General features: G+C 60.0%; 1 protein-coding gene across 16 annotated transcripts; it reads right to left on the bottom strand.

Moving 5' to 3' along the window:
- Nucleotides 1-36246: 36246 nt before the first annotated feature.
- Nucleotides 36247-132401, bottom strand: ADGRB1 (adhesion G protein-coupled receptor B1). 16 transcript variants are annotated; one of them, XM_077944143.1, is made up of 33 exons: nt 130959-131225; nt 117355-118357; nt 106949-107110; nt 105585-105695; nt 105013-105177; nt 104678-104842; nt 103894-104058; nt 102397-102561; nt 102080-102181; nt 100512-100618; nt 100161-100355; nt 99144-99212; nt 98440-98548; nt 94485-94628; nt 93885-93960; nt 93599-93701; nt 92260-92303; nt 71405-71546; nt 63555-63658; nt 60622-60724; nt 59439-59589; nt 58839-58908; nt 57243-57309; nt 54904-54989; nt 52889-52987; nt 48285-48456; nt 44657-44752; nt 42273-42312; nt 41442-41576; nt 39035-39741; nt 37786-37821; nt 37517-37624; nt 36247-37034 (listed from the first exon to the last, which is right to left on the bottom strand). In XM_077944143.1, exons 2-33 carry the CDS (start codon nt 118136-118138, stop codon nt 36837-36839), a joined length of 4980 nt encoding a protein of 1659 aa, XP_077800269.1. In that variant the 5' UTR covers nt 118139-118357; nt 130959-131225; the 3' UTR covers nt 36247-36836. The 16 variants fall into 16 exon arrangements, with proteins under 16 accessions (XP_077800269.1, XP_077800276.1, XP_077800272.1 ...); XM_077944150.1 differs by lacking the exons at nt 41442-41576; nt 52889-52987; nt 130959-131225 and adding an exon at nt 131966-132401; XM_077944146.1 differs by lacking the exons at nt 41442-41576; nt 52889-52987; nt 130959-131225 and adding an exon at nt 132326-132401 and having other exon boundaries at nt 36247-37037.
- Between the last annotated feature and the right edge of the window lie 8465 nt (nt 132402-140866).

The following is a 140866-nucleotide window of genomic DNA, read 5'->3' as shown; positions in this document are numbered from 1 at the left end:
AGTCCCACAGACTGGGTGGCTTAGAAACAACAGACATGTATTTCTCACAGGAGGCTGAAAGTCTGAGGTCAGGGAACCAGCGTGATCAGGTTTTGGTGAGGATCCTTCTCAGGCTGCAGGTTGCCAACTTCTTTTTTTTTTTTTTTTTTTTTGAGACGGAGTCTCGCTCTGTCGCCCAGGCTGGAGTGCAGTGGCCGGATCTCAGCTCACTGCAAGCTCCGCCTCCCGGGTTTACGCCATTCTCCTGCCTCAGCCTCCCGAGTAGCTGGGACTACAGGCGCCCGCCACCTCGCCCGGCTAGTTTTTTTTTTTTGTATTTTTTAGTAGAGATGGGGTTTCACCGTGTTAGCCAGGATGGTCTCGATCTCCTGACCTCGTGATCCGCCCGTCTCGGCCTCCCAAAGTGCTGGGATTACAGGCTTGAGCCACCGCGCCCGGCCGCCAACTTCTTGTAGCCCCCAAGGAAGGAAAAGGGCCATAGAGCTCTTTGGGGCCCCTTTCATTAGGGCACTAACCCCACCAATGAGGGCTCCACCCTCATGGCCTCACCGCCTCCCAGACCCCGTTTCCTGATGGCCTCACCGCCTCCCAGACCCCGCTTCCTGATGGTTTCACCGCCTCCCAGACCCCGCTTCCTGATGGTCTCACCGCCTCCCAGACCCCGCTTCCTGATGGTCTCACCACCTCCCAGACCTCGCTTCCTGATGCCATCACACTGCAGGTAAGACTTCAGCATGGGAGCTTGGGGGTGGAGAGAAATAGTCAGTCTATGACAAGCCCATGGTCTATTCTGAATTCATTTTATATGGTGTATTATATGGAGTACTACATACAGATACTCAGTTGTTCCAGAACCACTTGATGGAAAGGTCATCCTTTCTAGGCTCAACTACCTCTGTGCTTTTGTCAAAATTCAACTGGGCATGTATCCATGGTTCTATTTCGAATCTCTTCATTATTTCCCACTGGTCTACTTGTCTATCTTTATGCCAATATCACACTGTCTTGAGGACCATAGTGTCTCAGTCCATTTTCTGTTGCTATAACAAAATACCCGAGACTGGGTAACTGATAAAGAAAAAGGGTCTATGTAGCTCATGGCTCTGGAGGCTGGAAGTCCAAGATGGGACAGCCTCATCTGGCAGAGGCCTTGCACGTATCATAACATGGCTGAGGACATCCCACAGTGGGAACGGGTGTGAGCCTGGTAAACGGCTGTGTGAAAAGCAGACAAAACACAAGGGGCTACCTTGCTCTATAGTAGCCTGCTCTACTAGTAGCTAATCCAGCCCAGTGAGAGTGAGAAGTCACACCTTCCTGGGAGATGGCATGAATCCCTTCATGAAGGTGGGTCCCTCATAACCCAAATGCCTCTTACAGGTCCTACTACCTCTCAACACTGTGACACTGGGGACTAAGCATCAACATGAGTTTTGGTGGGGACAAGCCAGCTGCGCAGGCCTGTGGTACGGTTTGGATCTGTGTCTCCACCCAAATCTCATGTTGAAATGTAATCCGCATTGCTGGAGGTAGATCTCTGTCCCCACCCAAATCTCATGTTGAAATGTAACCTGCATTGCTGGAAGTGGATCTGTGTCCCCACCCAAATCTCCCATTGAAATGTAATCCACACTGCTGGAGGTGCGGTCTGGTGGGAGGTGATTGGATCATGGGGGCAGCTTCTAATGGCTTAGCACCACCCCCCTAGTGCTGTTCTAGTGAGTGAGTTCTCACGAGATCTGGTTGTGTAGCACCTCCCCCACCTCTTCCTCCTGCTGTGGACCTGTAAGATGTGCCTGGTCCCCCTTTGCCTTCTGCCATGATTGTAAGTTTCCTGAGGCTTCCCCAGAAGCAGAAGCTGCCATGCTTCCTGTACAGCCTGCAGAGTCATGAGCCAATCAACTCCCTTATCTTAATAAATTTCCAGTCTCAGATATTTCTTTAAAGCAATGTGAGAACTGACTAACACAGCCTCTGCTCAATGGGAGGGCAAGAGAGGAGAGGGCAGGGTCTGAGTGCCTGGGTGGAGCCCTGGGTCACCCTTGGATCTGGGGAAAGTGACTCTCCACCATCTCTTTGATGACTCTCCTTTCCCATGTCACTTGAATACATGGCCAACGCACAGTCTCAAACTTGTTTAGATGCTTCCTTTTGTTCTCGGGTGTTCATTACTTGTTTTTGCCTCTCCAACTGGACTAGAATATTCTTATGATAAGGACCCAGGTCTGGTTCCTACCACACACCAACCTTGCAGGTGGGGAGTACAGTATGTGCTAGGAAATATCCATCCAGGGAGAGAGTGATTCGTGGCTAGTGGACTGTCACTGACAGAGGCCATTGTCCTCCTCGCTCTGGCGTGTCAACAGCATGTGCTCTCTCCACTGAACTTCAGGATGTTTGGTCTTAGGTGGCCAAGGGCATAGACTGTGGTGCTGTGACACACGGGAGCAGCTGTGGTTCATTCCTTTGGTCAGAGTTTGAGGGGATGCCGTGGTGTTTCCTATATTTTGCAAGGATTTTCGCAGCACCAAATGACATTAACTCCCTGTTTATTCATCCCACAATCTCCAAGCACCCCCCACTGCTGAGCAACACACTGGATTCTCACCCACCAGGCTGGCAAGCCCTGGGCACAAGCCTGAGGGGTCTGCGGGGGCTTTGGACCCATTGACTTCTGAATATCTGAGGACATCAGCCAAAAACTGTTCCCAGGGAGAATAAAGAGGGTGAAAAGGAAAGAGCACAGGCCACCCCAAGAGCAGCGTCAAAGGGACAGCAGAGGACAAAGGGCAGCCCCAGAGGTGGGGGGGCGGGAAGTGGGATGAAAGTGAGGGGCGCCGTCTGAGAGCCGAGGGCAGGGCAGTGCACCCCACTGTGCTCCCCTGGGCTGGCTTCAGCTCATTGCTCGGTGGCCCCCACAGGTCCCCCGTGGTGTGCAGGCAGCTCTCACCACCCCCAGCGATTATCACCTGCAGAGAGCAGCTGCTGCGGGCACTGTCTGTCCTCACACACTAGAGCTGGCCCATGGTAGACAAGGTGACCGGCCCGAGGCCTTGCAGTGAGGAGTGGTCTGGCCCTCCTCCCAGTTTTGCAGGTGCCTTGTGAGGGATGGATGAGCACATCTTTCTGCGAGGGCAGTGGAGCTGGCAGGCTGACCCTCGACTGTGCAACACGCTGTGGCCATCTTCCTCTGTTAGGTGCTGTACGAGAAGGCCACGTGCACCCTGGACCTGCTGCTTCAGAGCTTCGTCTCTGAGAGAAAGAGCATGGACGAGGTTTCCTTCCTCCTGCAGGTAAGGGGCAGGGAGGGGAGGTGGAGGCCAGGTGCATACATACGTACGCACATACATACATACACACACACACGTACGTACATACATACATACATACACACGTACATACGTACATACATACATACACACATACATACGTACATACATACACACATACATACATACATACATACACACGCACGTACGTACATACATACACACGCACGTACGTACGTACATACATACGTACACACGTACACACGTACATACATACGTACACACATACACACACGTACATACATACGTACATACATACACACGTACATACATACGTACATACATACATACACACATACATACGTACACACATACATACGTACGTACATACACACATACGTACGTACATACATACGTACATACGTACATACATACATACATAACGGTGTGGTGGTGCACGCCTATAGTCCCAGGTGTTTGGAAGGCTGAGGTAGAAGGATGTCTTGAGCCCAGGAGGTCGAGGCTGCACTGAGCTGTGATTGCACCACTGCACCCCACCCTGGGGAGAGTGAGACCCTGTGTGAAAAACTTTTTTACAAAGGCACCCTAACTTCTGCCTTCCACGTGCAACACTTGATGGCTGTCTCGAGGGCCTCCCGTGTCTCGCCCTCTGTCTCCCGTGGCGTACACACTGATCGCCCTCTGTCTCCCGTGGCGTACACGCTGATCGCCCTCTGTCTCCCGTGGCGTACACGCTGATCGCCCTCTGTCTCCCGTGGCGTACACGCTGATCGCCCTCTGTCTCCCGTGGCGTACACGCTGATCGCCCTCTGTCTCCCGTGGCGTACACGCTGATCGCCCTCTGTCTCCCGTGGCGTACACGCTGATCGCCCTCTGTCTCCCGTGGCGTACACGCTGATCGCCCTCTGTCTCCCGTGGCGTACACGCTGACTCTCCCTGGCTGCCGTCATTGACTAGTGAGCTAACTGTGCTGACTCCCCTCAGTTTCTCAGCGGCCCGGAGGTCTCCCAGTGTGCACCTCGGAGAACTGTGACAACTTCCTGAGTGTGGGCCTCAATCATCCCAGCCAGCTGGTGCAGGTCAGGAGCCTGAGGGGCCTCAGCAGTGCCTCAGTGCACCCTAAGAAGGTGAGAGGAGACGGGGTGCTCCAGGAGGACACGCACTTCTATCCTAGGAAGCGGGGAGGAGGTGGCGCCGGGAACAGTCTCCACTGCAGGCATCGCATTGGAAGAAATGGGTGGGGAAGCAACCCCTACAGCACCGCACAGGGCTGGGGAGCCCAGAATCTCTGAGCTGAGGGGAGCCCTAAGGTCAGTGCCTCTGGCCTCCTTTGTGGGTGGGAAGGAACCCCCTGTCAGCAGCCTCGTGCTGGGGCTGGGGCTCAGCTGTGGCTGAGGTTCCCAGGCTTTTCTTCCCTCTGCTAAGCGGTGTGAAAGGAGGCACGGAGTGGCCGGCAGCCAATCTCTGCCGGGGGCTCAATCGTCCGCCCTCTGCCCACTCAGCCACCTCTGAGGCAGTGCACTGTGGGCTGGGCTTGGGGCAAAGCAGATACAGTCCCCGCTCAGGAAGCTCACAGCCCGCTGGGAATCAGAAGAGCCCTGTGGCCAGCAGGCAGGGAGCCGCCCCGCTAGGGGAAGCCTGGGGAGGGTTCCTGCATAGAGCAGCTGAGCAGGGGTCCCACGTGCAGGGCCGGGTCTCCCATAGGTGGTCCTGCTCCGGGCCCAGCTGATGGGGCTGCCAGACAGCTTCCTAAAGCCTGAGTCCGAGGACCTCACAGGCCTGACGGAGATCCTGGGTGACATTCTGCACCATCTGGGCACCCAGGGCTTTGGCGCTGCCAGTGTCACGATGGCCCAGCACCTGCTGCCCTTGTTCAAGGACGTGAGCAGGCCTGTCCTGGGCAGGGGTGGTGGGTGGGCCCCAGGGGACCTCAGGCCCTTTGACCCCTGGCTGTCCCGGCTGAGGGGGACCCCCTGCCAGCAGGGTGCTTATATGGCCTCACCCAAGCCCACCCCTGGAAGAAGCCAGAGCTGCCCACGGGCTGGTGGAGCTGCTGGGCAGGGACCTTGGGAAGGAAGGGGGTTTCTGCCGCCAGCGGAGCTAATGCACTCCCACTCTAGAGGAACGCTGGGGGCCAAGGGGTGGGTCCTCCAGCTGGGAGGACGAGTGGGCTGGGGTTTAGAAAGACCTTTGGGTCGACCAGGTGAGAATAGATGGGGGCTTTGAATCACTTAGGGGAGGTATGGAGTGAAGGGCAGAGGGCTGAGCCAGGGTCGGGCAGCCGCATAAGGGGGTCGTGAGCCCACAGCTGCCAGGGACTGACCAGACCCTAGGGAGGTGGAGATCTGGGAGCGGCCCCAGGTGGGGTTTAAGAGCCAGGAGGGGCCCTAGGTGGGATCTGAGAGCCGGGAGTGGCCCCAGGTGGGGTCTGAGAGTGGGGAGTGGCCCCAGGTGGGGTCTGAGAGCCGGGAGTGGCCCCAGGTGGGGTCTGAGAGCGGGGAGTGGCCTCAGGTGGGGTCCGCAGGTGGGAGATGGTTGCTGCCTTCCAGAGCTGGATCCCACGTGGGGAAGTCAAGCTGCTGCCTTTTGCAGAGTTGTCTGGGGGTGTCGGATACAGAGTGACGAGGATATAATGAAATGGGAAACTGAGGGATGCAGCCATACGTTCAGAAGGAAGAGATGGCTGAGGTCACCAGGGTACCCTGCTGGGGGAGGCTGACCCCTATCCAGACCTCAGTTAAAAAGTTGCGCGGAGGCCGATGTCCACTGCATTCTCTGAGCAGATGGGCAAAGGCAGGACGGCGAGGCTGAGGCCTGGCAGGGAGCAGAAAATCCCCCTTGCTCTGTTGATATCCATGGATTTGTCAAGCACCTGCTGTGAGTGGGGCCTCCTCGTGGGTGTGGAGAGGAGGCAGCCCCTCCCCATGAGGAGCACAGTGCTATGGGGACAGATGTGTGAGCCCCAGAGCACCAGGCAGGGGCCCTGGCAGAGTGGACTCGGGAGGAGGCTGAGGGTTTTGGAGAATGAAAACCCGATGGGCCAAGTCCTCCCAGCTCAGCAAGGGGCGGGGAAGCCAGGCCTGGGATGGGGACTGCGAGGATGGCCAGGGCCACCTGTGGGCGGGCGGAGGGGGACAAAGCAGCAGGCATGTATTGTCTCTGAGTTCGGAAGCTCGGCGATAAGGCATCGAAGGGCTGGCTCCTCCTGGGGTCTCTCTCCCTGGCTTGCGGACGGGTGCCCTCTCCCCGTGACCTCACGAGGCTGTCCCTCTGTGTGCCTGTATCCTACTCTCCTCCTCTCAGAAGGACACCAGGAATCCTGGATTGTGGCCCACTTTAATGACCTCATTTTACCTTAGTCACCTCCTTTTGTTTTGTTTGTTTGTTTGTTTTTGTTTTCGAGAAAGGGTCTCGCTCTGTCACCCAGGCTGGAGTGCAGTGACGCAATCTCAGCTCACTGCAACCTCCGCCTCCTGGGTTCAAGTGATTCTCCTGCCTCAGTCTCCCGAGTAGCTGGGACTATTTGCACATGCCACCACCCCCGGCTAATTTTTTTGTGTTTTTAGTAGAGACGGATTTTCACCGTGTTGGCCAGGCTGGTCTCAAACTCCTGACCTTGAGTGATCCGCCCACCTCAGCCTCCCAGAGTGCTGGGATTGCAGGCGTGAGTCACTGCACCTGGCCCCTAATCACCTCTTTAAAGATCCTGTCCCCAGTCACAGTCGCCCCTGATAGCTCAGTACCAGGGTTCAGAGACTCAGCACATGGATCTGGTGGCCACAGCTCAGCCTACAGCAGGGGCTTTTCTAAGGGAGGCCTGAGCCTGGGCCAGCAGCTGTGGTGCTGGTGGCCTCTGGCCCTCCCTTGCACCCTTGTCCCTCATCCCTCTGGCCCTCGAGAGAGGCCCTCAGGTCCAGAAGGAGGCCTGGGCAGCCAGGGTGACCACTGGCCTCCCTGGGAGCTCGGTGTGAATTACCTCAGGAAACCCATGGGACTGGGGTGGACACAGTGCTGCGGGGCCTCCCTTCCTCTGGCAGGCCAGCCCCTCCAGGGCACTGGCAGACTGTGCAGCCGGGGACAGCAGGGCTGTGGAGGCCCCTGGGCTCTTCGAGGGAGGGGCATGGTGATGGGGAGGGGAGCCCGGACCTCCTGGTCCTATCTTTCTGCTGTGCACCCACAGAAGACCAAGCTCACCTTCCTACGCTGCGCCATCTCGCTGAAGCGGAAGTTCCGGAAGGAGCTGTTTAGCATGTTGGCGTGGGGCCACAGGCTGGGCGCTGAGAACCACATTTTTATCTTCGTGGTAAGATGTGGGCGCCCTCTCGGAGGAGGACCAGCAGGGCCGGGGAGGAGGGGAGGGCTGTGTGCGGGAGCCCAGCACCCTGAGGGGTGTCTATGTGAGGATGGAGCAGCTGCTGGAGGGTCCAGGCGGCAGTGGACACGGTGAGGGGAGCCTTGCGGGCCTCAAGTCCCAGGGCTGACCTGAGGAGGGCCCTCAGCTCACAGAAGCCCACCCCACAGACCCTGCTGAGCCCAGTTCTCTGGCCAGGAGCACGTCCTCGCAAGAGGCAGATGAAGGGGGAAGGGGCGAGTGAGAAACACCACTTCTCTATTTTCCAGCTGCCAATTTCATCTCTGACTGCAGTCTCTCATTCTGTCCTACAAGTGGGGAAGCCAGGGTGGCAGCGCCAGGCTCTTTAGCAGGGCCAAGGTCACTGGTGGGCCCAGCAGGCCTGATCTCCACCTGCACTGATCTCGGCCCACACGGGGTCCCTTTGTTTGGGTACTGGGTGCCGTGCCCAGCGCTGGCTGCGGGCCCTGCCTCACTCCAGCTGCTGGGAGAATTCCTCTGCCTGAAAGCCCCACCAGGCTCCCAAAGGGCTGGGGAGGAGCCCGAAAGCTGGAAGGTTTGCTGTTGTCTGCATTCTTGACCCTGTCACCTCCTTCCTGCAAGGGGATGAAGGGAAGAGCCACTACCAGTGTGAATGCAGAGGGAGGGGAAATCCCAGGGGGAAGCTCCTGGGGCTGCCGCAGCCGCAGTGGCAGAGGTGAGCGGTTAGAGGTCAAAGAAGGCCGTGTTTCTGTGGACAGGAGCAATCAGGGAGAGCTTCCTGGAGGAAGCAGAGGCTGGCGCTGGATGTGGGGAAAGGAACAAACATTTCCTGAGAGGGTGGGGATGTAATTCTCAAAGGCAGGGGAGGGCGGGAATCTGATGGAGCAAAGATTCCCAGGAAGAGATACATTTAGCTTCTGCCGGGAACCCTGAAAGCTGGCGAGCCAGAGCTGGCCGGGCCAGGCTCCTCTGCTGCGAGCTGCCTGTGCAGATCTTCTCCGCGTCCTATGTGAGGTTGTCTGTTTCACTCGGAAAAGTGTGGGAATTCTTTCTATGCTGTGCCTGCATCCTTGGCCAACTATTGGCGTTGCAAATATTTTTGCACAGTTAGTGACCTGTCCTTTGACCTTGCTTATGGTGTTACTGGTTGGACAGAAGTTTTTGGTTTTAATGGAGCCAAGTGTATTCCTTTTCTGTGCTTCGTGCTTTGGGGTCTTTTTTATTCTTTTTGAGACAGGGTCTGTCTCTCTGCCCAGGCTGGAGTGCAGTAGCTATCCACAGGCACAATCCTAGCTCACTGCACCCTCAAACTCCTGGGCTCAAGCAATCCTCTCACCTCAGCCTCCTGAGTAGCTGGGACCCCAGGGGCCCGCCACCACACCCAGATGATTTTCGTACTTTTTGTGGAGACAGGGTTTTGCGATGTTGGCCAGGCTGGTCTTGAACTCCTGAGCTCAAGTGACCCTCCTGCCTTGGCCTCGCAAAGTGCTGGGATTAGAGATGTGAGCCACCGTGCCTGGCCGGGATCTTTTTGAGAACTTCCTCCTTGCTCTGTGGAATTGTGCTGGTACTGGGAGGGGTCCAGGAGATGGATCAGCAGTGACAGGCTCAGGGCTGGGAGGGGCTATGCCTTAGGATGTGAGTGTGGGTGGCGCCAAGCTCCCTGCCGTGGGAACGGGATGCTGGCTGCCCACTGTGTGCCGTGGTGCCGTCTGTCCTCAGGCTGTCACCCCTGGTGGATAACAGTGACAGTGGAAACATTGACCTTGGGAGCCCAAGGTCTGCTGCCCTTAACCGCTAGAGCATAATTGGGACGTGAGTATTCTGTATCGCTTGGAGCCCGTTCCTGAGATGGGCACCACACAGCAGTGTGAGCAGGCAAGTGCGGTGTGAAGAATGACTCAGTGCCACGGGGAATGAGAGTTCGAAGGGGCTGGCTGGTAAGAAGTAAAGAGTGCTCTGAAGAATGCAGCAGCGGCAGGAATGACGCGTCTGTCGGACATTAGCGTGTGTCCTGTCACAGAAGGCGGAAGAGCCCCTCCCTGGGCTGAGGCAAGTGCCCAAAGCAGACCTCCTCTCCTGGGCGACCGGCTTCTGTAGCAGAGATGCCAGCGGGTGCAGAGACTGCTGTACACGAGCCCTCTGAGGTGCAGGAGAAGTCGCTCACAGGGAGGCGTCGCGTGGGTGATACTCCCTTGCCAAACTGCCCCAGGGGGTTCGGGCACAGCTGCCCCTTCCCGTGGCTGGCCCCATGCTCTGCAGGAGCTGAGTGCTGGGGCAGTGGTCACAGTGCAGGAGCCTGGCCCTGGAGATCCTGCAGCCCACAGAGCAGAGGGGCTGCCTCCTGGGGTGCCTCTCACTGCTGTCTTCTGACCACACCCCAGGACCCACCAGCAGAGGAAGGTATTCAGGGGCTCACATCCATTTGCACACACCAGGCAAAACGGGTGAATTTGAAAAGGCAAAAGAACCAGAAAAACAGAAACCACGTGAGGGGCACAAAGATCTCACACGTTTGCTGTGAGTGACCTTCTCAGCCTGTTCCAGTCCGTGTGTCTTAAGCCCGGTTTCACATTTTCTATCTCTTTTATCTCTCGATGGTGCATTTTGGGTTATTTTCCCCCGGGTTTATCTCCCAGTTCATTTTTTCTCTATCCCTGATTCACTCTTAAAACATCCGCCAACTTCATCACATCAACAGTGATGGTCTTCACTTTGTCTCCTGCGCTGTGTTCCAGGTGCACCTGTTCTTTCTCTGTAGTGTCTTGCCTTTTTCTTAGGAGTTCCTGTTTCCCACAAATGTAATCATTTAAACAACACCTTGTCATCTCTTCTGCATGGCTCGCTTCTGGGACATTCTCAGGGTCTGGCCTTGCCGTTGCCTGTGCTTTCTCTCTCTTGCTCATGATGGCTTCTCCCCTGCTCACGTTGCTTCTGTGTATCCTGAGCTTCTCCGTGAAGCCCTGGCATTGGGCTCAAGGCTATGCGGCAAGGGTCTTTGTGTTTGCTGCTGATATGGGATGAGTTTCTGCATTAACTCCCCAGCTCTGGGGTCCCCACTGAAAGCCGGCAGTGGAAACTGAAACCCTAAATCTTCCTGTGGGGCTTGACCATGGTTATCAACCCTGAAGAAAACATCCTTTTCCACAGGCCGAGACAGACACAAACCTTCTTTGGTTCTCTCTGCCCTCAGAGTCTTTCCGGTCCAGTTCTTAAGGTGCCTGTTTTAGACGGGGCTCCCTCTTCCTCCCGACTCCTGGGCCTCCAGGCTGGTCCTTCCCCGGGGTACCTGGGTGGTGGCCTTGACGCCTGGCCTCAGCCTGGGAGATTGCCTGGTGCCTGGGGCAGCTGGAGCTCAGTGCGCACCTGGGGCCCTGGCTCTGTCTCTCTGTCCAGCTCCGCCTTTTTATTTTAGCTGCTTCAGTTGAAGATTTTATGAGAAATTTGTTGTTAACAGATTCTTTCATTTTGGAGGTATTTTTGTGCGTGGAGAGGTATATGCACTACCATTTGTATTTTATTTAAACCCAGTTTATAGGCTGGGCACGGTGGCTCATGCCTGTAATCCCAGTGCTTTAGGAGGCCGAGGTGGGCAGATCACCTGAAGTCAGGAGTTCGAGACCAGCCTGACCAATATGGTGAAACCCCGTCTCTATTAGGAGGTCAGGAGATTGAGACCATTCTGGCTAACACGGTGAAACCCCATCTCTACCAAAAAAGATACAAAAAATCAGCTGGACGTGGTGGCGGGTACCTGTAGTCCCAGCTACTCGGGAGGCTGAGGCAGGAGAATGGCATGAACCTGGGAGGCGGAGCTTGCAGTGAGCCAAGATAGCGCCACTGCACTCCAGCCTGGGCGAGGAGCGAGACTCCGTCTCAAAAAATAAAATAAAATAAGATAAACCCAGTTTATTAATCTTATTAATTTATGAAATAGTCCACCTTCTAAAGCATTGAACAGTCAGCACTGCTAGCATTACAATTACCCTTACTAAGACAATTGATCCATGAAAACTCACAGAATTAACAAACTTCTCAACATTTACATATTGCTTACAAACTTATTGACACAACTCTAAAAGCTTAACTACAGTCCTAGGTTTAAACATCACATCCTCCCGCGTTTCAGGCACTGCGGACGAGGAGCCGCACGGCGGCGTTGGGACTGTGCGGGTCATTGGGGTGTGCGCCCTCCTTGCCGGATATTTGCGTCCTCCTTCCTTATTATTGTTCTTTCTTCCCTGCACAGGCCTTCCTGGGTTTTCAGGGACTTACCCATTTTCACACCTCCCTAGAATTTCCATAGCTTTAAAGATCAGACCCAACAGAAACCAGCCGCCCCCCTGGGCCATCGCGGGTGTTGGGAGCTGGTTGTGCACCAGTGCCCCTGGGTGAGCGTGCCACTAGGTGTCCCTGGCTGCAGGGACCTGACCACCTGACCATTCACCTGCCCCATCACATCAATTCTACTTCTCAAAAGTCAACGTCTTTCCTTGACATCTCACCTTGTTTAAGTTTCGGCCGGCCGGCATCCCTTTCCGGATGGAATTCCGTTCCTTTCATGGTGGTCAGGTGGCCCCTGACCCGCAGGTGTTACTGACAGCAGGTTATGTGTTCATGACCAGTATTTTAAAATAGGCGGTTCATCGCTGTCTAACGCCAGGCTGCTGTCTCATGCTGCACATGGGGGCCCTGCAGGCTGCTTGGGAACATGGGCTGAACCTTGGCCGTGGCCGACCACTCCCTCGAGTCCGCACAGCACCCCGAGGCCCCCGCCCTAGCCCCCAGCCCCGGAGGCAGGGCGGTTTATTCTCAGCCCCGCCTTTATTCTTTCTTGACTCCACCGATGGGAGCAAGTTGATGTCATACCACGAGTAGAAGAAACACAAGACATGCATTTAAACTCTTCCGTTAGTACCCAATAGGTAGTTTTACAATTAAACAAACACAAACAAAAGAACAAAAAATGCTTCCCTCCTTTTGAACACCAGTAGAAATTAATGTGTGTAGTGTGTAGTCTCCCTTCTCTGTGGTCTTCTCCTTCCTGTTTACTTCCCGTGAACCCCGCTCTTTGGAGTGATCTCGAGGTCAGGGCCTGCATGTGCTGGGCAGACCTCTGTCACCCAGAACCACATGCCTGGTGGCTCACATCGCGAAGACGCACCCTCTCACGGTTCTGGAGGCCAGGAGTCCAGACGAAGGCACCAGCAGAACCCTGTCCTCGGGTGGCGCTGGGGTGGCATCTGCCCGCCTCTCTCCTTGCTTTCGTAGGTCCTTGGCCTGGGGCGGCGCCGCTCCCATCTCCGCCTGGCGTCCTCCCTCCGCGTGTCTGTGTCCCAAGCTCCTCCTCTTGTAAGCACACAAGTCCTGCTGGACCAGGGCCCACCCTGGCAACCGCACGTCACCTTGATCACCTCTTCAAGACCCTACCCCAAATACAGTCACATCTGAGGTACTGGGGTCAAGGCTTCCACATTTGAGTTTGCGGGGACACAGCTTAGCTCATGAAGACTCAGCTCAGTCCCAGGAAGCGCCACGCCCATGGTGACCATCCCGGAGTGAATGTGCAGGGGCCACAGCCTGGCCAGCAGCCCCTTTAACCCACCCCTTCTTGCTGTGAGCGTTGCTCCCGGACCCCAGTTTGTGCTTTTGCCCCTGGGCGTTTTTTAAAGCCTCCTTCCTTCTGGTAACATTAGAAGGTTCAAATCCTTCCTAATTTTTTTCTACTCCGAGACACGGGATCAGCGCTTGCAGGGCCCCTGGAGCCTTTGAGTGGGAGGTGTCAAGACAGGCCAGAGTCTGGGCCCCCAAGAATGTGTGAGGTCCGGTGGGGGCCAGCGCTGCCGTCCAGCCCCTAGAGCGGCCCAGAGCAGGGTTGTGGGTCTCTCTAAGGTCATGGGTTCCTGACCGAGTTTCCAGCGTGTGGGCTTGCTGGCGACTGGGATGCTCTTCTGCATGGACAGCAAATTGGATCTCGTGTGTCCGGAGTGTGGAGACCCCAGGGCACCTTGTGGCTGAAGCTGCAAGTCCAGGCTGCGTCTGGGGCTGTCCCCTGTGGAAGGAGAGTGGGAAGTAAGCAGGCTTGGGTGGGAAGGGCCACAGACCACAGGCAGCTCTGAGCTGGCCTAGCAGCAAGAAGCAGGCAGGTGGGTCCCAGGTTGGGCAGGAATGGCCTGGTGTCAGTGTCCCCACTCTGGGAACAGCCCAGGAGCCCATGCCTGGGCATGGCAGTGGTAGTAGCCCAGGGGCCTGTCTGAACTACAGGGGATGTGGTGGCCTGGGGGGTAAGGGCCAAAGTGAGGCGGGATTCCTGGTGTGCACGTGGCAGGAAAGCCAGTGCAAATAGGCTCAGACAACAAGACAAGCTCGTTTCTAAAACCCAAAAGCCTCAGAGGATGCCGGTCACTGAAGAGTTTGTTCTAGCAGGTCCCATGAAGCTCTCAGCACCCCTGCACGCCCACTGCCCCCTCCTTCAAGTTGGCTTTGTCCTCGGGGTTCCACGGTGCCCCCTGTCCTGGACGTGCTCTCCTCTATTGGAAACCTGGGGCCCAGCACACCCCAGGAGGGCGAGAAGCCAGTGAGCCACACCTGCTGTGGGGGCCAGTGTCCTAGGCCCCCCATGGGCTCTGACGGGGCTGCAGACCCAGCGTGGGGACAAGCGTGACCGCCGTGGGGTGCCATGGGCACAAGGCATGGGTGGAGGGTGGAGGCGACTCTCAGAAAGGATGACTGGGCCCAGCTCCCTTGACCCGGACTCCCACCCGGGGTGGGGCTGAGTCTTGAAGCTGGTCCTGCAGAGCTCAGCTCTTCCTGCCTCTGACCCCACAGCCTGCCGGAGCCCAGGTGCCAGCTCTGGCTCCTCATGTCCAGGCCATGATCAGTGAGAGGTAGGGGCTGCGGGGGCTGCCAGGGGAGCCTAGGCAGAGCCAAGTCCCAGAAGTCAGGGAGCCCAGTAGGCCCCCAGCCTGGCCACAGGCCATCTGTTCTCTCCTCCCCAGGTAGAGAGCAACTTCAACAACTACCACCAGTTTCTCATATAGGCCTTACTTTACCTGGAGAGCCCCCACAGGAACCTGAAGCTGGTAGCCGTGAAGTTCATTGGTAGGCGCCGGGCCGATGGCCACGTTCATGTCCCCCGGGGCCTGCTCTTGGCATAAATGGCTCTAGGCCCAGCAGGGTGAACAAGGTTGACCCTCGAGTCAAGCACTGCTTTCCTGACCCCTTGAGCCAGCCCAGCTCCCCCAGTGGGCAAGGGGCTTCCCCACCAGCCTCGGGGGAACAGGGCCCTGGCCCACCGCTGCTCCCCACAGTTATCCAGGGGGAATTCTGCAGGGCTACTTTTCCAACCTCTGCTTCTACCTGAACAAGGCGACGTGAGAGTCCTTAGGAGACTTAAGCCGGGAACTCCACCCTGGCCCGTGGGCTGTGTGGCCGAGGGGGGCTCCGCTGGCCAGCCTGTCCTGAGAACGGGACATTGTCCCCTCCTTCACACTGGAGGACGGGACAGGGCTGTGCTCCCCATCAGACGTGGCTCCCGGCACAGGGCAGTGACCCCTCCCCACCCCTCTCAATGGGACGCCCGGGACAGGAGGGCCCCAGCTGGTTCTCAGCTCCAGGGCAGGTGCCCACCCCTCCCAGGCTGGGGCTGGGCAGGCTGTGGTCGTGCAGTCAGCCCCGAGGTCTCTACTGCAGACTCAGAGGCCCTCAGGCAGGACGAGAACGCCATGTGCCGCGAGTTCTCCCTGACCTTCTTGGAAGACGTCATGGGATGTCCCAGTATGTAGCCTGAGCCCTGGGCTTGTTGCGGTTGTCAGCGGCTGGTCGTTGTGTTGATTTCTATCTTTATTAAATGCTGACAGAGTTCGCCACGGCCCCTCCTCGGTGTATCCAGGGCCCGGCTGGGCTCTCCCCTCCAGATTCACACAGCTGTGGGGGTTGGAAGGGCCCTGGCAACCCAGGGCTTCAGAAGCTGCTGGGATGGCTCTTTTGGCCAGTGTGAGCTGAGGACTTACCTGCTGACACTGGGCCATAAACAAAAGGATCCCAGGACCTCAGGGGCCATTCTCACAGCCCCTTCCCCACTCCTCCCTCCCCAGCAGGGCCGTGACCCTTCCTCCTGCATCCACAATCATCCCTCCCACATGCCTGCCCTGCTCCAGGCTCCCCCTGTGTCCCCTCCACCCCGCATTCTTCTCCAAGTGATCTCAGGTCCCTCCCACCCTTGGGGGCCTGTTTAAGCCTGGAGTGGCCCTGGGCCCTGTATCTGTGCCTGGCCTATATCTCCGCTCCAGCCATTGAGGGTACCCCTCACACTTGCCACATCCAGGCCTACAGAGACCCCCTCCCCGGCCACCCCGCCTCGCCTCCAAAGGGCTGCATCTGCTCTGCTGTCTGAGCTCCTGGTGCAGACGTCACTGCGCCCTCTGCAATGCCTTCCGTCCCTCCCCACGCCTTGCCCAGGGGGCTTTCAGCTGTGCCCATGGCCCTGCTGTCTGTGGTGGCTTTGGGGCCATCTCCGCGGAGGGCATCCAAGGCTCCTCCTAGAGTCTTTGGCCCATGGTCACCACTCAGGGAATGTACATCGCATGCCGAGTGCAGGCGTTGCTGGGAATGCGGTGCTCGTCCTCGGGGCGCTCTGGGGAGAACAGCAGATGCGTCCTAGGCCGCAGGCCAGGGCATGGGGAAAGTCACCCGGAGACCTCCACCTCCCAGCCACTGCCCCGGGAAGGGAGCTTCCTGGAGAAGTGGTGCTTGAGCTCAGCCCTGGAGGACATCAAGACTGAGATGGAGGTGGGAGAGGGAGGGCACCACACCCAGAGGCCATCTGGGCTGGAGGAGCTGCCCAGGCAAAGGCAAGAGGCTGGGGCATGGGAGGAAAGTCAGCTGAGGGGCCACCGGGGGCCCGGGCCTGAGCCTGCCCGGGCTGTGGAGCCAGTGGGCATGCCGGGCAGGAAAGCAAGAGGGAAGTGCCGTTTGTCCTGGGCCTTTCCCAGCAGGCTGAGGGCAGAGGCCTGAGGCCCGAGCTCTCCCCTGACAGCGCCCGCCTCTCAGTGCTCACCCGCGCCCCCCGTCCCAGCTAAGCACTATATGATGGGAGGACAAGCGGCCAGGAGGAGGACAGGTCCGGGGACCAGGTGCATCTGGCCCAGTCAGAGAGGCCAAGGACAGCAGGTGTGGGCCTGGGCACAGGGTCGGCTGAGCCGTGGTGATGGGTGTGCAGCGTCAGCAGACAGAAGACGAGGAAGCCATGGTGTGGAGGAGGCTGCTGGGGGATGAGGGGGCCAAGGACTGCACCTTGAGGAATTCCAGCGTTTCATAGTTACTTGGAGGAGAATGTCCCAGCAAGGGACACTTAGAAGCAGCAGCTGCCGAGAAGGGGGGCACTGGGGTGGTGTAGACTCACAGGAGCCAAGAGGGTTCAGCTGTGAGAAGGAAGGGGCGGCAGACTAGGTGGGGTGCTCCCCAGAGGCCCTGATGAGGAAGGTGGGAAGGGACCCACATCTGTCCTCAGAGTACTGTGGGAGTGGGCGGGTGGACAGGGGCCGGGACGGAGGCAGCACTGTGGGAGTGGGCAGGTGGACAGAAGCTGGGACAGAGGTTTCCAACCTCTGCAGTGTGCAGGCTAGGTGCTCCAATGATCCCCCCACCAAAATACAACTAGGTCTTACATAAATGACAAGAAATGCAGCTTTTAATGTATCCCCAGCTCTCAGAAAAAGCAAGGGAAATCTCTAAAGGCTTAAAAATGAAAGACAAATGGAAGAGCCCAAAACAACTGACACTAGAATAGCGAGTGAAAAACAATGAAAAACTCGGGGTCACTGTTGGGAGCAGGAGCTGAAACTGGGGCTGGGTTGGAAGACAGGTCTTGGTTTCCTAAGAGGAGGGACGGTGAAAGCTGAACCCCAAGGCTGCAACAGGCCAGGACTCTGGAAGGGGCCTGCAGGGCAGTAGCACCCACTGATTCCAAGCAGAAGCAAGTACCAAGTGGCTCTGGAGGGGGCGCTCCCACCCAGGCCCTCTACAGCAGACAGGCTGGGTTAAACCACAAGTGAGCTCCCAGAAAAAGCTGGCAGACGTGAGCAAAGGAGCCCCCCAACTGAGAGTCAGCAAAGAAGTCACAATCACTTTCAGGGGCGGTGGCATGCATGGAGCTGTCCCCTCCTAGGGCAGCAATAGCGTTCCAGGAACTTCAGCTACTGTCATTCACAAATACAGCACACAAAATAGCCATGTATGAGCTCTTCAAAGAAGCAAAAGACAGACCCAAACAATGAGCAAGATAAGGAAATATCGGAAGTGACCAAGCAGATGTGAAAAAGCATCAAACAGGACTTCTAGATAGGAAAAATGCAAGTGGTAAATTTTAATGGCTAAATAAGATGGCATATTAGACACAGCTGAAGAGAGAATTAATTAGCTGAAGGCTAGATATGAAATTACCAGGAATTCTCCAAAATTGATAAAACACAGAAATTCAAGCACAACCTGTATCTAACAAGATAAACAGATTCCACATGCAGACATATTGTGTAGAACGCAAAAGAAAAATCTTAAAAATAGGCAAGAGGAAGAGAATCCCCCCACCCCACACCCCCACCCAGGGATGACAAACCAGCAGTAGAATCAAGAATAGCAACCATGGAAGCCAGAAGAGGGTGGAACGAGATTTCGCAACTGTGTCTGATCCTGTCTCCTGGGTCAAAAGCCTGGGAGGTGGGCAGACTGCTAGAGGTGGCAATGAGAGGGCAGCTTGAGGCCAGCTTCTTAAGTTCCATTCATGCTGCCACCACTGCTGCCACACACATCTTCCCTTGGGGGTAGTCAGTGTCTGCCCCTTCACTGAAGAACTTGGGGGCAGCAGCCCAGGTCCTAGTGCAGGGGTCTTTGGATGACACTGAGGACTAATGCAAGATGTTAATAATAGAGGAGACTCTGGGGGTAGGGCGAAGGTGTGTGTATGAAACATGATAAAAATAGAATTTAAAAAATGAAAAGTAAAAATGTAAAAAGGACCACATGGAAATTTTAGAACTGGAAAGTACAATAACTGAAATAAGAAAAATTCACTGGTTGGTCTCAATAGCATACTATGGAGATAAGAGGAGAAGAGTGAACTTGAAAATCAATAGAAATTATCAGGTCTAAACAACAGAGAGAAAAGTGATGGACCAAAAATGAATGGAACCTTAGGACCCACAACACTAGCATTCATATTAAGAGGAGACAGTGAATGGTTTGGGAAAATTCAATAAATAGGAGCTCAAATTGCTTGAATCTTAGCAAAGACAGAAACTTACAGATTCAGATATGAATACAAAACAGGATAAACGAAGAGAAATCCATGCCAAGAAACATCCTAATCAAGCTGCTGAAAGACAAAAACATCTTGCGGCCAGCCACAAAACAATGCCGTAGACATATGAAAGAGCAAGGATTTGAAAGACAACGGATTTCTCACCAGAAACCATGGAAGTCAGGGAGCAATGGAGCAAAATTTTTTAAATGCCAAAGAAAAAGGAATGGTCAATATGAATTATCTATCTAGTGAAAACATTCTTTGGGAATTTAGCTGGAATAAAGGCATCCTCTGATGAAGGAGGACTTGGATGTAATTCTTACACCTTATATAAAAGCTAGCTCAGATGGGATGTAAACATAAGATGCAAACCTATCACACTTTTAGAATCAGAGAAGAGTCCTTGTGACCTGGCAAAGAGGTCTTACATATGACACCAAAAGCTCAATCAATGGGAAGACAACTTTGTTCTGCAAAAGACATTCTTGAAAGAATTAGAAGAACAGCTATGACAATAGCCAGCAAGGAATTCTTGAACCATTGTTGGTGAGAATGCAAAATAGAACAGCTGCTCTGGAAAATCGTTTGTCATTTTCTTACAAAGTTAGAGATACACTCACCATATGCCCTAGCAGTTCCACTCCTAGGCATTTGCCCTAGAGACATGGAGATATTTCTACACAAACTCAAGCATGAATGCTTATGTCAGCTTTTTTCATAGTTGTCAAAAACTGGATATAACTCAAATGTCCTTCTATGGGTGAATAGATAAACTATAGTGTGCCCATACAATGGAATTCTACTCAAGATTAAGAAAGAAATAGGCTGACCATGGTGGCTCACGCCTGGAATCCCAGCTCTTTGGGAGGCCAAGGCAGGAGGACCGCTTGAGCCCAGGGGTTTGTGACCAGCCTAGGCAACATAGCAAGACCCCATGTCAAAACAAAACAGGCCAGGCACAGCGGCTCATCCCTATGATCCCAGCACTTCAGGAGGCTGAGGTGGGAGGATTGCTTGGGCCCAGGAGTTTGAGATCAGCCTGGGCAATAGAATGAGAGCTTGTCTCTACAAAAACCTTAAAAAAATTAGTTGGGCAGGGTGGTGTGTGTCTATAGTCCCAGATACTAGGGAGGCTGAAGTGGGAGGATCACTTGAGCCTGGGAAATAGAGGCTGTAGTGATCTGTGACTGTGCCACTGCACTCCAGCCTGGGCAACAGAGTGAGACCCTGTCTCAAAAAAAGGAAGGATTGGTGCACAGCACCGGGATGGATCTGAGCAGTGTGAATGCTGAGGGGAGGAGGTCATCCCAAGGGGCTGCAACCCTGCGTGATTCCATGGATATGGCACTCTGGAAACGGGAAAAGTGCAGTGCGGTGATCTGCTGCATCCTCTCCTGTTAGCCAGTGATGGACCATGTGCTGCCTCCCCTCCTGTTAGCCAGTGATGGACCATGTGCTGCCTCCCCTCCTGTTAGCCAGTGATGGACCATGTGCTGCATCCCCTCCTGTTAGTGATGTGTCATGTGCTGTAACCCCTCCTGTTAGTGATGGACCATGTGCTGCCTCCCCTCCTGTTAGTGATGGATCATGTGCTGCATCCCCTCCTGTTAGTGATGGACCATGTGCTGCCTCCCCGCCTGTTAGCCAGTGATGCACCATGTGCTGCATCCCTGCCTGTTAGTGACGGACCATGTGCTGCATCCCCTCCTGTTAGCCAGTGATGGACCACGTGCTGCATCCCCTCCTGTTAGTGGTGGACCATGTGCTGCATCCCCTTCTGTTAGCCAGTGATGGACCATGTGCTGCATCCCCACCTGTTAGTGATGGACCATGTGCTGCATCCCCTCCTGTTAGCCAGTGATGGACCATGTGCTGCATCCCCTCCTGTTAGCCAGTGATGGACCGTGTGCTGCATCCCCTCCTGTTAGCCAGTGATGTATCATGTGCTGCATCCTCGCCTGTTAGTGATGGATCATGTGCTGCCTCCCTGCCTGTTAGTAATGGACCACGTCCTGCATCCCCGTCTGTTAGCCAGTGATGGACCATGTGCTGCATCCCCTCCTGTTAGCCAGTGGTGGACCATGTCCTGCATCCCCGTCTGTTAGCCAATGATGGACCATGTCCTGCATCCCCCCCTGTTAGCCAGTGATGGACCATGTCCTGCATCCCCTCCTGTTAGCCAGTGATGGACCATGTGCTGCATCCCCTCCTGTTAGCCAGTGATGGACCATGTGCTGCATCCCCTCCTGTTAGCCAGTGATGGACCATGTCCTGCATCCCCTCCTGTTAGCCAGTGATGGACCATGTCCTGCATCCCCTCCTGTTAGCCAGTGATGGACCATGTGCTGCATCCCTGCCTGTTAGTGATGGACCATGTGCTGCATCCCCTCCTGTTAGCCAGTGATGGACCATGTACTACCTCCCCTCCTGTTAGTGATGGACCATGTGCTGCATCCCCTCCTGTTAGCCAGTGACGTACCATGTGCTGCATCCCTGCCTGTTAGTGATGGACCATGTGCTGCGTCCCCGCCTGTTAGCCAGTGATGGACCCCATGTACAACGGTGATCTCATAAGATTGTAACAGAGTTGAAAGTGTCTGTCACCTAGTGACATGCTAGTGGCCATTTCTCCCACGTGTGGTGATGCTAGTGTAAGCAACCCTACTGTGCTGCCAGTCTATAAAAGTCAAGTTCATACAGTTATGTACATTACATAATACTTAGTAATAAATGAGTCTGTTACTGGCTTATGTGTACAATACTTTTGTTATTTTAGAGTGTACTCCTTCTACGTATATAGAAAAAGGTGAACTGCAAAACAGCCCCAGGCAGGGCCTTCAGGAGGGGTCCGGAAGACGGTATTGCTGTCCTGGGAGGGGACAGCTCCATGCATGCCACCGCCCCAAGGACCTTCTAATGGGACAAGACTTGAAGGCAGAAGACAGTGAGGCGGGTGATCCTGACCCTGTGCAGGCCTAGGCTACTGTGTGTGTGTATGTTAGTTTTTAAGAAGAAAGTTTAAAAAGTAAAAATAAAAATAAAAATAAATTTTAAAATAGAATAAAGCTTATAGGATAAGAATACAATAAAGGAAAATATTTGTACATGTTTGTGTTTTAAGGTAAATGTTATCACAAGAGAGTCAGAAAGTTATAAAAATTAAAAAGTTTATAAAGTAAAAACGTTACAGTAGGATATCGAGGAATGAAAATATTTTTAAACAAACTTGGTGAAGCCTACATGTACAGTGTTTACAAAGTCTCCACTAGTGCACAGGGACATCCGAGGGCATCCCATTCACTCGCCACTCAGACACTGGCTCACCCAGAGTAACTGCCCGTCCTGCCAGCTCCACGCATGCCAAGTGCCCTATGCAGATGGGCCATTTCTAATCTTTTATTTATTCTAAAAATACTGTATTTTTACTGTACCTTTTCTATGTTTAACTATACAAATTCTGTGCGGTTTTTTTTTTTTTTTTTTTTGAGATTGGGTCTTACTATGTTGCCCAAGGTGGTCTTGAACTCCTAAGCTCCAGTGATCCTCCCAAGTAGCTGAGACTATAGGTGCAGCCACTGCACCCAGTTTGGATACACAGTTTCCTACCATTGTGTTATAGTTGCCCACAGTATTCAGTACAGTCACAGGCTGAGCAGATTTGTAGCCTAGGGGCAACAGGCTGTACCATACAGGCTCAGTGCATCAGCTCGGCCAGCTAGACCTGTGTGAGTAGACTCTGTGATGTTCATGCAAGGAAGAACTCATGTAAGAACACATTTCTCAGAATGCATCCTTGTCGTGAAGTGACACACGATTGTACAGGGACGAAGCATACAGCAGTAGCTGCCCCAGGGGGAGGATGGGGAAAGGATTTCACTAGAAAGGGACCTGCTGAGGGGATGTTGGGGGCTTGTGGCACTGTCCCACTCATGGTGACAGTTGCATGGGTCTGCCAGAGCTGTGCACCGTCTGATGGTGGCAGTGGCTGAGTGTATACATATGGCCAAACCCATCCAACACTTAAAATGGACGAATCTTGGTATATTTAAGTTGTACCTCCAAGTTAAACCAAAAATGCAAAATTCAAGTACGCACACCAATATTAGTTGCCATACACAGAGAATGTCATTACATACGGCTTCGTCTCATCTGTGGTATACGTTTGGCTGTATTTTATATTAAAATAAAACACATCAAGAAAAAAATGAAAAAGAACAGATGAGATGCACACATAGCAACCCAGATGGATCTTTTTTTAAAAAAAAGTGCTTATGGAAAAAAGTAAAAAACAGATTGAGATCTATAACGATATAGTTTAAATAAATAGACACTTTGATAATTGTGCCATGGTTATATAAGATGTTAATGATGGGGGAAGCTTGTAGGGGGTAGAGCAATGCTTTCTATAAAATCTTTGCAACTTTCTGTTGCCTGAAATTATTATCAAATAAAAAGAACACTTGCAAAAAAAAAAAAAGACACGTTAACTAAATTAGAGTAGCTGCTTATCAGTTGGGGGGCAGATTATGGAGATTCAAGAGAATAAGTAAGCAAGAACGGGGCTTCCCATGGGCCAGCATGATGCCAGGCCATGAGTGGGATTAACTCGGCCTTCTCCATGTGGACGACAGAGTTACAGTCAACAGGTGTCTGCCAGCAGGACTTGGAAAGCCTGTACTTTGCGAAGAAGGACAGCATGAAGGAATGGTGATGAAGGAATGGCTAAACGCATAAGTACATATAACCAGGGCTGTCTACTGACAAGGATAATCCTGTCTCACGCATAGGGTTGTACATATACAGCTCAAATCACAGAAGCCCAAGGATAATGAGTAAAGTCTTCCGAGGTCCTTGTACTGTTTGAAAGGGAGTTCATAGATTGACTCATTTTAGACCCGGTTAAATAATGTGTAAAATTTCAAAGGTAAGCTGAAAAGGAATAGAAAGAATCTGTAAGATTTCCATGTGAATAAAAGGTAAAACTGCATTAAAAATAAATACTTTAGGTCAGGCACGGTGGCTCATGCCTGTAATCCCAGCACATTGGGAGGCCGAGGCAGGAGGATCACTTGAACCCAGGAGTTCAAGACCAGCCTGGGCAACATAGTGAGACCCCATCTCTGCTAACAAACAAATAAACAAACAAACAAACAAATTATCCAGGTGTGGTGGTGCACACCTGTAGTCCCAGCTACTCAGGAGGCAAGGGCAGGAGGATCACTTGAGCCCAGGAGTTTGAGGCTGTAGTGAGTTATGACTGTGCCACTGCACTCAGCCTGGGTGACAGAGTGACCTCCTGCCTCTAAAATAAATAAAGAAAGAAATACTTTAAAAATGCAGTCACTTTGAAAAATCAAAACAGGAGTTTTGTGGTTCTCTGTTTTTTTTTTTTTTTTGGGAGACATGATCTTGCTCTATCTGGTCTCACACTTCTGGCCTCAAGCAACCTTCCCACCTCAGGCTCCCAAAGTGCTGAGATTACAGGTCTGAGCCACCATGCCCAGCTGAGAAAGGATAATTTTTTTAAGTAAAAACAAGATGCTGATGGGGCACTAAGACAGAGTACCAGATCCAAATACAGCAGCCATCACCCAAAAATGGGAAAAAAAAGGTTAAAAGCCAGATTCTCTGATTGGATTATAAAAGTCCAGTTCTATGCCCTTACATGAGACATACCTAAAATTTGAGAATAAACCCACAACAAAGTTATTTAATAAAGGATGATGAGGGTATTTATATTAATATCAAATGAGATAGACTTTAAGTCAAAAGCAAAAAACATTATTGTGTAGAGAAATGGTTACTTCAAAATGACAAAAATTCAAATATCCAGGAACATATAATAATTCTAAACTCATGTTCCTCAAAATATACAAAGCAAAATTGGGTAGAATTACGAAGAAAAAAGAGACAATCTGCTATCATAGTGGGAGATTTCAATACTTCTTTCCAATTCTTGACAGGTCAAGCAGATTCAAAATAATTGAAGGTTGTAAGAGATGAGAAATCCGAACTGAAGTGCTTCTCTTCCTCCCTCTCACAAACTCAATATGGCACAGGGCACTTCTGTGACCAGCTGCGAGGTCGTTTCCCCACACACTGAGCGACACTGCAGAGGACACCGGCTGGGTGTCCTCAATTCAATTCCAACGCCATCCACCTGATCCCGCAAGTAGGGGCTCAGTCTCACGCGATGGCCCCACCTCCAATGCTAGTGCTTCTGACCAACCTGCCATGAATCAGGGTTCCTATGACCCCCTCCTCGGGTTTGATGATTTGCTGGAGCAGCTCACAGGACTCAGGAACACACTGAGCTGCGTTTACCCATTTATGGCACAGGCTGTGATGAAGGTGCGGATGCACAGCAGGTGGAGGAGACGCGGGGGGCAGGCATAGGGAGGGGCACAGAGCTCCCAGGCCCTCCCAGCAGCACCCCCAGGCACCTGCATGTGTTCAACTATCTGAGGACTCCCTGAACCCTGTCCTTTTGGGGTTTTGTGGAAGCTTTATTTGGAATGCGTGATTGATTACATCATTGGCCATTGGTGATCAACCTTCAGCCTCTCTCCCCTGCCCGGAGGTGGGGAGTGGGGCTGAAAGTCCCAACCCTCTACTGCTTCCTTGGTCTTTCCAGTGACCAGCCCCATCTTGAAGCTATTTCAGGGCCACCAGTCATCTCATTAACATACATAAGAAATGCTTGTCACTCTGAAGATTCCAAGAGTTTCAGGAGCTGTACGTCAGGAAATGGAGATGAAGATTAAATATACATTTCACAATATCACAATGAGGTAGGAAGCGGGACTCAACTCTGGAGGTGGGGCTCAGGCACAGGACCAAGTTGAGGACTAGCTAAAATAGTGGCAGGGTAGAAAGACCTTTCCAGAACACACGCGCACCAGGGTACTTAACAGTTTACTATTGCCATGGCAACACCAGAAGTTAGTGCCCCTTTCCATGGCAGTGACCCACTGACCTGGAATTTACCACTCTTTTTCTTGAAACTTCTGCATAATCTGCCCCTTAATTTGCATACAATTAAAAGCGGGTATAACTATGACTGCGGGAGTGCCTCTGAGCTGCTTCTCTGGGCTCACTGCCTACGGGGTAGCCCTGCTCTGCAAGGAGCAGTCCCTCTGCTGTTGCTGTACACGGCCACTTCAATCTAAGGTGCTTCTAACACCACCGGCTTGCCTTCAAATTATTTGCTGAACAAAGCCAAGAACCCTTCCAGGCTAAGCCCCGCTTTGGGGGTCACCTGCCCTGCATCCACAAGGGTACAGAGGATTTGAGCAACAGAATTGACCAGCTTGGTTTAACTAACATATAAATAACTACGCACTCAGCAATTGTAAAAGAGGTGTGAAATATTTATAAAAATTGGTCACATACTATGCAACAAAGCAATTCACATACAGATTACATTTTATGACAACATAATTAGAAATCACAAAAAGATAGGTTTCTTAAATCCCATGGTTTGGAACTTTAAAAACACATATAAAACAACATATATCCAAGAAAGCAATCATAATGGAAATTTAAAAACCAATACAACTGAATGGTAATGAAAATAATACATACAGAAACCTTCAGGGGGAGCTAAAGTAACGCTTTGAGGGAAATTTGTAGCCTAAAATGCTTATATTAGACAATAGCAAGGGCTAAAAATGAATATGTTCAGCATTCAGCATAAAAAGTTATCTTCATTCCTAATAAAACCAAAGAAGAAGGAAAGAGGTTATAAAGATAGGAGTAGGAATGAGTGAAGTGGGGGGCATAACACAGGGGAACCACAAAGGCAAAAGTTTGTTCTTTGAAGTGAATGATAAAATAAACAAGTTGAATAACATAAAGAGAAAAGGCACAATTCAAATGGTGTTAGGGGTGACAAAGGGGACCTGACTACAGACACATCAGAAATAAGAGAACGTTAGGAGCAATGTGATTCCAACACATTTGAAAACTTAGTTGAAGTAGTTGGATTTCAGAAAAGCACAATGCACTAGAAGTGACTCAAGAAGAAATAAAAAGCCTGAATAGCTCCATAGTTAGTTGCTAATGAGAAGGACTCTTAAGGAGAAAGGCTGGAGAGTGTGGAGAGAGGGAAAGGCCTTGTGTAAAAGACCCTACGAGGAGCTGATGGGGAGGGAGGTAGGCTGGGGCTGGAGGTGCTGGACCCAGCAGAAGCAGAGAGCACAGCTTCTCCACTGCGAGCTCTAGGAGAATGTGAGAGGTGGGGCACGTGGAGCCAGTGCAGCTTTGAAGACGCTGTAGGTGCCTCCCACCTGAAATCTGTGTCAGGGCCTGGCCTGCACTTAAAATTTATTTGACCAGCACTTCGAATAGTCCAGGCCCAGATAATACATCAACATAGGGTCTTACTTCTTGCTTTGTTTTTGGAAATGGAAATTGCTCTATTTTTTCCCTGATAATACTCCTTCGTTACAAATACGTCATGCACAGGTGCTCAGTGTAGACCAAAAATAAAATTCTAAGTCCCCCAACCGACTGAATGGACTCAGCTCTTGGCCAAGGAGATTCCAAAGAAACCTAAAAAGAAAAAACGAGTTCAGGTTATGATGAGAAGGAGGGATCAGACATGCCTCATTATACTCTCCTTTCTTGGGAATTCAGACACAAAATTGATCAGCATTAACATTAAACAGAAATCTTAAGACAGACCAAACAGACTTTTTGTAGAAAAAACATACCAAATTCCAACCTGACCCCAGCAGAGCATCACATGATACTAGGCTCTGAAAGAAATCAAAGGATTTTACCCCAAAGTGTATTTCTTTGACATGTTTTGAAGTGGCCCTGCAAGGCTGTCTCTTGTGGGGGAAATTTACATTCCATAGAGAATCCTCTTCCGTTTCCAGGTCTTTTTCTGACCTTGAAGAGATTAGCTGAGAGTGTAGCCTAACATCTTTTAAAGGTTGAATAGCAAACATTTGCCATCTACTGCCTCTAAAGGTGGCCACCTATGAGATTTCATCTACAAACTAACTTTGCTCTCCACAACCTCTTATCTAACTTAAACACCCTTTCTATTGATTCCAGGTCTTTAGAAAATAACTCTTCCAACCAATTGTGAATCGGAAAATCTTTAAATCCACCTATGACCTGGAAGCTTCTGTTTCAGGGTGTCCCACCTTTCTAGAACCAATATATATGTCGTATGTATTGATTGATGTCTTAAGTGTCCCTAAAATGTATAAAATCAAGCTGTACCCCAATGACTTTGGGCACAGGTCCTCAGGCCCTCCTGAGGCTGTGTCATGGGTCATAATCCTTAAACCTGGCGAAGTAAACCTCGAATGATGACGCCTAAGTACACCACCACGACAGCCTGGATACCTGGGTTTGAATCCCACTACTGGTTTAGCTCTGTGACTGGGCAAGTCACCTACTCGCTCTGTGCCTCAGTTTCCTCTTCTGTGCTGGGTGGTTGTTACAAAGGCCTGCATCACTGTCCCTCATCCCCTTCATCAGTGCCATGGGTAAGGGCACGTGTCATTCTGTGCTTCTCTGGTCTTCACTGAGGTCCCTTCTCTGGGAGCTTCCACTAGGAGTCCCTGAGCCACCAGCATAATCTCTACAAGCCTGGCGCATACCCGGGAGGTGCTGCATCGAGACCTGTGGGCCACGGAGACCAACGGGACCCATGAGATGTGAACAGCCACTGCCCTCCACACATGGCTGCTGTTCCTCAGCCTGGACCCCTGGCCTGGCCTCCACCTCGCCCCTCCTCACCAGGCCTGCTCGGCTCAATCTGCCCTCTTCTCCTCCTACGGCTGCCTGTTCCTGGTGCATTGCAGGCACGCACCTGGAGGCAGGGGCAGGTGGCCCCTTCCCAGAGCACTCTGTGGCCTCTTTCCCAAGGGCCCCTCTCAGACTTCTCAGCAGTCAGATGCTGACAAGCGCCTCCTCTGAGCATACCCCATGTGCATGCCAGGTTCGGGGGAACTGCTGTCCTGCAGGAAACTGCCTGCCTCCCCGCCAAAGCCTGCTAGAAGGCACATGGCTTCGGAGAGACTCAGAGGCAGGGGTGTTGTGAGGCCAGGACAGTGAAGAGGGAGGCACCACCAAGGTTTGGGGCCAGGAGTGCTTCTGGCAGCCACAGGCACAGATTGCCTGGAGGATGGCAACAGTCGGGTGGGGGAAGGGGTTGGCCAAGCGGTGGTCCAGGCCTGAGCTGTGTGACCCTGGCCACACCCCATCCTAGTGACCTGTTAGTGACCTGGGGTGGGCCCAGAAAGTAATCCCCCGCAGCAGCCCCAGGGTGGGGCCTGAGCGCTGAGCCCCTCTCTCCACACCAGCAGGCAGTGGGCTCTGGCGGCAAGCCTGAACCTCCTGAACCTCCTAAACCTTCAAGGGGTACGGGCCCTGGCCCATGCTGCCCATGCTCCCCATGCCGCCAGCCTTGGCTCTGCAGCCACTGGTGACATCAGCAGCCTCCAAGGCTGGCCCTACATGGGTGCCAACCACTGTCCGCCTCTGCTACCTCCGGGTTCAGCCAGGTCCCTGCCTCCAGGAAGCCTTCAAGAGTGGGAGGTCCAGTCCCTGCCCTGCACCCTCCCTGCCTACCCTCAGGGTCCTGTCACCAGACTGTGCCCACCCCTCTCCTCCAATAAAGCAGCCCCTGCAGACCTGTCCCTCCCTCCTCTTCCCTGCCCCGGTGCCCAAGGCACACCCTTGTCCTTCAGGAGGTTAAGCGTTACCCAGTGGAGGAACGGGGCGGAGTCCATCAGAAGCTTCCCCTCTAGGGGTGGGGGTCCCTCGGCTTCAGCAGGGGCAGGGAAAGATCAGGAAGGACATGGAGGAGAGGTCGGGGGCGGGCAGCGAAGGACCACCTCACCCCTGTGCACACTGCAAGGCAGGAGGGGATGGGTTCCTGGGGTCCCCAGCACCTGAGCAGCCCTGGAACCCGGGCTTGTAGCCCACCCTCACCCTGGAACTCCTGGGAGGGGCTGAGGATGGGTTCCTGGGGTCCCCAGCACCTGAGCAGCCCTGGAACCCGGGCTTGTAGCCCACCCTCACCCCGGAACTCCTGGGAGGGGCTGAGGATGGGTTCCTGGGGTCCCCAGCACCTGAGCAGCCCTGGAACCCGGGCTTGTAGCCCACCCTCACCCCGGAACTCCTGGGAGGGGCTGAGGATGGGTTCCTGGGGTCCCCAGCACCTGAGCAGCCCTGGAACCCGGGCTTGTAGCCCACCCTCACCCCGGAACTCCTGGGAGGGGCTGAGGATGGGTTCCTGGGGTCCCCAGCACCTGAGCAGCCCTGGAACCCGGGCTTGTAGCCCACCCTCACCCTGGAACTCCTGGGAGGGGCTGAGGGGGTTGCTGCTGGGGGTGCTGCCTCCTGCCTCCCCCCACCTCCCCTTCCTGGACAGGGTCCATATGGTGTTCCCAGAGAGCCATATTGAGCCCAGCGACACCGCCTCTGCCTTCCTGGGAGAGCTGGGAGCCATCCGCCATTCCCCCAGAGGCTGGCCGAGAGGCCACCATGCTGCCCCTAGCCCCAGGGGAGGTCCCTGCTTCTCCTGGGGGCTGGGCAGGGCTTTGGAGCCAATGTCTTCTGCGATTTGGGGGAAGGGTCTGAATTTGATTATCCTAAGGTTGCGTACGTTTAAATACAAGTTTCCAGGCTGGGAAATGCTTCGATTCTGTAATTATAAATTTCAGGACCTCTAACGGGAAGGGCTGCCATCTCTTAATGGGCTCCGGGTGCCTAGAATGATTCAGGCTGCCCAGGCCTCTGATCCGGCTGCCGGCCCTCTGGGAGAGACCCTGTGGCTCTGGGAGGGAAGGTTCTGGAACACAGCTGACATGAGTGGTGATGGTTCAGGCTTCCGGCTCTGCCAAGTCCTTATTTGGAGGAGTTTCCGCTGTGCATGGGGTGGGCGGCTCGCACGTTCACCAGCTATTCGTAGACGTTCCTCCCTCCCGATTATTTTTAGGACCTGACAAGATACTCCAGAGCCCGCTGCTTCCGACACCTTGAGAAGCGCCAAGTCACAGACTGCTGGCCCTGGAAGGACCCTCAGCTGGCACCCGTGGGGAAACTGAGGCCCAGACGGGGAGGGTCCGAGGCAGGGCCAGGAGCGGGCCTGGGCAGCCAGGCACCCTGGGAAGAGTCTCACCTGTGTTCGGGTCCCTTCAGGGGCTGCTCTGAGCTGACCCGGCCAGAGACATAGGACACCTGGCGGGCAGAGGTGTGCTGCTCAGGGTCTTCAGAGGGGCCTGTGCCATCACTGCAGGGGTCTGAGAGCTCCCCGGGCCACAGGGAGCAGACGGCAGAGCAGGGCTGTGGTGGAGGCCCACTGGCTCCTCCCACTGATGCACTCCTAGGTCTGGGCCTCCAGGGAGGTGCTCGGCCCTCCCCAGGACCATGCCTCAGAGCCAAGAAGCTTGTGGGGCTGTAGCAGGGCTGGGGAGATGGCGCTGGTCAGAAAAGTCTGCCTGGTCCCTCCTGACCCTGCTTACCTCCCAGGGTGGTGAGCAGCTGGAGCGGGGTGGGCAGTGCCTGGGTGAGACACCAGCTGCTCTGTCACCTCAGGGGCACTTCAGAACCCTTGCCAGGGGCCCTCCAGACCCTGCACTCCAGACACAGCCCCTACCAGGCCCAGGCCTCTCCAGGCCCTGCACTCCCCCTCCAGGCCCAGGCCTCCCCAGGCCCTGCACTCCTACGCAGATGCCTCCCCTGCTTCCTGTTTCAGGACAGATCATAGGGAGCTGGGGGTGGGGGCAGCAGGGCTGAAAAGGGAACTCCTGGCTAATGGAAGGTTCTGGAACAAATTCTGGAGTAGGGCACACACTATGCAATTGCTCCTCTGGAGTTGAGCCTTCTGGGAAGCAGGGCCTGGGGAGGTGGGTGGACCCAGCAGGAGGGTGTGGCCTTCATCTTGAATGAGACCAGTAGAGGTTAGGGGACAGCCCCACTGAATGGTCATGATGCAGCCCAGACAGTGGTGAGGGGGTGGGGTCAGTCAGGATGGAGAAGGGGAAGAGGGCGAACCAAAGAGCAGAGTCTGCTGAGGGGAAAAGGGGCCCTCACGTTGCAGCACAAGGCATGCAGGTTAGACTCGAGGAAGGACTTCCCGACAGCAAGCTCTATTACTGCTGGATTGGGGCCAGGGAAGTGGGGTGAGAGAGGTGGTTGTGAAGGGCCTTGCCGGAAAGAGCCTCTGGCCTGCCTAGAGACAAAGCCACTTGGTGCAGGGGGTGGGGAAACCTTCTTAGGCTTCCTTCCCCTTCTGGCATTGTTTGTGTCGGTGACAGGAAGGGGAATGAGCAGATAGGAGTTAGGTGTGAAGGAGCTTCCTCCTCATCTCAGGAGTGTGGGTGCTGACGAGACGCACAGCGCCTGGGTGGCTGCCACTCCTGTCTGCTCCACCTCCAGGTGACTCAGAGACTCTAGTCATTGTCCTTATGTATCCTTTCTTCCATCTACCCATCCATCCTCCATCCATCCGTCCATCCATCCACCATCCATCCATCCACCCACTCATCCACCCACCTGTCCATCCACCCACTCATCCACCCATCCATTTATCTACCTATTCATCCATCCACACGTCCATCTATCCATCTGTTCATCACTATCCGTCCATCCCCCATTTGTCCATCCTTTCATCCATCCATCTATCCATCTATCCACCCTTCCACCGTTCCACCCATCCATCCTTCCATCTATCCACCCATCCATCCTTCCACCCATCCATCCTTCCACCCATCCATCCTTCCACCCATCCATCCTCCAGACACTCCCAGTTTATGGGAGTGAGGAACAGAGTAAGCTGGCAAGATAATAATTTCCAAACTTGGCCGGGCGTGGTGGCTCAAGCCTGTAATCCCAGCACTTTGGGAGGCCGAGACAGGCAGATCACGAGGTCAGGAGATCGAGACCATCCTGGCTAACATGGTGAAACCCCGTCTCTACTAAAAAAAGTACAAAAAACTAGCTGGGTGTGGTGGTGGACACCTGTAGTCCCAGCTACTCGGGAGGCTGAGACAGGAGAATGGCGTGAACCGGGAGGCGGAGCTTGCAGTGAGCTGAGATCCGGCCACTGCACCCCAGCCTGAGCGATAGAGCGAGACTCCGTTTAAAAAATAAATAAATAAATAAAAAATAATTTCCAAACCTATAAGCACCATCATTACAACAGAGATCATGGTGTCTGCTGTCTTGGGCATCACCAGCACCCAAAATCACTCTCCAATATCATCACCATCACCACCATCATCATCATTATCACCATCATCATCACCATCATCACCACTATCACCATCACAACCATCACCACCATTATCACCATCAGCACTACTGTCACCATCATTATCACCATCATCATCACAACCACCAATATCTCCAGCCCCAGATCTGTCCACAAAACTGTCACCCCCACCTTTGGCCCCCACAGTGCTCCTGCCTATCACAGTGGCCTCCACCATTCTCAGTCCAGCAGTTATCCCAAGGGCAGGTGCTGCTGATGGTGACAGATGGAGGGTGTCAGAGGAGGTGGTCTCAACTTCACCAGTGACATGTTGCTGAGGAGGGTGGCACTTGTACAAGGAGGCCAAGACAATAGAGTAAACACAAGGCCCATGAAGATCTTTCTGGCAAACTGGTCAGCCCTGGACTCCACAGGAAAGGAGTAGCTTCAGGTGGAGGGAGTGGCAGATGGATGTGCCACTGGTACCCTCAGGAAAGCACCCCGTTGTGGGGAGGGTCAGGGAATTTGAGGTGGGGGCGCTGCGTTGTGGGTATAGCCTTGCTCTCAATGCCTGTGGGACGCCAGCCAGCCTGAGTCTGGGTATCCTCTCCTACAGACAGAATCGTGGTCCCTGCCTTGCTCAGTGCCAAGAGCACATCACTGCGAGCAGCTGGATGAAGCAGAGGGAAACCAGCAGAAGTTTGGGAAGAGGCACCTGTTCCAGCTTGGGGCATCTCCATGGCCTCGGGCCCAAAGCACTGACCAGCACACGGCTCACCACAAGAAGGTGCCTGGGGCAGACCCAAGGGTTTGATGAATCTCCAGGGATGATCCCTGGCCAGCTTCCTGCTCTGAGAGACAGGGGAAGAGAGCAATTTCTGTGATGCGTCATTGTGAACGCTGGGGCCAGGGCAGGACACAGGATATAGCTTCTCCTGGCACAGACATGGCCTTCTGGGAGGGGCGGAACACAGTGAAGGAGAAACGGGACTCTGGCTGCCACTTAGTCTTGACCATGGGGACACTGAGCCCTGCCCCAATCACACGTTGAGCCTGACCTTGGCCACACTCTGAGCCCTGATCCCGGCCACAGGCTGAACCCTTATTCTGGTCACAGGCTAATCCCTGACCTGGGCACACTGTGAGCCCTGCTCCTGGTCACTCTGTGTGTCTGACGCCAGTGGTTCACACTGTCCTTAGTTGCTCCTGCTCCTGGTCACTCTGTGTGTCTGACCCCAGCGGCTCACACTGTCCTGAGTTGCTCCTGCTCCTGGTCACTCTGTGTGTCTGACCCCAGCGGCTCACACTGTCCTGAGTTGCTTCCCTTGCATGCAGGGCTGTGTGGCTTGGGTCCCTTCTTGTTATTCGTTGTTTTGTTTTGTTGCAGCTTCTCCTGTCACTGGGTGTGAACATGGGGCCAGCAGGTCAGGGAGCTGACCAAGAACCTGCTCTGGCCCCTCTACAAGGATGGGGTGACCTGAGTGGAAGCCCCACCTCCAAAACCTGCCCCAGGCTCTGTGCTGCCTTCTGCAGGGGGGGAGCTGGGCGCTCAGCGCTTTCTCCACCTGCTCCCAGGGGCCATCCTTAGTTTCTTTCCGTAACTACGGATGAGGAAGGGACCACAGTCCACAGCCTCTTACCTGAAACCCCGGTGCCAAGTGGAAACTGTTTGGGTTAAGAAAGAAGGTGTGATGTGTGTGATATTTCACTTAGTATCCTGGGAGGAGCATAAAAAAATGCATTAGCATCCCTGCTGCAGAACATACACGCGTGTGCATGCAGCGGTTCAAAGGAGCTTTAGAGATACAGTGTGACTCGGTTTTCATCGGGTTTTGTTGTCCAATCTCGCCAAAACATTCTGGTTTTCTGGGGGTGCTCAGATCTGCGACTCAGGGACTGTGCTTCTCAACTGCTGGAACCCAGGGACTTTGCACCATCTCCTCTGGGTCACTGCAGACACACCGCCCCGTTCCCAGACATCCACTCCACATCCACCCACTCAGTGCAGTCAGTCATGGCCACACGTGACCATCTGTGATCACCCACGGTCACTGCGGTCACCGCACCCACAAGCACCTCCCCCGTCCCGCCTCCTCTGCTGGTGAGGACTCTGGGGTCAGGAGGCGTGACAAGGCACAGTTGAGCCTGCAGGGGGGCGAGGGGGATGCCAGGCTGTAGCCCCCTCTGCAGCCTGGGGCGGCATTGCTCTCACAGCCCAGTCTCTGTGCAATTTTCTCCTGGTCCTGGGGCCCTGCAGGGTGGAGTGCACAGTCTGAGGGGGGCCCCTCCTTCCCCGCTACTGTCCCTGCCAGCCTTGTGGCTTCCCCCAACCAGCCTCCCTTCGGGGGCTCAGGCTGCCCCCTGCTGGAGACACAGAGGAAGGCAGGACGTGCATCTCAAAGCTCCTGGGGTGGGAGGAGGGTGCAGGGAAGGAGGGGCCTCCGTTTGGGCTGGTGGGGGAGGGCCTAGGAGTGTTCACATGTGCTCCCCATTCCCCCCCGGGGCAGACAGGACCCAGGCCTGGGGACAGGAAGTGCTCCCAGCAATGAAGAGGGGACCCAGAACTGTGCCTGCCCCAGGGCAGAGGCAGGAGCAGAGAAGGGCAGGGCCCCAGGTGGGCGGGAAGGAGGGGGGAGCACTGAAAGGGAGGCTTCCTCCCTCCCTTGGAGTCCCTGCCCCCACATGAATTTCCACTGTGTCAGACTATTTTAAAGAATCGGTGTGTTCATTCTGTCCCTCCTGAAAATGACTAAAGGAATAAGGAGAGTCGAATGTGTCCCCACTGAGGGGCCTCAGAGCTGTGTGAAGCTCATGTGCTGAGAAGGGTCAGGAGGGAGCCAAGGGCACCAGCACTTGGGGCTCCCTGAATGTTCCCAGAGCCCCAGGGAGAGGGGACGCCTTGGGAGCCACACGGCCGCTGGCCTGGGAGCCCAAGGCCCAGACGTCCAGGCCCAGGGCAAGGCAGGAGCTGCAGGGCCCACGTGGCCTCCCCAGTCCTCCTGGCCCAGGGATGAGGGGACACCAAGGCCAGGCAGGACTTCACCCCAGCAGCCAGGGCTGGGCCAGGACACCGGGCCACGCAGAGGGAGACCACACAGAGACGACATGGGTTTTTAATTCTTTTTATTGAAGAAAAGAAAAGGAGAGAAAAAATAGATTCCCCCCTGCTTCTTCCTGGAGGGGGCTCAGTCCTGCCCCTGGGGGCCGTGAGGGTCGGAGGGCTGTGCTCTCCACCTGGGTCTAGGAGGGGCCCAGGGCCCTGGAAGGTGTAGGGGGCTGGCTGCTTCCCAAGGGATGGGGGTGTTTAAAAAACGGTGCCAGGCCGGCCGGGCCAAGCAGGCTGGTCCTCCGCAGCAGGAGCTCAGGTGGGCACCCTGGGACGCTGGCCGCACTGGGCCTGTCCATGGTCCACAGCCGTCTGCCCATCTGCCCGCCGGGCCTCGGCCCGAGGAGGGCAGAGTCTGAGTCACCTTCAGCCTCTGGTGCCCTGTGCCCGCTGGCCGGGCTGCCTCCTGTCCTGCATCTGGCTCTGGTCCCAGCACTGCGGGCCCTGTGCCTGGCCGCCGTCTGAGCGCCCTGAGGCCGGGGCGCGGGCCTGGCCCGCCGCCCGCGAGCGTGTCTGTGCCCGTCTGCGGCAGGAGCGGGCGGAGCAGCATCCCTCCTCCATGGCCCAGTGCGTGGCCGCCGCCCACCCGCTCAGACCTCGGTCTGGAGGTCAATGATGTCCTGGCCCACCAGCGGGATCGTGGCGCCCGACCTCTCCCACTCCACGCTGCGAAGCTCCAGCGGCGACGGCTGCAGCGGCTCCAGCTCCTTCTTCACCCACGTGGGCGTCCCGTGGGCTTTCCGGAGGCTCTCCCAAGGCCTCTTGTTGGGCGTCTGCTGCTTTTCTGGCTGCTGGGTGGCCCAGTAGTGCAGGAGGGTGGGGCCCGGAGGGAGAGCCATGAGCCCGAGGAGCGGGGGGAGGAGGCAGACACGAATCAGTGAGGAAGGGACGGGAGGTGGGGGACAGACAGGGGACAGGATGAGGCTTTCAGGACAAGAGCCCAGAACACAGCTGGGCAGCGGCAGGCGCAGATCCTCTCCCCAGCCTTGGCAGAGGTTGTGAACCCCATGGTCGGGTCAGGCTATGGGGGCCCTGCGCTGGATTGGCTCCACCCTAATCCAGACCCCTGGCCCCAGGAGCAGGCTCGTGACCGCTCAGCTCCCAGCATGGCCATGGCCTCCAGAGTCTGGCATGGCAGGGTCAGGCCGGCCCTCAGGGACAGGCAAATGAATGAATGAATGAGTGGATGAAGTGGGCAAAGCCAGGGCAGAAGGGAGACGAGGCTTGACCTAAGGGCTCTCCCCACCCCGCCCCTCCCTGCCCTTCAGACCTTGCTGTCCGGGCCCAGCACCTCCTTGTCCTTCTCCGCTGCGTGCTGCAGCTTCCGGTTCAGGTCCTGGAACATGTCTTGGTGCCGCTTCCGGGTGTGCATGATCTTCTGCAGGCAGGGTCTGGACAATGAGTCCTGGGCCAGGAGCCCACCCTGCCCGCCCCGCCCGTCCCGCCCGTCCCCTGGCTCCCGGGGAGCTGCCTGGCCGTGTGGGAGCTCAGAGCACATCTGGCCCTAAGTGTCTGGGGGAGGGGGACACCAGGACTCACCTCAAAGTCCAGTTCTGCATACCGAGACTTCCGCCGCTGCAGGGAGAAGGGGTTCGTGAACATTCGCCAAGGGTCCCTAAAATCTCCTGACAAGTCCACGCCTCTCCCTGCCTGACACTGAGGGCATCAGGGACTTGCTCATCTCATCCCTGCCTTCAGGGACCAGGCCAGACCCGGGGGACATGCCTGGGGACGCACGGAGGCAGCTCCTCCAGCTATGCGCTGGGTGCCAGCGAGCAGCCCCAGGGCGGGGCTGGGGTGTTCAGCTCCCCTGCTCACGACTCACTCCCCAGGATCAAGGAGACCTGAACTTGGGGCCACATGGCTGGGTTCCCCGACAGAGAATTCAGGGACACATGGCTGGGTCCCCCGACAGAACTCAGGGACACATGCCTGGGTCTCCCCGACAGAGAACTCGGGGCCACATGGCTGGGTCCCCCGACAGAAAATTCAGGGACACATGGCTGGGTCCCCCGACAAGAGAACTCGGGGCCACATGGCTGGGTCCCCCGACAGAGAATTCAGGGCCACATGGCTGGGTCCCCCGACAGAACTCAGGGACACATGCCTGGGTCTCCCCGACAGAGAACTCGGGGCCACATGGCTGGGTTCCCCGACAGAGAATTCAGGGACACATGGCTGGGTCCCCCGACAAGAGAACTCGGGGCCACATGGCTGGGTCCCCCGACAGAGAATTCAGGGCCACATGGTTGGGTCCCCCGACAGAACTCAGGGACACATGCCTGGGTCTCCCCGACAGAGAACTCGGGGCCACATGGCTGGGTCCCCCAACAGAGAACTCAGGGACACAGGGCAGCATCACCAGAGGCCAGGAGCCAGGTGGTGGGGACAGGCTCCCCCAAAAACCACATGCTGCGGGCCGACTGAGGCCAGGTCCGCTGCAGGCTCCAGGCTGACCTAGGCAGGTATGTGCTGCCAGGCTGCCCCACGGGCTGGACTAGCGACTGTGCAGGTGCAGGTCCTGCTTCGTGGGTACAGACTGTGGATCCCTGAGCCCCTTTGAAACGGGGTGAGACCACGCTGCCAAGCCTAGCGTGGGGACCACATGTCAGACATACTCAGCACACCCAGCAGGGCCAGGGGTGGGGGGTGCAGCTGGGAGGCAGAGCCAGCATGCCTGGGTCCCAACACAGTCCGCCCCGCTGACGGCGTGGGGGTCCCACCCAGCAGGGGTGACCCAGCTGCTGCCATCGCTGGCTGGGGTGCAGCCCACCCCTGCCCCCCTCACCTCCAGGGAGCTCACAGACAAGGTGGCGACATTCTCGTTCTTGGTGCTGGGCCCCGTGCTGGGTCCCGGATGGGCCGCAGGCTCCCCGGGCTCCCCCAGGCTGGGGGGTGCTGGCTCCAGACTGGGCGGTGGGGGCAGGGGTTGCTGGGGAGGTGGGGGAGGTGGGGGTGGGGGCGGTGGGGGCTGGGCAGGGGGCGCCTCAGGGGGCCCGCCACTGGGGGCCTGGCGGGAGGGCGGGCTGCGGGCAGGGAGGGTGGCCTCGGGTGCCGTGCTGAGGTGGATGAGGCGGGTCTGCGGCATCTGGTCAATGTGGATGCTGTACTTGGGCTCCTCCTTGGGCTTGGGCCGCAGCGTGGCCGTGGCCGTGGGTAAGATCACGTAGCTCGTGTCCAGAGCCTTCTCCTGGGCCCGGCTCAGCTCCGAGTCCAGCTTCTTGAAGATGTCCCCGTCACCGACGAAGGAGGACTTGGGCGCCTTGTCCCTCTTGAGGGTCAGTGAGTGGTTGGGGAAGTCGGGCAGGGGCCCGCCGGGATAACGGGGTGAGCCGTGCAGGTGCAGCTTGGACACGTTGGCCGGCAGGCTGTTGAAATTGGTGGGCGGCCCCTTGGCATGGGCCAGCTTCAGCTTCTCCTCCTCGGGCAGAGACGGCCGCTTCAGTGTGCCCGTGATGGTGGCTGTACGGCAGGCCGCGATGTCCTTGTTCAGCACTGCAGGGGCCGCGGGGGAGACAGCGGGGACAGGTGTGGGGGTGAGGACAGCGTAGGACGGTCCCCAGCAGGAAAGCGGCCCAGTCTGCCCTGTGAGGCCGCCACCTCCTGGGAGACCCCGGCCAGGTCCTGCTGGGTCCCGATCTGAGGGCCGACTGCAGGTACCACCCTACCCAGGCCTGGTGCTGCACCCCCTAGGGTTCCTGTGTCCTCAGATGAGGCTGCCACACAGGGTGTCCCTCTCCGCCAGCCCCAAGACGACAAATGGCTGCCACCCACACACTGCCCTCCCCAGCACTGAGAAGAGCACGCGGGGGCGGCCTCAACTCCCGGAAGCACAGGGACACAGGCAGAATGGCCTGTTCTTGTGGCAGAGCCCAGCCGAACCCCAGTGCTCCCAACGCCCATGGCCCTGGGCCCGGTGTGGTTGGGGGACAGTGTGGGGGAGCCCAGTGGTACTGAGTGCAGCCGTGAGGCCCTGGCCCTCTGTCACAGCCCTTCCTGCACTGCTGCCCCTGGGGCCTGCAAGCCTCCCCACTCTGCCCTGAGGGCCTCCCAGTCCCTGGAGAAAAGTCCCCATCCCCAGACACCTCTCGATTCTGTCTCTGGTCAGCTGTAAGGACCCCAGCTGCCCTGACCTCTGAGTGGGGCTCCAGTTTGCCCCCCACCTCCTGTCAATGAATCCAGCCCCTCCTGGTTGGCAGAGAGCCCCAGGCTGACCCTCACCCAGCCACCTGCCCCTGCCAGAGGGGTGTCCACCCTCCACATCCCTCCTTTCTCCAAGCCCCAGTCTCCAAAGATCCAGACCCTGGGACCCTTCCTGGGAAGCCTGGCCCGGCCCGTGTCCTGCCCTGTGCAGGCTGCCAGACGGTTACCCACACACCAAGCCAGCCCTGGATCCAGCCTGTGTTGAGCAGCTGCTCCCTTCAGCCACCTTGCTAGGCACACAGGCCCCAGGGTACCTGCCAGGGGGCACTCACTCTCCCAAACACAGGCTTCCCTCTCCCCCTCAGAGCTCGGCAGGCTGTGCTCCTGGCCCCGTCCTCTCCTCCACCCTCTGGACAGCAACACCCTGCGCCCATCTTCAGCCCCGCCCCCACCATCCCCACCCGAGAGCAACCCGTCATCCTCCCCGTCAACCCACAGGCCCCACCCGGACGGCCACAGCACTCTCAGGACACACGTCCCCAAGGCCGCCCCACCCCGCACAGACCCTGGGGCTCCCGACCTCCCCCACACCTCACGCTTTGCTTCCCACAAGGCAGAATGAGTGCCTGGCATGTGAGGGATCTGGATGCCTCCCTCGCATCTGCCCAGCTCAGGGCAGAATAAAAGCCAAGCTCCCCCCAGGCCCAGGCCCCTCGCTGGTGCCCCGCCCACCCTCCTCCTTTGAGGAAGCTCCCAGACACTCAGCACCAGTTGCTCATGGCGCATCCACTAGCTGCATGCGATCCAGAAGGCACCGCACATAGCGCACGAATGAGAGGGAATCAGGGGCCCAGAGAGGCCCCCACACACCAAAGCCACCTGAGGCTCCAAGTCCCGGGGCCACCCCATGGAGAGGCTGTGGGACTGGATCACAGGAGACCCCAAGGGGGCAGAAAGTGCTTTTTGTCCAGCTCCCATTCAGCCCAGCCCTGATGTCACCTCCACCAGGAAGCCCTCCTGGGGCCCAACTGGTACCAGCACACACTCCCCACCTGGGGCTGTCCCAGCTCCTCTGCCAGGGCTGTCTTTAGAGAACGTGCTCCTCAAATATCTAAATGACCAGAGGGTGCATGGTCCATTGGCCTCTCCACAGCCTAGAAAGCCACCGCCTGTCACTGCCTCAGGACCTGGTTCATAGAACAGTGGTGGGGGCAGAAACAGACCCTCCCAGTCTGATGCTTGGGGATGGGCGGCAGAGCTTCCTTTATTGGGCAGTCATTCCCTTTTTGCACTTGGTTCCAGGAAGCTCAGCACCGGCCGAGGGCTCCATGGTGGGTCCTTCTCCCCGCCTTCCTCTTGCTCCCCATTGTCGCCCTAGCCCGAAAGCCCCACTCACTTCTCCCCCTGCTGGGACTGGTAATGAGGAAATGAAGGTGGCACAGAACACAGGTGCTAGAGGGGGGCAGGCAGGAGGTGGGTGGGGGGAGGGGCACTGGGGTGGGGCTGTGCTCCAAGCTGGAGGCACGACAGAGGAAGAGGAGATGCCAGGTGGGCAGGGGAGGCAGCCAGGGGCTACACGGGCACCTACCCAGTAGGAATGCCAGGGCGGTGTTCTGGAAGCTTCTGATCATGCCCCGTGGACCCTCCTTCGGCCTTGGGGCGTGGGCGGGGGTGGGAGGCAAGGTGGCCAAGGTCGCTGCCTCGGCTGGGCCCCCAGGGCAGGTCCCCTGGGTCCGGGTGGGCCTGATGGTGTGGCTGGGTGTGGGTGGGGGCGGCAGGGGTGGACAGGGATGAGTGATGTGGGTGATGCACAGGTGGAGGCATGGAGTGGGGCCGTGCAGGGGGTCGGGCTGGCACTGTCCTCTCACCTGTCGGGCGCTCACCTGATCTACAGGCCAGATCCACGTCCTTCTCGAAGTCGGTCTGTAGGAGAGACGGCAGGGCAGGGTGAGCGCCTCTGGGAGCGGGGCTGTGTGCACGCGTGCACAGATCACTCAGGAGGGCCACGGTGCTTCGGCTGCCCCAAGGAACCCCCATCCACGTTCACAGCCCAGTGCCCACGTGGGCGACCGCGCCTCCCTATGCGCTTGCCCGTGTGGCGGGCGTTTGCGTCTCTGGATGGATGCATGTGTGAGTGTGAGCGCGCATGCGTGCTTATAGATATGTCTGTGTATCAAAGTGGTGAATTTGTGTCCCCGTGTTTACGTGTGGATTTATGTGTTTGTAAACGTGAAAGAATGCGTCTGAGTGTTTGGTGCATGCACGTGTGTGTATATCTCTGTATGTGGCTCTGTGTGTTTCTGAGGTTGTGTGCGTGCACGCACGTACGTGTGTGTGAGCCTGTCTGTATAGCACACGTGTGCTCTCTGCAAGGCATCTGGGGAGCTGAGGACCTCCCGCCTCCTCTGGTCTCGTCTCTCCCCCTAGGCCTGGGCCTGTGGCACCAGAACTCTCACCCTTGGTCCCCCACATCCCTCCAAGGGGGTCCTACCCACGGGCTGGGGAGAGGTGGTGGAGGGGGGTTAAACATGCAATTCAGGGCCAAGGCCAGCACCCACCACCTCAGGCAGCCACAGCAGGCTGACAGTCAGCTGGGGAGGCAGCAGTGGGCGGCCCAGGCCCACCCTCAGGGAACTCAGGGCCTGCCCAGGCCTGGGGCTGTCCTTCTCCAGGGGCCCTGGGGCTCCAGGGGACAGGCCTGCCCTTCACCGAAAACCTGGAGGTTTCTTCCCTGCAAATGCAGGGGTTGGGTTGGCTGGAGACAACGAAATCTTCCCCCTGGGATCAGAGGTCAGGCCAGGAGAAACACGGGGGGGGGGGAAGCTGTGTCCCAAAGTGACAAGCTAGCCACTGGCGGACACCTGCGCCCTGGCCGATGGAGATACTGTGGCATGGAGCCGTGAGGGGCCTGCCTGGACGTCACCTGAGAGCCGAGGTGGCCGTCTCACCAAAGGACCTCACCCTCACCCAGGGCTGGACATGCCATCTGTCTGTGAGCTTCACAACCACCATGAGATGGCCAGGCACCCCGGGACCCTGGGAGCACCTCCCGCATGCCAGCCGTGCAGAGTTCACCTGGGGTGTGGCCTAAGCCCAAAGAGGTGGCCCGAAAGGACAAGAGTCAGGGAGGACTCCCTGGAGGAGGGACCCACGGGAGCGTGCAGGGTGGGCAACCCCTGGGGTGGAAGCTTGGAGGACTCCCTGGAGGAGGGGACCCACGGGAGTGTGCAGGGTGGGCAACCCCTAGGGCGGAAGCTTGTATGAAGGACACAGGGGCAGGAGCAAGACCAGCACAGCTGCGGGTTCTGCTTAGCACCAGGCCAGGGCGTGGATGTTGTTCTGAGGCCTGGAGGGTGGAGAAGGGGGCCCGGCTCCACCCCGTGTGCCAGCCCCCGGGTGCTGAGGCAGGAGGTCTAGTGACGGGTGTGGGTGGGAGCAGACTTGGTGACTAAGAGCCCACCACGGTCCTGGCTGGGCCCCGGGGGCACAGGGCTGCAGGAAGAAGATGCTGAGGTCAAGGTGTGAAGAGTTGAGGCTCCATGGGGGGCTGCTGGGGGCCCTTATGTAGGAGCCGCCACTCGGGCCGCCCTCCCAGGGCCTGTGCGTGTCCTGGGAATGCTGTGCTGTAGAGAGGGCGGGCCCCAGGCGCGGGCAGGAGCAGGGGTGCAGAACACAGGGCTGAGGACACCAGGACGGGCAGGGCGAGGGCAGAGAGCCCATAGAGGGTGAAGGCAGGATGCCCAGGGGCCACCAGGGAGGGCCACCACCCCTGCAGGGGCTGAGGCCTGGGCAGCACCCAGGGAGCACCAGGGAGGCAGCAGGTGAGAATACGCAGGGTAGGGGCAGGGGATGGGCGGGCTAGGCTGGACTCCTAGGTGGCAGCTGAGCAGGACAATCCTGGGTGGGGATGGAGAGTGATGAGGGTGGGCCTGGGAGGCGTGAGGATGGGGACCTTGAGATGAGGGCTGGGATGCTCAGAGGGCGGTGTCCAGCCAGACAGGCACCGCTGCCAGCGGGGGTGAGTGTGGGGTGGACGCAGCCTCCGCTGAGACCTCCAAACTCAGCTCAGCCCTTCCCAGCTGGAAACCCCGGACCAGGGGTTCCACTTGGCGAGCCTCAGTTTCCCCAGCTGCACACTGGGTTCAGAGCTCCTCTCAGCAGGGCTGCTGGGGCCTAGGGGAGCTTGGGGCACGGTGAGGGCCTGGAGGCACCCGGCGGGGGTACAAGGTGGGTGGGGCAGCCTGAGTCCCCGGGCCCCGAGTCCTACCATGAGCTGTGCGTGGCCGTTCTGGAAGGAGCCTCCCGAGTCCCCGTTGCCCTCCTCCTGCCGGTCAACCACACGGCATTTCACAGCGTCCTGGACCTGGGGAGGGAGAGCCGCGCACCTCAGTGGTAGCCACGCCCCTACCCTGCGCCAGCTCCAGATCAGGTGAGCAGCATCTCCGGGGTGGGGGATGGGGGGGCGGGCGTCTCGGGGAAGGGCAGGGCCCCCAGCGGGAGGCCTCCTCACAGGGCCACCTCTGGTCTGCAGGGTCATGACCCACTGCGTGGAGAAGGGGAAACGAGACCCCAGGAAGGGAAGAGCCTACCCCTCCCCTGAGATTCTCTCTACCGAGCTCCCAGCCGCCGAGAGCTGCTGCAGGCCCTCGGGCCAGGGTCCGCCTGAGAGAACCTGCAATGACCTGCGGCGGGCCAAAGATGTCGCTGGGCCCGGCCTGCATCTCCAGCAGCCTTAGCGTCGTTGCCGCCTCTGAGCCAGTGGAAAGCCTGGCCCTCAGTGCCCTGGGAGTGTCCGCTGGGGGCGTGCGGTGCTGTGCCAGGGACCGTGAGCCTGGCCCTTCCCCACAGCCACCCCACTGGGAACGGCACACTCTGTCAAGGGGGATTTCACCCTTCGCGGCCACCCACTCTTCGGGGGGACAGTGGTGATGACGGCAGCAGGCTCTGTAGGAGGGGCTACAGAGGAAGACCTACCCAGCGGCCAGCACAGAGCTTATGGACAGGGAGCTCCCAAGGAGGTAAAGACATCATCTAGGAATGTCAACTGTCCCTCCCCTGGGGCCAGCAGCCACCTCCTGCTGGCTGCTCTGGGCAGCACACTGACACTCCGTCCAGTGGTAACAGTGTATAAAGGAATCCTTGGGGGTGGGGGGGCATGAAAACACAGAGGGCTTCCTGGAGGAGGCATCCAAATAGAAGTTGGCAGAAGCAGAAAGAGGGCAAGCTGGGGCTCCTGGTTTCCAGGCACCCACCTACCTACCCACTCAACCACGGACCTGTGGCCCCGTTCCCTCACCCAGTGCTCTGCTTCATGCTGCTGGGGGGCTGAGGACACCCAGCCCACCCCTCTCATCAGGCAGATGGGGACCGAGGCCCAGAGTGGGCGAGAGAATTGTCCATGGCTTCACAGCTGGTCAGAGGCAGGGCCAGGCCTGGAAGCCAGGGTCTCGCTGGCCTCTGATCCCTGGACACCAGCTAAGGACTCCAGGCCGCCACGGCAGGTGTGCCTTCCTGCCATCCTCTCCCTCACGGACTTGCCCTGCAAATGCCTACTGGGCACCTACCGTGTGCCCGGTCCCACAGGTAAGTAGGGAAGTGTTCTTTGTGGGCGAGCAGAGGAGCTGGGGCTCCCCAAGTCCCTCCAGTACCCTCTCCGGGAACGCCCGAGCCAGCCTTAGCCCAGGAGGCCCCGGCTTCATTGGTAGACAAGGGACTGACTTGCCCATCCGCAGGAGTGTCCCAGGCCACAGGGCCGGCTGGGCTGCCTGGCATGGCCTCCACCTGGCCCAGCCTCCTCAGCGCGCCCTGCAGCCCTGGCCACCACCCCTGAGGCTGAGGACCAGGGTAGGGCTCGAGGCCCCTTGCTACCAGGCCCAGGCGGAAGCCGTCTCTGGGCAGGACCTTGAAGGCCCTGCAGCATGCAACCCACACGCAGGGGCTGGGAGCTCACTGGGGGCTTCAGGGAAGTCTGGCCCTGGTGTCCTCTGTCCCCAGCCACCATGGGAGCATGCCGGGTCCCCTCCTCTGACCCCATGTGACAACCATGAGGCTTCTTGCACATCTGAGACCCCCAGCGCCAGCTCTCTGCTCCAGGTGGCCCCGGGCTCTGCCTGCCTGGAGCTCCTCCTTTCCACTGTCTCCCTTGCAGCTCCCATCACCGGTCAGTTGGTCCTTGGGGATTCGCCTAGTTGCTTGAGAAATCTCTCCAACTTCCATCTTTTCTATTTTGTGAAACATTTTGCCTCCATTTTCCTTCTACTGAGTTTTGAGCTGCTCTCTGTTTTTAATTTCCACAAGTCTCTTCTTGTTCCTTTTTCATAGGCTACTGTTCTTGTTTCACAGAAGCCAGGTGCTGAGGGCCAGGAGTGTGGCCTCAGAGAACTGCCTGGCCTCAAATCCCAGCCATGGTGACAAGCTCCCGTGATGAGCTCCCTGGAGCTGTCCTGTCTGTGGAACGGAGCAGATGGCACCTGCTTTAGGAGGTGTTGTGAGATTCACTAACATGAGTTCATTGCTGGGGCCAGGGCCTGGCCCATGTGTTGCTCACCAGGGTGAGCAACTTCTCCCAGGTGAGGATAAGGAGGGGTCAGTGAGGTTTCTCCTTCCTGGGCTGCCTCTGTCCCCATGCTGTTTTCCTGCTTGTCTGGGTGGGTTACAGCTCTAACAGGAGCTCTGCTGTCCTCATGAGGAGCCGCTGGGATGTAAGTGTGGAGCACTGTCCAGCTGGTGGCTGGCTGGTATGAGAGCCGTTTCACTGCTGGACATCAGAACTCCGGCTCTTCCTCCTGTCTTTCCTCGAAATCAGATTGCCTCGAGAGGGGTGTTCACACCTCCCCGCAGAGGTTTGGGTCTGGGAGGCCAGAGCTGACACGTGACCCAGGCTCAGCGTGTCCACTTCCCCACTTGTTTCCAGGTGGCACCCCCATCTTCAGCTGTGCCGGCTGCCCCAGGCCAGAGCCCCTCTGTTCACTCTGCCCAGAGAGTGAGGCCCAGGCCGGGGAGGCCAAGCAGGGCAGCCCTGCCCTTCCAGGCTGGAATGGAAATTGCCACCTAAGGCCTGGAAAACCAGGGCACCCACGCCTGACGTTCCTGTGGCTGCCAGAGATCCTGGGGAGGCGGCGGGTCCCACTCCTGCCACCCTCTGTCTGGCTCCCTACAGCTGGCCAAGGCCTGAGCTGCCTCCAGTCAGCTGGGGCCGCACTTCTCATCCTGCTTCTCCACCTGCCAGCTCCCCTGCTGTCGGCTTCTCCCGAATTCTTCATCCTTGGGAACCTGTGTACTTTTCAATAGTCCCTCTGTGGTCTCTCCAGGGGGACCCAGGAAGAGGGAGGTGGCCACCCCGCTCCTGGGCCTTCCGCCCTTCTGGTGCTGATCTGGAAGCTGGTGTCCTCGTCCACTGAGGTCGACATGCAGCTTTCCCACACTCCAGCCTCCGCAAGAGCATCCCGATTGTGGCCACCAGGTGGTAGCTGGGATGTAGTTTGGTGAAAACCTTCTAGTGACACCTTCTGGAAAGATCCAGAAAACGCCAGAAGCAGGAGTCTCTATTGCCCTGGAAGCTGTCTACTTCTGCTGCTGGCTTCCTTGCTCCTGTAGGCCCCTTGAGGATGGGGCCCCTTGAGGATGGGGGCCCCACGTCCTCCACACCCCTAAGCCAGGTGCAGGGCATCCTTGGGAAGGTGCTGCACTGCCTGGGCCGCTCCCAGGGACAGTAGGGGGGACACGCTCACCTGCAGACCCTGCTCTGTGGACCACCGAGGCCTGCAGATGCATCAGGGCCACGGACGCTGCGCCTACCCACAATCTCCCTGCCAAAGTCCTCGGGGAAGGAGGAGGCCACCCGGCAGCCCCAGGACCCTACAGGAACCCGGCCCGACAGAGGCTGTCCCACCCACCTCTCTACGGAGGATACAGTGCACCATGACGATGACAAAGCCCTCCAGCGAGTCGAAGACGGCGAAGAGGATCTGGAAGAGGGCGGAGCGGCGGTCGGTGACGGCGAGCACGGCCGACATCCAGGTCAGCGCCAGCAGCGGCAGCACCACGCAGGAGCTCCACAGGGAGGCCCTGGGGATGGAGGGCGTCAGCGCTGCCGCCCCAGCCCCTGCCCCCAGGGACACCCTGCCCTGAACCCTGCATCTCCAGGCCTTGGTGGGGACCCGGCCCTAAGGCCCCGTCTCTGTCTCTGGGGGCCTGGGTCAAGCAGTACGTCTTCTCTGGGGTGAGTCTCTCTAGGGGTCCTCCACCGCCCAGGCTGCGTCTGCACCCTCTCTCCTCCCTAGGGCTCCCCCAATCCTGTCCCACGCTCTGCCCCTTCCCTCTGGAGCCCATCCCCCAGGCTGGGGAGGAGCCCACCGTCAACACTGAGGTCCCAGCACCCCCTCTAAGCCCGAGGTCTCTGAGGGGACCCAGGGACTCAGGAGGGAGGTCCTGGGAAGTTGGGCAAAGGGGAAGGGCTCTTTGGGGAAGATCCAGGTTCCTGACAGTCTAGGAGGTGACAGGGGAGGGGAGACAGGCTGGAGGGAGATGGGCTGGCTGGTGTGGGGGGGCCAAGTAGGATCCCCTGGTCCAGGACCCTCAGACAGCCCACAGGCCCCAGGCGAGGGGTCCAGGCCCTGAAGGGCACAGTAAGATGGCCATGGTGGGGAGGGAGGGTGGAGCCCAGAACTCAGAGACCTGGAGGGAGGGAGAAGCTTGGAGGGAATGAGATAGAGGACAGACGGACGGACAAAGCCAGCAGGGGAGGAGCAGAGGAGAGACAGAGACAGGCGACAACAGACAGACGGGCAGGCGCCTCCTCCTCTTCGCGGGCCAGTTCCGCCCATGCCTCCTGAGCCCCAGCGGCCACCTGCCTGTAGACCTGTCCTGCTGCCTCTGCCCCTCAGTGCCACCCCCTCTCCCAGGGAGTCCTCCAGGAGCCCCACAGCAGCCCTCGCCCCTGCCCCTGCAGCCCAGCCTCGCTGGGAGCAGTGAAGACCTGGGCCCCTCCCCACATCCACCCACTGGGTTCTGTGGTGGCCTCTGAGCCTGTGCTCTCCTCCTCACAGTGGGGACACCAAGCTGCTTCCCAGGGCTGTGGGACACCGACAGAGGCCAGCAGGACCCCGGCCGTGGCAAGTGCTCAGGAGGTGGCCCTGTGCCTGCCCGGAGGGGGCCCCACAGCCTGCAGGACTGTCATCGCCACCAGGAATGGGTGCTGGCGCCAGCTTCCCTCCTTCCCTCCTCCCCTCCTCCTGCACAGGATTGCCCTGCAGGCAGGGGGAGCTGGGGCAGGAGGACTGAATAGGGAGTAGGGGATCCATTCTGGGTCAGAATGCCAGGCAGGAGCTGGCACATGAGGGCTGGCAGGAGAGATGCTGGAATGACCTGAAGTCTGCCAAGACAAGGGCCCCCAAAACCGCATGCTCTGCTCTTCAGCCCTCTCCAGCGTAGCTTGGCCACCAGTGCTGCTCCCACCCCTAGTGCGGGACATCCGTGTAGGGCCCAGCCCCCAAGGGAAATGTGTCCCTATCTCTTGGGACCTCCCAGCAGGCCCAGCCCCCCATGCCACCTCCTGGACTCTCTTCCTCCCCTCCTCCGCCCAGCCCTCTACCCCAGGCCTGGGCCTGCTTTTCTTCAGTGATGCTGTCTGGTGGTGATCTGTCTGGCCCCAGCCTCAGGTGTTACCACAAACCCATGGCTAGGACACGTGCAGGCCCAGAGCCCGGAGCAGCACCAGGACAGAGGGCCTGGTCTTGCACAGCCAGTGCCTCCCAGGTCTCAGGGTACGGTGGCCCTGGCCACACAGCTGCCCCTCCTGCTCTTGGGCATAGGATGGGCTCTAACAGCCTCATGGGACTCCCTCTTCCCTGCACAGCTTTGGAGTCTGATAGAGGCCCCCAACCTCCTTCGCCCTTCCTCTGGCCCTGGAGAGCCTACCCCTGCTCCCCCCGCACTCCCTGCCTGGGAACTTAGGCGGCCAGAGAGGCCTCCCTTGCCCATGATGGTACCACTCCCTCCAGGCTGCAGCAGCAGACAGGGCCCCGGCTGTCACTCACTGCTGTGTCCCTGCACCTGGCACAGAGCCCGTGATGAGGAGGCCCTCCATCCATATTCACAGAGCCAAGGAATGACTCACTGACACAGAGTAGGACCCCTCGGCTGGGGCCTTGGTTTTCCCATGGCTATAAGCTGGAGAATCTCTCTTCTCCCTTCCAAAGCTGGTATTCTTTGAGCCAGGACCCTGGACTCCTCTCCTCACCCAAGTTCTGAGAGGGGGTGCAGGGCCTCGCTCCCCATGGAGACTTCTTTGCCTGCTGCCGGTCACCCCCGCTGCTGCCCAACAGGGGGCTGGGTCTCCAGGCCTGACATTTACAGCCTGATCTGCTGCCGTTGGCAGGCGGCCTGGGGCCCCGTAAATTACTCCCACACCGCAGCTCGGCCTCTGTAGCTTGGAAACATTTCTGCGGAGCGCGGTGGGAAGGAAGCAGAAAGGCCCGGGAGCCGCTGAAGGGGGAGGCCAGGAGTGCCCAGCTGCACCGCACCTGCTCCCGTCTGGAGAGGCAGGTGCCCGGGGTGTGGGGAGAGGCTCTGAGTAACTTTAAAGGGAACATCTGTGTGGCCTCCGCTTCTCTCTGATGGAATGAGACAGGGCCGATCTCACAGCCTCCGCCCCATCCCTGGTGTTGAGACAAAGCAAGTGCAAACTAGCCCCAAAGAACCCGAACTTCCCAGGGCCTGGCAGGCCAGTGTGGACGCCACCCCAACTCCGAGCTTACTCCTCCCACCCAGGCTAGCCTCACCCCGACTCGCATCTGCACAGCACCAGGGCCCAGAGCTCTTTCTCCCATGGCTCCTAAAACCCTGGGCCCCTAGTGCCTGGCTCAGGGAGCAAAGCAGGAGGGTACAGGGGTACACGCCTGGGGGTGCGGCCATGAAGGCTCACCTTGGGTTGAGGGAGGCAGGGCATGGACAAGATGACCCCTCAGGCTGGAAAGCCCAGACACTCTAGGCCAACTGGCCCCACCCACCTGAGCCCAAACCGCCCTCCCTACACACAGCCCCTAAGGCTGCCCAAGCCAGCGGAGCAGCCACTGACTCTGAGCACTTCCTTCCCTGTTCCCTTGGCCCTGGTTGCTTCTTGCTCTCAGGCACACATGTGCGCGCACACACACACACGCATTCACACACTCACCTATAAACACACTCCCACATACACAATACTCACATGCAGACCCACATGCACACACTTGCACACACAGGCACACGCCCGATTACACACACATATACACACACGCCCACACAAAATACCAGGTTGCACTCACACACCATGCACACCCACACGTACACACACTGGGTTGCACTCACACACAGATGCACGCTCACAGGTACACAGATGCACGCTCACACACACATAGATGCTCATACGTAGGCACACCAGTTGCGCTCACACAGATGCACGCTCACACATACACACACTGGGCCGCACTCACACACATAGATGCATGCTCACAGGTACACACACAGATGCACGCTCACACGTACGCACACATAAATGCACGCTCACACATATGCACACATAGATGCATGCTCACATGTACGCACACCGGGTTGCACTCACACAGATGATGCTTGCACACATCCAGGCACATTCTCACACCTGTACACACACTTGCACACTTGTGGCCCCAGAGGTGGCAGCAGCAGAGAACTCCACACTCAGTACACCTGAGGGCGTGCCCAAGGGGGTACTGGGGCAGTAGGCTACAAGCGAAATTAAAAGCCTGGAACGAAAGTAAGTGCTCTCACATGGGCGTGTGCACACACACACACCTGGTCATGCTCTCCCACACGAACGCACACCCATGTACATTCACATATGCACTCATACACACGCACACACGTGGTGACACTCTTGCATAGGCGCGCACACACCCACTGGCATGCATGCACACTCACATGCGTGCACACACACCTGGCCATGCTCTCACATGCGTGCTCACGTGCACTCACAGGGAGGGAGGCTTCCCATTAGGCAAGCCAGGGCCAGTCTCCTCGCCCCACCACAGAGCTGTGGGGCTGTCAGGCGCAGACCCCTGCCCAAGCATCAGCCATCCTGGGCTCCATGCCAGCAGCACCAGGGGTGGGGGTGGGGGTTCAACTCCAGAACCAACAAACCGCAGCTTGCGGCCTGGCACACACTCGGGCCCTGGAAGGACAGGACTGACCGCTCCTTCCCAACCGCAGCCCGGCCCACAGCTGCACTCCACTCGTGCCCAGGCCCGGCCCCACGCCCTGCACCCGCGGTGCATTGTGCTGCCAGGCCTAGAGCAGGCCTATGGGCAGGACGGAAGGAGGAGCTGGGGGCAGTGGGTCGGGGGACAGGAGTGGCCTAGAAACCCAGAGTGGATGGCAGAAAAGGAAGAAATGAAAGATAAACATAAAACAAACAAAAGGTGACTCAGAGAGCGCAGAGCCCCAAGGGTGGGCCTAGGAGGGAGGTGGCAGCAGAGGCACTAACATGGCGTTACTGGTGGCGTCGGAGGTGGCATCGGCGGCAGAGAGGACTCCACACTCGGCACACTTGAGGGTGCACCCGAGGGGGTGCGGGGGCGGCTGACTGCAAGTGAAATTAAAAGGCTGAAACAAAAGCAAGCGCTCTGCTCTCGGAACCCAGGCGGGAGGGGCGGGGCCAAAGTGCAAAACCAGCCACTCAGGAGTCCAGCCTGGGCTCCGACAGGGATGGTCCTGGGGGCTCTCGGCCACTTCACGAACTCAGGCCTTGGGCGTGGGCGCTGTGGTGGGCAGGGCTGTGAGCTGCACGTGGCGGGCGTGGGGGGAGGCAGCATGGCGCTCCTGTGCTCAACTGAGGGTAGACCCTGACTCCGTCTGCACAAAGTGGCAAAATTTCCAAAACGAGGCCACTGCACCTTCCGCTCCCCTTCCCGTGTGTCTGAGAGGGAGCTGACCTGGGCAGGGACCTCGTGCAGGTCCTCCTGGCATGTGTATGCCCACGTGTGTGCGCCCATGTGTGGGCGTGCGTGCACACATAGACCAGTGTACTGGGCACCCCTCCACCCCAACCTCCATCCCTGTCTACGTGGGCAGCGAATCCTACACGGCCACGCAGGCGAGTCTGGGTGTGCTCCCGGGATGTGTGCACCTCACGCAGCTGGCCCGTGGCACACACAGGGCAAGGTGGGCAGAGTACGGGCCGCCTGGGCTTGGCTCTAGTGTGTGCCCACCTGGGCTGGAAGCTCAGCTCCACCAGTCACTCACCCTCCCTAAACCTCCATTTACTCAGCTGTAAGATGGGAACAAAACCACAGAATCTGCCACCATGGTTATTCTAAGCAGCAAACAAAACATCCACACTGGGTGAGCACCCGAGATCACTGCTGCTTTTACGACCAGGTAACGGCAGGCAGTCTGCCATGCTCAGACCCCGGATGTGCAGCCCTGGGGACCTCTTCTGAGTGTGACCGCTGTCTCGGGAGCAGTGTGGGACAGGGTGTTACGGGGGCAGGTGGGGCAAAGCCTTAGAGGAATCTGTTCCAGCCTCCATTTCCCAGGCCAGGAGACAAAGCGCCAGGACTCCCACCCCGAGTGACAGACCCCAGGGCCACTCCACATACTCAGCATCAGAGGCCAGCTCGGCTGGTTCCTAACCAGGACCAGAACCCACAGGCACCCAAGGGAAAGGCTTCCTGAAGCTTCTGTTCACTGGGGACAGGAGGAGCCAAGAAGAGACAGAGACAAGAACAGAGAGAGAGACAGAGAGAGACCGAGCAACCAAGCAAGACTGGCACGGAGGGGAGGGGGCCACACAGACACCAGCCAGGGCTGGAAGACACAGAGAAGCAGGCAGAGGTGAGGGGCGGGGGGCCGGGGGGGCGGGAGGACAAAGAGGGGCTCGTCCACCCTAGTCAGCTCCCCACACCCCGCAGCTTCCCCCCGTGCCCAGGACCTTGTCCCTGTCCCTGAAAGGTGGGCGCAGCCACACATCCCAAGCGCCTCCACTCTGCTCCTGGGCCCTGTCAGCTGCTGTGCTGAGAGCACTCCCTGGGCTTGGGTTCCCCGGAGGGAGGAGCATCAGCTCCACCTGTCTCCTGCACCGTCCTCCTCATGATGCAGATCCCACAAGGACAGGGAGTCTCTGCATGGACAGGTGACATCCTTCCCCGGCCATGGAGCAAACCTTGTGGGAGGGGAGTGGGAGGCCAGGGACCCGCAGCACCCAGCACTGGGGGTGCCCTGCTGCCACCCTGTGAGCCGGGCAGAGGTGGGGTGTCCCTGCACAATCAGTTTCACCGCTTCTGAGGACTTTACGGGGTCCACCCTGCCCAGGTCAGATGGAGCAACCGTGGCACAGTGAGAGGGGCTGGCTCAGCCTAAGGGGCCTCTGTACTCAGTGCCTCCGTTTCCCCACCCGCTCCAGGGTCCCTGGACATGCAGTCTCGGACTGGGCCTGGAGCATCCTCCATCCCCCGGGACCCGGGGCTGGGTGGGCAAGGAGCCTCGTGGCCCTGGTCCTACCCTGCCCGCTCCTTCAGCTTCTTGTCCGTGATGCCGTCTTTGGACACGAGCTTGTTGAACACCAGGATCCCAATGACCATGTTCACCTGCCGGGTAGAGAGGGGTGGGAGTGTGGGGGTGGGGGCCGCCGTAGGCTCAGGGCCGACATTGGTTGGACTGACGATGGCTATGCTGACCATGACCCCCTACCACACTCAGGGTCACCTCCCGTGCCTCCATCACAGGAACCCCAGTGCCTGACGTGATGTCAGGTGACCTCCAGCCCAGCTGCCAACCATGCAGGGCCCTCTCTGTGTGTCACCCGCACCGTCAGCACCTCTGCTGTGCTCCTTGCATCCCTTCCACCAGGGAGTTCCGCACCCACAGGGTCCAGAGGCCCTTGCCAGCCTGCAGCTGAAACCTGCCTAAGAGACACCAATCCTGGCTCTCCCTGGGGCCACACGCCTCCTGGCTCTCTGCTCTGGGCAGGCCACCTCCTCTCTCTAGACTTCCTTCCTGATCTCCCTTTTCTATCATCAAACTAACTGCCCACCCCGTAAGGGCCCCGGCTGGGCGCCTGCACCCAGGGAGGCTCTTCTTGGGCTCCAATATGAGTCTCCCATGCCTGTCACTGTCCAGGCTACCACTCAAGACAAGAGCTGTTCCCGGAGCACCCCGGGGAAGCCACTGGCCCTGAGCATCTGGGGGTCTCCTCCTGTCTCCCGGCCTCCTCTGCTAAGGGGAAGGAGGAGTCTCAGGCCATATTCTCTGCTCCCCAACTGCCAGAGGCTCCCTGAGGCCCTCCTCCTGCATCCCCACTCTGCAGAAAGATGCTGCCAGGACCCCGAGGGGCAAGGCCTGACTTCCTCAGGCCCAGGTTCCAGAAGCTGGAGGCTGGGAGACCCCAGGACTCCATGGACCCCTGAACTAGGCATTTCACATCCAGAAGACCAGGGTGGTAGACTGTGCAGCCCTCCAGCTCAGGGCTCACGACCACACACCCGGCCTGCTTTCCACAATGGATGCAGTTCCCAGACACCCACATCACAGCCTTGGCCAGCCTGATGGGCGGTGGCCTCTTTCCTGGGCAGCCTAGTTTTCTGATGTGGCTGGAGCAGAGAAGAGAGGATGGGCACCAGTGACGGGCCACTGCCTGCAGTAGGCTCTGTCTGGCCTGCACCACGTGGTCCCAAGGACAGGAGGGGCTGCAGGGGCTCAGGTCCCACAGCCGCCTGAGTTAGACTGCCTTCCTGACACATCCTGAGGAGGGGTGTACGGGGGTAGCGCTCCTGTCTCTGTCCCCTTTCCCACAACCTCCATCCCCAGGTGCCTGGGGCACTGCCCAGATGGCACTGACGCCAGCTCTAGAGGTCCTGACAGGTACCCCACTCCTCCCCTGCCTCCTGGCTGGAGGAAGGAATAAAGAAGGTGGGATTCCACAGCCAGGACTGTGAGGAGGGGTCTGGGGCTGCCCAGGGATGGCGCCCCACTGCCCCTCCAACCCCCACTAGGCTCCCCAACTGCCCCTACAGGGCTAGCACCCCCTCACCCCCCATGCACGTTTCTCTGCTGGGCCCAGCCTGTGCCTGAGTCCCCACTGGAAGGGGGTGTGGCCCTGCAGAGACACCACTCATGATGGCAGGAATTACTGGACAAGGATGGCCTCTCCTGGGGGAGAGGGGAGGGGAGGTGATGCTGGGTGTGAACCCTGGTGCTCTGCCAGAGTAGAGGGACGGGGACTGGCTAAGCAGGCTCAGAGCTGGACCCAGTAGAGGCCAGTGACCCCAGGCAGGTCCCCCAGTCTGCTGCAGCTCATCTGTGACCCCGGGACAGTGACCCTGCATGCCACCTGCCACAGTCTTGCCTTCCTCCACACAAAGGTGGGAGAAGAGTGGGAAGGAAAGTCCAAGGACCCACACAGGGAAGGTCCTCACTGGGGCCCCCAAAGGGGCAAGCAGCCCTGGTCACCAGCCTCACATCTGGCGCTCTGGGGCCAGACACCCACAACCCAGGTCTAGCCTGCAGCTCCCCGCTGCTCGCATCACCTGTCCGTCCCCAGCTTCCTCCCATGCCACTCACCACACCTGCGGGGATCTCCTGGCAGGTACACAGTTGGCACCCAATAATCAGGCAAGCTGAGACTCACAGGTGTGAAGGGTCACTACCCTGGCCCAGCCCCTACACTGCACGCTGAGGGCAGGTCAGAGCGGGGCTGTGGGCACCCCCACCCCCTGGTGATGAGGGCCGTCCTGAAGGGACAGCAGGTGCACAGCCTAGGGCAGGAGAGAGCACCGAGGCCCAGGAGGCAGGTGGGGGGCCCGGGCAGGGTTGCAGGGAGTGGGGTCCAGGCGGGTCAGTACCAGCACAACGGCAGCAGCCGGTCCCACGAAGGCATAGAGCAGTCCTCCCTCCAGGGAGAGCCAGCAGCTGGGGAGGAGACAGGCCATCAGCACCGCCCACGTGCAGAGGGGCACTACCGGCCTCTCAGTAGGGGAGGTGAGCTGGGAAGTGGCAGAAGAAAACTAGCACTTATTAAGCGCCTTCTGCGTGCAGGGCAGGTCACACCCGCTCTTTAGACTTAGAATCCTCAGGACCCCTAGGCAGTCATCGTCACTCCCATTTTACAGATGGGGATAGTACCAGAGTGGGGGACCCATCTGCTTAGAGCCACACAGCAGGGGCACCAGGCTGGCAGGGCAAAGGTCACCTGACTGCCCCTCCTTCCCCAGGCCTGGACCCTTCCCGGCTCTTCTCTTGGGGTCTCTGGCAGACCTTCCTTCCTGACGTGATACTCGAATGCCGGGGCTAGGTCCCTGGCCCACAAGGCTCAGGCCCCGTGGCCTCAACACCTGGTCCTATGCTCACACATCTGGTCTGCATCCTCCCCACCACCCACCCAGTCAGTAGCCCCACATTCCCCAGATCTCTGGACACCACCTGTGGTGCCCATGGAAATCTGAAACCCAATAAGGACTGTTCCCTCTGCCCTGAGCAGCCTACCCCATGTCGTCTGTCAAACAAACTCCTCTTCATCCTTCAGAACCCCACTTCAATGTCCCCATCCCCTCCTGATCCATCCCTGGCTCCGGCAGGCCAGGTGTTTGCTTCTCTCATCTCTGGAGACAGTGTTTGGATTTCCCTCTCAGCACTCACCCCCTGGGCCCTCAGCTATGTCCACTCCCTATGGCCACTCAGGGCAGGGCTCCAGGGGGTGCCACATCCTGTTCCCAGGGGCTCCAGAGTGAGCCAGGCCTGCTCCAGTCCTCCCACTCAGCCAGCATCGGTCACTTCCTCCTGCCTCTCGCTTCCCACTGCTCCCCTCCCTGCAGCCAGGCCCTCCCTCCAAGCCTTGGTTCCCCTCCCCCACCCCAGTTCTTCTGCCCATCCTGAGCCCCAGACCCTCTCTCCCCACCTTGGGAACCACACTGCTTTTGGGATGACAGCAAGCTTCCTGGCTTGCCATTTAAGGCCCCAAGGACCTGGTTGAGCTGACCCTTCAGGGTCTTAGCGATGTCATCTGTGAAATAAGCCTCCGGCCCCTGCCCTGCCTGCCACAGGCCTGCTGTAGGGGTGTGCCCACTGTGCCCAGAGCGCTTGTGGCTCAAATAGCCCTCCCTCTCATCAGCACCATGCAGAGGTGGCCTCCCCACCGAGCAGATGGGGAAACTGAGGCTCAGAGTGGCTAATGGACCAACTGACCAAGGGGGGCCCTGCAAGCCTGGTTTCTTTCAGTGCCACTGCCCACTGCTTGCTGCCAGGGCGAAGCTGGCTGACCAACAGGGAGGGGCTGCCCAGGGGGCTCAGCCTCCAGCTCCTGGGGCTCCACCCTCCCTGAGCCTCTGTGAGATGGTCAGGGTCACACAGGGGGAGGGCATGGCCAGCCCTCACCCTCCAGGGCAGCAGAAGGCTCTGGGGGCCATGCGGCCATCCACCACACCCCCAATGCCCCGACTCACTAGTTCATGGTGCTGTACCCTTTGGCCTTGGTGAATCCCACGGAAATGGCCACCACCAGTGCAGGGAGCCCTGAAGGAGCAGAGAAAGGGCATTGGCTCCACCCAAGTCCCCAGCCAACCTCCACCTCCTCCCAGCCCTGCCTTGGAGGGCAGGGGCCAGGCTTTTGAAGCCCCCAACGGACGATGGGGCTGAGCAAGAGATGGGGCAGGAGATGAACAAGGCAAGGGCCTGGGGAGCTGGGCGCGGGGCGGTCCCATGAGCAGAGAACGCACAGGGTGCCCGGCACAGCTGACTCGAAGAGAAATCAGGAATCATCTTTTTGTATATGTAAGTCCCAAACAGTGCACCGGACATACTCGTGCTAGAAATGTTTCTGTTATCTAGACATGAAAGGGAACTGGGTGTCCTGTGCTTTACCTGGCGACTCCATGGAGGAACGAGGGCCCAGAGGGAGAAGAGGGAGAAGCCCACCCAAGCAGCAACTGAGTCCCCAGGGGTCCACAGGGCATGGGGAGAGGAGGGGCTGCCAGGGCAGAACAAGCAGTCGGGGCCAGGAGGAAGAACATCTGCCCAGGAGGGTCGGGGAGGCCGCGGCTCACCCCAGCCCAGGCAGAGGAAGCGCTTGCGGATGAGGCGGTTCCGGAGGTGGCCCGTCACAGCCATGTAGGACTGCCAGGCCTCGGTGAGCACCCAGCAGAAGGAGGACAGGAAGAAGAAGTGCAGGAAGGCGGCCACCAGCGTGCACACCACCTGCGTGGGGCGGAGGGCAGGACAGGCTGGGCAGGTGCTCCCCGGCCCCACACCTGCCCCCACTGAGTGCTTGTCTGCAGCTGGAGGCCCAGCACCTAGCACCCTCGCTGGGACCCGACCAGGTCCCCAGGCAGAAGGCAATCCAGAGATCACCTGGTCCCTGCCCTGAGATGGGTTGTTGACCGTCTAAGCCCCCTTGGGACAAACAGACCCTCCCTCTCCGTCTTCCTCAGCACCATTCATAGCCACACCAAATGCTAAGCAGGGGCCTTTTAAAGTCCAGGTGCCTGCCCATGCATTCAGGAGGTAGTAAGCCCAAGGCCCAGGGAGGGCATGTCACACCCCGAGGACACACAGCAAGTGGCAGGCAACCTCACCCACGCCGCAGCCCTGAGCTTCTGCCACAGCACACGGCAGGCCCTGGGCCCAGGCCTTCTCCGTCTCCCTGCGGGCCTCTTGCTTTATTTTCTCTCCTACACTGTCAGTGTGGCCCCTTGAGGAAGCAGAGGCCCCCAGCCAAAGGCTGTGCCTGCCACATTTAGTGGGATGGGGCGTGGAGACCACAGGGTAGGAACCAGGGATGGCAGGTCTGGGGAGGGCAGGCAGGGGCCCACCATGAGCTGCCAGCTTCAAGGCTGGCGAGGGTGGGGGTGAGAGGGTGGACCATGGGAGCCTCTGTCACCATAGTGCCACTCTTCTTGGGTGCCACTCCCCAGCCCTGAGGCAGCTTGAGCTGAGGCCGAGTCCACTGCCCACAGCAGGCTGGGCAGGGCTGAAGCAGGCTCATCCTAAAGGGCAAGTCCAACAGAAACACTGGGATACAAGCTGCCCTTCCAGCCGGCTGACCAGCCCCTGACAGGCTCCAGCAGCCACAGCAGAGGGCGGGAACTCCCTGTAGCTGGGGCAGCCTCCTCCTGCCCCATACCCGCCTGCCTGAGTTTCCCAGGAATCCCACGGCCCAGGCCCCTCCTGGGGTTCATCCTCACCTCCCAGGATGCTGGGAGGTGCATGACAGGACACAAGGCTGCCTACCTTGTTTCGGGTCTGGGTCTGCCCGATGAGGATGAGGGCATTGGAGGAGATGATGGACAGGCAGAAGTTGATGAGGATGACAGAACGCTCCGAGCGGATGTACCTGTGGAGAGTGTGGGGTCCCAAGGTCAGCACCCAACAGAACCCCATCTGCACAGGAGCTGTGGTCCTGTGGCACCAAGACCAGGGCCCCACCCCATTTCCTGCAGGCATTGTCAACAACAGCACCACCACCATCACCATCATCATCACCATTATACCATCACCACCATCACTACACAATTACCATCATCACCAACACAACCATCACCATAATCACCACTATCACCACCATCACAATCAGTACCACCATCACCACCATCACCACCATCACCATAATCACCATCATCACACAATCACTACCACCATCACCACCACATCACCACCACCATCACCGCTGTCACCATCACACCACCACCATTATCATACAATTATTATCACTATCACCATTATCAACACAAGCATCACCACCATCACCATCACAATCGTTACCACTATCACCATTACCAACACAACCACCACCATCAGCACCACTATCACCATCACAATCACTACCACCATCACCATCACATCACCACCACCACCATCACCACCATCACCACACCATCACCATAATCACCAGCACCACCAACACCATCACCACCACCACCATCACCATCACAACCATCACCATCACCACAACCACCACAATCACTACCACCACCACCACACCATCACCACCATCACCATCACAACTACCACTGCCACCATCACCATCACCATCACAACTACCACTACCACCATCACCATCACTGCCATCACTATCACCACCATCACCATAATCACCAGGACCAGCACCACCACCATCATCACAACCACCACCACCACCATCACAACCGTTACCACATCACCACCATCACCATCACAACCACCACTAGCACCATCACCATCATCAGAATCACTACCACCACCACCCCCACCCCCACCATCACAACCACCACTACCACCATCACAATCACTACCACCACCGCCACCACCACCACACCATCACCACCACAACCAGCAACTACCACCATCACCATCACTCCCATCACCACCACCATCACTACCACCATCACCATCACAACCATCACCATCACAACCATCACCACCATCACCATCACTACAACCACCACCACACCATCACCACCATCACAACCAGCAATTACCACCATCACCATCATCACCACTACCATCACTATCACCACCACCATCACAACCACCACCACCACCACAATCACCAGCACCAGCACCACCAACACCATGACAACCATCACTATCACCATCACTACTATCATCATCACAACCAGCATTACCACCATCACGATCATCACCACCACCATCACTACCATCACTATCACCACCATCACAACCACTACTACCACTATTACCACCACCAGCACCACAATCACCAGCACCAGCACCACCAACACCATGACAACCATCACTATCACCATCACTACTATCATCACCACCACCACCAGCACCACCAGCACCACCATCACTACCATCACCACCACCACAATCATCACCACCACCACCATCATCACTATCACCACAATCACCAGCACCATTACCACCATCATCACCATAAACACCACCACCAGGACCACCATCACCACCACCACCAGCACCCCTTGGGGACTGAGGTCCACCCAGGTGGAGAGTAGAGGGCACAGGGCTGAGCCTCAGGGGCTCTGACATGACCCTGATGTGCTGCATTACCTTGGGCACGTCATGTTCTCTCTCTGGGTCCCCACTTCCTCATGGGGACCACAGAACAATCCCTGCCGGCAGCTCACAGGGCACAGGGATGGCCAAGAGAGCTCACCAAGGGAGATGCTTTGAAAACTGTCGGCAGAAAACCTCCTCAGAACTCAGGACATCAGAGCTGAGTTCAGAGGCCCTGAACCCAATTCCCCAGATGTTTTGTGAAATCAAGGCCCTAGGGGAAGGCAGGTCCCAGGAAGAGGAAACACCATGGTCCCCCTAGAGCCCAGTGGATGCTGTCCCGTCAGGCAGGACAGTGGAGGGCTCCTGCCACTACTCACAACCCGGTCACTGTCTCCAGGAAAGCTCAGCCACCCTTCCCCCGCCAGCCACATTGACCTCCCAGTGCCTGATCTTGGGCAGCAGCCAGGCAGTCAGTTCCGATTATCGGCTGACATCGTGCTGCCTGCAGAGTCCCCACTCAGCTCCATGGGCAGTGAGTGACCTTGAGTCCTTGCTCCCTGTTCCACACTTCTACTCAATGGGACAAGAGCAGATAGCGGGGAGTGCCTGGAGGCGCGTCCACACACTCAACAGGCATGTTACTGCTCAAACATGAGCTCTCCTCCACATCTCGCCACACCTGCCCAGGTGGCCTCAAAAACCCACTGGCCACAATCAGAATGGAGAGCAGGCTGGGAGCCCTGTGGCCCTGGGGAAAGGGAATTTGGGGTGGAGAGTGAGCAGGGATTTGGGGCCTTAAGGCCTGACGGGGGGTCTGGGGAAGGCTGTGGCCTGGCCTGCAGGCCTGAGGGTAGACAAGGAAGCCAGGAAGCGCAGGCAGAGGGGGCACACACAGCTGGGGAGGGAACTCAGGCTGGCATTGCCAGGGAACACGTTCAGGGGAGGGACAGCAGGAACCGGGCCCCACCCCCTGTGTTTGTGCAGCATGGACATAGCATGAGTGTGTGGGGTGGCCTCAGGAACCTGTGGTGGCCTTGGAGGGGCCACAGCAGGGCTGGGTCTGTGGCAAAGGCGGAGGTGACTGGGAAGGTGAGGACAAAGGGAGGGAGGGGCTCCCGCGACCCCACCCGTGACCTCGAGGGGAAGAGGCGTGGGACGCAGGAGCCATGGCCGCCCGTGCCCAGCACCTGCGCGGCACCCACCTCCACACGGACACGTAGATGATGACCAGCATGAGCAGGGTGAGAGAGGACACGCCACAGCCCACGATGAGCGTCACGGACGGCAGAGTCGCCTTCTCCATGTTCTGCGGGGAGCGGGAAGAGACCGCGGGGAGTGAGGCAGCCCGCACGCCTACTAGGCAGACCCAAAGACTGAGGCCTGAGAGCCCGCAGCCCTGGGTCACACCCCCAGCGTCCAACCCAGCCCCTCCTCCACCTCCCCGCCCGCCCCCTGCAGAGGAGGGGTTTCCTCTCCAGCCCAGGCCCTCGAGAACTCCCTTTCAGGGCTGTGCTCCGTGAGGATGGGCCCTTTGCCCATGCCCCACAGTCATAAGCCAAGCCCGATGGCAGATAAGCCTTTGCCGCCATCATGGCAGGCGCCAGCCCCGCACTGCAGACGGGCCAGGGAGGTGCCAGGTCCAGGCCCACCCACACACACAGTCCTCTCAGGCCCAGGCTTTGAGAAACCCAGGGGCAGCAGCCACTTTGGCTCTGGCCCACCCCATCCGAGATGCCATCCAGCCAGGCCCTGACACCCCACACCCACCCGTCCCTCCACAGCCCCGACACAACCCAACCAGCTTCCTTGCACCGAAGCCCTCCCCCCCACCCCCCCTCTCTGCTTCACAGGTGACTCTGTGTCACCTCCATAGCCCCTCAGTCCCCTGCAGCCTCTAGGCCCAGCCGCCAGCCCTGGCCCCAGTCTGCCCCACCTCTAGCCCTGCCCGGTGAGCTCTTCTCCAGCCACGGCAGGGGTGGGGAGGTTATCCGCGCACTGGAGGGCACCTCTGCCCTGCTCAGAGGCAGGAGAGTATGGGAGCTGGGGTGTCATCCGGGTGCTGGGGTGACCCGAATAAAGTGGGCCCTTCCTCCTCACCACCTGGGGGGTAGTTTAGGTGACTGCCCCTCCCTAGGGAGGGCCCCCATTCCTCACTGACTCTTCTGCCCTGGGCATTGTCCAAATGCCCCACCCAGCTCTGCAAAGGCCACTGGACTGGCCCTGGCCCTGCCCCTGGCCAGCCTGCCTTTCCTGAAGAGAATGACCCTAGCCCCCGAGGCCCCCTGGGTCCCCTCAGGGCTCTTCCCCAGCGGTGCCCCCAGAAGACTCTTCCCCACTTCACATGACTGTGCCTCTGGCCACTGCACTCAGCTCATCCCCTCCTCAAAAGGGCCTGGGCCGGTGACAGATCCCGTCATTCCTGACTCCGTGGCCCTGCACAGCCCCAGTACGCCAGGCCTGAGGACAGACAGGGAAGTCGGGTGGCTGAAGGGCATGCACAGGTGGGGAGGGGCCTCAGGCTGGCATCGCTTCTGTGTGGATGAATTCACCCTGAGCAACTGCTCAACCCATGGCCCGAGTCATAAGCCAGGCCGAACCACCATGCCTGAGGCTTGCTGGCACACGGCAGGTGGGTGTATGCCTCGGGGGCATGAACAAAGGCTCCCTGCACACAGAGCTTCCAGACGACTGGAGAATTCAGGAGAAAGGGGGTGCAGTCCGTCTCCAGGCCCTCGGAAGGAGGCAGAGGTGGTCAACTGGGCAGGAAGGTGAGGCCTGGGGAGAAGGGGGCGATTCGGGGACCCCTCACCCTGAAGCTGACGTCTTCCTGGCCCCCGCCCCAAGTCTGCTGACCCTGGCACGTTGCACTGTCTCCTAAAGCCCCGCGCAGCCCTTCTTGCCCCTCAAAGTGCTCAATGTCCCCTGAGCCAGCCCAGCTGCCCTGCGGCCCCACTCACCCCAGCCTGGGCTCCCCCTTCCCCTCAGTCCCCACACTGCTCTGTGCCCTCCATCATGAACATACTGCTCCTTCAGCCTGTACTGCCCTTCTCTGCGTTGCCTCCTCCAGGCAGCCTTCCCTGCCTCCCAGGCCCTGCTGGCATCTCCCTGATCCAGTCCAAAGCTAGATGTGGCTACTATCCCCACAGCCGAGTGTCCTCCATGTCCCCGAGCCCCCGAGGGCCCTGCCCAGCAGAGATGCTCAGTCGACATCATGAGCCAGATGAATGAAGATGGGGAAGGCAGAATCCTGAAAAATGGGGGAACTTGTCCAAGATCACCAGGTGGCACAGCAGAGGGTCCGGCTCAAACACAAACCTTGGTTTCCAGACTCAGAGCAGGGCCCTGGGGATCGGGGGCTCAGCATCTTTGCCAGGACTCCTGGCTCAGCCTAGCTCGCCTCTGCCCTGGCTGGGTAACCTCAGGGTCCCACCTGCCCCAGCCTTGTTCTCTGCGGGCTGCCTCGCTGCCATCTCCCTGGGCCAACCCCGTCCTCCTGCCCTCCTGGGCATGCCTGCCCCAGCTCCCAGCAGTCTGCACTTCTGCCTCCATGAAGCCAGCCGCCTGCTGGTCTGCGAGGCCGAGGGCTGCAGCAGCCTTACCTGAATCAGAGTGTGATGGTGGAGCCCTGGGGAGTGCCATTTGAAGCCCCTGTCTGGTGAGGGTCTTGCCCTTCGAGGACTCCCTATCCCCCACACCCCCTTGCTCCTCCCACCCCTAGCTCCTCCGAACGCCACTCCAGGCCAAAATGAGGCCTAAGTTCGCCCACTTGAGGCTCTGTCCTTGGGATGGTACAGGCCACACCCCTGATGTGCACAGACACACGCACCTGGGGCCCACACACACACATCTGGGGCCTCCCGACACACACCTGGGGCCCGCACACATGCACGCACCTGGGGCCTGCACAGACACATGACTGATACCTCCCACACCTGGCACTTGCCTCCAGGGCCAAGCTGTGCTGCCCAAGCATGCCAGGTGCCACAGCTCCAGCTGTGCCTCCCCGGAATGAGAGTCGCCTTCTCTTCGTGTGCAGAAGTACTTCCAACCCACTAGGCTTTCAAAAGCCACTGCCTCCAGACAGGCCCCTTGAACTACCCCAGGTAGCGTTGCTCACCTCAGTTGTCTAAACTACGCTCTGGGAGGGCAAGATGGGGATGGTAATGCTGTGCCCGGCAGGGAGCTCTGCTCAGCACCACTCCTGCATGCCACAGCCTGGAGCTCAGGCCTCAAACCGGTGGCCCTCTGGGATTGAAGTCCCATCACCCGATCACCCAGTAATTCTCCCATCAAAACTCACCCGCCAGCTCTCCCCCCGGCCCGCCTGATCCCTCCCAGCCTGGCCCATCAGTCACCAGTAATTTTACCAGTGCAGAGCTGAGGCCCAGGGCCAGGAGGCCAGCTGGATAGGGGCAGGTGGGAGACAGGGTGACCCCAGTAAATATTTCCAAGACACTGTGCTGGCCTGAGGCCGGCCGGCCACGAAGATCACAGGCGGCCGAGGAAGTGTCTTGCGCCTGCTCTGAGGCTGGCTCGGGCCCAGGCCTCTGTGGCCATCTGCTTCCGCCTGCCCTCGTTAGGCCTGGCAGCCGCAAGCCCGCCAGCTCTCCCACTGGTCCACCTGATCTCTCTCCTCCCTGCCTGGCTCATCGGTCACTCCTGACGGCCCTTGCTCAGCAGGTTCCAGGCGATGGAGAAGGGATGGGCGGTGGCCTGGGCAGGCCCAGGGGTCCGAGGCCTTGCTAGGAGGGGTAGACCAAGACCGGCCTCAACTCACGCCAAGGGGATGCAGAGCCAGGCTGGGCCTCTGCCGGAGACTGGCCCAAGCCAGGCACAGCTCAGCCCAGGCCCTCGCACATGCCAGGTCCCCTGCCCTGCAAGCCTTCCCTGAACTTCAGGCGCCTGGCTCTCCTCTCAGCAGAGAAGTCACCACTTCACAGAAGCCCTCCCTGCACACTAGGTCTGAACCAGCCGGCCCCTCTCACCAGCGGTTTTTCCTGGGGTGATGGAGTGTCTGCCAGTTTCCACCACATGAACTCCCACTCCCAATCTTCTCCTGAACCCAATATCCACACTATGCCCCCTAAGGACTCATTTCTCTTCACAGTACCACCTTCGTCCTGCCACTGCCCCAACACCATCTATGGCTCCCAAATGCCCACAAAACTAATTCCTGTCTCTAGTCAGACTAAACCCTGAACCCCATCATACACTGACCCCGACCCAGATCATACCCGAGCCCCAATTCTCATCACACCCTGGGCCCTGAACCCAGCCTCACACTAAACCCTGACCCAAATATATTCTGAGCCTTGATCTCAGTCATACTCTAAGCCCTGATCCCGGTCACATCCTGAGCCCTGAGCCCAGTCACACCCTGAGCCTTGATCCCAGTCAGGCTGTGAGTCTTGATCTTGGGCACACACTGAGCTGATTCAGGTCACGTGCTGAAACCTGACCATGATCACACCCTGAAACCTGACCCTGGTCATACACTGAGCCCGAACCTGGTTGCAAATGAACTGTGACCCTAGTCACAACCTTCCAATACAGTCTGAAGCACATCACAGAAATAATACCAACAACAACTGTCCTTTTCAGACTGTTTACTACATGCCAGACTATGTCAAGTGCCATAAATATATCACCTAGTTCAGTCCCCACCACTCCGAGACAGGTGGCATCATCCGCCTCACAGGTGTGACTCAGAGTGGTTACTCAACCTTCCGGCCGTCGTAGGCCTGCAGCGGCAGAGCCCGCATCTGCGCAGTCCGCATCTGCACCGACACCCTGGCTCCAGGCCAGCTCTAGAGGAGGACTCCTGGGTCTCATCTCCCCTTGATCTACCACCCTGGCCGGATCTCATCCCACCCTGGCTCCCAGGGTGCCCACGTACCCGCCTCTACCACCATCTCAGGCCCCTGTCCTGGTCAGCAGCCCCTGCAGGCCACTCTGAACCCCCAATGCCAGAGCCTCTGCCCACTCAGACCAGAGTCCCCATGCCCAACGTGTCCATCCAACTCCAGCAAGGCCAAGCTGGGCAGCACCCCTCTCTCTCCCTGCCCAGCCAAGCTCACTTCTGGCCACCTCCCCAGCTGCCAGCTGGGCTCACATTCCTCACTCCTGCTGGGACCCCTGGGTAGCCAAGCCCGACTGTTCTCTTACTTCCCAGCCTGCCATCAGTCCACTCTGTACCTGGCTCCTGGAGGAAGCTCAGGCTTCCCCCAGCCCTGCAGGCCTTGCTGGCCACCGGTCTCTCTGCCTCTCCTGCCTGCTGAGCCCACGCCTGTACCCACTTCCCCGAAGCTTCATGCCTTCCTCATCCTGCAATGGCTGCTACTCACCCTACAATGCTCGGCTGGCAAACTCCTGCACATCCCTCAGGATCCCACTCCAAGCCTCAGCCCCGTGCACTTCTCCCCCACTACATTCAGGAGGAGAGGAGGCTGTGGCCATGCACCCAGAGCCCACCCACAGCCTTCCTCCTTTCCGCCTGGGCGGCTGCAGACCTCTGTGTGCACACACCTGCTTCCCATGTCAGCCCACCCCATATCCACCCCAGCCCACAGCCCTCAGAGGGGTCAGCACGGTGGACACAGGAACACGCCAGGGACAGGCTGCACCCAGAGGGCAGTCTCCCTTCACTCTCGGCCTCTCCCTGCCCAGCATCAAAGGCACCAGCCCTTGCTGGAGCTGTGGTGTGGAAAGGAGAGGAAGACCCCAAGGGGCTCTGGTGCCAGGGAGTACCTGCTGGAGGTTGCAGCCACCCTGGCTTCTTCCTGGCACTCCGGCTCTCAGCTCACACCCCTGCTGCTGCCCAGAGCCCAAACTGAGCCACATAGTCTGCCCTTGTGGCAGAGCCAACCACCCTCCCATCGCACAGATGAGGACACTGAGGCTCCCAGGGTCCAGGCAGCCTGCCCTCAGTCCCGTGGCTCTGTGGACACTGTCAGCCCCTGTGCCCTGGCCTCAAGTGTCCTGTCTGGGATGGGGGACAGGGCACCCAACATGCCTGCTGGCATCCTGCCCTGTGAACACCAGCGTGGGAGGGCTGGGCTAACACTAGAAGCTTCCCCCGACAGCAGCCGCAAACCCCCTGCCAAACAAGGCCCAGGACTGTGCATCTGGCTGCCTCCACCCCCGCCCCCCGCTGCCAGCCCACAGAGAGGCCACTTCCTCCTCCTCATACACTGGGGTACATAGTGGGGCTCCTCCTGGAAAGGCCCCTCGGCATCAAGTCCCCCACTGCTGAAATTTCAGGAGCACCTCCTTCGGCCCATGTACCCGCCCCTCTCTGAACAAGTTCCCTAAGCCAGGCCCACTCAGGAGCTCAGCCTGGTGACCGACTGGGAGGCCACCGCCTGGGGACTGCCCCATTCCTGGGACTCTCTCCGAGTCATCTGTGTCCCTCCTCACAGCCGGTCCTGGGCAGTCCAGGTCCCCTCCCTTCTACAGGTGAGGAAACTGAGGCTCAGAGGGACTTAAGGCAGAGCCAGCCCAGGGTCACAATGTGTCAGAGGCAAGCCTGTGTTTCCAGACTCCAACACTGACCTGCTGCAGGCCTGACACTGGGCTGGGAGAAGGGGCAGACGGGGCACACAGCACACCAGGGTCCCTCCTGCCCAGGTCCTCCTCGAACACCCACAGGAAGAGCAACACCCGGAGACCAGAGGCTGGGCCGTGTCTTGCCTGGTCCAGCCTCGCAGGGGCCCAAAAAGGCCACCCAGTGAAAGCCATAATGTCTGTGGCCTTCTACACAGAAGGCCGCCTCTTCCAGGGAGCCTCTGGGATGGCCCTTCGGACTGCTGCCTGCTGGGCTGTCTGCAGAACCAGCAGCATCAACAGTCTCGCTTGAGGGGACAGCCCGAGCAAGGGTGCACCAGGGTTAGGGACACAGACCCCTGTCCAGCCCAGACTCATCCAAGACCTTGAGTAAGGCCCTCTCTCTGGGCCTCAGTTTCCCTGTCTGTCAACGGAAGATTTTACTGGCAATGGCCTCGAGGGTCCCGTCTGGCTCTGACACTGTGGGAGACCCCAGCTGCCAACATTACCTGCCCTCCACTTTCCAGAGAACACAGCTGGGAGGCCGAAGTGTCCTCCAAGAGGCTGGGCGCTACCTTCTACATCGAACCCAGGGTTCCCCAAGGGTCAGCAATGCCATCTCCAACACCCAGGAAGGACAGGCCCCCTCCGAGGGCATCCTCCACCCCTACGGCCCCCGAGGCTTCCACACGAGGTCTGGGCGGAGGTACCTGGTGAGCATACGCCCAAGGCTCTTTCCTGCTCTGTGGGCTGTCGTGGGCCTGGGCCTGGGCTCCAGCAGAGGGCTGCGGCCCACCTCAGGCCAGGGGGTGCAACTTGGCCGGCCCGAAGCAGGAGAGCCCACCCACCCCAGCGAGCTGCGCCCAGCACCCAGGGCCCCTGCCAGCAGCTGGCCCCAGATGCCGTCTCCATAGAAACCGGCAACCCCCACAAGAATCACAGGAACAAAAAGGAGGCCCCGAGGTGCTGAGGCCTGGGGGGCGGTGGATCTGGGCCAGGGCCCCTGCCTGGGGCCACCGCCACCTCCACGGACCAGGCTCTACTTGGGGTGGGTCGAAGGGCTCTGCCAAGGCGGCAGCTCCTCCTCCTCCCTCTCCCTGGCAGGCGGGGAGGACCAAGGGAAGGGGTAGCCCCTCCACAGGCGACGCCTCCCAGCCCCCCGGCTCAGAACCCAGCCTCTCCCCAGGCCTAGGCTCCCTCGGAGATCCCGGGCCTCCAGGCCAGGAGAGATGGGACCCACCCATCAGTCACTTTCCAGGGGTCCGGCTCCTCCCAGACCCGTCCCCAACTCCACACTGTCACCCGCTCCCTCGGCGCCCACCCACCCTCTCCAGAGGCGCATGGACCCCGCCGCCCGGGCCAGGCCACGGCGGCTGCGGGGTGCAGCGACCCCTCCGGGACAGGACGGGTGCGGGCCCTCCCCACCCGCAGGCCCGCCGGCAGCCCCCGCCCGAGCCCCTTCCCGCGCCCCTGCCCGGCGCCCCTCCCGCCGGCCCGGCCGGGGTCTCACCGCGTCGGCGCTGAGCTGGGCTAAGATGGCGAAGGTGGAGAGTCGGTCACAGAGGCAGCGCGTCCGGAGGGCGTCGAGGGGCACCGTGCGGCAGCCGCGCCACGACCAGGGCCCGAGCTGCGGGGGGGCGGAGGAGGAGGGTCTGGGGGCGGGCGGGACACGGGAGGAAGACAGGCGGAGCGTCAGCGGCGGCGGGGACGCGGGCGCCCCGGCCCCCGAGCGGCGGCTCCGCGCCCCGGCCCCGGCCCGGGTCCGCCGCCCCGCACCTGCGCCCGCAGCCGCGCGCCCGCCCGCCCGCCGCCGCCAGGCCCCGCGGCCCGGGCGCCCATGCCGCGCTCTGCGCCCGCCGCCGCCGCCGCCGCCGAGAGCCGCGGAGCGCAGCCCGAGGGAGCGCCGGGCGGGGGAGCCAAGCGAGCGGGGGCGGGGCGGGGCGGGGGGCGAGAGCTGGCCCGGGGCCCGGCAGCCGCCCGCCCCGCGCCCCCGCCGCCCCCAGCTCCTCCGGGGCCCGCGCCCCCGGCCCGCGCGGGAGGGAGGGGCAGGCCCGGAGGGGCGCGTGGGCGCACGTGGAGCGGGGAGGGTGCGAGCCGGGTGTGGCCTGGGGGCGCGGGGCGGGTAGAAGCGCGGCGAGGGGCAGCTCCGGAGCTCTCCGGCCCCGCGGCCCAGGGAGCCAGCTGGAGCTGACGACCTTGGGACCGCTCCATCCCCCACAGCCACCTCCCCCGGGCCTCATCACCCCTGGTGGCTGCGGCTCATCTCCTGGGACAGACACAGTCTTCCCCGCGGGGAGGTTTGCCGCTGGAAACTTCCCTCTGCGGTCTGACCCAGCCGCCCGCTGTCTACGGGCCGCGACTGCCCCGGTTTTCATCTAAGCACGCATTTAAGCACAGGACTTGTTACTTAGGGCACCAGGGACTGACCTGCTCTGCAAACCCCTCCTCCTCCTCTCCACCCCCAACCTCCTCCTCCTATTCTTCCTCCTCCACCTCCTCCTCTTCCTCCTCCGCCTCCTCTTCCTCCTCCTCCTGCTTTGGAGCCGAATTCCCCCACCTTTCAAGGCAGCCCTCCTGTCCGGAAGCCACCGTGTCTCTCCTTCACAGACCTGGCCCTGGAGCCGGGCCTGCCTTCCTACCTGCTGGGTCTTGGCTTCCAGAAAGTGCCCAGGGGGCCCTCTCTGAGGCTGAGTCCCCAGCCCCACCCAGGGTCCTGCCTGCCTGGTGAAGGAGGGACTCCAGGCCTCCTGAAGAGATGAGCCCCAACAGCTTGTGGGTGCAGCTCTGCAGCTGCAGGAGCCCCAGCTGCTGGTCTCCTTCCAAACCCACGGCTGAAAAGGCCTCACCCCTCCCTAAGTAGCTGGGACCCAGCCCCTGCCCCGAGACTTCAGGAGAAAAGCCCAAGTCCAGGGTCTTCCTATGGTCTGCCCTAGAGCCTTCATGCTGCAGTTTTACCCCATTCCCCGCCCAGGAATGAGTGTGGCAAGGTGCCTTGCAGCTCACCTCTTCCATCCCGCCCCCACTGTACCAACGGGGGACTGAGGCTAGGAGCCAGAAGGAACCTGCCCCCGTGACCTGTGGACTGGCGCTCTCTCCAGCCTGCTATCCCTAGAGGAGCCTGCAGAGCCGCCCACACACGCAGCCCTGACCCCGCACACACAAAAAGCCTGGGCGAGCCGCCTCTGATCAGACACCTGGCTTTGAACTGTGCCTCGGCTGTGTCCTAGCTATGTGACCTTGGGGAGTTACCTATATCACCTATTGCTTCAGTCTCCTCCTCTTTAAAATGGGGGTGGGGGTGTCCAGAGGGAAGCACCCAGTCCCCTCTGGACAGTGCCGAGCGGCACAGGGCCGGGCTCAGAGCATGCATGGGGGGGTAACCAGTGCCCATGTCTGATAACCCAGAGCAGCCTCTATTGAATTGGGGCTGTAGCTCAATCTCCTTCAGCAGCAGCACTTCCTGAGATTTGGGCCCAGGGGAGAAGGGACATGCAGTGAGCTGGCCGGCCAGGGAGACCCCTGAGAATGCCCTCAGCATGTGCTTTTATTTCTTGCATCTTCTCCGCCTCCTGGGGGAAGGACCTGCTCCTGTTTTACAGGGAAGGAAAACTGTGGCGGAGATCACAGACAAGGCAAAGCTGAGAGGAGGCCTGGGAGCCGGCCTCAGGCTCTGCAGGGCTGGCTCTGGGCTGTGTGGCCCCGGGAAGACCCCTCCCCTCTCAAGTGCAGTGTGAGGCCAGGTTCTTGTTTCAGGGTGCCAGGGTTTAGAAGCACGAGGCTCACTCATCTCCAGGACCCTCTGTAAAAGGAAGCCACAGAGGCACGTGGGAGCCTGGAAGGGCCCTGCAGCACCTTCCAGAGTGCAGAGGCTCAGAGGATGCCTCTGTCTGCGCTGGGGGGCCTCAGCCCATGTGACCTTCACAGGCTCCAAAGGGCAGCCACCCACCACACCTACCAGCCACTGCAATGGTGGCCAGGGACCCAGGCTGCTCTGCATCCCTAACACAGGATGGCCCCAAAATCACAGACCTGGGGCAGAGACCCTTTGACCCTCTCCCTGAGCAGAGTGCAGATCCTGGTAACCACACAATAGAATCCAGGCCCCAGGTGGGCTTTAGGGCTATGGAGGGAACAGGAAAGGGAGTATGGGGTCCCTGGAAAGTCCTGGTGCTCCAAGTGACACCCCAGATCCTACATCCTGACCAGAGGGTTTTCCAAGGTCTCATTCAGGTGCACAAGGAACATCCACTCACCACCTGTGTCCATCCCCCACACCCTCGAGGGCAGAAGGCCACTGTCGCCACGTTGCAGACGAGCAGGTGGGGCAGGGGCCTGAGACCCACGCTGGACACAGAGCCACTGAGCTCTGGCTGGTGGCTGTGCAGCAAGGGAAGCTTGGGTAACTTCCAGGAAGCCTGCATTGATTAAGTTTATTTCCTGGCTTGGGATGGGTCTCAGGTTGTACCCTAACCCTTGCAGACCTGCAGTTCAAGTCAAGGTTCAGATGTAGGCCCTGGGTGGGAGAGGGCATGTAGCCAGACATAAAAACTGGAATCCAGACCCACTGCTGCCTTGCTGTGTGATGTTGGATAATCACTGCCTCCCTGAGCCTCCCTCTCTCACCGAGAGGGCCCATCCCTGTGCCTGGGGAAGGGTGTGCGGTTGTGGTCTACACCTGCCAGCCTTTGACCAGACACCAAGACGGCCGGCACAGTACAGACCAGAGGGCACCCCAGGAAGAGTCCTGCAGACCAGACCGCTTTTCTCTGTGCAGCTGATACTGGGTTCCAGTCACAGCTCCGCTTCTCACCGGCCAGGCACAGCACAACCCAGGCCAGGCACAGCACAACCTCAGCCCTCTGCTCTGAGCAGTGGGCCCTGGAACCCAGCTGCCCACCTGCCTGAGGGTTGCTGGGAGCACTTCGAGGGTGCAGGGAGCCGGGCTGGCTGGGGCCAGCAGCCTGGCTGGTTCCCAGCCGCACTGGCCAGTCTGCAGGGCGCCAGGCTGACAGCTGCCCGCCACTGCCTGGGAGAAGACCAGCCTAGGAGCCAGCGCCCGGCCCCCAGGGCTCCTGCTGTGGGTGCTGATTCGCTTATCAGCCTCTGGGGCAGGGAGAGAGATGGGCTGCTACCTACTCTGCTGAGGGTCAGGCTATGGAGGGCCCAAGAAGGCACTTGCCCCTGGCCCAGAGAGCCGGCTGGTCAGGCTGGCAGCTCTGGAAGCAGGCAGCTCCTGGCCATTCTGTAAGGGCCTGGATCCTGGGGTGGGGTTCACTGGGACCCTGCAGGCCTGCAATGCAGGTGCCCCCTCTCAGCCTCTCCACCTCCTCCGTCCTCCTGGCTCCACAGGCCTTGGCAATGTGTGTCAGGGGAACAGCTTCCCAACACGCAGCCCAGGGACAGGGACCCTCTTCTCGCCCTTCCCTGCACCTCCACGATAATGGCTTCCACTCGGTGCTAAGGGCTTTCTGGCAGTTTATCATTTGATTTCTGCAGGAACCCTTAGGCCAGCTTTGTAGATAAAGAAACCAAGGCTCAGAGAGGCAGCGATTGTTCAAGGTCACACAGCAAGGCAGCAGTGGGCCTGGAATCCAGTTTTTGTGTGTCTGGCTGCATGCCCCCTCCCACCCAGGGCCTACAACATCTCAACCTTGACTGAACTGCAAGTCTGCAAGGGACTCTCAGAGGCAACCTGAGACCCATCCGAAGCCGGGAAATAAACTCAGCCAATGCAGGTTTCCTGGGAGTTACCCAAGCCTCCCTTGCTGCACTAGACCTCAGCCAAGGACTGGCCTTTAGCAGGACAGATGGAAGGGTGGGCCCTGACCTGAGACCCTTGTGTGCATCTTAGATACATGTTGACTTTGGAAAGGTGGGAAATTTGGCCTCAGACCTCCCTCTTTCAACAATATCTCTAGGATGCATCCTCTTGTACAAGATCCTGACTTACAACAGCTGGAAGTTCCCCTGAAAGTCTGACTGAAATCCTTCCTGCTGCATGGGGCACCTGTTCCCATCTCTGCAAACAGGCCAGTCATTCCCGTCTCGCACACAGCCACTGCTCCCGCACGTGGGAGACCATTTGCCATCTCTCGTCTAAGCTACAGAAACTTGGAATATCTGGGTCACAGAGCGAGGTCCCCTCCTGAGCCCAGGCCTGAGGAATCTGGGTCAGTTACACCTGCTCCCCACCCCCACGGGTCCAGGGTGAGAGCAGGAGCTGGGGCAGTGACACCACCCAGGACCAGCTGAACAGGGCCCTGGCTATAGCAGGCCACCTTCCTGCCCAAGAGTGGGGACCTAGAGGGACCTGGGACCCTCAGACGGGAATCCCAGAGCAGGGCTGTGCCTTTCCCCTTAGATAGGGCCCCATGACAGGTCCAGCCACTGCCCACCCCTCTGCAGACCACCAGAGACCGCCACCATCAGGACTCCTCCCACTTGGCTCCTGCCAAGGTCGCCAAGGACCTCCATGCCAAGAAACCCAAGGGACAAGTTCTGGTTCCATTTACTCCACCTCGGAGTCGCCCAGGTGCTCATCAGCACTGTGCTTGCACATGTGGCCCCAGGGGCACATTCTGGTGCATGACAGTCCCACAGGAGCCCACAGCTGCACACTAAGGCAGGGCGCACAGCCAGGATGCCTGTGCGTGAATGAATGGGGAAGGCATGGCCAGCCCGCCACTGCTCACCTGGAACCTTGGGTCCCCCTTCACCTCACCCACCTCCCTGCAGCTGCCCACCAGCAAATCCCACCAGCCTTTGTCTGAAAATGCATGGAGAGCCCCACAGTGCCCACCCTCCACGGCCACCACCCGTGCCTCTGGCTACTGTGGCTGCTGCCCCTTGCCCTTCTTCGCCTGGCTTCCCAGGGTGCCAGTCATTTGAAATATGTCAGGCCACATGGCCCTCAGCTTCGAGCCTTCCAGCGGTTCCCTCTTTACCCAGAGCAAAGGCCACAGTGCTCGCAGGGCCCACAGGGACTGGCCCCAACCTCCCTCACCCAACCTCCCAACTCTCCCCTCCACCACAGTCCCGTCAGTAACCTTGGCTCCCAGCAGACCCCTCCAAACCCAGTAATGGCTGCAGCTCCCAGGCAGCCCCCAATCCAGTGTGGATCCCCACCTTACGTCGCCCTCAGCCCCAGTGCAGGGCCACAACCTTGTCCCTATGTCCTAGGGAGGGTAGCTCAGAGAAGGCCTCCCCAGCTAGCTAGTGGGGAAGGGCCTGGGCCCAGCCCTGCTCGGGCAGCCCCCACAGGCACCTCCCCTGAGCCCGGGACAGGTAGGAGGCCTTGGGAGAGCCCACCGTGGCTCCTGTGCTCTTGGGGCCCCTGCCCTGCACCCCTGGCAAGCGCCCAGATGATGCTTGTCCAGCCCGGCAGGGGGTCCAGCAGCCAGGTCTATTCTCACCCTCGGAGTTCAGCTGCCCCTCCTGTGAAGTGTGCCCAGATCCTCACCCCACACCGGTCCATGGGATGGCAGAGCACGGTGCCCGCACAGGGCCTACTCATTCACGGGACACCAGGGGACAGTGAGCCCACCTACCCACCCACCCACCAAGCCAGAGCCTTCACTGCATTCACGATGCCTCCTGCCGGCCCACGAAGCAGGTGCTATTATGGGACTGTGCGCTGTCGGGGTCCCCTTGGATTTGATGGGCTAATTCACACTCTAGTGTGAATGACTCACAGGGTGTCCTCCCACACAACAGAAAGAAGCCAGGAGTGGGCACAGCACACTGCAGTGGGGGAGTTCAGGCGCTAGGCAGGGAGTGGAAATGGTGTCTCTGCAGGTAGGGTCTTCGGCTTCTAGGCCTGGCCTCCCCAGTGCCCCTTAAACCAACACGTGGCTTGGTTACACCTGGGTACAAGCCCCTTAGTCATGCTTCATCCGTCAGGAGTGCCTGCCTCCCACCTCTGCCCATTGATTTCTCGGCCATAGATCAAGACTGGCATTGCGTCCTCCTCCAGGAAGTCTACCTGGATAACCAGACTTCTCCCCTTCCCTTCCATGAGCTCCTGGGCATTGCTCCTGACCCTCAGCCAGACCCTTCCCTACTACTGTGCTGGGCTCCCCTCCCTGTGTTCTACCTCCCCCAGCAGCCACAGCCGCCCGTGACCATCCCAGTGGGCCCTCCCTTGACCCTGGTGGCCTTGCCTGCACAGGCCAGCCCAGCAGGTAGCCCAGCAAGCACATGCCCTCTGCTGCCTCCAGGCCTTGATCCTGGCTGGCGCCCTGGCCACAGGCCCCAGGTCCTCTGTGACTCAGCCTCTCTCTCCAGGCTCCCTGAGCCACTGCCTCCCCTGGCTCCCTGAGCCACTGCCTCCCCTAAGAAGCCTCCTTGCCTCGCCCCCCATTGCCCAGCCCCTCTCTGGCTGCCGGTCTGTGAGGATCTCCAGGGCAGGCCTGGGTCAGCTCTAGCCCCTCCCAGCTCGGGGCCTAGGGGCAATTGCCTGGGGTCCTGAGGGGATACTGGTCGCTGTGACCCATTGACTCTGGCATTTGAACACCTGCCTGACCTGGGTCTTACTGAGCCCAGCTTGCCAGATGACGCTGGAGCCTGCTCAGGCCAGGCGCACTGCCTATGGGGCTGGCTGGGCTTCTCCCAGAGCTGCCCATGTCTGAGCCTCCCTCAGCACCGACAGGTCCACAACCAGGGCCTCCAGGCCTTCTCGTGTTCCTCACAATGCAAGATGCCAATCTCCTGGCTCCCACCCGGCGCCGCCACACTGAGTCAGGGCTCCTGGCCACGGGCTACCCCTGGGCTGGAAACCCAGCCCTCCCCAGGGTCCGGCAGCTCTTCTCCTGACCTACTTACCCACCTGGGCAGAGGCACAGAGGCCCCAGGCTGTCTGCCAGGCAGAATGGGGCTCCTGAAGAGGGCAGGGTGCTGGCTGCCCAGTATGGCAGAGAAGTGACCTGGCACAGGAGGGCTGGGGTCCTGCAGGGCTGCTCAGCCTTCTGCCCCTCCCCAGCAGGAGGCTGGCGCTCAGAAGCCTGCCCCGAGCCCTCTCCCCTCATGCAGACCCGCACCTGCTGCACCTGCAGCCCTGCTCTGCCTGGACTGTCACCTACCCCTGCTGGCGGGGGGCCACTGCCCAGACCTCACACCCTTTTACGCTCCAGCCATTGGTACCCAGTGGGAAGGTCAAAGGGCCAGCACAGTCCCTCACTCAGCAAGTGCCTCCCTGGCCTGGCCTGTGCCAGGCCCTGTACTGGGCACTGGGCACCCCTACGAGATCTGCCCTGGCTCTATCAGATCCCAAACCTTCCCCCATTAGAGTCAGCCCAGCCTCATCTCCTCCCAGACCGCCATGACCTCGGAAGCGTTCCCTTGGCTCTCCTGCCCATTTCCTCACCCACCTGACCTGCTATCTGCATGGCTACTGGGCTCTGCCTCCTTAACTGTGTCATGGGCGGGTCTCACTTCCCTTTGGGGGCTTGGGCTGCAAATTCACCTAAGAGCTGGGCCTACCACCACCACGACTTGTCACCACAGCCTCCACCCTCATAGCTACTGCTGAGACCAATCACTATTAACACCATCAACAATAAAACCAGGACCACTACTGTCACCATCGCCACCACCCCCCCATGTTGTCACCATCGCCACCACCATCCCCCATGTGTTATCAACACCATCATTACCACCAGGTCCCACCCCCACTACCAACAATACCATCAGCCGTCATCAGACCACAGTCATTATCTCAAGACACGATCATCAGCATCATGCCATCAACAATACTGTCACTACCACCACCCACTCCATCATCATCAATAACACAACCATTGCTACCACACCTTCACCACCATCGATGACACCATCAACATCATAAATACCACTCTTTCTTCCACCACATCACAACCACCACCACTACCAACCCCATCATCAGCACCAAAACCACACACTACCAACAATGCCATCCTCACTACCACCAGCCCCAGCATCATCACCACCACCCCCATCTTCACTGCAACCACCACCCCATCATCAAAACCACACAATCATCAGTACCACCACCCTGTCATCACCACCACCACCTCTGCCTCCATCCTCAAAACCACACAACCATCACTGACACCACCCCACCATCACCATCATCACTGTCATCATCAAAACCACACAATCATTACCACCACCCCATCATCACCACCACCACCATCACCACCACCACCACCACCACCATCACCACCACTGTCATTAAAACCACACAACCATTACTACCACCACCCCATCATCACCACCACCACCACCATCACCATCACTATGCCACCATCACCATTACCACTGTCATCATCAAAACCACACAATTACCACCACCCCATCATCACCACCACCACCACCATCACCACCACCACTACCACCACCATCACCATCACTACCACCACCGTCATCAAAATCACACAACCATTACTACCACCACCCCATCATCACCACCACCACTCCATCATCACCCCCACCACCCTACCTCCATCCTCAAAACCACACAACCATTACTACCACTCCATCATCACCACCACCACCCATAATCACCACCCCCACCCCACCTCCATCATCAAAACCACACAGCCATCACTGCCACCATCCCACCATTACCATCACCACTGTCATCATCAAAACCACACAATCATTACCACCACCCCATCATCACCACCACCACCACCACCACCACTACCACCACCATCACCATCACTACCACCACTGTCATCAAAATCACATAACCATTACTACCATCACCCCATCACCACCACCACTGCATCATCACCCCCACCACCCTACCTCCATCCTCAAAACCACACAACGATTACTACCACTCCATCATCACCACCACCACCCATAATCACCACCCCCACCCCACCTCCATCATCAAAACCACACAGCCATCACTGCCACTATCCCACCATCACCATCACCACTGTCTTCATCAAAACCACACAATCATTACCACCACCCCATCATCACCACCACCACCACCATCACCACCACCACTGTCATCATCAAAACCAAGCAACCATTACTACCACCACCTCATCATCACCACCACCATGACCACCATCACCATCACCACCACCACTGTCATCATCAAAATCACACAAGCATCACTACCACCATCCCATCACCACCACCATCCCATCATCACCACCACCACCCCACCTCCATCATCAAAACCACACAGCCATCACCACCACCACCTCACCATCGCCATCACCGCCACCACCATCACCACCACCACCATCACCCTCACCATTACCACCACCACCACTGTCATCATCAAAACCACACAACCATCACTACCACCATCCCATCATCACCACCACCATCCCACCTCCATCATCAAAACTACACAACCATCACTACCACCATCCCATCATCACTACCACCACCCCACTTCCATCATCAAAACCACATAAACATCAATACCACCACCCCATAATCACCACCACCCCCACCTCCATCATCAAAACTACTCAACCATCACTACCACCACCATCACTATGACCACGACCGCCACCACCACTGTCATCATTCAAAACCACAAGTGATGATTGCATTACTACCATCACCTCCATCATCACTACCACCACCACCGCTGCCATTAACAGCACAGTCATTACCACCACTGCCACCACAACCGTCACCATTACTGTCCCTTTGCAGTCATCACAATGACCACCAGTCACCCATGGTCACCAACATCACTCTCCACTATGAGCACATTATCACCCTCGTCTCCAACACTGCCATTGTCTCATCAGAACCAGCTCCATCACTGTTCCTGGGACTGACACTAGCCTGATAATGACAACAAGCGTTTATCCCATGCTCACCATGTCCAAGGCGCAGTGCAAGCAGAACCAGGCTGGCAGGAGGGACGGCCACCACCATCACCAGAAACAGGGCATCCATGCCATCACCACTGCCTGTCACACCCGACACCCCTGCCCTCCAGGAATCTCCAGGCTGACCCCACTCCCAAAGGTGCAGTCCTCTCTGGTAACCTCCAGATTGTTCCACCATCCCCTTGCTTCCAGGCACCTCTGCACCAAGGCAAGGTCAGAGAATGGACACTCACAACCACTCTGCCCCCCCTGCTCACGTGGAAGTCCTTTCTTTTGTCTACCTCATATCCTGCCTTCCCACATCCTTCAGAACAGTCAGTCACCACCCTCCCCCTCTGACCTCAGGGTAACACTGAGGGGCCTGGTAAGATGGGGCTTTGATGAAGCCTTTTCTGCTGCCCTAAATGAGCCATTGCGCTCCTGGATAGAGGGACACGGGTGCTGAGCGGAAGAAGCTCACAGGCCCATCCCCATGGCTCGGACTCCTGCAGCTCCTCCACCTGCCCTCGCCCCAACGAGGCATGGCTGAGAGGAGCTCCCATGGTGGAGGAGGGCACGGGGGCGCGGTGGAGGAGCGGCACAGGGCGGAGGCGGAACACAAATGTCCAGTCTGCCTGCCCCGATCCCAGGCAGTGCCAGATGGGAGCCATGGGACTGGCGTCTTGCATTGTGAGGAACATGAGAAGCCCTGTGGGGCCCAGTCGCAGGCCTGTTGGTGCTGAGGGAACCTCAGACATGGCCCAGGAGCCAGCCCCACAGGCAGGGCACCAGGCCTAGGGCCAGCTGAGATGGCTGCCGGGGGCCATCTGGGTGCAAAGGAGCCGGGTGGGCATTGAGGAGTTGCTCCCCCTGGGCCCAAACCCATAAGCCTGCTGTGACCCCATTCTGAGCGCCGGCTTCTGGTCCAGGTCTGGGCCTATCTGGCTCTTCCAAGCTCCCGGCAGAAGGCCTGCTACGGAGCAGGCACCCAGGAAGTGGCAGCCCTCTCCTTGCACACCCCCGCCACCCCCAGCTATTCTACCTCTGCTCACCTTCAGGGCCAGAGAGCTCACCCTGTCTGCTTCTAAAAGGCGGCATGAGGACGCAGGCAAGGGGCCCCTGGAGGCCCAGGGCCTGAGCAGACCCACCCACCCCAGCCGCTTCCAACCCCACATCTTGCAGACACCTTGCAGGCAGCCCTCCCACTGTGGCTCTCGGCCTCTGGGCCTTTGAGGCGCCTGGGGCCTGGAGTGGACTCCAGCTCCCTCTTCATAGCCGGTGCACGCTCCCTTCCTCTAGGAAGCCCACTCCCAGAACTGGCCCCAAATCCCAGCACACAGGTGGCCGTACCCCAAGTCTCCAGCCCCCAAGGGTGGCGCTCTGTTGAGCGGCTGCCTGCCGTCCTCTCAGAAGCCGTCCTGGACTTGGAGGGTAGGACGGTGCCCACCTGCTGAGTGGCCCTGTTCCTGTTCCTTAACAGTCACAGCAGCCTGGCTTTACAGACACAGAAGCCAAGACTAGAGAAGGGGAAGTCACCCACAGCCACCCTGCCAGTGAGGAACAGGGCTGGGGCTGGATCCCTGCCCCTCCCAACTGCCAAGCTACCCTGTGTGTGTGTGTGTGCCAGTGAGGGGCCTGCCTGGAGTGGGCATTCCCAGCCCACAGGCTCCCCCACTTGGCACAGCTGGGGCAGGTGGGGGATGGATGGCACTGCCCAGCAGGAACGGGGTGAGCAAAGGTCTAGCGCCTGTGGCTGGGGCAGGCCTGGGAGCCACAGTCAAGCTCCCAAGAGAGGGAGAGGGAGGCTGGGGCCCCGGGGAGGCAGTGGCACAGGGGTCTGGCAGGCAGCCTAGAGGGTCTGTTATGCCCACCAGTCCCCTCCTCCACTGCAGAAGGCCCCTCCCAGCCATGTCTCATGGGGGCTGCCACAGGCCATGCATCTGGCAGACTTTCTCTAGAAGAAAAAGAATGGAGGCAGGAGGGGCAGTGTGGGCAGGGGAGGTGTCCGGGGAGTGGTGGGCAGGGGAGGTGCTGCAGCCCTGGGCCCTTGCTGGTGGCTGGTGGTCTCCAGTTGCCCAGGAAGCTCCCTGGATGGGGAGGAGGGCAGAGACTCTCACTGTAGTGGTCCCTCACCTCCTGTCCCATTGCATAGTTGAGGAAACTGAGGCCTGGGTGTGCACAGCCAGTGCGGTCAGATCCACGAATTCTGTGCTTGAGGGAGGGGCTGCCCTGGCTGCCAACCCCACCTGTAAGACTTGCATGCCCCCAGCCCTCAGGACACAGGGGCCCAAGCAGGCACCTGGGACAACTCACAGCTGTGTCTTGGGCAGCCTGGGCTCTGAACCTCGCTCCTCAGAGGGCCCGCTCCCCACCTCTCATGGAGTGGGGAGCAGGTGGACCTTCCAGGGCCAGGCATCTCTGGTGGATGTCCTGTTAGGTACACGGCGTGGCACCTTGACAGTGAGCCCTTGCTGCCGTGGCCAGATGTGTTCAGGGAATGAGTGCATGAGCCAATGAATGTGGAAGCCCCCAGCCCCAGAGAGGGAGTGACCCTGTTAAGATGGGGCACACTCGGACTCCCTGAACAAACACCTCCTGAGGGCTGCTGTGTGCCTGGAGCCACAGCAGAAACCCGGACCCTGCCCTGGGGGGCTCCTGCTCTGCTGGGGTAGGGCAGACAGAACACAAACACAGATCCAAGGATTCGCTGTGATCTGGGCCACTGCCAGGAAGAAAGAGACAGGGGTGGGGGAGGGGGCAGGGCAGTGGGCGGAGAGACCTGGAGCAGGTGGAGAAGAGGGCACTGGGCAGGGACAGATGGGGTCCCAGAGTTCCTGAGCAGGCCCTGTGGGGGAGTAAGAGGGCCTGGGGAAGGGCAGCTGAGAGGCCCCTGGGCTGGGCAGAAGAGCTGGGTCCATTCCCAGCTGCAGAGACCTTGGGCAGGCCCAGGGGTCTGTCCTGGACTGGGAGGAGGCTGGCCCACTCCAAGTTCAGGCCATAGGGACTTGCCTGCAACCGTGACCTTATGACCTGGTCCATTCCCTCCAGCTCTGAAAGCTGTCAGGAGCCCCTGAATGGGAGAGGACCCTGCACCCAGAAAGAACAGGCCCACACAGGCCTCTGCCAGCCCCTGCTGCCCCTACCCAAGGGCCAAGCAAGAGGACATTCAGAGAAGGGGCTGGTGCCAGGCCCAAGCTGCTGCAGGGGCAGAAGCTAGGCCAGGGTGGGCTCATCTCTGAGAGCAGCACTCCACCCCTTCCCTGTTCCCCAGGCCCCACCCAAGCTGGGACAGGCTCATCCTCCTCCTCCCTTCTCGATCACGGTGCAGATACTGAGGCTCTTCCCAGGCCACCAAGGAGGCCTCTGTGTTGGGCGCGTCCCCTCCCCCTGCACCCCTCCCCCAGCCTCCTCTGCCCCCATCAGGAACCGGCCGGCGTGGGAGAGACTGAGCTGGGAACCGGCTGCTGACAGCGACCCGGGGACCCTGCCAAGTCTTCCTTCCGCTTCCCCCCCTTGGCCTGCCCCCTCACTGCCCTCTCCAAGGAAACCAGGAAAGGGGTGGGCGATGGAGAGGCTCTTAAAGGGACCAGGATGCTCCCTTGGGCAGGGGTCCCAGGGAGGAACCAGAGTCTGGGTGCCGAGCCAGGACAGCCGAACCTGGCGGGGGCCCCACACGAGGCAGGGCTGGAGGCCCACACAGACCAGATGGGAACAACCCATGAGGTAGCCCTGGATCTGTCAGTGAGCACTCTGGGCCTCAGTCTCCTCAACTGTAAAATCGGTTAGTAAAGATGTGTGAGCCGAGAAAGCCTGTGTGCACTGAGTGAGGCAGCTCTCATGGTGCCTGGCCTGGGGCTGAGCTTCAGGAAAGGAGCCCAGCAAATATCCCTCTTACACGTCCTCCTTCCACACACGCCTGCCAGGAGGGGACCATGTCCGGCAGAACAAGGGTTCTGACAGCCTGCAAAGTAGGGAAACTCCCAACCCAGTTGGACAGGAGTTTCCTACAGGACTTCTCAGGGTCATTATGGTCAATACGGACCTGGGAGCACATGGAATGCTGCCCTTCCTAGAGCCATGAGGATGGGCTGGCTGCCAGCAGAACACCCCATAAACGCTAGGGTAGCATGGCAAGGGCTTCACGCCGGTGGCCCGGCTTCTACTAACATCCCCGCTCTGGGACTCCACTGAACCATGTTTCAAGTAAAGACAGAGTGCATGATCTCTCAGGATCTTGCTAACTCTGACTTTTATACTCTGTAAAACTCTAGGTTATTTACATTTGCTAGAGGAGTTTTAAAAGACTGAAAGATACTTGCCAACTCTCACGTGTGAAACACCCAAGGAGCTGTCCTTTCAGAACCACAGAACCTAACTCCCAGTGTGTGCTACTGGCCGCCATCAACTTCCTGTCACCCACCAGCCCATCCTTTTCTCCACCCATCATTCACTCATCCACTCGTGTATCCAGCCAGCCACTCAGACACCCATACCTCCATCCACACATCCAGTCACCCGCACACCTATCCACCCACCTATTCACCCATCTACCCATCTACACATCCAGCCAGCCACCCACCCATACCTCCATCCACACATCCAGTCACCCGCACACCTATCCACCCACCTATTCACCCATCTACCCATCTACACATCCAGCCAGCCACCCACCCATACCTCCATCCACACATCCAGTCACCCGCACACCTATCCACCCACCTATTCACCCATCTACCCATCTACACATCCAGCCAGCCACCCACCCATACCTCCATCCACACATCCAGTCACCCGCACACCTATCCACCCACCTATTCACCCATCTACCCATCTACACATCCAGCCAGCCACCCACCCATACCTCTATCCACACATCTAGTCACCCACACACCTATCCACCCACCCATCTATTCACCCATCCACCCATCTACCATCTATACATCCAGCCAGCCACTCATCCATCCATCCATCCATCCATCCCTCCATCCACACATCCAGTCATTCATGTACCCATCCACCCACCCACCCACACACCATCCACCCATCCACCATCTGTCAATCCATCCATCCATCCATCCATCCATCCATCCATCCATCCATCCCTCTATCCACACATCCAGTCATTCACACACCCACCCATCCACCCATTCACCTATTCACTCATCCACCCATCTACCATTTACACATCCATCCAACCACCCACCCACCCACTCAGGCATTATTCTACCCATCCATCTACTGATCCATCCATCCATCACCCACTTCTCCCCAATATATGTCCAAGTCTGACCCCCAGAACCTACAAATATGATTTTATTTGGAAACGTGGCTTCTGTAGATGTAATTGAGTTAGGGATCTTGACTGATACCACACTGGGTTTGGGGGGGCATAGATCCATGACTGGGGTCCTTACAAGAAGAGGAAAGTACAGAGATACACAAGGCAGAAGGCCAGGACAAGATAGCAACAGAGACTGGAGTGACGCCACCTCAAGCCAAGGAACACCAAGGATTTCCTAGAGCCACCAGAAGCTGGAAGAGGCAGGGAAGGAATCTTTCCTAGAGCCTTTGGAAGGAGCATGGCCCTACTAACACTTTGATTTCAAAATTCTGGCCATCAGAACTGGGAGATAATAGATACCTGTTTTAAACCACCCAGTTTGTGGTAATTTTGGCAGTTTGTTAGGGCAGCCCTAGGAAACTGATTCTCTATCCCTCCAGCCACCTTCCATCTTCTTTCCTTCTCTCAGTCCCATCCATCCACCCCTATCTCTAGCCTTCCATGCATGCTGTCATCCACAGTCCGCCCACCCACCCTTTCACATGCCATCCATCACTGGTCACTCACCCAGCCATGCGACTGTTCTTCCGCTGCTTCCCCATCCCCCAGCAACCCACAGCTGCACCCTGGGTGCATCTCTCTGGCAAACAGCCGGCTCCCACAGATTATCCACACCCCCGCTTGTCCACACTGCCTACCAAGAACCCCCTCGCACATCCATTTCTGCACTCAGCCACGTAATCACTGCCTTGCTCATAAACCACTGTTGATTCTCACTGGGTCAGCACTCAATCCTAGGGATACAGACATGACTATGACATAACTGCTACTGTCCCCCCCCACCCCACTCCAGTAGAGACACATGTGGTCAAGGAACTATACAGGGATGGGCTACAGTAGAGGCAGTGTCTATGGCTTGGAACATTTGGGAACTCTGCAAGCCCCCACCCGCTCTGCTTCCCATTTTCCTCCGTAGCACCCCCAGTCCCCAGGCCCTCACCACCACAAGCCAGGCTGGTGCAGGAGTGTGGGGGAACAGGAGCACTTGAACCAGGCTGCCAGGCCAGTGTTTGGGACCAGATGATCCAGGATGTTAGGGCCTGGGAGGGTGGGGTTTGGTTACATATCTGGATGCTGGGGTGCAGGGACACCAGGTACTCTTAGGGCTCAGGGTTTAGAGCATGAGCAGACACCATGGGCTTGAGTGTTGAACCCATGGGCGCAAGTGTGTCTGCACACCCAGGGTAAGGCAGGCAAATGATCTGCACTGCAGTGGAAGCCTGTAAGTCTTTCTAGGCTGCGCCGGTCACATGGTCAACTGCTGTATGTGGCTGGAAGAGGAGGTGGCCCTACAAGCACGTGACACACACAAGTCATTCCAGCTAAGACACCAGAGCAGGACTCAGCCTGTGACCAGGATCAGGGCCCAGTGTATGACCAAGGTCAGGACTATGTGTGGCTAAGATTTGGGCTCAGTATATGAACTGGACCAGGGCTCAGCCTATGACCAGGATCAGGGCTTAGTATGAGACTAGGATCAGGGCTCCACCTATGATCAGGATCAGGGCTTAGTATGTTACTAGAATTAGGGCTCAGCCTGTGACCAGGATCAGGGCTCAGTGAGTGAGTAGGATCAGAACTCAGTGTGTAAACAGGGTAAAAACAGTCTGAGTTTGGGATCTGGGCTCTATCTGTGACTAGTTCAGTTATGAATAATAATTATGGCTCTAAGAGTTCACTACTTCTCAGCTGATGGTGACTGATGGCTCTCACTCCCCTGCCGCTACAAACCACTGCACTGCCCACACACGGAACCCCTCCCCAGATGCATGAGATTCTTTCCCATCCAAGTGCACAACCGACACAGGCCCACACCAGCTTGCACCCAGTCCCCCTGGGCCCCTGCCCATGGTCTCCACTTCAGGTCAACTGGGAAACTCAGCTCCCCTGAGTTAGTTCACAGGGTGAAGAGTGGCCCCTGCAGCAGTCAAGGGAGGTGTCATCCAACTCAGAGCGGAGGGGAGGCGAGGGGCAGAAGGAAGGGGACCGAGATCAGCCCCAGTCCCTCCTCGCCAGCCTCGGCCCACCCTCTAGGGCTCCAGGCTGCCCAGTTCCAGTGCTTTCAGAGGGACTGCAGGAGTCTCACAGCCTCAACACCTCACAGACAGCAGGTGTGCAGCATGGCCTGGCTCCCGGGCAGGGTCAAGGACCCAAGAGGCAACCTGGGCACAGTGCTGCCAGGCACTGCCTGGGCCACACTGGCACCTGCCTCCTGTCCTCCTATCCTGAAGCCCTGGACCCAGGCACCAAGACCTTAGCACTCAGCGCATCCAGCCAGTGGACCTGTGACTTTTAGGGTCGACTCAGGCCACGCAGACACCAAACACCCTGAGGCCTGGACCGCAGTCCTGCTGTCCCCGCCCCTGCCTAAAAGCAGGCAGACGCTGGCCACAGGGTCAGGAAGCCAAGGCTTCCAGGGTGCAGGCTCTGCCCAAGGCCACGCAGCATGTCCTCTTCCACCACAGTCTGGGTCCTTGGGCCGGGTCCTTGTCCCGGCTCACTGGACAGTCCCCTCACAGCCTGCTGCCCTGGAGGACAAAGGGGATGCTTTCCTTTCTAAAAAGCAATTTACTATGCAGGCCCCCCAGGGGCCCACAACCTCCATCTGATAAGACTGCCTGGGGACTGATCGCCAGGGAGCAATCAGAAGTGCGGGTGGAGGTGTCCTCGCAAGGACGCTGGTCATGCTGGCATTTATGTTGGTGGAGAGGGAAGGCTCCTGAAGGCCACCAGCAGGGGCCGGTTGAGTGAGTGAACCAGGGTGCTGCCCCCCGAGAGCTGCAGCAGCCAGCGAACGGCCCGGAGGGAGGGTTTCGGCACCGTGGGAAGGGGCCTGTTCTGGTGGAAGTCGCTGCGGGGATGAGAGACCCACCTGCAGCCCCCGCACTGCCACCCCCTGAAAATGCAAAGCCCTGGGGTTGGCCCGGATAATGCAAGCAGGGGAGGTTTTTTCTCGCATTTTATTTTTCCACCCTTACAAGAGCTAGAGGGCTGGCTCCCCAGGGCTGCAAGGCACCCAGCTCTCCCCAGCCCAGCTGCCAACCCCAGACCCAGGGCAGGAAGGACAGCAGAGTCCACCGTGTGGGGTGCAGAGAAGGCAGGAGCCTGGCGTGACCTGCCAATCCCACCTTGAGGCCTTTGCCTTGGCTGCTCCTTCCCCTGCGACGCTCATCCCCAGACATTCACGTGCAGAGCCATGCTTGCCAGGCCTCTGCTGAAACCTCCCCTCCCCTCGGAGGCCTGCATGACCCTGCTTGCAAAGGCCACTCCCCACCTGCATCCAGCCCCTGCTAGCTTCCCTTCCTGGCCCATGCACAGCCGGGCATCACCACACTGCTCTGTCTGTCCCTGTTCCCCACCCCTCCTCACTAGGGAGAGGAGACTGAGGGCTGGGACCTGCCAGAATAGTGCCCGTCAGAGGGCAGTGACTGCCGGAGGAAGGGTGGTGGGCAATGGGTGATGGGCGGATGGATTAAAGAACAGGCAGATGGAGGAACGGGTGGATGGGTGGATGGGTGGTGGGTGGAGGGTGGTGGCAGTGGGTATAGATTAAAGAACAGGTGGACGGAGGAGAGGGTGGATGGGTGGTGGGTGAAGGGTGGTGGCAGTGGGTATAGATTAAAGAACAGGTGGACGGAGGAGTGGGTGGATGGGTGGTGGGTGGAGGGTGGTGGCAGTGGGTATAGATTAAAGAACAGGTGGACGGAGGAGTGGGTGGATGGGTGGTGGGTGGAAGGTGGTGGCAGTGGGTATAGATTAAAGAACAGGTGGACGGAGGAGTGGGTGGATGGGTGGTGGGTGGAGGGTGGTGGCAGTGGGTATAGATTAAAGAACAGGTGGACGGAGGAGTGGGTGGATGGGTGGTGGGTGGAGGGTGGTGGCAGTGGGTATAGATTAAAGAACAGGTGGACGGAGGAGTGGGTGGATGGCTGGTGGGTAGGTGGAGAATCATGACACCCGGCCCCCACTAACTGTCCTCACCCTGCCGCGGCCTCCCCTAAGCCCCTGCCTGCCTCTGCCTGCTCCTCCTGGCCGGCTCCCTGCTCCTCATGCCCTCAGCCTCCCTGCCCTTGCTCCAGCTGTCTCCTCCTGAGCCGCCTGCCTCCCTCTCCCTGCCAGGCAGCCTTTTCCTCCAACGCCTGCCACTCACGGAGCCTTCCCTTGCCTCTCAGGACACATACTTGTCACTGCACTACGCACCACGCAAGGGACCATCACATGTGCCACTGGCGCCCAGGTGGCCACGCAGACCACACACTCAGCCTGGGAAAGGGGTGCAGGGAGGCTTGAGGCTGGTGATGTCAGAGCAGCCAGGAGGGACGGGCTGAGGGAGCCAGAGGAACACCCTAGGAGGAGGCGGGTGGCAGGGCGCACACACGCAGGTCCCTGACCACACACTGCAGACCCCTCAGGCTGGAGCCGCAAGTTCGGACCCGGCCGCCATTGCTCTATCCATCTCCCCATGTCCTGGCCTAGCTCAGCCCCGGGCGCTGGCACTTCGGGCCTTTACATAGACTCTTCCTCTGACTGGGCAAGGTTCTCTTCGCTGCCCTCGCCTTGCTGTCTGGGAAGATGACCCCACTCTGGCACACCCACCAGGGCCTCGAGATGGCACCCCATAGCCCGACTGCTCCTCGTGGAACCCCACATAGGGCATGGAACTTGCTCCAGCTGTGCCACAGTGCCTGGGCCAGCTGGCGCCCAACAAGTGCTTGGCCCGCAACTGCACAGGACACATGGCCGCTGAAGACCCCAGGGGCCCACGCCCCCATCTGATGAGCCTGAAGTTCCAGTTCCACCTCCTGACGCCCTGGTCTGCCATGGCAGCTTCTGCAGCCCCTCAGCGCCTGGCACCCACTTGCAGACCTGAATGCCAGGATTCCACCTGCTCTGGGCATGGGGCTAGCAGTGGGGGTGGGGGGCAGGTCAGGACACCTGCCCATCACCTGGCCTGGGGTTGGACCTCCATGTCCGCTCCTCCCTGAACTGTGGACGTCCCTGGGAGGGGGTGGGAGGCAGCCTGGTGGGCTCCAGAGCCAGACAGTGAGTGACAGGTGGTGACAGGGAGGCCCATGTGGGTACACAGACAGCTGGGGGGCCAGCGGCCGAGACCTAAAACCTGCACCCCTCCCCTACTGAGTCAACCTCCCATGAACCCCACCCCAGACCCTCAAGGCCATGAAATCCAAGTGAACTTACACATCCGTCTCATCCCACAGGATACAGGTCTGGTTGGTGGTGCCCTGGGAGAGAGGAGAGAGGAGTCAGGCAGGGCCCCTGGCGGCCAGGACCAGCCCCCACCCTTGGGTCACCATGGGAACCACCTACAGGTGTGCTGCCAGGCATGCTGCCTGTGCGGGTCCTTAACAGACTGCGTTTTGTGAGGAGAGAACTGAGTCCAGGGTGGAGACAGCAGTGGCCCAAGGTCACCTGGCTTGGCACAAGTCTCCCAGAGCCCAGGTCCAGTGGCCAGGCTGGGCAGCAATGGCTGAAATCCGTCTCTGGTATGAAGTAGGGTGATGGGAAGACCCTTCTTCCAGGGCCTAGTGAGCAGGGGTTACCGGGCACACAGTGGCCTCTGTAAGCGCCCTGCACTGCTCTGACGTCCTACTAGCCTTCCTGGGACACAGCCTTGCCAGGCCTGCCACACACTAGCACTGCCAAAATGGGGCTGTGACAGCAGGGAGGGCCAGCGTTCCTGAGGCTGGATCTAGGGCGTGGCCTGCTCTGAGCAGCTGTGAGACTCAGTCCTCACCCAGCCCTATTGTTCCCACTTGATAAGGGAGGGAACCATGGCACAGAGAGGTTGAACAACTCTCCCAAGGTCACACAGCTAGAAAGGACAGGGCTGGGTTCTCCTGTGGCTTCTTACAGCCCTGGCCTGGGCTGGAGGCCTGGCACTGCTCAGTCCTGGTACGGTAACCCAGGCAACGTGTTCCCTGGGGGCCCTGGTTCTCAGCCCATCAGAAAGGCATCTCGGTCCCTACTCCTCTGAGGCCCGACGAAGAGCTCTATAGAGCTCCAAGGAGCAGGGTTGGGACCTGGCTGGGGTCACATAGCAGCTGTGGCCTGAGGCCGGGGCTTCCCGCCCGGGAGTGCTGGGAGGATGCTCCTGTGCTGAAATCCCAGGGCCCCTGTAGGCGAGGCCTGGCGTCAGCCCTGGCGGTGCCGGCAGAGGTGTACTTACACCCCCCGCTTCTCCGTGGCCGGGCATCTGGGGGCCAGGAGTCATGGGACAGGCTCCACTTCTCAGAAGGGGAACAACCAGGCCAATGGTGGCTGGAGGGCAGAGCAGTTGGAGCCCAGGTGGGAAGTCAGGCACAGATGGAGTTTCAGCACCTCACCTGCTGTGTGACCCTGGGCAAGTCACCGCACCTCTCTGAGCCTGTTTCCCCACCATAATCAAGGGATAAAAGTAGCTCTTGCAGGTTAGAGCTGTTGTGAGGAGGCCTCAAAGGTTTACTGGCTGAGGAGTGGGACAGAATTCACGCATGTGCGTTTCTGCAGGCATCAGAGTGTGCACGCGGATGGCACTCACATTATACATGTGGGCAAACTCGATCTCCAAGGGTGTGCGCAGGGAGCGAGGCGGGGGCTTCACAGTCACGGAGATCACCTTGGAATTCAGGACGGTCGTGTTCCTGCAAGAGACAGAGGCACAGGTGTTGGGGGAGCCCTCCCAGCCCAGGCTCCCCCTGAGGGCCCCTGCACCCCTCGCCACCCTCTACCCCCAGCCCATCATCCACACCTCCAGGCCCCCTGGCCTCCCCGTTTACCTCCTGTGGCTGGGGTCCTGCCCACCCCACCTGCCCTGCGCTGCCCACCTCTGCAGGGCCAGGAAGCTGCCCAGGTTCCGGTAGAGCACGGTGCCCACCACAAACACAGATGCTTCATCGGCCTCTGGAAGAAAGTGCACTGTCAACCCCAGTCCCCGTCCCCACAGCCAGGGCGGGACTTGGCAGCCTGACCCGGACCCCGCTGTTGCTGGCCTCTGCCGCCCATCTTCAAGGTCACGTCCAGGGCCCTGGTGGATGGTGAGGCCCACGCACCCGCGGACACAGTGCTGCAGCCGGGGAGCTGGGGCAACAGCCAAGTGCGAAGAGGGAGACGGGGCCATTCCCTGGGGCATCCTGAGAGCTGTGGGCAGGCAGGACGTGCCCCTCTTCCCAGTAACAGGGTCCTTGACATGTGACTCCCTGTCCCTCCCTGAAGTGAGGTGGCTCATCCTGACCCCTCTGCCTGGGCCTCAGGGTTGATCCACAGGCCCTGGCCCCAGAGAGGGCAAGGAGGGCTTCCTGGAAACGGGGAGCCCCTTGAGAACTGCCCAACTCTGAGGCAGCAGCTAGACTCCAGAGGGGTGGTGACCACCCGACTCTGGGGCCCACGTTCCCCATGAAGGTCCCCCGGCTCCCTGAGCCCCTCACCTGCCAGCCCCGTGGAGAAGACACTCTTGGACACAGTGACCCTGTCCTCCGGCACCTTGGCCCAGTCACCCGTGGCCCGCCAGCCCTTCATGGGGAAGCTGATGTCAGTGGCTCCGCTGGCTGGGAGCTTATGGATGCTGAGGACTGGGTGCAGGGTCAAAGGGGCGAGAGATAGAGAGAAGGGAAAGTCACAGACGCGGTGGGGCCTCAGCTGCAGGAGTTGAGGCGCAGGCCTGGCAGTGCAGGGTGATGCCGCGGGGAGCCCATGGCTCAGAGGCAGGGGTGTGGGGGCCATCTGCCCCAGCCCCAGCCCCCAGGGTACAGACCCCAACTCCCTGCACCCTGGGCCCTGTGCAGGCTCCACACTCCCTGGGTGGGCCTTGTCCCCAGACCTCGGTGAGGTCCAGGAGCAGGGACAGCAAGGAGCACCAGGCAGAGGCTGGGCCAGGTCTGGTCCTGCTGAGTTGGAGCCTTGGTGAGGGGCATGGGGCATGGGGCCTGCCCCTCCCACCCTCCATGGCCCAGAAGGTTGTCAAAGGCAGATTCTGGGGTCTGTCCTATGGCCATGGAGGGATTCGCAGGGACCAGGCACCCCCTCAGCGACCCCCACTCCCTCCTGGGACAGGGGACCCCAGTTTCCCTCCAGCTCTGTGACCTGATCCCGCCTCCCCTCCCTCTGTAGAAGGGGGATGGGGGCTTCCCTGCCTCAGGGCTCAGGCAGCAAAGGGCAGCATGGGCCATGGTGAAAGAGGGGATCCAGTGTTCCCTCCCATTCTGCAAAGGAAGGCGTTGGGGGTGCAGAAAGGCCCTGAGCTCAAGGTGGAGGGGCATGGGGACAAGGCAGCAGGTTTGGGGCAACTGAACGGGAAGAGTTTGGGGAAGTGCTGCTGGGGTGGAAGCAGGTGCTGACAGGGACCCACCACTCTAGGGGAACCTGGCCCTGGGGCTGTGGCCTCAGCCCTAGCAGGCCCCAGTGGAGCCTCAAGAATGCAGCCCAAGATGGGGCAGGGAGAGGAGGAGACGGCATGAGCATCAGTAGCGCCAAATGCAGTTGGGGGCATGGAGGCCCAAGAACGGAGTTTTGCACCATGGATGTCACTGGCAGCCTGAATGGAGGGCAGAGGGAATTCGGACTGGGTGGGCACCCAGTGAGAGGAGGGGCAGGAGGGACCAGCAGAGAACCGGGGTTGAGGGCAAGAGGAAACATGCAAAGGACAAGTGGCCTGCACAAGGAGCTGCTGGGAAGCCGCAGTGGGGGATGGGGGCAGATGGATGCTGGAGCAGCGCCCTGGAGCAGGTGAAGGGGTGGGAGGCTGGACACAGGGTCATCGAGGGGCGGTGGAGGGCTGGCGTGGGCACCAGGGTGGGCTGCAGCAAGTGTGCCCGGGTAAGGGGCAAGCTTTTAAATCTTTCATTAGAACAGGATGAAAAGTGGCAGAATTACTGAAATAGTAGCAATCAGTCATGTTGATGTTTCTAGTTGAAGCATTTCACTATGGAAAAAGCAGAACTTTGTCTTTGTTTGTTTCTTAATGAGACAGCCTATTGCTCAGGCTGAAGTGCAGTGGTGTGATCACGACTCACTGCAGCCTCGCCTCCTGGGTTCAAGCCATCCTCCCACCTCAGCCTCCCTAGTAGCAGGGACTACAGGCGCACCACCATGCCTGGCTAATTTCTCAAAAAAATTTGTAGAGACAGGGTTTCACTGTGCTGCCCAGGCTGGTCTCAAACTCCTGGGCTCAAGCGATACTCTTGCCTTGGCATCCTAAATAGCTGGGATTACAGGCATGAGCCACTGCGCCTAACCTCAGTCTTTAATTTAAAAGGTTAATGCTAGTTAGCCTCCCAAAGACATTATAATAAGAATGTCGATCCGTCTTGGGCATGTTTTAGTGGGACTTGTTCGAGTACAATAGGCATGAAGCTATGGTTTCCACCAGACATGTCTGAGTGCTGCCTGCAGTACAGGCCTGGTCGCATGGAAGTTAGGGTTGCTTAATTTAAAGGTCCTCGGACTGTTTTAGGCCTGGGGATGGGACACCTCAGGAGTGCCAAGCACCTTCTGACGAGATGAATATTGAAATGAACATTTCTATTGGTGAAACCACTGGGTCATCAACCCGGTCATGGCAGGTCTCTGGGTTTAAGGCTGGCTGCAAGGATCAGAGTTCAAGCCTTCGTAGTCTGTCTACATGCAGCTTGTGTCACTGTGGCCTACAGCTCTGACGGTCGGGAGGGATTATTCCTTTCACCTGGTATGCATAAAGAGATGCCATGGGAAGCCGCTCTTGCTGGCGTCCAGTTCTTGGCAGCTGAGTGAGGGAGGGATGTAGGGGTGGGGGCCTGGGCAGAGAAGCAAGGTCCTGGGAGTGAGTGAGGCTGAGCACGAGTGAGTGGAGCGTATGGGATGCACAGGGCGTCTGCGGCGTGCTACAGCTTGAATGTGTCTTGTAAACGCTTACATGTTGGAAACTGAATTCCTAATTTCTTTTTTTTTTTCCTTTGAGACGGAGTCTCACTCTGTCTCCCAGGCTGGAGTGCAGTAGCCGGATCTCAGCACACTGCAAGCTCCGCCTCCCGGGTTCACACCATTCTCCTGCCTCAGCCTCCCGAGTAGCTGGGACTACAGGCGCCGCCACCTCGCCTGGCTAGTTTTTTGTATTTTTTAGTAGGGACGGGGTTTCACCGTGTTAGCCAGGATGGTCTCGATCTCCTGACCTCGTGATCTGCCCTTCTCGGCCTCCCAAAGTGCTGGGATTACAGGTTTGAGCCACCACGCCCGGCCTGAATCCCCAATTTCATCTGCTAATGGAACTTGGGGGTGGGGCCTTTGGGAGGTCATGAGGGTGGCCCCCATGATGGCTTTAGTGGCATTATGGGAAGGGAGACTTCAGCGGGCATTCTTGTTCCATCTCTCATGGGCTGCCTCTGCCATGCCATGCTGCAGCAGGAGGGCACTCACTCACAGCTGGAGCTATGATCTTGGACTTTCCGGCCTCCAGAATCTCTCATCTTTATAGATTACCCCTTCAGTGACAGCAACAGGAAACGGACTGAGACACGGTTATGAAGCATGTGGGGTAACCACTGTGCTCAGGGTTCGAAGTGTGTGCTGGCCATTCCGAGCACCCTGGGCCGTGCCGAGCACCCTGGAAGCTGGCCACCAGTTATGTCCTGGGCACCAGTGTAGGCACCAGGCAACGCTCCAGGGTGTGTGTGCTGACAAAGTTCAGCTGATCCTGGTCATATCACTAGAGGTTAAACATCCTCACAGGGGAGGTGACACTGTTCCTCCTTGGGGCTCTGTGGATCATAGCTGGGGCCAGCATCCACTCCTGGGTCCTTTGCTTTGAGAGACTCTCTGACCAAGGCAGGGAAAGTTTGGGAAATGTGGCTTTTGAGAGGTATCTGAGGGCACTGTATAACAGTCACTAAACAGAATTGCTGTGAGTGTTTGTAATGACAGTCACCTTTTACCCCGGGGTTCAGGCACTCACTCGCCTCATCAGTCTCTACCTCCCCGTGAGGTGGGCACTGTTATCATCGCATTTTAGAAACGAGGAAACCGCGGAGCTGGGTGGGGTCCCGGACCCTCTGGGAAGGCACTGCTGGGACTGACAAGCGGGAAGGTGTGGGCTGCACAGCCCCTGCCTCTGAAGCTCCACAGGGAGGACACCGGGGGTGACAGGCAGAATGAGCCTCGGCTCCCGGTGGGTACATGCGAGGTGCTGGCTCGGGAACGGAGCTCCCAGGTCCGCAGCCCCTGGGCTGTGTCTGATCCCCTCCCAGGTCACATCATCAACCCTCAGGAGTCTGAAAACAGGACCGATCTGAGAAATTGGCTGGGAGAGCCCACAGAGGCTGTCTGGTCACTGCCTCTTTATACAGACGAGGACGCTGAGGCCCAGGGCTGCGGAGCAAGGCATGGGGGGTGGCAACAGGCGGGCAGGCTTACCCAGGTTGTCTGTCACCTGGTATGCATCCCTCAGGTCCTTCATACGGAAGCCGATGACGTCCACAAAGTCCTCCACCAGCCGGAACAGCTCCTTGGCGTTGGGGCCCGCCTGGGGGGCAGGGGGGTGAGCAGCCCAGGGAGGAGGCCCCGCCATACCTCAGCCCCTGCCTCCTTCCCTTCCCTGTCCCTCCTTTTCTTATTGGCCATTTCCTAACATTTCAAGGAAGTGGGGCTGGTGACCTCTGAGTACTCCACTTTGAGGATGAGAACGCAGATGCCCAGAGGGCCTGCTGTGCCCCACCCATGGGAAGCCCAGGCTAGGGGAGAGTCTCTGGATACCCACAGCCCCCATGCCAGGTGGAGTGGCGGCTGCTGGAGGTCAGCTTGGGGGAGTGAGCACTGCCACTGCCCCCACGTGAGGAGGGCCCTATGTCCCAGCCGCCTCGGCGTTCCCATGTGCTCAGTGTTCTCCCGAACCTCCTCACTGAGCCCCGTGAAATAAATGACTGTCCTCAGACTAACGAGGAAACAGGCTGGGAACGCTGAGCTTCCTCAGTGCCACCAACACCAACAAGAGGCCATCCTGGGATCCCAACCCGGAGCACCCAGCGGGACCCCACCCCAGGCCAGCTGGAGACCAGGGAGGCACCAGCTGTGCCTGCACCCCTCCTGAGGCTGCTGACTGTGGGGGCCCCAGGCCCTACCAGTTGGGCCTCCTCCCACTTGTCCCGATTCTCCTCTGCCAGCAGGTTGCTAAGGATCTGGACAAAGTTCTGGAAAGAAGAGGAAGAAGGGCCAGTGACAGAGAACAGGGCACAAAATCACCGTTCACTGTGACCAGGGTCAGGACTCAGTGTGTGACCAGGGTCAGGGTTCAATATGGGACCAGGATCAGGGCTCAGCGTGTGACCAGGGTTGGAGCTCACTGTGACCAGGGCCAGGGTTCAATGTATAACCAGGATTGAGGCTCAGTGTGTGACCAGGGTCAGGACTCAGCATGTGATCAGGGTCAGGGTTCAGCATGTGACCAGGGTTAGGGTTCAGTATGTGACCAGTGTCCAGGCTCAGTGTGTGACCAGGATCAGGGCTCAGTGTGACCAGGGTCAGGGATCAGTGTGTGACCAGTGTCCGGGCTCAGTGTGTGACCAGGATCAGGGCTCAGCATGTGACCAGGGTCAGGGTTCAGTGTATGACCAGGATCAGGGCTCAGTTTGTGACAAGGTTCAGAACTCAGAGTGTCACCAGAGTCAGGACATGGTGTGTGACCAGGGTCAGGGCTCAGTGCATGGCCAGGATTAGGGCTCAGCATGTGACCAGGGCTCAGCATGTGACCAGGATCAGGGCTCAGCTTATGACCAGAGCTCAGCGTGTGACCAGGGTCAGGGCTCAGCCTACGATCAGGGCTCAGTGTGTGACTAGGGTCAGGGTTCAGTGTGTGACCAGGGTCAGGGCTCAGCATATGACCAGGGCTCAGCATGTGACCAGGATCAGGGCTCAGCTTATGACCAGAGCTCAGCGTGTGACCAGGGTCAGGGCTCAGCCTATGATCAGGGCTCAATGTGTAACCAAGATTAGATGAGTGACAAAGGTCAGAGTTTGACCTATGACATGGGTAAGGGCCCGGGCTGTGGTCAGGGTTGAGGATCCATCTCTAAGGTCCAGGAGGGCTCCCCAGACACCTTCCTGACACCCTCTTCCAAAATCTCCCTCGGGGAGCCCACCTGTACATCCCCAGGGGTGGGGCTGTAGTACGCCCTTCGGAAAATCTCTGTCATGTTCCTCAGGACATCGATGGTGGACAGCAGGTCCCCGCTGTAGCTGGTCCCGTCCTGAGAGATCTCCACCAGTGTCTGGATGACCTCTGAGACCCCCTCCCCCGGCAGCCCTCGCTGAGCCTTGGCCAGGTGCTCCCGGGTCTGCGGAAGACGGAGAGGGCGGGTGACTTCACCTCTGTGGGACACATCCAGGCAGCCACCCAGGACCTCCCATGCCTAGGACGCTCTGCAGGATCCCGACCTGTGTGGCCGGGGTGGTTGGGGAGGGGTTGGGGACCCCCGGCAACTGGCCCTCACCATCATCTGGATGTTTCTGTAGTCAATGGAAACACAGCGGATGTAGGTGGGGGGCTCCCAGTAGGCGATGCCTTCCTCGTCCAGCTCACACCGTCGAAGGATGAGTCCTGGGGAGACCTCCCCCTTCTCAGGTGGACACCCATTGCCTGGCCCAGGAATCCCACCCTCGGCCCCTGGCAGCAGACCCTCTGGATGGGACCCTGTGGGCCCCAGAAACAGGGACTTGCCCCTGGCCTCACACGGAGAGCTGAGTCCACATAGGGACCTCATTCCCTTCAACACATTTCGAGCTGCTACCTGCCCCAAGGACTCAGGACCCACCAAGAGCTAAGCCTTCAGGAACCCCGCCGCATGGAGGTGGAGCTCTCGGCCACGCAGGGGCTTCAGAGTTCAGCCATGAGCTCATTCGGAGCCCCTTCTAACTAACCCAGAGCCCTGGAGGGAGCCAGCACCCTGGGCCCCGGCCTGGCTGCATCCACCGGGCTACAGGGGCCTCAGCCTGGCCCAGAGACATGGGGGCAACCTTGGGGTGCTGCTGGGCATTAAGGGGGAAACAGCCTTAAACATGGCACACCCTGTGATACAGAGCTCACTCCCAGGACATCATCAGAGAAACAGGGACAGCTGAGTGTTTATAGGGTGGCGGCAGCCACAGAGAACTGTCACAAGACAAGTTCAACCCCCGACAAGAGCCGCGGGACTGGATGCAGAACCTGGTTTAGATGGGGCCAAAAATGAGGGGCACCGGGAGACCCAGCCATGCACGTGGACCAAAGGCCAGGGGAGGCACGCCACCGTGCGGCATTCACGTGCTTCATTTTGCTTCTCAGCATTTGCAATCTGCTACCAAGAACATGCTCTGTTCTGTAATCAGAAGAGCGAGGGAGGAGCAGCAGCTGCAGCTGGCAATACAGGGCCCCCCCCGCCGTCCCCCACACCTCCCCACAGCAGCTCCGAGCAGAGGAACCCCGACTGCTCTCATCCTAGAGAGGAGAACACTGAGGCTCAGGGAGGTTAAGTCAGTTTCTGAATGTCACACAGCAAACAAGGGCAGAACCAGAGTTTGAACCTGGGCTCCCATCCTCCCTGCCTGCTGCCTGTCAGGGACATAAAGCACTTGTACTTCTTCAAAAAGGAGGGGCGAAGGAGGCCCGCCCCTAGTGCAGTGAGCCCTTCCCCATGGAGCCCTGCTTTCTCCTTGAGGCTGGCATTCAGCGGAGACCTCCTCTTCCTGTCCCTGCAAGCCCAGGGCAAGTGCATTCACTTCCCTGTGCCTCAGTTTCCCAGCTGTAAATGGTGGCGGCTTCTTGGGTTGCTGAGACTCCACGGATGTCTTGCATTAGGGCGGAGCATGGGTGCCAGCCCCTAGCGAGTGCTCGGAACAGCGGCTGCTACAGAGTTCTCACACGGTGCCCCGGGCTTGTGGCCCCACCACCCCGCGCCAGCGCACGCAGGCTGTCTGGGCTCCGTGCCTGGGCCGTGTCCCAGTGCTGACAGCACCTCAGCGTGGGCATCACCATGAGGGCAGGATGGGAGCCTCCATACACCACGTGCTCTCCAGCGCTCACCTGTGGCATTGCGGGGACACCTGACGGCAGCCACCTCTCCCGCTGGGGTCTCCTTCCAGATCACAGCACCAAAGTTGTCCTCATCACAGATCTCATGGGGCTCTGCCAAGGAGCCCAGGACAGGGGTTCAGGAAGGGGTACTGAGAGCCGGCAGCTGGCTCTGGAAGGCCCAGACCCTTGCAAGGCGCCTGGAGCGGGCATCACTATGAGGACGGGACGGGAGTCCCCAACACACCACGTGGGTGACAGCTGAGCCCGAGCCTGCCCGATTGCCACCAGCCCTCCCCACCGCCCAGCCCAGGTGGGAGGGGCCTCACCAGGACACCGCTGGGTGCCGCACTGCCGGTACTCATCCTGGGGGCCCTGGCAGACTGCTCCCCCGAAGAAGGGCCCGGAGCAGACGCGCTCCCGTCGCTGGCTGCCAGCCCCACACGTGACGCTGCAACTGCCCCATGACGCCCAGGCCTGCCACTTGCCATCCACTGCAGGCACAGCCAGACACAGGGCACAGGCGACAAGGAGGGCGGGGTCCAGGAGCCACAGTGACACAAGGACACAGACAGGGACGCACACAGAGCCGTGCGGCAGTGAAACACAGCGACCCAGGGATGTGGGGCAGGAGGTCAGGAGAAGGGAAATTCAGACCAGGAGAGGAGAAATCAGTCAACAGCCTGATACAAAATAAAGCAAACTCCCACATGCAGCCAACCTCACCACCCTCCACGCCTCACTGTACACCCCGCTACCCCACGGCCTCCCCACACTCCTCTTCGCCATGGACACCCCAAGTCCCACTGTACACCCTGCTACCTCACAGTCACCCCACACTCCACTTCCCCCACAGACACCCCAAGTCCCACTGTGCACCCCGCTACTCCATGGTCACTCCACACTCCACTTCCCCCACAGACACCCCAAGTCCCACTGTGCACCCCACTACTCCATGGTCACTCCACACTCCACTTCCCCCACAGACACCCCAAGTCCCACTGTACACCCCGCTACCTCATGGCCACCCCACACTCCACTTCCCCCACAGATACCCCAAGTCCCACTGTACACCCCGCTACTCCATGGTCACTCCACTTCCCCATGCACACCCCAAATCCTACTGTGCACCCTGCTACCTCACAGTCACCCCACACTCCACTTCCCCTACAGACACCCCAAGTCCCACTGTGCACCCCGCTACTCCATGGTCACTCCACACTCCACTACCCCCACAGACACCCCAAGTCCCACTGTGCACCCCACTACTCCATGGTCACTCCACACTCCACTTCCCCCACAGACACCCCAAGTCCCACTGTACACCCCGCTACCTCATGGCCACCCCACACTCCACTTCCCCCACAGATACCCCAAGTCCCACTGTGCACCCCACTACCCCACGGCCACACTCTACTTCCCCCACAGACACCCCAAGTCCCACTGTGCACCCCACTACCCCACGGCCACACTACTTCCCCCACAGACACCCCAAGTCCCACTGTGCACCCCACTACCCCATGGCCACACTCTACTTCCCCCACAGACACCCCAAGTCCCACTGTGCACCCCACTCCTCTCCCAATGGCCACCCCATGCCCCACTCTCCTCATGGCCCCCCCCACCCCACAGTGCACCTCACTCACCCTGCAGCCACTCCACGCCCCGTTTCCCCCACGGCCACCGCAGACCCCACTGTGCACCCCACTCCCTCCTCAGTCACATACCAGGGCCCATGGTTACCCCCACCCGCCGTGGGGCTTGTCCCCTCCCTAGAGGTTCCTGCTTGTTAGGTGCCCCCAACCCCAGCCCGGCGCACCCCTGACCTGGGCACTGCTGCAGGAAGCAGTCTCGGGTCTCAACCCAGTGGCCCTGGCACTCGGCGCCCCCATAGGAAGGCCCGTTGCATTCACGCGTGCGCTGCTGTCGGCCCTGGGAGCAGCTGGCGGAGCAGGCGCTCCAGCTCGACCACTCGTTCCAGTTTCCATCCACTGCCCGGCCCGGGGGAGGAAGGGGACACGAAGTGGGCGTGAACACCCGGCACCCCAATGCCTGGCTTGGGATGTGGGTGTGAGCACCCTGGAGGCTACTGCTTCACACTCAGCCTAGGACATAGGTGAGAACACCCTGGGGGCCACTACCCACACCCAGCCTGTGACATGGGTGAGAACATCCAGGCTGGGACACGAGAGAGTAAACCCCGGGGGCCACCACCCCATACCCAGCCTGATATAGGTGTAAACACCTTGGGGCCCACCAGCCCACACCCAAACTGTGACATGGGTGTGAACACCCTGGGGGCCACCATCCACGCCCAGCCTGTGACATGGGTGAGAACACCCTGGGGGCCAGCAGCCCTCACCCAGCCTGGGACACAGGTGTGAACACCCTGGGGGCCACCACCCCACACCCAACCTGGGACATGGGTGGGAAATGCCCCAAGGTCACACGTCAGCCTGCTTCCTGAACCCAGTCTGAGGTTCCAACCTCTGAGCACCCTGAGGTGGGTCTGGAGTGGGCAAAGCTGGGTTCCCAGGCCTGGCCAGTGGCCTACTGTGACCTCTCCTTTCTTCCCTTCCTCCCTGACCCCACGCCCTCCCTCTCACCTACCAGGGCACAGGGCGATGTTGCAAAACTTGGTTTGCTTCTCAGGGCCCTCACAGGGGTTGCCTCCAAACTGGGGGGGCCTGCAGGTGCGCGTGCGATCCCGAAAGCCACGGCCACAGGTGCTGGAGCAGAGGCTCCAGGGTGACCACTCGTCCCAGGCACCATGCACTGCAGAGGGACGGAAGGTGCTGCTGCCCTCTGCTGCCACGGTCCCTGAAGCCCTGGCCGCCCACTGCCCCAGCCCCCTGCTGCCCTGGCCTTCTGCTGCCCCAGCCCCCCACTGCCCCGGCTGCCCGCTGCCCCAGCCGCCCGCTGCCGAAGCCCAAGTTCCCACCCACCTGGGCACACGGCGGAGTTGTTGCACAGCCGCTGCTCGCGCAGGGGTCCGCTGCACTGCGTGCTGTAGGAGGAGGACACGCAGAAGCGCGTGCGGGTCTGCCAGCCCTCGCCGCAGGTGCTGGAGCACACGCTCCACGGGGACCACTCCTCGGCTGCTGGGTCACCTGCAGGCCCCACTACAGCGTCACAGGCCTGCCGCCCACGGGGCTGCAGTCAGACCGGGGCCGGATCCCGCAGCAGGAGGGCTGCCCTGCTGGGGAGCAGGCAGCAGGGCTGGGGCAGAGCCCCCGGGCCTTCGAACCAGGCTGATCTCAAGAACTGGTCATTTCCCCTACAAGGCTGGAAGCCCTGAGAGCCGGCCTGTGCCATCCCTGGGCCTCTGGGGTCTGGCCAGGGACAGGTCTCCTCACCTTACACCAGTTCCCCTAATGCCAATCAGTCAGGAGACAAGAGCCCAGCACCTGACGGGTTAGTCTAGTTGTTCAAGTTACTACCCATAACTAGTGGTGATTGTTAACTTACAGTATTTCCCAAAGCCCTAGTCCTGCCCACCCCCCTCCCGCCAGCTCACCGGTCTGGGGGGCTGGGAACCCAAACTGCTGCAGCTCGTCCCCCAGCTCCTCACGCCGCCGGGCATCTGTGGACCGCAGGGACTGGCTCCGGGAGCTGGTGCGCCCAGCGGCTGCAGGACGGGCTCAGGTCAGCACGGGAGCGGTGCTTTGCCCCCGTCCTCTCTCTCTGTGGCCACAGTGCTCTGAGCCCGCCAGCACTGGGCCACCTGGCTCCACTGGGCAGTTGGGAAGCCAGGGACCAGAGCGCCCAGCCTGGCACCAGCCCTCATCTGGTCAACAGGGGACCCTTCCTGTGGGTCCCGTCTCCCGTACCCCGCGCCCACTCCCTCACTGCCTTCATTGCCCACAGGCCAGCATTCACCTGCAGGACGGCAGCCCGCACTAAGTGGTGGCTGCTTTCCCCTGCCTGGCACCCCAACAGCGCCCCTGCCTCCGTCCCGCAGGCCAGCTGACGCCCCAGGCCCCTCCCCAGGCTCCTGAGAGGAGCTCCTCTCCCCAGGAAAGTTCACCAAGGAAAAAACAGCCCAAAGACAGTCTCATTACAACGTGATTTAACTTCATGGAAGCAGCTAAAAAATGCATGGGGTCATTAGAGAGCCTTATTAGAGAAATACATTCTGGAGGCAGCATCCGGCTGGGGCAGGAGGGCTGGCTTGGCCAGAGCTCCCACAGCCAGCCTTCCGCACACCCTCCAAAACCCCCAATCCACAAAAGGGAAGAAAGCCCCATCTAGGCCGGGTGCGGCGGCTCATGCCTGTAATCCCAGCACTTTGGGATCACGAGGTCAGGAGATCGATACCATCTACTAAAAATACAAAAAATTAGCCGGGCGTGGTGGCAGGCGCCTGTAGTCCCAGCTACTCGGGAGGCTGAGGCAGGAGAATGGCGTGAACCCGGGAGGCGGAGTTCGCAGTGAGCCGAGATCTTACCACTGCACTCCAGCCTGGGTGACACAGCAAGACTCCCTCTCAAAAAAAAACACCAAAAAACAAAAAAAAGAAAGCCCCATCTAGTCCCACCCAGCCCCAAGCACCACACTCTTCGGGGCCCTCACCTCTGCTCCCCCGGCTAGGCCCCACTCCCACGGGCCAGCCCCGAGTTGAGGTCCTGCTTCTCAGAGCCCAGACTCACCCTATTCACTCTTCCTGCAGGCCCCGCCCAGCGCCTGCCAGGCCCAGGCCCCGCCCCTACCTGGTCCCGCCCTAAGCCCCTCCCTCCACCGGCCCTGTTGCTCTGGGCCCTACCCCTCCCTGCCCCCACCAGCCCCTTGTGCTCGAGGCCCCTCCTCTCCAGGGCCCCGCCCCTCCCCCACAAGCCCCGCCTCTCCAGGGCTCTGGCTCCGCCCCGCCCCGCCCGCACTCACGGCCGCAGGCCTCGCGGTTGCACTGGCGACCCTCCTCCAGCACCCCCTCGCAGCCGCCGCCCTCCACTCCCGGCACGGGCAGGCAGGTGCGCGTCCGCGTCTGGAGGCCTCCCCCGCAGTCCCGCGTGCATTCGCCCCACAGGGACCACAGCTTCCAGCCGCCTGGGGGGAGACCAGAGGGCGGGGATCAGGGTAGGGCAGGGGCTCGTGGCCTGGACGGGATAAATCATGGGGGTGCTAAGCCCGCCGAGGCTGGCCCGGGTCGGGAGGGGCTGCAGTGCCGGGGACGGCCTGGCCTGGGAGGACCTGGGGGTCCGGTGTCTACCCAGCTCCCGGGTCCACTCTGGAGAGCTCAGGTCACGCCTGAGCCGGAAGGGTCCCCGTGTGCCAACCGCCGCTGGACAGGTTTGCTGCCAGGATGATGAAGGGATGACGACCTTCGCCCACTCAAGGGCTGCCTCACAACTCAGCGTCCTGATGGTGAGCGGAGGGTGGAGGGGCCTGGCCGCCAAAGCTCTCCTTCCTGGCACGCCTGGAAGCCCCCAGGCTCCATCCAGTTTCTGGCCAGGCCCTGCTCATCAGAGCCTCAGTTTCCTCATGGGCTCAGCGGAGGGTCGCCATCCTCATCACCAGGGCTCCACATTTCACACCCCAGCTGTGACCTGCAGCCGCTTCCTCACCCCACACAGGGATACCAGTGGTGACCAAGGCCTCACACCTGGTATCCAACCAGGGCCTCGAACCCAGGGCACAGCCTGACTGAGCCTGCCCTGGACCTGGCCAGCTGGCCACACGAGGGAGCCTGGGACAAATGCCTGCAGGCCCCTTCCCACCACACCCCTGCCCTGACCCCAGCCACTCTGTTCAGCTTCTCTGGTGGGTCTTCCTCCATCCCGGCCCTAACAGTGCCCACGGCCTTTATGGACCTGTGTTCCCCCAGCAAACCAGACCTCATGCCCCAGGAGTCTCTGCTCCCCGGGGGTCCTTGTGCTGCCAAGAACACTTTGGGCCACTTGGAGTGCCCGTGGTCCTGGAGCACTGGGTAGCCATGGAGGAGCACAAAGCAGGAGAGGGCCACTGCCATCTGTGGGCCAGAGAGGGGCAACGGCACCAGGGGGCCGGGAAGGGGCTGCCTCGTCCAGGCATCCCGCTTGGGCCTCCTGCCCAGCACTCTGGGCTAATGCACACCCAATGCAGCAGGGTCAGGGCGACTTGGAAAGGGCATTCAGCCCTTGCCAAGTGCCTGCTCCTGGCCAAGGTGGCGAGGAGACAGCTGGCGGCCACCACGAGGGGACCCACCATGAAGTTGGGGCCACTGCCCCATGCTGCCACTGGGGAGCACTGGGGATCTGGCCTCTCGATCCCAGGCACAGCAGGGGAGGCCCCGGGGCAGCAATCAGGCCAAGCACAGGCCACCCTGACCCACCAGAAGGGCCCCAGGGCCTCTCAGAGCCTCAGGGAAGGGGCCCTGCCTCCCTCAGTGGGAGTGTGGACTGAAGGAGACCCCAGGTGAGCTCCAGCCGCCAGGTTCCCCCAGTGGCTCCACCACCCACTGGCCTCACTCCCATCATTTACAACATGAGGATAGTGGCTGACCTCCCAGGACTGAGCAGTGGGAAGGCAAACAGCAAAAATGCATGTGGGGAGGATGGTGTGTGGGCATTGTCATTTGGGTCAGAGTTGATTCCTGGGGCCCCACTTTGATTTTCAGCAAACTCAGTGTCCAACCAGAGCGCCCCCCACCCTGCCCCACTTCCCCACACCTATGCCAGGACTGGCCAGCAGGGGGTGCCAGGGGCACGGGGATGAGACGCAAGAGAGGGACTTGACCTGCCACAGCTGTGTGAGGAGTGGGTGCCTCATTCTCCCTGCTGGGGACCATCGGGTGGGGGGAATCTTCCAGGCCCCCACACCTGCTGCAGAACCCTCTCCCTTCCCTCACAGAGCCACACTCCCATAGGTCCCAGAGAGGAGAGCACCTGGCTGCTTCCTCCACAACGTGCTTGGCCCATGCCATGCCAGGGGAGGTAGGGGACCCAGCACAGCCTCCAGGGCACAAGGGCAGGACAGGGTGGCATGTGCCCACAGCACAGGAACAGGTGACAGGCCCTTCGTGGCTGCCCTGTCACATGCCCCAACTCAGGACAAGGAGAGGAACCTGGACTTGAACTGGTGGTCAGATTCCAAACGCCCCCCCCATCCCCCAGACTACGGCCTCCTGCCAGGACTGACCGGGGCCCAGGCGCTCCAGGCCTCAGTGGTCTCCCCTGCTGAAGGCATCTCACCCCCCGATTATGAGGCAAAGGCACAGACGGGGTCCTGAGAGGCGGGCCTGGCAATGGGTCAGGGTGGTACGTACTGCAGCACCCCCCTCGCCATCCCAGCCCAACCCCCACGCGGAAGCCTGAGTGACGTGGAAACTGGCAGTGGGTGGGAGAGAGAGGGTGTCCAAGCCAGGCTCATCGGAGGATGCCACTCGGTTCCCATGGCAACTGCTGCAGCGCGCAGCCTTTCAGGATAGACCCAGGTTAGGCCTCAGCTGCCAAAACACCCACTCATTTCAGGGCTGGTTACCTTGGTGACCCAGGTGGTAAGGATGTGGTAGGGGGAGAAGGGGCGGGGGCACATCAGGAGAGGCTGTGCAGGGGGGACACTGGCCCAGAGGATGGATCACCCTGCCCCCACAAACCAAGCCCTGACCCTGGTCACATACTGAGCCCTGACTTTGGACCTGTGCTGAGCCCTGATCCAGGTCACAAGCTGACCCTGGATGCATACTGAGTCTGGATTCTAGCCACACTGATTCCTGACCCTGGTCACATACTGAGCCTTGATCCTCATCACAGACTGACCTCTGGTCCTGGACACGGAATTCCTGATCCTGTCACATTCTGAGCCCTGATCCCAGTCACAGACTGATCCTTCATCTTGGTCACACTCCTGCCACTAATAAACACTGAGAAAACGGTAGCTGCTATTTTTATTCTTGGTTTGTTTTTTATGTGTGTCCCCTCACATAGCTGACACTCAATAAGTGTTTGCCCAGTGAATGCATCAAAGCCAGGATGGAGCCCCTGGGGTCTGTAGTGCAGGGCGCAGAGGTGTTCAAGCCACCCTTTGCTGGGTGGCCACAGTGTGTCTGAGCTGGGTGGGCAGTGAGGGGCAGCAGAGGAGCAGCAAGCAGGCTGGGGGGTGGGCTGCCCCTCCAGGCCCGGAAAGAAGCCGCCTTTCTTCCCCCACTCAATGCCAGCTCTGTCTGGAAGCCTCATTTCCATCTCATTAAGGGGATGAATAGAGCCAATTAACGGCCCTAGGCAGCCTGGCCACCCAGGGGAGAGGGTGCTTGGTGAGAGGCCTCCTGGTGTCCTTCCCACCCTGGTGCCCTAGACTGGAGGCTGTGAGCTCCCCACAGCCCGCACCCTGAGTTGGCTGGGATGGGGGTGCAGGGGGGCGCAGGGGGTGTCCCTCCCTCCAGCTGGGCCTCCCCAGCTTCCGGCCTCTCCTCTGGAGGGGAGCTGTGTACTTCTGTCTGTAGCCAGCAGAGGTCTCCCGAGTCCAGCAGGTCAGGCAGCACCGGGGCTGGAGGGTCAGTTCCGCCATTCCCGCCCTGCTCTGCCACCAGGTCCCGGGCACCACAGTGTGTCCCAGGGATGACCCCACCCCCAGCCCAGGCTCTGAGTTAGGGTCTGTCCTGTGGCACCCAGACTCCTCCTCTGAGACCTGGACCAGGGCCCTCTGCACGGACGTGGAAAGGAGGGCCCCAGAGGGCGGATGGGGCTCCCTGTGGCCTGACTTAGCCCACCTGCTGCCAGCAGCTCCTACAGGCGGGGCCCAAGTGGCCGGCCCTCATTCCTCCCGCCACAGAGGCGGGCACCAGTGGATCTCAGGATGGGACTGAGAAGCCGAGCCCACCATCCGGCAGGCCACTTCCCAGGTGAGCCAAGAAGAGCGATGAACCTTGTAGGGCAGTGGGGTTCCCCTAAACCTGCCAAGGCTCCATCTCCTGAAAGCCTCACATAGGCCCTGCAAGCAGGTAGTGTCCTGTCTCCAACTCTCAGGAGGGAAACTGAGGCTCCCTGAGCTGGCCGAGTCTTGTTGCTTCCTTTTCTTTTTTTTTTTTTTGAGACGGAGTCTCGCTCTGCCGCCCAGGCTGGAGTGCAGTGGCCGGATCTCAGCTCACTGCAAGCTCCGCCTCCCGGGTTCACGCCATTCTCCTGCCTCAGCCTCCCGAGTAGCTGGGACTACAGGCGCCCACCACCTCGCCCGGCTATTTTTTTGTATTTTTTTAGTAGAGATGGGGTTTCACCGTGTTAGCCAGGATGGTCTCGATCTCCTGACCTCGTGATCCACCCGTCTCGGCCTCCCAAAGTGCTGGGATTACAGGCTTGAGCCACCGCGCCCGGCCTGTTGCTTCCTTTTCTTGATCAGGCAGGTGCTCCCTGGCCTGAGAATGGTGCCCTGTTTACAAGCCTGAAAGCTCAGGGCCCATCCCGGAGACCTTGGACAAGTCTCTGCGCACCTCCCAGGCCCCGACCCCGGCTGTCTGCTGCCAGCTGCACATCCTTTCTCCCCATCTTTCTGGGAAGTGGAACCCAAACACAGGGCCCTGACTCAGCCTCTCTTGCAGCCGGGCGGGCGTGGGGTGCGTTCTGGTTCTGAGCGGAGGAGGTGAAGGGCTGAGGGCATGGTGGGCCCATGCATATCATTCCCCGCGGGCCCCATCCTGCCATCCCCATCTGAAATGGGTGTTGTCTGTGATGGGGACTGAAGCCTTCTTGTTTTCTAGATTTTTCTAAATTGGCCCTTGTGCAAAAAGAGTGGCTCCCCTGTCCAAGCCAGAAACCCCTGACAGTGGAGGCCTTGGCACCTTCCCAAGACCCTCAGTGCTCCCTGTCACCGTGAGACTACCTGGAGTCCCAAACTCCACTCCAGTCCTGACTCCCCTCCAAATTCCAGTCCAGCCTTTGCCGCTCCCTCTGCCCCTGCACAGCCCAGAGAGGCCTCCAGATGCCTCTTCCCAGGACTTCCCGGGCTCCCGCGGTTGGGGCTGAGCCTGACTCTGTCTCCAACAGCCTCAGGAGTGAGCGAGGTGTCACTGGACAGGTGGGCCTGGGCTGAGCCTGACTCACCCCGGAGGCAAGGCAGGGACGGGGAGGTCACCCCAGCTCCGTGGCCGGTCACAGCCCCTTGGCCAGCAGCACAGCCTCCCACTCCCCTGCGGGATCCAGGAGCCCAACAGAAGTGTGGGTTCATACTCCACACCCAGTTCCAGCCCAGCCTCCATACCCACTCCCTGTGGGTACACGGAGGACACACACGAGGACACACACCACACACAGGATGCAGGGACACACACCACACAGGGACACACCACACAGGGACACACACAGGGACACACACACCACACAGGGACACATAGGGACACACACACAGGGACACACACACACACACACACACACAAGGGCACGCAGGGACACACACACTTGCTCCCAGGCCCCAGGACGCTGCTTTTTCATTATCTTCCATGTCGCTTCTGCAATAAAATTCTTTAATTAAAACATGAATATTTAAAACAACCCTTGAGAGAAACGGCCCCATCTCACCCAAGGCGGAAAAATGCAAAGGGAGGCAGTGGCGAGATGAGGGCCAGAGAGAGCCGGCAGGAGGGGCCTGGCAGCCTGGGGGGCCGTGGAGCGTGGGGCAGTGCAAGGTGGAGGGGAACAGTTGCTTGGCCTGATGAGTGTTTGCAGAGTCTGACGCATGACGTGGCCATGTGGCATTTGGACAGGCCGTGTTGGGGGCAGGGCTGAAAATGGGCCACAGGCTGGCCTGGGCTGCCTGCTTGCTCCTGCACTTGGCTGTGCGTTGCCTGCTAGGGACAGCGACGGATGGACAAGCCCGTTCCAGTGTCCCCGGGGCCCACAGCCAGGGCACAAAGCTCTCTGGGCACAGGTCTCAGCTGGCAGGATCTGGGGTCGACCCTGCCTCCACTCAGCTATGTGTCTGGTCCTCATGACACCCCATCCCCCACACGCACACGCACACGCACACACGGACACATACGCACTCACATACACTCACACATGCACTCACACATTCACACTCATACACATGTGCACGCACACACACATTCACACACGTACATGCACGCACTCACATTCACACACATGCACACATGCACACATGCATGCACACGCACTCACACAGTCACACACATGCACACACACATTCACACACAGGCACACACATGCACACACACGCACAGCTCTGAGCAGAGCTCACTGCAGAAGCCCTAGTGTTACCACGCGGTGGCAGCATCAAGTAGCTCTGCCATCAGTCTACCACTCACAAGCCGTGTGGCCCTGGCCGCTGCCTTAACATGTCTGTGTCTGGTTTTCTCCAACAGGGACTGACTGAGTGCCTGCTGCTCCCAGGTACTGTTCTACACTCTGGGGGGCACATCAGGAAACCGGCAATGCCTGCTTTGTGTTGCTTACATCCTGGCCTGGACAATCAGAAGTGGACACAACAAATAAGGGAAATTATGCAGTATGTTGAGAGGTGACACATGCATGCAGAGACAGAGGCAGAATAAAGGGCCAGAGAATGGGGCCAGAGCTGCTGCCATTTTAAACAGGACGTTCAGGGTAGCCTGCACTGAAAGGTCACATCTGCCTGAGGACTGGAAGGCGGGAGCCCCGCGGGTCTCTGGGAAAGACTGTTTCTGGCAGAGGGAACAGCCACGTGGAGGCCCTGAGGCAGAGGGTGCCTCCACGGGAGCTTATCTCAAGGGGTGTTCAAATGCGGGTGCCTCCGGCACAAAGTAAACACTCAATAAATGACTATTACTACTGAGATCACTTTTGCTCCTGTGGTCCTGGAAGCATCAGGGCCTTCTGGGCACAGGGCATGGGCACTAGGGTCTGAACAGTCTCTGGGCCCGGGTGACCACATTCCACTCCCTGCTGCACAAGATGACAAGCTCCCTGCTTCATGTTGCCAGCAGCCGAGTCAATGTGCCCTCCAGCCATCTTTCCATAAGGCCAATGGCCCCTGCCCCACAGCCTTTACCTGTGTTCTGTCAAAATTGCTGCACAGAGCCCAGCCTCGATACACACATTCACACCATGCATGCAGGTGGCGCACACAAGCACGTGTGTAATGTATGCACACATGCACACACACACTTGCACCCACACTTACATGGGTGCACACACACTACATAGATGCATGAGCACATATGCACACACACGTATGCCATGCATGCAAACATGGGCACATGCCACACTTGCACACATACATGCGTGAACACACATGCACACACAACATACTTGCATGAATACATGCGTGAACACACATCCTCCCACCTCCTTCTGAGCACCACTTCCAAACATTCCCTTTCTCAGAATCTCCCTGCACACCCCGAGCTGCTCGAATATCCCTGCCTCCCGTCTGTCTCTGCTCCCTGAGCCCTCTAGAGTCCCCCTGCCTAAGAATACGAGAGGATATTGATATTTCATCGTCAACATCACTTCTGCTCGGAAACACTTCACCCCTGTTCTCATTCCTCAGGGCAATCTAGGAAACAAGATATTTTTACTCTTTCTGTTTTAAAGATGAGGGGCCTGAGGGGATGAGAGAGCTGATGGAATTGGCCCAGGGACACAGCAAGCCGGGTCAGGCTGGGATTTGAACCCAGGCCCTGGGGCTTTGCATATGTGGCTCAGAAGCTATTTTCAAGCATCCATTGCCCCTCCCTCGCCCTGTCCTGGTGCTCCAGGTGTCAGAGTTGCCTGTTCACGTGACACTGCCAGCTGGCTGCCTCACGGGCAGCTCACACTCAAGTGCCATTCTGACCTCCAGATCTTTTTCTCCCTGCCACCCCAGCCCCACTTCCTCAACTCAGCCGACATCCTCCTTTCTGGTGGGACACCTGGGAGGAGCTCCATGCCCATGCCCACATCCTTTCATCAGTAAGTCGATCATCAGCTGCACCCCCAAGGACCTCCTCTTCCCTCCCAATGCTGCTGCTACGTCCTGACCAGGCCAGTGGCAGTCCCCTCCCGAATGCCTGCACCGGCTGCCAGCCTGTCTCAGGCTTCCCCTTGGGGCTGGCGTCTGTTCTGCACTCACAGCCCAACCATCTGGCTCTTCTGCCCAAAGCCCTGCTAAGGCCCTTGGGTTCCCAAGATAACGTGGGATCTCCCACGGGAGGCCCGACCACCTTACACCCCAGGGTGCCTGCACTCAGTAGGTGCCCAGTGAGGAGTGAAGCTCGGTGCTCCCTCCGACACCCACGTCACACGGTGCCCCAGCCTCTCCATGCATCACATGCATCTGTCCCGCCAGCTCTTTCCAATAAGCTCCACGATGCTCCGAGCACTATTAGGAATGGCAGAGCTGCTGCCCCCTGAAGCTGCTAACAACCAGCTCTCAGTAGTGGGTGTAATCTTGGGCCGGGCCCTTGAGACCCACCAATCAGAGGGAAATACCCTGCCAAGGAGTCGGTATTCTGCCAAGGAAGGAACCAAGGCTCCGAGGGGTTAAGTGACCAGGAGTGGCAGAGCAAGATGCATGGCCAGGTGTGCCTGTGACCGCTGGGCCAAGTCCTCCTGCAGCCTCCCACCTCCCAAACCATCCACCGCCCCATCTCTGCTCCCTGAAAGAGCCCTCCATACTCTGCTTTGTTCTCTCCCCAGTCCCTCTCAGGTGCTCATCCCTGCCATACCGTGGAAGCCGCCCTCGCCAAGGCCACAGTGACCTCCACTCTGCCCGGTGGGGGCTTGGTCCTCAGCCCCTCCCACCCAGCCACTGGCGGCACCTGACACAGCTGATGTGCCCACCTGTCCCGACACGGGATGACCACTTGGCTTCCTGGCCCCCCACTGCCCAGGGGCACTGCCTCCCTCCTCCTCGGGCCACTGGAGGGGTGGGCCGAGCCTCATTCCTGTCCCTCCTTCCCCTGACCCCTCTCTAGCCCCACTCACAGCCTCACAGAGGCTTCTCATCTGGGATCCATGGCCCCACGTCATGGGTAGAACCATGCTCCAGCATAACTGGCTTCCTTTGTAGCCCTGTGTAGCCTGTTTTGTGCCTTTAAACACAAAATTCTGAGGAGGAGTCCACAGGCCTCACTGGCCCCAGAGAAGTCAAGGCCCCTGGATACCCCTAAGAGTCCCACTGCCCCAAGATGGCCCTCCAGCCTTGAGTACACAGCCTGGCCTCACCCCCAAACACTCGATGTACGCAGTCAGCCCCCGCCTGGCATTGCAAACTCAAACCCCTCCAATCCCCCAATCCTCCCAGATGCTCTGACCAAAACCCTGGGCTTCCTTTTCTTTCTTGCACGTCACCCGTCAGCAAGGGGTCTCCATGCCTTAGGTGTGCACAGGACCCATCTCCTGCACTGAGGCCCACTGGGCCCCCACAAGGCTCTACCCCGAGGACCCTGCTCCTTTGCAGGTTCCTACCTCATTAGCAGGAAAAGTCAGTGTCCCAGAGGCTGGCAGCCCCACAGGACTGGCCCCTGCCCCTCAAAGCCACCCAGGCCTCTCCACTTGCCGTTCTCTCTTCCTGGCATGAGGTTCCCCCACCTGTCCCGAGCTTTGAACAAGGTCCCTGGTCCTCACAGCCTCCCTGACCTCCAGGTACAACAGCAACCCTGCCGTGCCAGGCTGGCCCTGCCTGGTTCTTGTGCAAGGTTCTCATCGCTGCCCGATGCCTGGCTGCTCGTGTCTTCTTGCTTAGGGCTTTCCTTCCTCCCTTATGCAGCTTCCTGAGAACAGGGATCTCGAGGGTTTTCACTGCTGCAGCCCCGGCCCCAGCACCTAGAGCGCATGGCAGATGTGATTCATCCACCCAGACCATACTCAACCCAAAACCTCATCTCCTGACCACATCTCCACAGAGCCCACCTGCCCACCTTTCCACGCAGCCCGAGTCCCCAGGAGCATCATCCAGCCCCACAGGCTCCTGCCGCCCCCAGCCCCCTGCGGCCTCTGACTCATTAAAGTTGTCCTGCCGGAGAGAAAGGGTGGGCCCTCTCCTAGCCAGGAGGATGGCCCTTTCCCATCCTGGAGGAAATTAGGCCTTCAACGCTCGACAAGCACCCACCGAGTGCCCGGGCTGGCCCTGCACACTTGCAGTGACCTTCACTCTTACTCTGTGCACAGGTGGATGGAGCAGGTGCCTGGGAGGGTGCCAGGGTGCATACTCCCCAGACAGCGGTGCTAACCAGGGCAGCCCTGCGGAAGAAGACCCTCACCCACCTCCCCTGCCCACCCACCTCCGCCTGTCCGCCCACCTCCTCTGTCCGCCCATTTCCTCCATCTACCCGCCGCCCCTGTCTGCTCACCTCCCCCTATCTGCCCATCTCCCGTCTGAAGGTTTCCCCGCCAGTCCCTCACCTGTGGCGCTGTGCCCGCCCCGGTCCTGGGTCAGGCTGGTGAGGCAGTTTTCAGGGCCACCAGCCACCGCATCTCTCAAGCAGACATCCCCGCGGGGGGTCAGGGGGCCCGCGGCAGGGCCGCCCGCCTCGCCGCCCAGGCAGGCACAGGGGGTCTGCATGATCCCGCAGGGGTGCGAGCTGCGGCTACCGGCCAGACACGCGTCCAGCCAGCGGCACAGCATCTGACAGGCGGCACGGCTGGGGTTGCGGTTCCCCACCACCAGGTACTCCACGGAGAAGTCGTCGCTGGGGCCCGGCGGCCCAACCCGCGGCCCGAGTTCGTCGTCCTGGGGCGGCTGCTGGCGCCGCATCTGCAGGAACTGCTTGCTGGCCTGCAGGAAGGCCAGGGGTGCGGAGGGGTCGCAGAGCCGCAGCACCTCGTCGAAGCTCTCCACGCCCAGGTAGGTGCGCGTGGACTCGAGGAAGGAGTCGAACTGGTAGGTGCGGACGCGGCCGGGGCCGCTGCAGGGCACGGGCGCCTTGGCCACTTTCATGTACAGAGTGTAGCGCCGCGGATCCGGGTTGCGCAGCGTCCAGGAACAGCGCGAGGCGTTGGCCGGGAACACAGCGGCCGCTGAGAAGTAGCCGAAGAACTTTCCCTGCACCAGCGTGGCGCACGGCTCGGGCCCCGGCCCTGCGTCTGCTCCGGCGGCAGCCCGCGCGCGGCGCCCCAGCAGCAGCAGCAGCAGCAGCAGCGGGGCGAGGATCCAGACGGGGCCCGGGGCGGCGGCCTGGCCCCTCATCCTAGCTCGCGGGGCCGCCGGGGTTCCGCGGGCTGGGCAGGCAGGCACGGACCAGGCCTTGACATGCCAGGGTCCGGCGGCGGGCAGGGCCGGCCCGGCGGGGGCAGGGAGGCGGGGCAAGGGTGGGATGGGAGAGGGCCCCGCTTCAGGTGACAGAGAGGGCAGCAACGGCTTCTAAAGTCCAGGGCCCTGGTGCCAGCCTGTGGCCACCAGCAGCATCTGGAAGAGAAAGAGCAGAAGGTCAGAGTGAGCCCCTGGGGAGTCGTGGGCTCTGGGAGGAGGGGGCTGTCTCAGAGGAGGCAGCTCAGCCACCTCCCAAGGAGGGCAGGAGGACTTTGGGCCACAGACACAGGCCCTGGCACCCTCCCAGGCACCTGCTCCGTCCACCTGTCTGTCTGCCACCCACCAGCGTGACCACCTGCAGGGGCAGTGGCCCAGCTTGGGGAACAAAGTACCTCCGCCTCTACCCAAGCCTGAGCAGGGAGGGACTGGCACTCCACCTGGGGCTTTTGGCGGTACCCTTTTGCCCAGGCAGCCTGGCGTGGCTCCTGGGGGCCCTGGCCTGCCTGCCTGCCCGCTCCCCTCACTCTGCGTGGCTGCCCCTCTGTGAGTGAAGGGTGCAGCTCTCTCAGGCTCTCTCTCTCCTACTGACCTTGGTCCCTCCTCTCTAACCTTCCTTCTTCCCGGGAAGATTCTGCAAACCCCGTGGGAAGGGAAGTGGGCCCGGAGCACGGGAGAAAGGTTACTCGGGCCATTCCCCAGCCTCCAGTTTGGCCCCCGAGCCCCTTCTAAAGGCTTGGGGAGCAGGAAGGGGGTGTAGAGCCTCAACAACAGTGACTGGATCTTTGGGGTGAGAGGGGTTCAGATTTGGTGCCCCCAGGACTGCCCTCTGCAGCCTCCAGCGTCCTGTACCCAGCTGGTGCTCCTGCCAGGAAGCTATCTTTTGGCCTTCCCACGTGGCCCTTCATGCCCTAAAGCTACAGGCACAGGGCCTGGGGAGGGATGGAGAGGGGGATGGAGCCACCTCACCTTTGCCCTTGCTCTGCAAGGCTAGCATTACTTCCCATCATTCATGATGGGAAAACTGAGACACAGAGAGAATGCATAATTGACCCCGTCACAGTGAGTGGGTGGGAGAACCTGTACATGAGCCTCAGGCTGACCCCAAATTTGTGCCACCAGGAGACACCTCCCAGCTCCAGGAGAGGGCCCAGGTTGAGTGACTGCCCACTCACACTGGCACAGGTGAGCAGAGGCGCAGCGAAGGCCCTGGATTGGGGGCTGCCCTGGGCCCAGCGGGCATCCACCTCGCTGTGGACCCTGGCAAGCTCCTTCTGCCTACAGACCTCAGTCTCCTCACCACCTCCAAGGCCTCTGGCCAGGCCGTCCATCCCACCCAGCAGCCAAGCCAATGCGGGAGGGAGGGGAGCTGCAGCCAGTCTCCCTCCCCGAGGCCACCCGGCCTCCTGGTGGGGATGCCTCCGCTCTGCTGACCACGCAAATGCTGGTTGCCCGCCCACGGGACTTGCTGCTTCCTGCTGCCCAGGCCCAGCTGGCCGGCAACACAAGGTCAGTCACTGCTCTGCAGTCCCCTCCTGGCGTCCTTCCTGCATAGCCTTGTAGGCAGAGCAGGGAGCTGGGCCCAGGCAGCCTCGAGGCCTGGTCCCGGCCTGAGCAGAGGCTCTGAGCCCATGGGAGCCAGGAGGCCGGAGGCTGGACTCAGGCTGTGCCTGGGACTGCAGAGTGGCCCCGGACAAGTCTCACCACAGAGCCTCAGTTTCCTCATCTGTAAAGTGGGATGGGTGCCCCACTGCTCTCAGCAAGAGATTAAGAGCTGGGTAGGGGAATTTTAGCCAGGGGGGTGCAGGAAGTGCTCCCAGCGGGGGAAGGAAGCTGGCTGGGGCTTCTGGATCCGGGGACAGACATGGCCCAACCTGCCCTCCATGGTCTTGTTCCTGGCAAACATTACGGGCTCCCAAGAGAAAAGCTTTTTTTAAAGGGGCAAACCTACAACACAATCTTCCCATCCTGGCGCCTTTGTGGCAGACCTGGGAAGGCGCTGCCATGTCCCCTGCCTCCTGGAAGCCCTCCTCCAGTCCTGCCCCCAGACACGCTTGGCTGGGTGGGCTTGGACAAGGCATGGAAGAGCCGGGCTGTCCTGGGCGCCCCCCACCATCCCATGGAGAGACAGTGGCTGTGGGCAGGTCCCACCTGCCTGTGTGAGTCCCACCCAGCCTCACTTCGAGCTACAGTCCCAGGTAAGCCCAGTCCTGGGTGAGTATCCGTAGAGCCTGGCAGAGCACCAGTCCCAACTGGTGCTGACCCAGCATGACCTTGACCCCTCCACAGGCCAGCCAGCCTCACTGCCCCACATGCCCCTCCAAGTGCCAAGGAGGCCCCAGGCAATCCTGTTAGCCCTGACCCTGAGTTGGTGTCACCCCCAGATGCACCACCTTCCCCCAGAGGGACCCGCACAGCTCAAGATGCCGGGGCCCACCTCTCCCCTCCTCATCCCAGGCCCTGGCAGCTCCACCCCACAGCCTTTCTAGGGTGGGGCAGGTTCCTGGGGCCTGCGGTGCCAGGAGCGGGCACAGGAGCTGGGGTGTACAAGGACCAGCCGCTGTGGCCTTTGGCCGGGCATGGAGTCTTTAGTGCCTCGGTCATCCCATCTGGAAACTGGTACAACCTGGCAGCCTGGAAGGGGGGCATAGCCTTATAAGCCCAGCTGGCCACGATGCGGCTGGTGTCCGCAACGCCATGTGGACTGTGCAGGCCAGGGAGGGGTGTCCCAGGACAGGCTCCAGCTAGGTGAGAAAACACAGAAGAACCCATCCCAGGTTCACAGGGATTCAGGGTGTGTGCCAGGCACTCTGTCGCTGAGGCAGCCTGTTACAGATCCAGTTTGCAGATGGGCACAGAGGGGCCATGCCTTCGTGGAGGCTCACAGCCGGTATTGGGCACCTGAGCCTGGAATTCAGCTTGGGCCTGTGGGTCACCACCCATGCTCTCTGCACAGCATGGCCCAGCATGGCCCCAGAGCAGGTGGACCAGGGCCTACCCCTGCCACTTTCCCCGGGCCCTTGAGAGCTGAGCCGAGTGGAGGCCTCCTGGCATACCCTAGGGCCTTGGCATCACTGGTCACCCCTCATTGTCACCAGCTCACTCCACTCCTTGAGCCCTCTTGCGGATGTGAGTCTCACCCTGTAGGCAAGAGGTGGCAGAGGGGATGAGAAGCAGCCGGTGCCCCTATCAGAACTGCCCCTTAGAAGGCCCACCCTGGCAGTGCTGGGGTCACCCTGGAGGTGATGACCCGAGGGAGGGGTGTGAGGGCCAGGAGTGGCCATGGGGAAGGAGAGTGCTCAGGAGGTGGAAGGAGGAGGCCCCAGCACCAGCCAGGCATGGAAACTGTGCATGGCCCACTTCTGGCCTGGAGAGGGAGGAGGCAGGAGGTACCTGCAGGGAGGAGGGGCTAAGGGTCTGGCAGGGCAACGCCCAGTGCCCTGGCAGGGACCTGGGACCTCAGCGGACTGTCTCGGGGTCAGGAGATGACCCAGAAGTGCCCATCCCTGGGATTCTTAAACCTTGAAGCCCTGGGGTTCCACAGGAGGGACCACAAGGGCCATCAGCAAGTCGAGGGGGGGTGTGGGGAAGGAGGGCTCAGGTTACTTCCTGGCTCCCCAGCGTCCCCTAAAACATCTCTGACTGAGCTGCTCCCCGCGCAGGCCTTGGGAGAAGCCCTATTGGCCAGAAGGCCGGCCCAGCTGACATGAATTTGAGACCCACAGAACCGGCCCGACCCTGCCTTTTCTGGTTGGGCCACTGGGCAACGCTGGGCAGGAGCTCAGGCCATTGTCTTGGCTGATAGCCCCTGAGCCTGCCAGTGGGCACGCCCCCCCCCAACCTGCCACACTCACCCTCTGCCCTGCCCCCAGCAGACCCACCCATCCCTGAGCCAGCCGAGGTCTCCTGCACCCCACCTGCCCACAACCTTCCAATGGGACCACTCCAAGACAGGCCCAGGCGGGCAGAGAGCTGGCCAAGGCCGGGGTAACCAGGGACCACCTCCTCAGGCTCCCGTCCTCCCATGCCAGGCCCGAGCCAGGCTCTGCAGCCCAGCTCACATGGCTGCAGTGTCGGCTGACAGTCTAGCTGAGACGGGGTGGGGCATGCAGGGGAGGCTACTGATCCTTCCTGGCACCCAGGGTGGCATCCCAGAGGGGTCAGCACCTGAGTGGGGCCCTGAGGATGAGTGGGTCCCTCTGCCTGCTGGGGGCAGGAGTGGGCCTGTGTAGTGTCCAGGCCAGGAGGAAGGTTAATTCGGACAGGGTCACAGGAGACTTCCAGTGTGCAAGTGGAGGAGGGGCTGGTGGCCCCTGCTGAGATGTGGACGGGGAGAAGCAGATGTGTGTGTGTCAACGTGTATGTGCACAAGTGCATGTGCATGTGTGCACACATATGTGCCTGTGTGTGCCCAAGTGCATATGTGTGTGCACATGTGTGCCTGTGAGTGTGCATATGTGAGCGTGAACACACACATGTGGCACATTTATACAAGGCCACGTGGCAGTGGGACAGCCTGGGCTTAGTGCTGTACTTGCTGGGATGCGGGGCCAGAGATGGGGCTGGGAGAGGAGGGCGTGCCCCACAGGGTATGTTTAGCGAGAACCACAGTCACAGTCTTGGAGAAAGGGGTCCAGGTCTGAGGCCAACAATGGCTCCACCCTGGGGCAGCTGCTGTGGTATCTGCACAGCCGCACCTCCGGCCTCGGCTCCCCTGGGCTGGCTCACCCTCCTCCCCTTGGCCACACAAGCTCCCAGGTCCCCTCGGTTGGGAGGATGCCCCGGGGCCCCGGTGGTTGGCCCTGGCCCCTCAAAATCCAAGCTCTGTGCTTCTCCAGCAGGTGCCTTGATTTCCCCAGCAGGCCTTTCCAGCCTCATCCTCCAAAGGCCTGCTCTACGCAGCAGTCAGGGACCCTGAAGGTTGAGGCCTGGCTGACCCCTGAGCCCACCCCACGCCAGGCCTCCACTATGAAGACAGGAAGCTCCGGGCATCCAGGCCACAGGTGACAGGGTGGGAGAGGCTCATGGGCTGCCCTCATTGCTGGGGGACCAGTGTGGGGGCTGGCCACTTCTGTCTCTAAGTGTTACAATTTAGTGGCAAAACCGTCATCAACTGTCTTGCAGAGAAGTGAGCAATTGTCTTTGTCCCCAAACCACAGGCCACTTCTCTGGTCATTGGTTTCCATATCTCGGCCTGGGTAACAGCAGTTCCCGCTACCCACTGCCCCTCAGCTTCCCAAGAACAGTGACCAATTACCAGCAAAGCCCTCACAGGTTCCTGCCTTTCTCGTCACCTTCTCCAGGGTCAAACTGCCCTTGTTGTCAGGAAGTTCTTTCTGCTGTTTAGCCCCCATCTCTTCTGCTGCAGAGGAGGCTGGCCAGCTTCTGCGAGGTGGCCTAAGGGCAGGGCGGGGAGTGCTGCTGGTCTCTGGGCAGAGGTGACAGGGAGAGGGCCTGGGCTGGCAGACAGGGGACCCAGAGAGGTGGGACAGCAGGAGCCAGCCACGCTGGGCCAGGGGGCAGCATTGGGAGCCATGGTGAGGGGAAGAGGGCACCAGCGTTCACTACGCACTGACCGCAGGCCAGCAACGGGCCTGAGATTACACACGAACCCCTCCTTCAATATCACGGCTTCTGCATGAGGTGGGCAAGGCAGTGACCCCCATCACAGACACCCTCAGACGAGAGGCACCGCAGCCACCTCCCGCTGCCATCCTGTGCCTGTGCAAACTGCAGACACACACCCCACCCTGCCACCAGGCCTGGGTTCCAATCACACCCTGCACCTCGGTTTCTCCACCATCCCACCCGGGGCGGTGGATGCTGTCCAAGGCCCTTCTCTCGGGCACTGGGGCTCCTCCATGAGGCTCAGCATCCCGAGCCCACTCTGGGTCCAGTCCACACCGGACAGACCCGACCCTGGGCCCAGGCCTCCTGCGTCCCCTCCCCGCCCACCCCAGGCCACCAATGGCATCCCCAGACGCCAGCCACAAAAGGCACTCTGTTGTCCTGCCGGCCGTCTGAACAGTGCCCGCCTGTGTGTCCTGAGAAAAGGCTGCACGGGGGGAGGGGTGGGGTGGGCACCCTCGGCACCGACTGCCCAGGGGGCTGGGAGGCAGACGGCTGGCCTTCCTCGTTCAGGGTGCCTACGGCTCCCATTCAAGCGGCCTGGTAACCGGAAGCAGAGGCAGCACCGTCCCCCGCCTGTGAGGTCCTGGCAGGGGCCCTGACACCGGCCCAGGACAACTTATTTGTGTGTCTCAGGGGTTCAGAGCCATGAGAAGTGGGCCAGAGAGTCAGGGACTAGACAAGCCAAGGAGGGGGTGCCGAGATAGCCTCCCCGCCACAGGGTGACCCCCAGAAGCCACCTGCCCTACCCCAGCTTGTGCCAACTACTCCCCCACTGGCCAACCTGCAGGGTAGCTAGGCCTGCCCATAGGGAGCCCAGGTCACGTGCCACCCATAGCAGAGGCAGGCCGGGGTGGGCAGGGCTGCCAGCAGGGTCGGACCCCCGAGGGTGGGCCCCCAAGGGCGTGGGAGTCCACCATGTTCACAGGGCCTGCCAGGCCCAGCCCCACCCAGCTGCCTGGGCACAGGGGTGCCCAAAGAATCTGGCCAGAGCCGCTGGCGGGGAGAGAAAGGCCCTTCCTACAGAGACCACTGCTGGAGCTGAGGCAGAAGGGGCCCTGTGCTGTGCCAAGCTCTGCTCTGGCTGGCCCCATGCTCTGCCCTGGCACACAGACCTTCATCCGACCCCCCACCCACAGAGGGCAAGGTGATCGCAGCCTGCAGTTCCCCAGACATGGATACAAGCCCAGAGGGACCAACCGGCCCCCAGTGACTCCAGGGGAAGATAGGAGCTGTGTTATCCCTCATCCCACCCAACTGTCCCAGACCACCTTGGCCCAGCGTCAGACACCAGCTTTCCAATGGCCCTCAGGCTCCGGGCCTCGCTGCACCTCCCCTAGTCTAGGGCTCATCACCCCAAGCCACCTGCGGGCCCTAAAGATGCTCCCTGTGCTGAAGCTCCTGGGCCTCCGTCCCCACCCTGCTGCACTGAGGTCCCAGGCACACTCCGGGGCCGGTCCGAGGCCAGAGTGAGGAGGGCTACCTTGCCTAGGAGCTGCCCTTTAGGGCAGGGCTGCCCGGCCAGGCGGTGAGCCGCTAGCAGCAGTATGGGGGCCCGAGGAGGAGGCTGCACTCAGCCTGGACTCCACAGTGGCTGGTCTCCTGGCTTGAGGACCCCTGAGAGGAGGCTGTACCCCGGGAGCAGGCCCCAACCCAGGCCTCCACCCCACCGCGGCGGGCAGGCAGTTACGTGGCAATGGGGAGGAACAGCTGCAGCCAGGGTCCAGCATCTGGGAGGAGCGAGACCGAGGGAGAGAGCAGGTGTGTCCAGCAGGTGAGCAGCCTTGGCGCAAGGCGGGGTGGAGGATGCACGTGTGGCTGTGTGCGCTGCCCGTGTGTGTGCGTGCGTGTGTGCATGGGGCGCTGAGTCCAAGTGAAAGCTGTGCAGGTGTGAGTGGTGTGTGTGTGAGTGAGTGTGGGGAACAGAATGCGTGTTCCAGCTGAGCTACACACGTGAGTGTGCACATGTGTGTGTGCTTCGGGGGGGTGAGGAAGTGTGTGCACGTGCAGGGTGAGTGCACGCTCCTTTTGTGAGTTACAAGTGTGTGTGCACTGTTCAAGGGCTGTGCACACGCATGTGTGCAGGTGTGTGAGCAAGTGTGTGCACACAGCGAGTTGCCAGCACGTGGGTCTGCACGCGTCTTGCAGGTGTGCGAGGGGCAGGGTGGTTCTATGTGTGCATCTGGGTGCAGGTGGTGGAGAGGAAGTCTTTCTGGAGGAGCTGCCTGTGAGATCCGGGCCCGGCACAGGGACGGGCTCTCTGGGACTGGGGAACCGGGAGCGGGTGCAGAGTGCAGGGGCCCTTCTCCTCCCTGAATCCCGTTCCTTTCTCCTGGAGCTCTGAAATCCTATTTAAATGCATTCCTCTGGGGTGGCCATTACCCCAGAGGAGCTGGAACTGGGGCCTCGCCAAGACTTGTCTGGACAGCCCTACCTCTCCCTGGCACCTCACAGGGTGATGGTGTCCCGGACTCTCTGGCACTCTCCAGGACAGGCAGGTAGGGCCACCCACACTCCTGTCACAGAGATGCCAACTTAGCCTCAGAGAGGTGCTGGCCCAAAGTCGGCCTGCCAGCAGGCGGGAGTGAGATGCCACTGACCGTGTGCCCCCAGGGCCTGGGAGGATCTGCTGGGATGCATGGTGGTCGGGGATGGGGTGTGGGCTTTGCAAGGCTCCTTCCCCACCTCGCACCCAGGCCAATGCCCAGCCAGTGCCATCTTCTCAGCTCCTGGCCGCTCCTCTGTGTTTCTTATTTCAGGGACCCCTCAACCACACATCTCAGTCAAGAGTCAGCACCCTCAAAACTGGTCCATAGCTGAGTGAGGCGTGGAGGACAGGCACCAGGACATAGCGACTGTCTCATCTCAAGGTCCACCCCGGTCTCTGAGCTCCCAGTAATCCCCGGGTCCTCCTGACCTCAGCTGCGCTGGCCGGAACAGCTCCGTTGCTTGGTGGGTGCAGGGGAACAGCCTGCCGCATGCTCCTCTCCCAGGAAAGCAAGTAGCTGGGGGCCCAACAGTGAAGCTGCAGAGAGGACTTCTGCTGTGCCCTTCCCCTGACCAAGCCCCAGAGAGGGATGCCCTAGAGAACAGAACGCCATAAGTAGGAGGTGCTGGCAGCAGGGTGTGGCTGAGGTGGCCTGGGGGGCAATGGTCATGGGGGTGACGGGGTGGGGTGAGATGGTACGGGGGCAGTGAGGGTGCTAGTGTAAAAAATGAGGGTGCTACTGCTGTCGAGCAGGACAAGGGACAGAGGGTGGGTGTGTACATGTTTGCATTTGTGAAACCCATGCAGGGAAGGAGGGAGGAGGGGCAGAGGTCCCCACGGGTCCATCCAGGCAGGGTAGCCCCGGACAACAGAGCCTGTAACAGGGGTGGCAGGAGGCGAGGGGACCAGGGCTCTGCAGAGGAAGGAGACTAGTCCTTTGGTACTGATCCTATTTTTTGTTGCTTCCTCAATTAACAGAAATGAGTTAGTATGAAAAAAGAAGAGAGAGGGAGGGTGGGGCAGGAGTGGAGACGTCCGGAGTCCCTCCTCAGCGGCTGTGCTTTGTCTGTGGGGGAAGGGAGATCCTCACCGTAACCCCGAGGAGCGGAGCACAGATGAGGAAAGGAGGCGCCGGGGCCTGATGAAGGTCACAGGGCAGAACACAGGGCCAGCACCCCCTGGGTCCCACTCCCAGTCCCTGCCTGCGGGGGCCTCCCTGCCCCATCCCTGGACATCAACATCCAGGCTGTGTCCTCCGGATCCTGTGGTCTGTAGGTCTGAACCTCCCCTCGTTCCCCTCTGCGTGTGTAGACAGGCACACATCACGGGGCGGGGGTGCCGTGTGCACCCCTGTGTGCACCTCACGGTGTGCTCGTGCTGACGCGTGTTCTCGTGAGCCCACAACAGGGCGCAGGTTTTTGGGTGGTGGCACCCTGGCGTTCCGTGTTTCTTGCCTTTGTGGGGACACGTGTGCCTGCTCTGGGTGTTTGCCTGCGCCTCACACCGGGGTGTGTGTTGGTGTTGGGTCTGCTTGGTGGTGCTGGGGCTGGCTGCGGCCCACTGTGATGAATGTGGCGTGCATTTTGTGCAGTGCAGCTATGGGTGTGGCAGCGGCACTCAACAGGCTGTGCACTCAGCCTCCTGACGGGTCCTATGACCTGCGGCCCATGGGGCACCCCATCTCTTCGCCATCCCCATCAGGCCAAGCCACCTACCCAGTTCAACACCCTCCTGTGGCTCCTGACAGCAGCTCCCAGGACATGGGCCAAGACCTTCACGGCTCAGGTCTGGCCCTGACCCCTCTGCAGCCCCCTGTCCTGCCTCCCACCTTCCTCTCCAGCTCTGGTCTATTTCTCACACCCACACTATGCCCTGCCCCAGGGCCTTTGCACAGCTGGCTCTTCCTTCTGCCCGGACCTCTGACCCCTTCATCACCCACCCACCTGCCCCTCCGTGGGATGCCTCCTGGTTGAGCTTCACTTCTAGGCGTCTGTAGGCTGCTTTCTTGCACTCCCCAGAGCCTCCTTGGCAGAGCTGGTCAGGGGCTCTTTCCTGCATATTCCGGCAGCCTCAGCGCTTGGGTTGGGGGGATTGCACAGGACCACGCCCTCCCCCTTGCCCCCTACCCTGCTCCCAGTGCGAGGGTGTACACGTGGGCACCCACGCGTCTAGTGAGTGCCACTTCCTCTGTGTGCACGCGGGCTGTCTACAGGGGGATCCCGGGCCTGTGCGTGTTTACCCAGAAGTCACAGCTCTGCCGATGGCGCAGCTGCAGCCAGGGAGGCCGGAGGCTTCCAGAGGACAAAGGGAGGGCGTGGGCTTGCGGGCCGGGAGGGGTTGACAACACCCTGCCGGTTCGGGGTCTTTGCTGAGAGTCGGGTGTTGGGGCTTTCCTCCCAGAGTCCATCCCGTGCACACACAGCAGACCTGGGGGCAGCCCAGAGCCAGAGCCGACGGTAAAACGGGGTTTGACTAAATCCTGCCATCCGGGGCCACACTGGCGTGAGACCCGCCCCCGCCACGCACACACATGTGCAAGTCTGCATGCCTGCACACACGTGCCCCCAGCCTCCCGGACGGGCACGCACATGCATGCGCGGCACACATGGACACAAGCACGCAAACGCGCGCTCACGCCAGCGCACCGCACACGGGGACCGGGCCGGGCCGGAGAGGGGGGCTCTGGCCGAGACGCGAGGCGCATCACGGGACCCGGCGGAGGGAGCGGATGGCGCGCGGGCTGGCGGGAGGGCGGGGGCGGCCGGGGCTGCCCAAGATGGGGCCAGAGCCGCGGGCCGGGCGCGGAGGAGACGGAAGGGCGGGCAGGGCCGCGCGGGCGCAGTGCGGGCGCCCTCTCCCGGCAGTCAGCGGCAGCGCGCCGGCCCTCCGCCCTCCGCCACTGCGGCCCCGCGCCGGCCGCCTGGGCCTGGAGGCCCGCGGCGTCCCCGGAGGACGGGCTCCGCGCCCCACGACCCACTCCCGGAGGCGGGGTCGGGCTGGCCCGGGGCGGAGGGCGCCGCGGGAGGCTGCCCGGACCCCGGGCGCTTGCTTGGCCCTGCCCGGGGCCCTTCATGTTTGGCCCCGCGGCTGTGTCCGCAAGCGCAGATGGTCTCGGGACCCGGGCCGCCCGGACGCCGCAGACCCAGCACGCTGCGGACCTGGCACGTTGGATCTCGGGACGAGCGCGGAGGGTCGGGGGCTGGAAGGTATCCGAGAGCAGAGCCCGCGCCCCCATTTCATGGTCGCGGTCACCGAGGTCCGAGAGGGGCCGGAGCCTGCGGGCAAGGGAAGGGCCTCGGAGGGCTCCGTAACTTGGCTGCGCCCCCTCCCTAGCCCAGGATCCGGAGGAGTGCTGCCTGAGGCTGAGGCGACGGATCGCCCCCTATCCGCCCCCGCGCGGGACCCCGGCAGGAACAAGCGCCCTTCCCTGGGATCAGAGGCGGCAAACTCCCGGCTCGAGCCCCTAGCGCAGCGCCCGCCCGCGGAGCCGCGCGCCTCTCTGGCGCATCCCTGGACTTCGCGGCTCGGCCCTCAGCCGCCGGGGCTCCCGGGCCAGGCTTCTGCCCCCCAGATCGAGGCGCAACAAGTCTGAAAGCAGCGCCAAGGAGCAGCTAGCGAGCCGAGAGGGAGGGCGTGGGGCGCCGGGCGCTCCGGGATCCCCGAACGCGCGCAACGTCCGCCTCCGGGGACCGGGCGCGGGCGGCGGGCGCGCGGGACTGGCTGGGCCGGCTGCCCACACCCCCTTCCAAGGCCCCGACTGTGCGCGGACGGGGGCGCGCCCAGGAACCCCCGCCCCCTCCTTCGCCTGCTTGACCTTGCTGGGTACTCAAAGCCGGACCCGGCGGCACCCCGGCGTGCGGGCGCAGAGTTTCGCTGCCGCCCACGGGAGGGAGCGGCTCGACCTCCCTCGTTGCCTCCTGGGCAGCCGGGGTCGCAGAGGACTGGAAGACATGAGGGTTCTAGGAGACGTGATAGTCGCCTCCCCAGACCCCCCACACCGTATACCACCTCCCTCCCAGATACGAAAAGGGACCCAGCTCCCCTCTCCCCCGCCTCCGCCCGCGCGGCCTTTGCTGTTCCCCCGCGGCGGCTCTCGCTCCGAGGGGGCGTGTGTTTGTGTCTGTGGGGGAGAGCACTAAGGGTCTGCTTGGGTTCCCAGGGTGGAGCGGGAGAACTGACCTTCCAGCCCCCTCCCCAACACAAACGCCAAGCGGCTCCTCTGGGGCAGGAGTGCAGGCCCCCTACCCGCCCACACGCCTTCCTGCCTTTCAACTACTCCGGAGTTGCAGCCCAGGAATCTGCGCCCCAGACCCGGAGGAAGAATGGGGAGGTCGCGGCGGGAACGGATGCTAAAGGAGGGCTGGCTTAGGGCTCTTCGGGTCCCAGCCTGGGCGCCTGCGCTCCAAGAAACTTAGAAGCCCAAAATAAAAGTGGAAAGGGGTAAGGTGCCCAGCGGCCTGGGGCTGGGGTGCCAGGTTAGGCGTTCTCTTCAGGCTGCCGGGGAGTGGCCAAGCAGGAGCCGCCGCGGCCAGGAGGAGGGACCCGGGCTCGGAGCCGCAGCCTCCGTCAAGCCCTCCCGGTCACATCGCTTCGCGGTGATTCTCAGCTCCGCCGCCCCCTCCCGAGGCCGGAGGCGCTCTCTACCTTGCCCAAGGGGTCGCGGGAACCTGGGGAGAGGACTCCTGGCCGGGTCCAGAGCCCCCAACCTCCCCAGGAGGGGGCGGGGGCCGTGCTCGTTCCTCGAGGCAGCTCTGCGCGGCTCCTAGCTAGCGCGGCGACGGCGGAGGGCCGGCGGCCTCCGCTCGCCGGGGACGCGGACCCGGGAGTGCTCGGCGCTTGGAGCGGAGAGGGCACAGGGCCGGCCCAAAGTTGAGAGTGGCTTATCTGCGCGGCCTGTCCGACCCAGTGCAAAGGTAGACAAGGAGGGAAGAGCGAGGGCGTTCGCGTGGGGGTGGGGGGCGCAAAAATAGCCCTCCGCCCAAAGTGGGGGAGAGAACCTCCAGGGAGTCTCCACCGCCAATGCCAGGTCTACAGGGGAGGGCTTCTACGGGCGAGGGCTTCGAGAAGGAGTCTGGGGTTTTCTCCTGCCTGCCCCAGGCTCTGTGCGTGGGGGGAGGACGTCTCGGGCCCCTACAATGTCTGTAGGGGCTCTGGACGTGATTAGCAGGAGGGGGACACGCTCAGGGGCTCTCCGGAGCCTGCTGCGTCTGTGTGTGGCTGTTGGGGGCCGTGGGGGCTCCCTTAGGCCCCCGCCAGCGTGTGTGTGTGCTGGGGGTACAGCGGGAACGCCCTCCCCGGCCTGCCCTGTGCATGTGATGAGGAGGGGTGCCAGGCTGTGGTGTGTGGATCGGGAGGAGGCGAGCAGAGCCGAGGAGCCTCTCCTGCGTCCAGGGTCGCCCCCTCCTCAGCCTGCCCAATGCGGGCTCGCGGGGACCTGCCACATTCCATCGCCACCGCTGGAGGAGGCAGGGGGCTAAGGGGGTAGGGGGTGGGGGTCCAAACTCCCGAGCTCTGAGCGCAAAACCTCGGAGCTGCGAAGCCCCAAACGGCGAAGTTAGGAAGTCTGGGCGCCCGCACCTTCCCCGGCCCCCTCCCACCCTCGCTGCGCCCCCACCCGCCGCGCCCCCAGCCCCCGCCAGAGCCTTCCTTACCTTCCCCAGCAGCAGCGGCCCCGCCGGCGAGGACTCGATCCGGCGAGTTGCAAATCCCCGCGAGTGCCTAGCGTCGCCGGCGGCCAAGCCGGGCGCCCGACCGGAGGTGGGGGGGGCTCTTCCAGCCGCCGCCGCCCCCGGCCCGCTCCGGGCCTCACCGGGACGCCCCCTGGAGCGCACCCGCCGGCGCACGCAGGCCCCCTCCCCTTCCCCCGCGCCTGCTGGAGCCCCCCGGGTGCCCGGAGGGTCCGGATGCCCGCGCTGCGGACGATGCTGGGCGCGCGGGCCCGGGCCGGGCCAGGACGCGGCGCGGCCGCCTGTGCTCCCGGCTCGCCGGCTCCGCGCTCGCTCCGCCGGGGCCGCCGCCAACGCCGCGCCCGCCGCCGCCGCCTGCGCCCGCCGCTCCCTCTCCGGCCGCCGCCGCTCCGCTCCTCTCGCCTGCCCGGCTCTTCTCGCCTTTTTTCCCCTTCCTGAGGGGGGGGGGCGAGCCGAGCCGAGCCGGGGGCGGGGCGGCGCGGGGAGGAGGAGGAGGAGGCCGAGGACGAGGAGAAGGAGGAGGAGAGAGGCGAGAGCTGCTTCCCCCCACCCGGCTGCCGCGCTCCCCAATCTCTCGCTCTCTGAAACTGGATCCCGAATCGGGAGCCAGAGACTGCATGACGGATTACATCAGGCTTTATAGAGCTTCCAGATCACACATTAGAGGGGGAGCGCAAGCGGGGGGCGGGGGCGTGGGGGGAGGGGAGCGAGATAAGGGGGGGCGGATAAAATGCACACACGCGCGCACACCTAGGAGAGCCCGGTGCCTGCCCCGCGCAGCAGAGAAGCCAAGAGTTGGGTCCCTGCTTTCGGCCTTCTCCAGGAGCAGGGGAGTGGCCCCACTGGCTGGCTGGATGATGGATGGTGGACGGCAGGACGGACACACAGATGAATGGAGGGAAGGAAGTGAGGGGTTGTGCCTAGGCAATGCAGGTGCGTGGGTGGATAGACGGTGGACGGATGGATGAGGTAGGTGGGTGTAAATGGAAGTGGGGTGGACGGATGGATGGACAGATGACTGGAGAGCTGGCGAGAGAACGGTGGGGTAGAAGGATGGAGGTAAGAGATGGGTGAGGATGGACGGGATAGGTGGGTAAGTGAATGGGCGGCACCCAGTGGAGGGCTGCTTGGCTGAAGGCTGTGCAGGTGCAAGGACCAGGCATGGATGGGGGTGAGAGCGGGCTGAATGGGGGATGGGCAGGAGAGAGATTGGAGGCATAGACTCCTGACCCCATCCAAGAGGGTCAGAGGGAGGGGGCTGGGCGGGGACTGGGCAGGGCCAGTTGAACTGCTCAGGTGGGGGCTTGTCCAGTTCTTCCTCACGGACCCTGTGCTGAGAGATGCTGAGGGGAGTGCCTGGGGAAAGAGTCAGGAGGTGGATTTGAAGGTGAAGTCGAACCCACCACTGACCCTAGGTGGCTGTTCCCAGGCACTTCCTCCCATTGTCACCATCCATCCTCCTTTGACTCGGTGACATGGGGGACCTCCAAGCCCCATATTCAGGTTTTGTTCTTCATCAGCGGATGGAGACGGCCCCTTCGGCTGCCTTGAATCATCCACGGCCCCTCTTCTGCTTCCACAACCGCTGGCCAGGTACCCAGAGAGAGCCTTCCCAGAAGGAAACCAGGACGTTGGAGAAATGACTGCGGGATCCTTCTCCACCAAGACACTTCTACCTCAACCCCTTTCTCCTAGCTCTCAACGTGTGGTCCACTCTGAGCGCAAGTCCTCCCGTGTGGATGTCCAGCACTCTGAGCGCAGGTCCTCCCGCGTGGATGTCCAGCACTCTGAGCGCAGGTCCTCCCGTGTGGATGTCCAGCACTCTGAGCGCAAGTCCTCCCGTGTGGATGTCCAGCACTCTGAGCACAGGTCCTCCTGGGTGGGTGTCCAGCACTCTGAGCGCAGGTCCTCCCGCGTGGATGTCCAGCACTCTGAGCGCAAGTCCTCCCGTGTGGATGTCCAGCACTCTGAGCACAGGTCCTCCTGGGTGGGTGTCCAGCACTCTGAGCGCAAGTCCTCCCGTGTGGATGTCCAGCACTCTGAGCACAGGTCCTCCTGGGTGGGTGTCCAGCACTCTGCACAGTGAACCATCACAGCAGGTCACGCGGATGCTGCTACCCAGGCCCACTGTCAGCCTGGCTGCTTCTGTCAGCCCATTAGCCAGAGTCTCCATTGGGTACCACCACTGCCACCACCAACACGAATTCACAGGGACTGCCACCACCCCTATCTGAATGTCAGCACCCGCCCCGCCCCAGCCTCCCGTGGCCCTCAATGGCAGTCACCACCGTCACAACACAGGTCACCAGGATAGGAGGGAACTCAAGCCCACTGAGCCCCTGGGCATGGCGCACTGCTCACCGGACACAGTTGTGTCCATATCAGTCCCCTCCGCAAGGTCGATCTGTGGCCAAGGCTCCTAGGGGTGTCCAGAGGGACTGGCCAGAAAGGGCCCAGAGACACAGGCCACAGGGCAGCCAGGAAAGGGGGTGGGGGCGGTCCGCTTCCTGGTCCAACCTCTTGGGCAGTGTCACACCTCCTTCCTCTTGGGGAAAAGGCCTTCTTCTCCAAGGCTTTGACAGGATTGTTGACAAAAGGGCAGGGTGCCGGGGCTGCCTCTGAGGGTCCCCTGCCTAGTGGCACCCCCTCCTCCCATCCTGGTGGCGATGCCCTGCCTCCTCTCCTCGCTGCACCAGCAGTCATGGCCACCAGGGGGCGGCTGATGTCAGGCCAGAAGGCCAGCAGCTCTGAGTCAGGACTCAGCCTCCCTCCCTGGAGCGCCCAGAGGGTGGCAGCGATCCCGGTGCCTACGCTGGGGAATCCAGCCCCAGGTTCTCAGGGCGATGCTGGGGCCCTCTCCAATGCAGCCATCCAGGGCGAGGCAGTCTCCCTTCTGGGCCCAGCTTCTCGGCAGGGCCTTTCCTCTCCCTGCACAGGGCCTTCTCTGTTTCCCTCCCCAACTCGCCACTTTTAGAAAATCATCCTCTTAGCCCAGCTCCTGATCCAGGACTCAGAGGGTTCCACCTCCCATCCCCCGGCCCAGTCCTCAGCCCCTCCCCAGGGAGGGAGAAGGTCAGGCATAAGGAGTTCTGCCCACCAAGACCCAGCTCCCAGCAGAGCGCCCTGAAGCAGTCTCGCTCACCCCACTTCAGCCCCGTCTCCCTGATGGCACGCGTGTGTCTGAATGGCTTTGAAGGTGTCTTCTAGCCCAGACACTCCAGGTTTCTAGAACCCTAAACCGGCAACTGACTTTCAGGAGGCTTGCCTCAGTGTACACCCTGAACTCCATTCCCCTCACCTGCTCACCTGACCCCCCAGCTGCACCATCTCACTCCCAGATCGTCTTCCTTTCAGAGTCCTGTCCACAGCCTGAAGAACCCAGGGTGGGCCCAGCACCGGGAGGCTGGAATTGATGGTCCCTGCTGGGGACCACCCCCAGCTGGACACCGGGCCCTAGAACCTCCTCACGAAGCCCAGAGGGAGTGTGACCTGTGGCATCTTCTCAGTGTTCTCCATAGCCACAAAATAATCCCTGGCCATAGCCAGACACTCAGCTGTGACCCTGCCCCCGACATTGGAATCACTGACCACTGATCTTGGCCACACGCTGAACCCTGATCCTGGTCACACACTGAGCTCTGGCCACACACTGAACCCTGATCCTGGTCACACACTGAGCTCTGGCCACACGCTGAACCCTGATCCTGGTCACACACTGAGCTTGGTCACACACCGAACCCTGATCCTGGTCGTACACTGAGCTCTGGCCACACGCAGAACCCTGATCCTGGTCATACACTGAGCTCTGGCCACACGCTGAACCCTGATCCTGGTCATACACTGAGCTCTGGCCACACACTGAACCCTGATTCTGGTCGTACACTAAGCTTGGTCACACACCGAACCCTGATCCTGGTCGTACACTGAGCTCTGGCCACATGCTGAGCCCTGATCCTGGTCGTACACTGAGCTCTGGCCACATGCCGAGCCCTGATCCTGGTCACACACTGAGCTCTGGCCACACACTGAACCCTGATCCTGGTCACACACTGAGCTCTGGCCACACACTGAGCCCTGATCCTGGTCACACACTGAGCTCTGGCCACACGCTGAACCCTGATCCTGGTCACACACTGAGCTCTGGCCACACGCCGAGCCCTGATCCTGGTCGTACACTGAGCTCTGGCCACACGCTGAACCCTGATTCTGGTCGTACACTGAGCTCTGGCCACATGCTGAACCCTGAGATCCTGGTCACACACTGAGCTTGGTCACATGCTGAACCCTGATCCTGGTCACACATTGAGCTCTGGCCACATGCCGAGCCCTGATCCTGGTCACACACTGAGCTTGGTCACACACTGAACCCTGATCTTGGTCATACACTGAGCTCTGGCCACACGCTGAGCCCTGATCCTGGTCACACACTGAGCTCTGGCCACATGCGAGCTTCCATTCTGATGTAGACTGAACCCTGATCCCATGGCTGCTTTACACATCCAGAGCTTTGGTCCCAAGGCTAAGTGTAGACTCTAAGGCTTCCCTGATTGATGGGAAACAGAAAGGGGGACATGAGGCCTCGGAGGGGGGCAGCAGGAAGTGTGCCTCAAAGTCCTGTATTTCCAGCCATTTTCACATAGGACTGTCCCATCCTCAGGGAGGAGAGTGTTTGTTTGAGGCCACAGTGGAGCCAGGGCAGCCTACAACCCAGCTCCCTGACTCCCGTTTCATGGTCCCCCAGAGCTGTCAGCAGGGACCCCCAGGGCAGAATGAGGGCTCTTTTTATCAGCCAGTGCTTCTCAGGGCTGAGGTCGTATGGGAGCGCAGGAGGAAGGGGACCCCTGGTCCTCTCGAGGTACTCAATGAACTTTGCCAGCCAGAGGCTGAAGGGCCTCTGTGTGGGGGTGACCAGCATGGTGAGTACTTAGCCGACCCACATACAGAGTCGTTAACTGTGGATGCAGCAAGTCTCTATTAGCCTCCCAGTCAGGACCCTTGGAGCCCCTGCCTATCACCATACAGGACCCTGAGGCCCTGCCTTTGCCCAGCCTGTCCTGGTGTATCCCAGGACCCCCCACCCCCAGCTCAGCCCGAAGGTACCCCAAACTGTGCAGATGTTGAGGAAGGATGGGAAAAGGAGAGAGACTCTCAGAGAGCTAGTGATAATGAGGGCAGCGGCTTCTGCTAACAAGGGTCTAACAGTGTGGTGCAGCCAGCCTCCTCTTCCGGGAAGCCTCTCCTGGTCTTCTGGTTGGCAGGCATGGCCCCTTCCTGTGTCCCAGGAACATTGCAGGTCCTCTGTCTCAGCACACCCGTCAGTCAGCAAAGGCAAACATGGCCGGGAACCTTCCTGGTTCCTCCGCCCAGAGGCCCCATCTCCTGCCTGGATTCAGAGGAGGACAGCAGCCAGTCCCTCCACCCAGGGCTCTGCATCCCAAGATGGGGGACAGAGACAAGGCACAAGCTGGCTCCTGGGCAGATGCATAGCCAGCTTCAATTCTGTGACGTTCTGCAGTCCCTCTGTGGCTCTCAGCCTGCACCCAGGCCAGGTAGGGTGGGGACCCGTGGAGGTGACTCGGGCGTGGTCTGCTCTCCAGCCATCCCAGTTCAGGGCCTGAGTCATGGGGAGGAGTCACGAGGTGGCCTCCCGGCTGCCACCAGCCCAGGTTTCCAGGAAGACAGAGAGGACCCAGGGAGGCTGCCTTTGCCTTCCCCCATCCCGCATCTCCCATCCCCTTCCTCTCTTCCTCCGTGGCCTCCCCTCGCCTCTGTCCTGGACAGCCCACCCTGGACAGGGGCCAGCAAAGGACAGAGAAAGCCCAACCCTTAGGCCCAGGCATCCAAGTCCAGAGCCAATCTCTGGATGCCTCTGTCCATGGAACTGCCTATGATGGTGGCAGCGTTCTGTGTCTGTACTGTCCAGCATGGCCACCCCTGGCCTTAGTGCCTACCAAGGGCATGAAATGTGGCTTGTGGCCTGGGGAATTGAATTTTTTGATTTGACCGACTATAATACATTTCCAGTTAGATAAAGCTACATGTGGCTGGCGCCTACTGTATTGGAGGGTATTCATTCCAGCCGGGTCCAGCCTCCACCCAGGTCCTGAGGCTTCCTCCAAGGTGGGGTTCCCAGGCAGGGGGTGCCTGACACTCATCACTGCCTGGACTCCAGCAAGTGCACCTCCTGTGGCTCCAGGTTGTGCCACCCAGCGCCCCTCCCCATACCAGGGACCCTGGGGGCGCCTTGAGAGGAATGGCTGGGTGCTGGCCCCTCCCTGCTCCGGCTATGAACTTCAGACCAGTGGTTCACTCTGCCTGCACCTTCCCTGTTTCGCCTGTAAAGAGGAGGCAGCGACAGGACCTACCTAGGCAGTCTTTCTTATGATTAAATGAGCATCCATGATCCTGGCCTGGACCGTGGTCCTTGCCCTGCAGCCAGGGCCACCTGCCCTCCATGTGCACTTCCCCACCAGGCCCACTCCCAGCCCTGGCTCTCCTGCCTCGCTCGCTCAGCCGGGCCCTGCTTCCCTCCCTCTGGGTTGGCAGGCATGCCTGTGCAGGTGGAGGCTTGACCTCATACACCTGGTCCCCCTTCTGCTCCGCGCCTTGAGCTCTGTACCCCCACCTGCCTCCAGTGCCGCAGAACTGCGATTTCCCGGGGACCCACTGTGCACCCCTCATCCAAACCCCACTCCAGCCCTATGGGCCCATCTGGTACAACCCACCCCTGAGGGAAGCCTGTGCTAGCTGACTGAGGGATGCCCCAGTCCCTGCTGCCTGGAAAGGCAGGGATCCAGCAGCCCCGTCAGATGCCAGCCCGTTCCAGCCCTCACCGCAGCACTCCTCCCTGCGCCTGCCCTTGGCCCTCTTGCTCCAGCCTCAGCCCAGGCATGTTTGGAAAAGTCTTCTCCAGGGCCTTACTCAGAAGCGGTGGGAACTGATGGGACATTTATTGCCCCAAATCTCAGGACAGCCGCCTCCTCTCACAGATTAAGGAAGCCATTTGGGAGATGCAGGCTGGAAAGGCTGAGGTCCCTGCAGCCCACGCAGGGCGTGTGCTTCCCGTGGGGGCCCTGGGAGGTGGGTGCCAGGGCCGGGCTAGCCTCCTGAGGGTTCCCGCAGGCTGGGACAGGGGCAGAGGCAAGGCCGGGGCGGGTTGGGGTTAGTGGGAGCCAGCGTCCAGGCTTTGTACTCTGCCAAGCCCGCCTGGGATGGTGGCTGCCCCACTGGCGCTGGGCAGGGCCATTCCATGTGTTCTCTGGGAAAGATGTAGAGAAGTGCAGGCACTGGCCAAGGCCACGCGGCAGGCAGGTCTCGGTCTTGGGCACCCAGGCCCAGCACAGGCAGCTAGGGAGGGAAGGAAGGAAAGGCATCTCCACAGCAGGTGGTGGGGGCACTCAAGGCCAAGCATGCTGGGGACTTCCCTTGCCCTGTCCTCTGGGCCCCTGGAAAGTCTGCAAGTGCCCAGGCCTGCGCCGGGCAAGGACCTCTGGCTGTGGGGCAAGGTGGTGCCCAGGTTCCTCCTGGGCCTGGTGCTGACGCTGATCCCTCAGCCTTCTCCCGAGGCCAAGGCCGAGCTTATGTAACCCAAGTGGCCCGGCCCACTCCGCAGGTGCCCTTCTCTGCCTGCCCTGCTCTCTCTGGTAGAGGAGGAGGCGGCGGGCAGGGGTATTTTCGGGCTATTTTCGACCACTCATTTTCACAGCTCTCCTTGTGAGAACCAGGCGTGATTGGCGGGTTTTCCTAACACCCTTTTGGGGACTGTGCAGAGGTGCAGGTCAGGGAGAGGCGACATGGCACCAGCCAGGCAGCCACTAGGGCTACGGGGCTCCCGAGGCAGGGCTCCCTTGGGGCCTTCAAGCCCCCTGCAAGTGGTAAACCTGGGTATGCCTTCTCCTGACATTTCCTCAGCAGCTGTGCTGACCAAACTGACTTCACTCGCTGTCCCCATCTGCCCTCACAGCCATTACCAGATGTGGCCAGGCGTGGTCCCATTCCATGGAAGGACCGCGGCTCAGAGGGGTCGTGTGTCTTGCTCAAGATCATGCATGACCAGGGGCCAGGATTGACACCAATGTTTGCACTCTGACCACAGCAGGGCCCGAGTCATGGACTTGTTCTTGGAGGAGAATCTTCAAGATTGACCAGGCAGAAAGGGAAGAAGAGGGGGAGTGTTGCCTGGGGAATGTAACCTCCTGGGCCAAGAACAGCACAAAACACTTCAGAGCACTGTTTCCAGTCCCCACAACATCCTGGCTGAGGCCTGACCCTGTTCCTAGAAACCTCTGGTCTCTTGTCACCATCTGAGCCCTGGCCCTGGGCACATATTGATCCTGATCCCTGATTACTGAGTGAGCTTTGATTCTGGGCACATACTGGTCCTGATCCCTGATCCCAGACTGAGCTCCGATCCCTAATCACTGACTGAGCCCTGACTCTGGGCACATACTGGTCCCAATCCCTGATCACAGACTGAGCCCTGAGCCTCTGGGTATGCTGGTCAAACCCTGAAGATGGGCACCAACTGCCACCATTCATCCAGTATTTATCACACCCCTCTTTTAGGCTTGGCACTCTGCCCACACCAGCCAATCCATCACCCCATCCCCACAGCCCTTGCTCCCAAAGCAGAGGCTGTGTGGACTTCAGGGCCTGTGCAGGCCACTGCCCCAGCTTCCCCTTCAGGCTCTCATCTGGGCTTAGTGAGTTGTAGGAATAGGGGATGCCAAGCCAGCTCTGGGAGCTCTCAGTGGAGGGAGATTAAGCATTTAATAAACACTGCAGTGAAAATCAATGCAATCAGAGAGATCGAGGCTCCAATAGGAGTGGGGACTGGAGGTGGGGCTAGCCAGCTCTGCACTCTCA

The sequence above is a fragment of the Macaca mulatta genome, chromosome 8 (assembly GCF_049350105.2).
Source record: "Macaca mulatta isolate MMU2019108-1 chromosome 8, T2T-MMU8v2.0, whole genome shotgun sequence".
Taxonomy (NCBI): domain Eukaryota; kingdom Metazoa; phylum Chordata; class Mammalia; order Primates; family Cercopithecidae; genus Macaca; species Macaca mulatta.
Note: the sequence above shows the minus strand (reverse complement) of the source record. Positions and strands in the feature narration are given on the sequence as shown.

Bases quoted from the DNA above. Each gene is read 5' to 3' on its own strand.
- ADGRB1 (XM_077944143.1), bottom strand. From the start codon at position 118,138: ATGAGGGGCCAGGCCGCCGCCCCGGGCCCCGTCTGGATCCTCGCCCCG. The intron at 105,696-106,948 runs GTGAGTGCGGGC...CCCGTCCTGCAG, and splicing joins CAACCGCGAGGCCTGCGGCC to CCGCTGGGCGCACCAGCTCC. The intron at 94,629-98,439 runs GTAAGCCTGCCC...CCCTGCACCCAG, and splicing joins CCAGGTGACAGACAACCTGG to TCCTCAGCATCCATAAGCTC.